Source organism: Semicossyphus pulcher, unplaced genomic scaffold (assembly GCF_022749685.1).
Source record: "Semicossyphus pulcher isolate SPU_LCO1_2020_fin unplaced genomic scaffold, fSemPul1.0.p SCAF_3, whole genome shotgun sequence".
NCBI lineage: Eukaryota > Metazoa > Chordata > Actinopteri > Labriformes > Labridae > Semicossyphus > Semicossyphus pulcher.
The window spans coordinates 3,719,754-3,863,932 of NW_027211704.1; the positions used below are offsets into that span (position 1 = coordinate 3,719,754).

The 144,179-nt window shown below is 40.7% G+C and overlaps 7 protein-coding genes across 11 annotated transcripts; 4 read left to right on the forward strand and 3 right to left on the reverse strand.

Annotated features, from left to right (window-relative positions):
- Nucleotides 1-16,571: 16,571 nt before the first annotated feature.
- Nucleotides 16,572-28,236, forward strand: slc16a1a (solute carrier family 16 member 1a). Its single transcript, XM_069678452.1, has 5 exons — nt 16,572-16,637; nt 23,529-23,798; nt 26,651-26,794; nt 27,108-27,881; nt 27,975-28,236. Exons 2-5 carry the CDS (start codon nt 23,582-23,584, stop codon nt 28,208-28,210), a joined length of 1,371 nt encoding a protein of 456 aa, XP_069534553.1. The 5' UTR covers nt 16,572-16,637; nt 23,529-23,581; the 3' UTR covers nt 28,211-28,236.
- Nucleotides 28,237-30,403: 2,167 nt separating this feature from the next.
- Nucleotides 30,404-38,902, forward strand: sycp1 (synaptonemal complex protein 1). The gene is made up of 33 exons (XM_069678239.1): nt 30,404-30,532; nt 30,762-30,846; nt 31,635-31,678; nt 31,782-31,946; nt 32,112-32,179; nt 32,792-32,865; nt 32,978-33,036; nt 33,142-33,208; nt 33,392-33,465; nt 33,582-33,690; nt 34,219-34,313; nt 34,396-34,580; nt 34,669-34,736; nt 34,814-34,875; nt 34,989-35,105; nt 35,193-35,246; nt 35,441-35,544; nt 35,653-35,770; nt 35,892-35,962; nt 36,035-36,116; nt 36,221-36,283; nt 36,366-36,428; nt 36,511-36,573; nt 36,658-36,774; nt 36,847-36,957; nt 37,068-37,160; nt 37,264-37,338; nt 37,452-37,538; nt 37,631-37,750; nt 38,251-38,322; nt 38,412-38,519; nt 38,610-38,675; nt 38,762-38,902. Exons 1-33 carry the CDS (start codon nt 30,404-30,406, stop codon nt 38,900-38,902), a joined length of 3,009 nt encoding a protein of 1,002 aa, XP_069534340.1.
- A 2,532-nt stretch (nt 38,903-41,434) lies between these two features.
- On the reverse strand, nt 41,435-48,441 carry slc5a8l (solute carrier family 5 member 8, like). Its single transcript, XM_069678242.1, has 15 exons — nt 48,088-48,441; nt 47,692-47,757; nt 47,439-47,490; nt 46,851-46,918; nt 46,403-46,557; nt 45,734-45,874; nt 45,519-45,648; nt 45,334-45,422; nt 44,888-45,012; nt 43,598-43,665; nt 43,405-43,491; nt 43,097-43,281; nt 42,560-42,663; nt 42,350-42,435; nt 41,435-42,237 (listed from the first exon to the last, which is right to left on the reverse strand). The coding sequence occupies exons 1-15, from the start codon at nt 48,439-48,441 to the stop codon at nt 42,139-42,141; spliced, it is 1,809 nt and encodes a 602-aa protein (XP_069534343.1). The 3' UTR covers nt 41,435-42,138.
- Nucleotides 48,442-50,667: 2,226 nt separating this feature from the next.
- Nucleotides 50,668-52,385, forward strand: tshba (thyroid stimulating hormone subunit beta a). The gene is made up of 2 exons (XM_069678373.1): nt 50,668-50,838; nt 52,107-52,385. Exons 1-2 carry the CDS (start codon nt 50,677-50,679, stop codon nt 52,383-52,385), a joined length of 441 nt encoding a protein of 146 aa, XP_069534474.1. The 5' UTR covers nt 50,668-50,676.
- A 4,551-nt stretch (nt 52,386-56,936) lies between these two features.
- slc25a55a (solute carrier family 25 member 55a) lies at nt 56,937-62,148 on the forward strand. Of its 5 annotated transcripts, none has more exons than XM_069678326.1 (10): nt 56,937-57,015; nt 57,698-57,797; nt 57,932-58,057; nt 58,523-58,578; nt 59,837-59,927; nt 60,024-60,142; nt 60,253-60,448; nt 60,550-60,704; nt 60,813-60,888; nt 60,976-62,148. In XM_069678326.1, the coding sequence occupies exons 2-10, from the start codon at nt 57,778-57,780 to the stop codon at nt 61,133-61,135; spliced, it is 999 nt and encodes a 332-aa protein (XP_069534427.1). In that variant the 5' UTR covers nt 56,937-57,015; nt 57,698-57,777; the 3' UTR covers nt 61,136-62,148. The 5 variants fall into 5 exon arrangements, with proteins under 5 accessions (XP_069534427.1, XP_069534428.1, XP_069534429.1 ...); XM_069678327.1 differs by having other exon boundaries at nt 60,256-60,448; XM_069678330.1 differs by lacking the exons at nt 56,937-57,015; nt 57,698-57,797 and adding an exon at nt 59,041-59,111 and having other exon boundaries at nt 58,030-58,057.
- Nucleotides 62,149-63,938: 1,790 nt separating this feature from the next.
- Nucleotides 63,939-78,268, reverse strand: tspan2a (tetraspanin 2a). The gene is made up of 8 exons (XM_069678164.1): nt 78,099-78,268; nt 74,257-74,359; nt 67,193-67,290; nt 66,253-66,327; nt 66,067-66,159; nt 65,328-65,402; nt 65,096-65,179; nt 63,939-64,982 (listed from the first exon to the last, which is right to left on the reverse strand). The coding sequence occupies exons 1-8, from the start codon at nt 78,165-78,167 to the stop codon at nt 64,917-64,919; spliced, it is 663 nt and encodes a 220-aa protein (XP_069534265.1). The 5' UTR covers nt 78,168-78,268; the 3' UTR covers nt 63,939-64,916.
- Nucleotides 78,269-86,141: 7,873 nt separating this feature from the next.
- ngfb (nerve growth factor b (beta polypeptide)) lies at nt 86,142-86,747 on the reverse strand. The gene has a single exon (XM_069679030.1). The coding sequence runs from the start codon at nt 86,745-86,747 to the stop codon at nt 86,142-86,144; it is 606 nt and encodes a 201-aa protein (XP_069535131.1).
- Nucleotides 86,748-144,179: the final 57,432 nt, after the last annotated feature.

A 144,179-nucleotide genomic window follows, 5' to 3' on the forward strand; every position in this document is an offset into this window, starting at 1 on the left:
ATTGTGCAGCTGAGTTCTGAGTGTCTGCTTTGCTTTGGCACTTGAGCGCTGAATGAAACAAGCAGGAATGATGTAAGGTAAAGTTCCCTTTTGGATTTGTGCACCTCAGACATTTGAAAGTGAGACCATTGTCATGTAGCTTCATTGTCAAAAGACACAACTGATGAATATTTCATCCCCGCTGCCTGTGGACCCTCTCCTGCCTGCATACAGATGTTTCTGCATTAAAACCCTGTTCTGGCTCCAGCTGCTTCCTGTGCAGAGCGTTGGGACTGTTCAGCAGAGCGAGTCGGTCAGGAAGCTGCATTTCGACCTTTATTTAGATCCACAGAATCTAATAAGAAATAAGCTTTTGATTAAAGTGATCAAAGCAAATCGGATATTAAAAAAAATTGTTTTAAGACAACATGACAAAACATTTTTCTCCTGTGGGAAATCTGCAGCTGGATTTGGGAGGAAGCAACGTAGAGTTTAGACTTATTGTTTCTGTATTATCCAAGAGAATTGTTTATATTAGTGTAGTTGCTTTATAAGCTAAGAAGTTGTTGTTGATACCTTTTTGTGCAGTGTATTATTGTGCTAACCACAGGAGCAGCATGTACAACCCTATATGGAAACCAGTGTGGGCCAAAAAGTGTCATAGAATTATAAAAACCAGAGCTGGGAAGTTACGAAGTACAAATACTTCGGAAGTATATTTTTCAAGTATCTGTTCTTTACTTGAGTTGTACTTTTACTCCAGTAAACACATTTAAACACAAAGATCGTTACTTTTCGACTCCTTACATTCTCAAAACAGTCTCGTAACTGTTGTGTTAATGCATGTGAGGGGAATTATGTGTTATTTTTCCTTTGGTCTTTGCACGCTGCCGTCCCAACATCAAGACTCATTTCAAAGCTGTAAAAAATGATCCAGGTTCTCATTTGGGACCTCAGTTCGGCTCAGTCTTTATCAGAGCTGCTGCTAGCGCCAGGGCACGTTTCCTTTCCATTGCTTTTATGTTTTCTTTGTCAAATTTCCTTAAATAAAAGCAAATATGAAGCATACAGAGCGATTTAAAACAGACTTTGCCGTAACCTAGCAACAGTAGACGGAGGTGAGAAGCGCTCTGAATTTGAGGTCGTGGGCGCTGCCATCGCGGAAAATGCCGTTAGTGGACACAGGTGCCTAAAGTCACAATTTAGGCTGAAATTAGGAAACAACATCCTCCAAAAAACAAAGAAAAAACGTCAAATAAGCAAAGATTATTCACTGAAACCGCTGGGGAGTGTAAGAATGTGGTAAACATCTTAACAAATGTACAATAACAGAAAGAATCAGTAACAAACAGAGACTCGAGACAGAGAAAGATTTGTTTCTTCAATCCATCACATTCTGAGTGAAGTATTTCACAATAAACCTCTGAATGCAGTTTATCCTCCTTTAGGCCCTGTTTTGGTTTTTGACAATAAAAACAGTTTTAAAAAACTGCAGTGATATTTTAAAGGTTGTGAGCCTTTTTGGTGCCTTAGGCCAGATCATCATTATTATTATTTTATTGCTTAAAAAAGCTGTATTGTTTGCTTATGAACTCTGGGCATCTCATTTACATTCAGCGTGCACGTCTTCATCATTTCAAAATGAAATTTCTACCTGAAAAACTGTTTTTTACTTTCTAGATAAAAATGAATTACGCACAAAACAATTCATCACAAATATGATGCATTTAAGTTTTTGGGAAAAAAAGCTAACTGAGCTTTAAATGAGCTTTAACCCAATTTACATCTAAAGTCTTGCTCAGGGTAACGCATCGACACAGACCATTCTGCATAACATGACCTCTTTCAGAAACCTTTGAGTTCATTTTGATGCTTGGACTTTTACATAAAGTACATTTTAAATGCTGAACACTTGTAAAGGGAGTTTTATAACAGTGTGGTATCACGAGTTAAACTTAAATACATGATCTGAATACCTTCTCCAGCTCTCAGACGAATCATTCTCGTCCTGACTTTGTAAAAACATCTTCTGTAACGGCTAACTTTTTAGCTCATACAGTATGTACTTCACATCCAGCCCGGTGGTGCATTCACTGCCCTCCTCTCCTGCTCCTCCATTCTGCTGCCTTATTCCCCCGAGGGGCTGCAGGAGCATTATGAGGTATGAGAACAGCTTCTCTCGAGCCATTTGGCTTCCTGCAGAAAAGGTTGCCACAAATCCGCCGCTCGCGCGGGCTGGAGGAGCCGTGAAGCATGCCGGGCGTCTACAAGAGGGCCGGATTTGTAGATGTCATTGTTGTTTCTTCTAAATAAATCCTCGTGCTATATGAGCCGTCGTCCTATGCATCTTTTTTTTACGCTGATGAATATTGCATGATTCCAACTTGACTGGCCGGCCAGCCGCAGTACTTAATAAAATCACAGTGAAATGGTGAGCTAAATTATGCCCTAACTGCGGTGCCACCAATTAATAATTCATTAGGAGCTTTTCAGACCGTACCTTTTCTGACAAAGCTTCGGATGGCGAGGGAGAATTAGCATTTAGAGAAAGTTCTGTAAGGAAGAAATAAAGCATTGTATGTACTTGTCATGGAAACAGATGTATGAAATGCAAATGATATTGCATTACAGGCTCCTTCACTCCTTCAGAACTTTGTTTACTCTGTGTTTGTCTTCAAATTAGCATTTTTATTCCTGGAAAAATGTGAAGTTATTATGATGGATGTGGTAAATATTCAATGCAAACTCTCTTTAGGACACGCATCGCACAGGGAGCTGGTACATATTGTAGCAGCAGGAGTTAAATCTGATTACAGTGTAAAGAGTGGGCGCTTCAAACGCAACGTGGAAATTTGTTGCAGACAGAATGATTATTGTTATATCAAAATAAGTACGCCTACCTGCACAAGAAAAGGACGACCTGTAAATAGTCAACAAATTGTGTATCACAGGCAGAGCTTTGGCTGTATAATCATTATTTCACTCATGCATCTGCAGCGGAAACATCCTCAACTCCTCCGCACACATCATTACATGAAAGCATGCTGCTTTTTATTTGCAGCATGGACACCGCTGGTCTCTAGCGTTGATCCAAACCAAGCACATACCTGCTCCTCACTCCTCCGCCCGGTGTCCAACCATACGAACAGAAACCGCGGCTACTTTGCATGGAGCAATCCTCAGTCAATTTTCCCAACTTCCTCAAGCGTAAAATGAGCAGAGCTAAAAGATAAGATGCAAAAGTGCGTTGTGGGCCGTGTAGTTTATCTGCTTTATGATGGCATACAGTGAAAATCCTGTAAGCATAGAAGCGACTGTAAGTCCAATCACACTGCATAAATATCCTCCCATGATCTCCATGCTAATGCACCCGGCTCATCCGACCATATCTGGCTCTGTTGTGCTTTCATTAGGTCTTAGCCAGAGTATAAAGTTCAGTGTTCACGCTGACAAAGCTGTATGGTTCTGAATTCATGGATAAATGGATTAACTGAAGTCGGGATAAATGCTTGTGATGCAACCATGGCATTAAAAAGACACTAATAGATGCAGTTAAAACCGACACCTCAGAACACATGAGTCATGACCCGAGCAGTCACAGTGATGAGATTTGAATTAAGTGAAGATTGAAGGGGTTTAAAAACGGTTCAGGGAATTTCATCACCAAAGTAGCTGCTGCCAAATGTGACACATGATTATACGTTTGAAAAAATTAATCGTCACAATTTTCCTTCTTATTTCAGCCACACTTGAAGAAAATCCCAGAGTACAGGAGAGTCAGTCAAAGCACTGCCAGGGAAGTTAACCCTGTGCGTTCATGGTCCCCAGAGGGTGAATCCTAACCAGCCTGGTGATCCGCTGGTGCCACCGTCAGGTTTACAGGTAGGATTTTTGGCAACACGTCTTGTTAAGTATAGATGGCCATGAAATGTAGTGCTTTTCCTATAACATGATTCTTACTTTCCTTTGACTCAGGGCCGGCTCAAGGCATAGGCGATATCGGCGGTTGCCTAGGGCACCACGTTATGGGGTCCTAATACTAATAAATCCCTCATATTAAATTCAAGCCGACTGCAAGATTGACACCTTCACTCCCAACCTTTCTCTCTGCTCCGCTCGCATTAACCGTCACTCTGCCGCTCTCTCTCTTACTTTCTCAACTACTCGCACTTCGCTATAAAAGTTACAAGAGAGGAGAGGAGAGATGCGTTCAGGTCCAGTTGGAAAAACTCAAAGTCGATCTTTTAATAGCGGGGAGGGTAAGAGGTGTTCTTTTGTCGTACGTCCTGTTGTTTAATTAGCTCGCCGTACTCGTCAAATCACACGTGATACAGACAGACACAACGACAGACAGCATATAATAGAAAGGGAGGGGAAGAGAGACAGCAGGATGTGAAGGGAAGAGAGAGCGAGGCAAGAAATAAAGAAACTCTATCTTTAAAAGTTTATAGTGATTCTATGAATGAAGAAAAACCCTTTTAGTATCACAGTAAACTAACGGTAAGTCAGGAATTTCACATTTTTCCAAGTCTATTCAATAACTGTTAAAAGAGCAGCTGAGGGACACATTTTTACATTTTCAATGATTACTTTGAATGTAAATAAAGAGTGCATAAAATTACATCAAAATAGAGCTTTTTATAAAAAAGATTCCTGAGGAGAGGCGTCGTCTCTTAATTGGAAGGTTGGGGGTTCGATCCCCGACTGCTGCAGTCACATGTCCAAGTGTCCTCGGGCAAGCCACTGAACCCCAAACTGCTCCCGGTGGCACAGCCAGCGGGTACGAACGCATAGATCATTAACTCTCAGATGTACGTCGCTTTGGACAAAAGCGCCTGCTAAATGAAATTGTAACATTGTGACATTATTTCACTTGCTGCAGTAAAGGAATGAACCAGCAAAGAAAGTGTCTCATGATTTCCCATCATCACCGTGCAGCCTGTGTTCTGTATATTTAAGCAAAGTCACATGAGAAGGAGTGACGTGTTATTTTGCTTTAATACAACAGTTAAACAAGCGGAAAATAACAGTAATCAGTGATAATAGACAACAGATTATTATTCTCAACTCAACTAGTTCCACAACTTAACTGAAGCTGGTGTCAACTGGTGACTGTTGCCAAGCAACCCAAGCACTCTCCTGCACTCTTGCTACTTTGTGTCTACAACAGAGCAGCTGCTTAATGTCACGTTCATGGTTTTATTTTATCATCAACCAGTGAAATGAGAGTCTGCCGTGTGATTCAGCGGCACCAGCTCGATTAGTCTCAACATACACGGTCTGCTGTGATGTTCATGAGGCGGAGTGATACACAGAGTGACAAGTCCCAGTGGTGTTGTGCTCTGTATCAGCGCTCATGTAATGCCTCTTATCCAATCAGATTACTTGCTTGGAACTAACTGTTAATATAATCCTTACTTACTATTAGATTATCATTTATTAGAAACATTTCAAGGTGAAGTTAAATCACTTAATACTTTACTGATTTGATTCATCAATAAAAGAACTTTAACTTTGCTAACTGCAGCTGACATCTCTTATACATCTATAAATATCTAATACTTAAAGATTATACGTCCTGCAGCCATTACTTATTCAAAGGACAATGTACTAGTTTATGTTCTAACATGAATCTGTGGACTTTAAATTACTTATTAAACAGTTTACTGTTGGATTTTAGTGAAGGACTGAAGGGTCAAGCCAAACCATCGACCCATCAATAAGCATGTAGTTCAGAGCGTAGCTGTAAGATATTAAAAAGTAAAGATTAGGAATATTAAAGATACATTTAATAATGATTTTTCTCCTCATTTCTGGCCTCCACTTCTGTGTATCAAACATCAAAATGCTGCAAAACAAACTTGGTCCACAAGATGTCCCCACTTATTAATAAATTATTAAGTTTATGACTCTCGTACTTTACTTTTACAACGATCATTTTATTCTAGAAACATCCCATTTCCTCCAAAATAGCCCCTTTAATTTGGACCAATTTGCATGTAAATGTCCTGTATAACTCACCATCTTGATCATATTGATGTTCCACTCTGTAAAAACGGCGCAGCATATGAAGCCGCCTCAGTCTGTCGGCCGTGCAGGAGCAGAAGATGATAATGACGGGGAATTCAAATGTTGTTCTGGAGTTATGAGCTCATTCCAGCCTCCGCCGAAGCCGGGACCCGAGCCAGAGAGTCTCGTGGTGTAACGGCGCTCTTGTCTCTCAGATTTTATCACTCAATAGACCTGCCATCTGGCCAGTCTCAGAGGTGCAGAGAGACGGGGATCCAAAATAGAAGCAGCAGTAGAAAAGGTCAGACACATAGTAAAGGCATCTGTAGAATAACTCTCTCTTGGCATCGCGGCGTAACGCATTTGACGGATTTGGTGCAGATCCTTCACGTCTTCTCTCGAGGGGGAATGTGCTTAAGTAGCAAATGAGGGTGTTCATTTTTATGGCCTGTAATAATAATAACAATGATGCCTGTATCCTCTTGATAATAACCTGTTCTGTGTCCTTGATATGTAAAATAATTGAAGGGAACATTGTCAAATTGCCTCTTACAGGAGATTTGATTTGGACCGGAGCCAGGAGGCCGCAGATAGCCGCAGATAAATCTGCTGATGCACGTTTTCCCCGCATCACAAATCCTCATGATTACCCCTCTCTTCTGCGTTTTGTGTGAACGATTTCGCCGACGCTTGATCAGCGGCTCACTCATTCAAAAATGGATCCATCCTAACCTCTCGTCATGAAGGCACGCTCAGGCTGGAAAACTCTGATCTATGGAGCCGCAGCAGGAATTGACCCTCATCGGATAAACCGCTCCAAATTGCCTCCCTGATATATAGCTGGCCCTTGTTACCGCTCTCTCCCCCCTCACTGTCAATTTTCCTCGTTCCCCTCAAGGTCAGCGCTCCGTGCTGTTGGACAAAGTAGCAGAACAGCTCTCCTGTTACCGCCGTTATAACCTCACATGCAGCTCTGAAGCCCTGCAGCCTCCACCCGTCTGCTCCGATGCTCCAACCATGTCTCATGCACGTTGATGATTACGGCCACCTTGCAGCACCGCAGGGAGGACGGGATGCTGTTGACACAAAATGGCTTCAAATTAAGGGACATAGTGTTTTAGAAACAGTATTAAAGTGGCAGTAAGTAACATGAACATTCCAGTGTAAAGAAACCTTCCTCCTCTCTCCAAACATTCATGTGCATTTTGCAACTGGTGTGTGCCGCACAGCCGTTGTGCGGTGTGTCTCTCTGCAGCACCGAGGCGAGGAGAGAGATGCTGTTTATTCTGTAAAGTACATTTATTGTTGGCAAAATATTAAAATACTACTAAAGTTATCATTACAGTTATGATTCTTGGTGTAAAGCACCTGTTCACCTCTAGGTGTTGGAGCTCAGTGCTACCGTTAGCTGTTACCGTAAGAGCTACCGTCACCTGTAAGGAAAGCAACAGGGCAACCTCTGCATCGCTTCGCTCTTCAGCGCCTTACACTCCCACTCGTCTGATCCCTCTTTTTATTTCAGGCTCACTTTGTAGTTTTTGTCTCCTCCTTCCTTCTTTTTGCTTCCTTAGCAGTGTACGCCGTTGTCGGCTTTACAGAAAGTTGACAGCAGGTTGCCATAGCTCCTGACTGACACAGCTTCTGCATGGATGATGCTAGTTTGTACAGAGTCGTTGTGATTGGCTAGTTACGTTGAAAACTAATTCTGATTGGTTGTTTGATTTAGACCTGATTGTAACAGACTAAATACAAAGGGGCGGAGCTCACAGTCACAGATCAGCAATCATAATTTCAATTTAACACTGTTAGGGAAACGCAATGATCAGCTTGCCTTCAAAAGGATCCATCCTTAAAAAATCTTTAAAACAGAATGGTCAGTGTTCATGTGACCAAATGGGGAGCTGGTTTAGCTCAGCGGTTAAAGCGTACATACCATATACAGGGGTTACAGTCCTCTGTGGAGCGAACCACTCTCTCCTCTTACCGACTCTATCAACTGTTAAAGGCCAAAAAGTGATCTTGAAAAATAATAATATTCATATGACCATTAGAAGAGGCAGTCATATGAAAGGTTAATATCAGTTTCTTAAGTTTAGCTCTTCGGTAATGTTCGAGGTAAGGTCCTGGTCAGAGAAAGACACAACTGCTTTCTACACTCACCCATCCGTCAGGGCCTCCTCCCCTTCAGGTTACACGCGGTTAGAACAACATCAGGCTGCAACAGCAGCAACAACAACACGGCCTCTCAGAGGCAATAGTTCATTATTCGCTCAGCTACAACAGCTCCTTCTCAGGGACGCAACACACAGCTTTTTTAAATTGTTGCAATATTTTTATCAAAAGAGATTAAAATACATTAAGAGTCATCCCATAAAGATTTTCCCACTTTTCTCCTTTTTCTGTCCCCTTAAAGTTCAGCCCTTCACAGCACATAAGAAACATGTTAGTAACAGATCCTTGTTGTTCATCTAGCTGTCCTTATACAGGCTTCTGTCATGATCAAGGTCCCAAATATAAAGACATGAATATAAAAAAAGAGAAAGAAACAAAAGAACAAACAAAAAGATAAATGACATCAGGGATATCTTATTATGAATCTGTAGTATTTCCTCGACTTACTGCCGGAGGATAATTCATAGAAACACTTTGTTCTTTAAATATGCAAAACAAGACATTACCTTCTTCTAAAAAGTTTAACATGAAGTGCACGTATTTGCCTTCTCTTCAAACACAATCTGTCTACGAGCGCCTTAAAGATTACTAAGTAACACATTATTTTTGATCCGTACAAAAAAACAACAATTTCAAAACAATGAAAATGATAAATTGATGTTTTGGGGAGAGAATAGGTTCAGGCACGGTATCTCTCTGGGAACCACTTAGACACAGAAGTACTCCATCTTCAGTTTGTATAGATGAAAAAAAATTGCCATTAAACACTAAAGTGAGCTTTAGAGGTGCTGGTAGGTGGATTTTGTGGCTTTCAGACAGAGCCACGCTAGCAGTTTCCCCCTGTTTCCAGTCTTTGTGCTAAGCTAAGTTAGCCAAAGTGGTCCTGTCAAAGAGCGTCTTTTTTTCAGAGCGCTTCAAGTTGAAAATCTCTGAACTTTTCAGAAATGCGCTGACATCGTCACCGCCGCTTTTTTCCAGGCAAGCAATCAGATGGGGCGCCACTCGTCACCCTGGTTACCACAACATGGAGGAGCAACTTATTTTGGCCGCTTCTGTCTACCGGAGCTGAATAGAGACCGAAAAAGCCCATCTGTGGGGGCAGATCGGCCGGACACTAAATGTTGCTGGTAAGTGTTGTGCTTTTACAGCTCTACACGTTGTAAGTTTGTTGTTAGCTGTGCAGTAAGTTAAACTTATTGTTGTCATAGAAACAAAACCTGCGTGCAGCGTTTTTTCTCTCACCGCACAAGCGCTTCTTCCCAGCGCTCCCCAGCGCCCTGCCAGCGCTTTTCTGCCAGAAAAGGGCGCTATGTGGACACGGGGCCTTCCGTGTTTAGCCAAGTGAAAACCTTCTTAAAAACATGTTCATACTTTAAAGTACGATCATGTACGATCACTTGGAAATGCCAGTAAAATGTTACAGCAGGAGAGCAGAAGAAAAAGATCAGAAAGATTACGTTTCATTGCTTTTACTCTCAATTTTTATTTCTTATTACACGATGCATACCCTACATGAAACTGATTTATGATGTATCTGGAATGTGCTGTTGTTATTGTTCACAGACAAAAGCTGATTTGCCTGCAGTGTAAAAGGAGGAAACAGAACTCAAAGGGGACTTTGTTGCCCTCTTTTTCAATCTACACCCTGGGCCATGTGTTGCGGGGGTCCTCACATCGTTTCCTAAACTGCTGTTTCAACAAACAATAGGCCCCCCGCTGCGACGGAACATGCCCCGCCATAGGTTTTTTTATCTGTTTACACAGAAACCTACACTGCTGAGTGTTTGATGTGCGACACGTCTGTGCGTACGCTCCCCGCAGAAGAAGAAGAAAGACGTGAGATAAACTTGTTCTAACTCATCTCAACTTTTAATTTTCTGCTTTGTGTGGGACGTGTGTTTGGATAAGATTAGATTTTCTTTTTAGATTAGATGAATCTGTAATGACCCCCAAAGGAAAGTTGGGTTGTTGGAGCTGCAGGAAATCAGTTATAGATAAGACCGGAGCACGAACAGAGAATATTGAAGATAACACAGCAATAACCTCAACAGAGGAGGTTGAACACAGGAAGATAAAACTAAACACAGACACACGGTCTGTGCTGCAGACTTCACAGGGAGAGATGGGATTCTTCTGCATGCAAAAGGAGATTTAATGAATTTATTTGTGCACTCTCTGCAGCCCAGTCCCTGACACTGATAGGAAACTGTTGAGTTAGAAACATGTATGTCTCTTATTTGAATGCTTTCACATTATCCTGCACACTGTTACGCTGCTCATCAAGAGAGGTCAAAGCCAGTCAGACATTTTTATACAAAATGTTAACAGCTAATCTATCCTCTCGTGTCCGTGCACGCAAAAACACAGATGAACCGGCAGGGATGAAGACCTCTGCTGCTGGAGGTTTTTTCTTTACACAGATAATTGTGTTTTACATTGTAGAAAACATCTCTTTTAACAGTGGGTGACGAAATCATCCCAAGGTTCATGCAGCAGACTGAATTGTGCCATTTTTCTTTACACTTAAAATCTTTTTGTCCATGTTCATTTTATATGATTAGAAGCTCCTGAGAATCTACTACATAGACTTTGCTTGTTGAATCCCAAGAGTTTGGTAATGACTGAAGCCCCAGACATAGGAACATGAAGCTGATCTAAAGGCACCTTGTTTATGTAGTTTTTCACCATACGGCGCTGTTTTTATTAGCAGGTTTTATTGAACCATTTATGCATATAAGGACACGTGTGATGCGATACTCATTTCTGCCATTGATTTTAGACTATTCCTCTGTTCAGGAGGAAGTCAATACATTTTTATTCATATAGCACCAAATCATAACCAAAGTTTAGAGCGTACTCTTCCAACATGAATTTAGCATCATTTGGCAAGTGGCAGAAAAACCTCCTTTTAACAGGCAGAAACGTCGAGCAGAACCAGCCGTCTGCCTCGACTGGATGGAGGTATGGTGGTGATGGAGGTATTTCTGCATGCATGTGTGAATGTATGTCAAAAATAAATCTTTGTCCATACATGTGTGTATGGATGAATATGTTTTAAGTACTTTTTTAATGATTTTATTTAACATGCAAACGTGCACATCTAATCTTGACAATCTGCAGACAAAGCCTTGCGCACACCCAGCGATCTTTGTCGCCCCCTAAGTGGGGCCAGGACCCCAGGTTGGGAACCACTGCTCTAAGAGGTGAGCTACCAGGGTTCCTTTTTAAAAGAAAACATTTTTTTAGCTAAAGAACTGCAAGTAGGAGCTGCACAGTGGTGCAGTGGTTGGCGCTGTCGCATGTTTGCATGTTCTCCCCGTACATGCGTTGGTTCTCTCCTGGTACTCTGGCTTCCTCCCACAGTCCAAAGACATTACAATTGCCCGTAGGTATGTCTCTGTGTGTCAGCCCTGTCTGCCTCTTGCCCGATGACAGATGGGATAGGCTCCAGCCAGATGGATCTGCATTTGTGTAACACATTTGTGAGACCTAAACAATGCATTCACTGTGTAATGGTGAGAAACAAATCACTGCTTTTGTGGGTCTTAACAAGAAATCTCCACAGCGCACCCTAAATTTAGAGTGAAAAACAGGATATCTGCAAAACTAGGACTCTGTGTCGATAGAGTGCATCGTCAGATTGAAGTTAAGCTAACATACCTTAACGTTAAGAAACCAGCTACAGAGGAAACCAATCAATCCAACGCTGCACAAGAGGGCACGTGCGTAGTGGGCCACAGCTGAGGCCTTTATGGCAGGAAGTGTTATGTTGCCGGATATCGGTCTGCACAAAGGAGTGTGTGTGCGTGCGTGTTTGATGGAAGAGGAGGGGGCTTGTATACAAACAAAAGATCAAACCAAAGCTCGTGTGACTGAGGTATTTATCAGAAACCTCTCTTGAGTTGTGGTTTCCGATCCTTTCTCCGACCACCTTTTGTGGCGCCTTATTGGTGTTAATCACTGCAAACAATACGTGTTGTGAACTCTGTGTGATAACATTGAAATGGAGTCTCCAAAATATGCTTTGTGATGCAGAGGCCCTGGCACAGACCTGTACGCTGGTCACATTAGGATGCACAGTCACCCTTGTGTTTAGCCACACAACACGGTACAAATTAGACACATTAGATTGTGTAAGGGCGGGAAAGCACTCAGGTGTGTCTACACAACAACGATGTGATGTAGCTGTTGTAATCATTGTCCAGGATGCCCTCCTAACTAAATGCTGACGAAGTTTGCCTGTTATACATGATCAGGATGATAATATTGCTATGGACACCAGATATTTAATCTTAACCTTAACTTGAAAGAGTTCAAAGACGAGAATAAATAATTAGGAATCTTTTATGTCGCTTTCCCACTGGTCAAAAAACCCACAAACACCCGGCTTTTTGCTTAATGGGAAAGGTTACAATCGACATTCGGCGCTGAGTTTGTTACACAGACTGAATGAGTAATAGATACAGTAAAGACCGAACCACCGTAACATCTTCAATGTTTACTAACCCTGTCTCTGGCACGTTTGTGACATCAGACAGTGACGCAGCAGAAAAGAGACTGACAGGAGTATACTTCACTTGCAATGGGAGCAGAGACAATCAGCATCTACCAGCAGGTCCTTCCAGGTCTGAAAAACCTGCGTCAACACGCTAAATTTAGGTGGGAAAGAGGTATTACTTACTTTGTGTTTAAACCTAAAAGAAAATTACAATGTTCTCCAAACTGGTCCTACTCTCTTAATTGTGGATGCTCTGGTTTATGCTTACATTACACTATAGGTTATTGGGACAAGCACCAAAGATGTCCTCTAACTTTCCAGATGGACTAATCTCAATGTTTTTACAACAACAATGGAGCTAGTATTTGTACATATGGCTTGAGTGAATGTGGTTACTCAGTGACGAACACACAGATAATTATTACCCAGATTTTTTGTTTACAGCCCACAACTTTACTGTTTTGGGTCACTGTAGTAAAAACATATCAATAAATGCAGAGTTAAGTTAGCTTTACCCTGGATTAGTGATTTTTGCTGACTGTGTAGGGACCTCTTGGGCAACCAGCCAGAGAACTCAGATATTTCTTTCAATCAGGATGTATCAAACATGTTAACAAGATCTGACAAGGAAGGTAAATTGTTGAATTTTGGTACTTGACTGTTTCAGATTAATCACAGCTTAGAAACTACCCACTGCTCTGGATGTGACTCCAGTTCCAGTCCCCAGAGATAAGATGAGCTCCATCATTAGGGTCCAAAAAGTGCATCCCTTCCCAGTGTGATGAGTGTAATGCCTTGAGTCTCAAGGATCTAATGAGTGCATAATATCCTTTAGTAAGCCATTCGGAAGAGTAATGTCCCCTGAACTGCTTCTCTGGAGCAAATGATGCATTGCTGTCGAAGCCGGAGCTGGACAGCCCTTTAGTCACTCTCAGGCTCACAGTCTCAGTGAGGCTGGTGTCTGGCCTTGTTCCAGAGTGGGGCATGTCTGCCAGAAACAGCTTATCTGTACTGAAAGGAACACAGAGAAACACACAGAGTTTATGTGCAAGTAAAGCCAATTTTATACACTGTACCAGGTGAAAGCTCTCTTGTCTCTGCAGCCTCTATATGGAATACATGTTTTCTTCTTGTATGTGTGAGTTAATTGGCTTTTGCATCATCCTGCCCTCGCCCTGACCCCCCAGAAGACCCCGCTCCCTCTCGGGCCAGAAAACCAGGATTTACTCCACTTTCATGTGTACCACCCTGCCTGGGAAAAAAAGGTAATTGCAGCTGACGTCTGACCTGTGAGTGTCAATTCTTTGGCACACGGTGCAATTACATCCAGTCCAGTCGACTGGAGGTGGTGCCGTGTTTATTTGGTTCCTGGTTATACTGCTGGCGCAGTTTTTGTAAAATAACCAATTTCATGAGACACCTTGTGCTCTTATTATGTGGCAGGACTGATTTATTCTGTAATATCGGAGTAAACAGAGAGGTACATGCTTTAGACTTGATTAGGTGGGGGATACAGTACAGCGAAGCATTGTGTTTTTCAGAATAAGGCAGCCTCTTGGAAAATCAGTCACAGTAATGAACACTGGTGGTGTGTGTTGACTGAGAATGTCCTACTTTGATTGAGTACATATAGCTGTTTTACTGCAGCTTATTATACTCCATAGGAGCTGTGTTTCTCATAGCTGAGCTAATCAATTTTAATCCCTCTGACAATGCTATAAGGTCAGTCGAAGCTGTGGTTTCTAACGCGAGCTGCAGACTAAACCAGGCCTCGGAACGCTAACAGGGAGAGAGGAAGTGCTATGATTCAAGATATATGCTTTATGATAATCATTTCACTTTATAGTCTTCTGTCTTTACTTTTTTTAGTCCCTGTCAGGCTCACAGCAACAAGATACTGACATAAGTGTGTCATCAGTAAATTAGCATGCTAACACGCTAATACTTGCTTATTAGCACTAATCACAAGTACAGGGAGGCTGACAGGAAATGCTATGATTCAAGATAAGATGCTAAATCAGGTCCCTGTCAGGCTCACAACAACAAGACACTGATTTTAAAATAAGTACTTCATCAGTAAATGAGGTCTTCACTCCATCATCGCCCACTAATTAGCCTAACTCCATCTACTTTCTTGCGTTCTTTCTTCTGAGCTAGCAATGTAGCAAAGTGTTGTAAAGTAGAAAGTCGACACATGTTCTGCTGGACAAACTCTGTAATGACGTCTTTTCTTAATCAACCCAAGCATTGTTTTCTGCATTATTTGTTCTGTAAATAATACGATAATTAAAGTTTTCATCTCTGTGTATATTGGAAAACATCTGGGCCAATTCTGACATATTGGCGATTGTCGCATATCGGCTGACAGACTCTAAATACATTATCTTGACACCATGAATGTCTGAACAAAAATTAGTGCCTAAGCCTAGCCTTCATCCTCTGGGGACTATGAATGATTTCATTGACCAACATTGCCATCCCTAGAACTATCCATCCATTATCTACTGTATACTGCTTATCCTGTTCAGAGTCGCGGGGGGGCTAGATCCTATCCCAGCTATCATTGGGCGAGAGGCGGGGTACACCCTGGACTGATCAATCACAGGGCTGACACATAGAGACAGGCAACCTTTCACGCTCACACTCACAACTACGGGCAATTTTAGAGTCAGCAATGAAGCTAACGAGAATGTCTTTGGACTGTGGGAGGAAGCCGGAGTACATGGAAGGAACCCACGCATGCACGGGGAGAACATGCAAACTCCACACAGAAAGGCCCACTACGTCCAAACCATGAATCTGCTAACTGTGAGGGGACAGCGCTAACCACTGCACCAATGTGCAGCCCCTCCCTAGATTAAGCATAGTGTAAATATAATAAAGTTGCATTTGGATATTAAAAAGAGAGTTTTTAAGCCTGTAATCTAAGTTTGTAGGAAATTGCAGACTGCATTAAGACATAAAAGAAAGGATGTGTTTGTGTCTGTGTGTTTCAGTGAGTGCAAATGTGAATGTATTCGTCCCGTATCCATTTCCATTTTTCTCACTCTGCAGTTGAACTAATGCCAGCCGGGGAGAACACACTGTACTGTAGGTGGAACTCTGCTGCATCCTCCATTTGAAAGCAATAAAAGTCCTTATTGGAGTGAGGAAAAAATGAGAGGAACAACATAAAACAACGCAACAAAGAGAAATAATGTTTCAGGGGTGTCAAGAATTTGAAGGCACTTTGCAAGACTGTTTGAATAACGTCCTGTACTCGGTCCTTTCCTTTCCCAAGCCCTTAAACAGACTCATTAATAGCTCCTCGGGGAGTTTAGGAGAAAGGCTCAACCATGCTTGACCCCTGAAGTGTTCAGAAATCTTTCTTTCAGGTGCTTTGGGTAAACAATGTCTGTTGTTTAGGTAAAATGGATTTCTTATAGCCGCAGCGTCCAATGGGGCTTATAAATCCGCTAATGCAGGAAATCAGAGTCCCAGAAAGCATCTTATCTCTGAGGGTGCAGACATAATACGATATCCTCTCCCTCACAAATACTAGAGGCCCCCTTGCAGTGAATTACAGTAACCTTGTGTGAGAGCCGACGCATGACAGAGGGGTGGAGAAAGCATTGTAGGGGCACTGCACTAAGCCTCCCACAGCGAATAAGAAGTTGACTGACCTCACCGTTTAGCTCCATAGTATCCAGATCGTCCAGCTGTTTGATCCGGGCTCTGAATGAACTCAACTTTTCAGCTTGGACGCAGATGAAGTCTGAGGCCGAGGTGCCACTGGCAACTTTTGGACTGTCGCAGTGGATATAGACCCTCAGATCACTCCTCGAGGATCTGTGAAACATACGCAGTGACTTCTTTTTTATTTCATACATATTCAGAGACTCCAAGTCCCATTCAATGAAGTCTGCGGTGTGTTAACGTGCCTCAGAGACTGCTGTTTATCTGCAGAGCTCATCTGGCCACTTCAAGAGCTCCTGCCAAGGTAAGACACTTGAAACACACACTATGCACATTCAACATTTGCCAGACATCACTTTAAAAATAATTACTTGCATAAGTAGACTATTTCCAGCTGGTTATTCATGGAAGATGGATTGCTTTGTCAGTGTTAAAACAATACTTATTACAGGAGTGTGCAATTTCCCCGAGCAAATATTTAGTGTGTGATTCTCATCTATAATTAATCAGACAAATTCACCACATCAAATGGATTGAATTAAACTTTAATGTCCCTGAGGGGCAATTTACAGACAGTTGTCAAACACGAATACTTCCAATGCATCATACTCAAACACAGCACAAGACCTCTAAACGCGTCACTGCAAATCCTGCAGGGACAGAGAGAGACACGTGATGTCATCAGGGGTTATAATTAGTTTAAAACATCAATAGCAGATGGAACAAAGGACAATCTGTGTCTATTAGTTGCACCTTTGGGAAGACTCAACCTGCATCCCAATAGAAGCATCTGGAATTCAAGTTCCAGAATAAGAGTCTGTGCCTTTGAGGTGACCCTCCAAAATAAGAGTCTGTGCCTTTAAGGTTACCCTCACTTCATACAGGTACCGAAGGCTATTATGTTGACCATTATGCACCTGTAATCTTATGTTTTCTAGTTTAGCGCTGTCTGCTAGCACATTATATTATTTAATGCATTATTATTTAATTAATTATATAAAGAATAAAGAATAACCAACTGAATTAAAGAAGAATAAAATTAGTGACATCATCGGTGACATTTCTACAATGAAACTTCCTTGAAAAAGAGAAACTTTTGATGTGTTTTTTTTTACCTATAGCATCTTAAGTTGCATCAAAATTAAAGGCAGCATGAATGGGATTTGTTGGTCGTTGTTTCTAAACACAACTTTCAAACTTGGCCCCTCCTCCCCGGCTGTGCGAGAGCGAGCAGAGTTGGTTGAGCTAGCCAGGGAATTAATTAAGAGCAAGAGAGGTGTGTTGGTTTAGCTCAGTTGGTAGAGCAGGCGCGCCCTGCACAGAGGCTACAGTCCTCAACGCACTGATCGAAGGTTCGACTCCGGTTCATTTGGTGCATGTCTTCCCCCACTCTCTACTCCCCACATTTCCTCTCTTCAGCTGTCCTGTAAATAAAGGCAAAAAGCCCCCAAAAAATCAAAAAAATTAATAGAGGGAGTGTTGTTAGAGAGAGTAAAAAATCTATGAAATAAATAGTGACTTTCTGAGCGTTTATGTTCTAAAGCACAAACAAACATGGCCCCGCCTCCACACAAGCCTGCAGCATGATTTTGTGTAAATCCAGCTGAAGCCATGCTTCATCCTGCCCTCTGTCTGTGCTTTCCCTGCGGTTGTGTGTGTGCAGCTCAGTCCAGACCTGGGTCAAAAAGACTGCGAGCATCTCACAACTTCTCATCAGCATGAACGCAGCAAAATAATACAAGAATTTGCAAATACAGGCAGACAGCAGGGTCTCTGCCGATGCAGGCTCTGCCACACATATTTAGTGATCATTTAGATTTATTATTTTCTTATGAGGCTTTACATTGTTTTTAAATAAAATCCTTCTCATTCAGCCTTTAAGCTTCTTGTCTACAAAGTGTCAAACTACTTGCTCTGCTGCCACCACCTCACCCTTCATCACATATAGGGTGCAGGGGCCTCCTCTGAAAATCAATAAACATTTCTTTGGTCTCGGCCACATGTATTTGGGGGAATGTGGCAACGCCAAAGTAATGTTTATTGATTTTCAGAGGAGGCCTCTGCACGCCGTGTGATCAAGGGTGAGGCGGTGGCAGCAGAGCAACAATATAAGAGAACTACGGGAAAACATAATTGGAACACATTTTTATATCGGCACACCTGGTGTACCAGAAAAGTTCAATTTGTGAAGTTAGATGATTTCTTTACGGCTTGTGTTTGCTGGTTGTATGCTGCCTTACTTTGAAAAGGAATGGCCATTCTATTTTGTTAATAAAAAACAATTACATTTTATCCCTTTCTTATATTTTTGGAGTTAGACTCAGACTGTCCTTTGACCAGAACTTTAATGTTGCTTTATGTAAAAAGTGGGAATCAACAGTCATTCTCTCAAGCAGGGTCGGACTGGGAACAGAATCTGGCCCTGGCAATTTTCGCGATCGCTCCCGTATTTCTGTGCACAATCTTTATAAAGAATAAAATACATCTCCACAAGCTGTGAATGAGATGAGCAGGAGGTGATACGTGTGCAGGTTATCAGTTATCATGAGTGCAGGGAGGAGACAGACATTAGGAGAGGAGCAGATAACACAGATCTGTGTGTGTTTTGATTCTCTCCCTTTCAGAATGTGTAATCCAGCCTGAACTGCGGTGTCTTTTTTGGAGTAGTGGGCCATGGCCAATAAGTCGATTTTTTCCTGGCGGCCCACTATGGTGGCCCATCTTGTATTTGGCAGAGTTTCCAGATTGCCAGTCCAAGCCTGCTCTCAAGTTTGAAGTGATATCGGTGGCCTCGGGTCCAAAGCATGCCTGAATTTATGACAAATCGAGCCAGTAATGTAGCCAAGAATGTAAAATTACAGGTTAATTTGACATTTCAGCTACTTTTGTTGTTAATCTAACCAGCTTGAGCGTCTCTCTTTGACCTATTTATTTCAGTGTTGCTCACAATAAATCAAAACCCAGTCAGAATTCAACAAAGTCGAGAGAAGGATTATTTCCCTGAAGCCCTCTTAGAGAGAACAGGCCGAGGTGGGGTCCCTGAATGCAGCATATGGAGGATATCTCTATAAGGAGGGCGTTCTTTGCTGAAGTTGCCCTTCTGCTAATGTGGGTCATGTCACATAAAGGGGTTTCATAACTTCACATACCAAGCCTGGGGTTCCACAGTGCTGTAAGAAACCCATGTTAGTTAACTGAACTCCATGTGAAAAAAAGTCTTGTATCTTTAAAGCAGTGACATCAAACCTCTGCTGATGTCCTCTGCAGAGCGACCCCCCCGCTCAGTGTTGGTATGTGTGTGTTGTCAAGTGGCACTTTCAGGCCACCCACTTTGGCTGCTTTATTTAGACCTTTACAGTATGAGGGGGGTTAGCACTGATGCCTCTGCCCGTTTGTCTACATATATCATTCTCCTGCATGGATTAAATCAATCAACTCTGCAGCTTTCTCTGAATTGTTTAATACTCTGCCCTCTTTTAGAGACAAGTGATCAATCCTTAGTGTGAAATTATCCATTATATTCATTCTTTCAGCGTTTTTGCCATTTTATCTAGAGTCCTGTCTGTCTTAACTTGTTCCACCATTCATCATCTGGTGTCAACCGCTGAATTTTTTATTCTTTTTTTTTTTAAATACAGACAGCACTGTCTGCCAGTAAAGTACATTTCCCCAGCATACTGTCCTATTTGAGAGGCTGCTTGGTGGATGTGTGCTGACTGTTTTCAGACAGTGAAAATCTTTCAACAAACTTTCCTTGTAATTGTGCAGACCTTCAGATTTCAGGATCGGTAACACTACAGGTGAACGTAATCTAATGATCAAATGTGACAACAATTTCATACCTGTCAGAAAAAAACAACGCAATCGGTAAAAAAGCCTTTGCATTTGCCATATTACACACTGGATGTCTGTGGCGACTTTTGCAGGAAAAATCCCAAGCGGCGCCCAGTTAGTGACGCGTTTTCCATCAGCCAGCAGTGGTTGGTCTGCCAGAGAGGGTAGGCGGAGCTAAGCGGCTGCTTTTCCGCTCTCTGCGAGTGTTGCGAGTAAACAGTAATCTACTATGGCTGAACAAACAAAGAGAAGATGGATGACTACAGATACAACTTCAACAAGAAGTGAAAATCCAAAGAAGAAGAAACAAACTCGAAGCTCAGATGAAGCAAACAGTCTGAAAAGGAAAGCGACCGTCAGCCAGGAAAATCAAGAGTTACAACCGGAGCCAGCCGTGGACGTCACACATGCAGCACTGTCTGGATATCTGGGAAGTGTGCTCCCGCAATTACCGTTTATCACCACAGGTGCTGCCAAAGAGAACGAAACTGAGATCTTTGAGATTGATGTAGGATTGTTTTTTTTCCCCCCTGCATCCACTCTTTATGCTAAGCTAGGCTAACTACACCTGCTCCATACTCGAGTCTCAGATTGATTTCAAGCTTCTCTTTTCAAAAAAAGCAAATAAATTCCCAAAATGTTTTACTATAAAGCAACTTCACAATAAGTAGGCACAAATGGTATCTGTTAGTTGTAAGCTGTTAGCTATTAGCTGTTAGCCAAACAACTCCACCTCTTCTTGGTGGTTTTGTTTAAGTGAGAGTAAAAGCTTGAAACAGCAAACAGGCCTCCTCTTGTTATAAGTTACTTTAACTTTAAGATTATATGCTGACGAATGCTTGATTGTTCAATGTAAAACTTTCAGTGTAAAAGAAAGAAATGTTTATAAGTAAACTATGTGCTCATTTAATTTCATACACACAAACAGTTACTATCTAATTATTCGCAGTGACCCGTAATGTCAGCGTCTATGAATAAATAAAAGGGTCCTCTTATCTCTTTCCATTAGGCTACCTACTGCATGTGTAGAATAATGCAGGAGGCACATTTACAGCTGCAGAGCCGCAGCTAAAGTCCCAGCTCAATAACAAAATTTCTTTAACGCATTAAATATTCACTACTCGCTGCACACTACTGGCTTATCCAATAAGTTTTCAGAGCACTAAACCAATTCATCAACCGCATCAAGTCCTCCTTGGCTAAAAAACACTACATCATCACCCACTCCTGAGCATGGCCCTGAGCTATTGAGCAGTGTGAATTCAACCTGTGCCCGTGCGCTGACTGATGCTCTCTCTCTATAGTCTCCCCTGTGTACACAATACAGTAAGTTGTTTGACTCTGCAGATGGACTCTTATTTATCACCTCTAAAGTGAGACTGTGGGAGCTCAGTGAATACATGCAGAGAGCAATTCAAAGCAGTGCATAACCAGAAACAGTATCCTTAATCAAAAGCTTTTTTTGTCGAGTCAGGGAAATATTATACACAAATTTGATCTCTTTCCAAACACACAGGAGGTATCAGCAAAGCAGAGGTTCTGAGGAGTCCTCACAGGTCAGTACAGAGAGCTTGTACTGGATGTGGTACATGTTCAGAGGGAATTTATACAATGAACTGAGTAGGAGGCAAGTTATGTCAATATACTGAAGATGAGATGCATGAGGGAAAAGAGAGGTCAGAGGTCATGCGATGGATGTGTGGACAAAGATCAATTCTGTCAGACAGTCAGCATAGATACATCCTAAATGGGATATAAAATGCATATACAAAGCCCCCCTCCAGAGAAAATCCAGTATTTAACCTTGTAAACATCCCCATGTGGTGTTTCTCATGGGCTACAAGACGTATCAGGGACAACTTCAGCAGTCATCTCCATGGCTGGGCCTGTCTGCTCTTAATCTGCAGTGTACCAAAGACAGGCTGAACAACACGTTTTCAGATCGGCAGGTTTGAGACGTCACAAACCTAAGGAGCCAATCCCGTTAATGGACGGGGTGACGCTATGCATATCATTATGTGTAACCTATGGCAACCACTTCGGCGATGCACGAGCCAGCTGTAACCATCATTGTAATTCTTACAAACTCACTACTGACTGCTAACATTAGCGTTACTGCTACCAATGACTACATTTCAAGCTAGCTTCAAGTTCCAACAATTAGCCGCTAAACGATGGCAGAGACGTGTTTTGTTTTCAGCTGTCATTGTGCGAAAGGAGAAACATAGTTCATAGTGGGCGGGGCCTAAGCAGATTCTTAATGAGGGAGAAGGAGGAGATGCCTTGAGAGGACTTTTACAAGGTACTTAAATGTATTTTGCAGAAAAAACATAGCAGACACAATTTATTGTTTCAAGTAGAGCATTTTATATGTCTTAAAGCCTGGCGCTGACTGGAGATGGTCTTTAAGAATTTCAATAGAAGTAACAAGCACTTACTGGGTGTTAGAGAAATAAGTACATGGCTGTGGTCGTAAAATAAAAGATGAAAATGGTTACACTTCTTCAAAATTATTGTTATTTTTGGAGTCAGTCTGTTTGATAGGAACATTTTCCTCAGCTTTGAAACATTTGACCTTGAAAAGTTCAAGAATCAATTTTCTATCTAAGGCAACTAAAATGCTTCAGCAACAGTTAAATTGGTATGCATCATCTTGCCACTTTCATGGCCATTGTAAAATAATATGTAAACCTAAGCTGTGATTCATTTAAACCATCATAATGGAAAGTTCAAGGGTGAGCATGTATCCATGCAGGTGATAGCCAGTAAGAGCTACTGTTATATCTCCAAGTGATTGTACAACAACAAACTTCTGCTCCAGAAATCACCCAATGTGATACAGAATAGTAAAGAGAGAGGTGAATGTAAAACCAACTGAAATTTATTTTTTTAAACTTTTGGAAATGTTATTTTAGCAATAACTTTGATTCCATATTAAAACTTAATTACATTTCTTACCTAAAGTCTTTTTAATTCCTCTTTTTACTATCAAGTCAGTTATAAGATAACGTAATGCTTTATACAAGGTTCTTAAAATATCACGTTGAACACCAAGTTACACTGCTGCTGATGTTTTCCATTTACAGAGTTGATAAAAAAAAAAAAACTTTTCATGTTGTTAAATGTTTCAAAGCTTCAGGCAAAATATCAACTTCAAGTCATCAAGTTTAACAGTTTGATATATTCAATGATGGATTGATCTCTGCACTCCAACCATTTATTCAACACTTAACTGTCGGTCAGTGAACTTGTTTTTCATAATGTCCTCTCGCTAACTAATATTATTCTGAAAATCAGAAAAACATGTTTCAAGATCTACTAGCAGCTGATAATGTGCCCTTTTTCTTTCTCTCCTGAACAGGTCCTCAAAGCTGTGAATCGTGTTGAAATTGAAGAGAAGTTTTGTGAATAAAGATGGCGCCCGCCGTAGGTGGTCCTGTAGGCTACACACCCCCTGAGGGTGGCTGGGGATGGATGGTGGTAGCTGGGGCCTTCATCTCTATCGGATTCTCCTATGCGTTCCCAAAGTCCATCACTGTCTTCTTTAAAGAGATCGAGGCAATCTTCGATGTGACCAGCAGCCAGGTGTCCTGGATCTCTTCCATCATGTTAGCATGCATGTACGGCGGAGGTGAGCCACAACACATATTACAACCTGCAGAACATGGTTTCTTTACACTTGACATTTAACACATCAAGAAGTTTTATAGATTGAATCCATATCTGGCTCTTAGCACCACTGCAAAAGATTTATTCCTGGAGTGTTCACTTAAAAGCTAATCCATGTTTTTCTGATTGAAAATAGTCTTGCATTGTTGCCTTTCAGCTTCAGTGTGTTCACAAATAGCCCGCAGATTCTCAGAATTATGGTGCAGCTTAAATCAAATATCTCATACTGAGAAAAACAATACTGTAACTCCGCCATTGAAGTTTTGTTTATAAAAAGGCAACATTATCTGTCTCGGGAGCACATGAATGGGTTTGAGCTTTGCTTTACCCGCTTATTGTTTTCCCTTGTGCTTTGAGAGTTTTGTGTTTGGCTGTGTTCGTGCACCGATGAAATGAATGCTGGGTCACACAGGTCCGGCCGGTCAGGTGATGATAAGGGCCTATTCATGTGCGTGATATTCAACACGGAGAGAACAGAGTTCAAAGGAGCTCTCCTCGTCCCTCCAGACCGTCTGCTCTGAAATCAAAACACAGCAGTTCTCTTTCCTCGAACGTGTGATAAACTGGGGAAATGATGACTTAAGCATCTTTTTTAATCTCAGGGAAGTTTCAGGAAAGTTGCTTTAGTGTGCTAAACTGATGTGAAGTGGAAAATAATACAGCCTATAAAACTACTTCAAATACTTAATTCTGGCATAAGTGTAGGCCTATAATTTATTTGCAAGATCTGTAATGAATGACAGTGGACATAGTATTTTTTGCTATGGCTTTCATGTGCATGCATTATGTTGAACAGATTACATCTTTACCTTACTATGGATTATATTTACGCCACAAAAGCTCTGTAAAAGTAAGCTGCCATTTGTTGCCTATTCACTAAATTACACTGTGCCCATATTCTTCTGATGTCACAAGGCTAAAATGCTGCTATGTTGTTGAGTAGTGTAGTTTTCCAGGTTTCGAATCATATAAACGCAAGTAATTTGATCACTTTATCTTTTAGCTAGCATTAAACCAATTCCTAGCTAACATTACCCAAGCTAGCTAACATTACCTGTAGCTAGGAATTTACGCCTTTCTATTTCAAGACTTCCTGAATTGATCAGCGGCTGAAAACATGTAATATCTCATTAGCCTCTGTTAGACAATAGCTAACATTAGCATTCAGCAACATCCTAGCTATTATACATGTTAGCTAAGAATGTACGCCTTTCCTGTGTTAGACAATACAACAGGAAAGGCATATATATTCCTAGCTAGCGACAGTGTTTGCTAGGAAGTTGAATGATAATGTTATTGTTTTACGATAGCCGATGAGTTATCAGATATGTAGTTTCCCTTGGATAATCACAAACCATTGTCTTTTAAATTACTGATACATCAAGATGCAATGAACAGGGCATTAAGGCTAATAGCATGTTAGCTTCCCACCCTGAGCATAAGGAAAAAGAATATGGGGAACAAACTAGAACGGTATGTCAAAGGAAAGAGTAACTTGCCTCTCCCTATACAGGAAAAATGCTGATTATAATCTAGCCACACATTCCCTGCTGGGGTCAAAGGTCTCTCAGTTACACAGCAAGAACATGTGACTAGACTTAAGTCTTTTACCTTGCTGTGTGTTTTTTCATATATCCTATCAGAACAAGTACATATTGGTTCTAAACGTGTGTCTGTTTTCCATATTTTTTAACAATGTTAATTAATGCAAATGTATAGATGTAAATATACACAGATGAAAGCACTCTATGCATGGTAATTGAAAGTAAGTGCGGAAATGTTTGTCAGCGCTGTGTGTGGATGACAGCCGAGTCTGTTACCCTCTGTGGTAAACATTCAGAGCACATCAGCAGGAGAAGTTCATTAACAACCTACTGTTGCATACCTCTGCACTCCTCCAATTTTTGATTCATTACATTCATAATATTCTACATTGGTGTGTCTCCAACCTTTTTATCCCAAGCAACCCTCCCTGCAAGGCGGAAGGAAAGAACTCATTGTTAGTGCGGAGACCGGCTGCATTACAATTTATAAAACCCTTTGTCTTGCACCGTGCTGGCAAATGAGTGTGGACAACCTCTAAACAAAAACTGTCACTTTCTATTTGGGTTCATTGGACAGTGCTGGGATTTGGCAGGAAGGCAGAAGTGTCTGCCATGTGGGTCCTCATACTCATTTAGGCTGGTTTGTTATAAGACGTAGATGGAGATGTTGTTTTGTGACCTGAGCCCATCGTTCATTTTGTTCACAAATCATTGCCATTTTCTTGAATTTTTGCGTTGAATTCAGGTTACGTGCATATTAATAAGTTGATTAATTATGAAGATCTTTCTTCTGGATTAGTTCACAATATGACAAAACTGTTAAAAATAATTAAAAATATTTTTAATTTTACACATACATCAACCCCAACCCCCTTAAAACATGCACACTGGTACACCCACCCTCTTGTCTGAACTGAGGTACTTCCAGTAATCATTTCAAATGTGTTTACAGCCCATTTATGACGAATCAACAAACAAATTATCCCTCTGTCAATTTTTATGAATCCCAGATCCAAATAGATGCTTATTTCATTACAGCCTTCATGGTTTTTCTGACAGATCGCATTATTAATGGCATGTGAACACATCTACTGCAGTGCAGCACTGACAGAAATGAGATTGCAGAAGTTGTTTGAATTGGCTGAGCCACTGCTGTGACACTGGAGCTCTCTGGTGGTTAAATATAGAACTGTGCATTGATGATTGGATAGAAATCACCATCTTTCTGCTCTGTAATCTATGTGTTTGTTTGTTTTTTCTTCTACCTCAGGTCCAATCAGCAGCATCCTGGTTAATAAATATGGGAGTCGTCCTGTTATGATGGCAGGAGGGTGCCTGTCTGGACTGGGCCTTGTTGCTGCCTCTTTCTGCAATTCTGTTCAAGCACTGTACTTTTGTATTGGTGTAGTGGGAGGTACCTAATTTTAACTTTTCACATTTTGAAGTTTAGTCATGAGTCACCTTTTTTTCTCCACTGCACACTGGCGCCATCTAGTGTTCGTTAAAAATAATAGCACAAAGAAATACTGATTTCCGAACACTGTTAGTCATGGATATCTTTATTTTGATCATGTACATAAAATAAGTGGATTAGTAACTAAACAAGAATAACCATTAAGACTGAAGAGTTATACAGTAACTAAAAGGTGCATGCACCATTCTTCTTTTCAACTTCTATACTAACAGAAACCAAATACACTTACACATTTTTAATCACTTCCTTTCAGGTTTGGGATTGGCCTTCAACCTGAACCCCGCCCTCACTATGATCGGAAAGTACTTCTATAAGAAGCGGCCTATTGCTAATGGAATAGCCATGGCCGGAAGCCCCGTCTTCCTCTCCACCCTGGCTCCTCTGAACACCTGGCTCTTCGACCAGTTCGGCTGGAGAGGAAGCTTCCTGATCCTGGGTGGCCTGCTCTTCAACTGCTGCATCGCCGGATCTCTCATGCGGCCCATAGGGCCAAAACCCAAGCCTGTGGAGAAGACGACAGAGAGGAGGACTGTAGTGCAGACCATTAACAGCTTCATCGATCTCTCTTTGTTCAAGCACCGTGGCTTTTTGCTTTATATCATGGGCAATATTATCATGTTTTTCGGCCTCTTTGCACCACTGGTGTTCCTCAGTAATTTTGCGAAGAGTAAAGATATCCCTAAAGAGAAGGCAGCTTTCTTACTGTCCGTGCTGGCTTTCGTCGACATGGTTGCCCGGCCCTCAATGGGCATTGTGGCGAACACTAAGTGGGTCCGACCAAGAATACAGTACTTCTTCGCCGCCTCTGTGCTGTACAATGGTGTTTGCCACATTTTTGCACCACTCTCAGTTGACTACACAGGATTTGTGATTTATGCCATGTTCTTTGGGTTTGCTTTCGGCTGGCTGAGCTCAGTGCTGTTTGAGACCCTGATGGACCTGGTGGGAGCTCAGCGCTTCTCCAGTGCTGTTGGGCTGGTCACTATAGTGGAGTGTGGTCCTGTTTTGTTAGGGCCCCCTTTGCTTGGTGAGTTTATGACCAACCCTTTTAATAATGTATAATTTACCACAGCTCAAAGACGACTAAAACTATAAAATGTGACTCTTTTTGTCTATACAGGGAAGTTCAAAGACATCTATCATGATTACAAGTACACGTACCAGGGCTGCGGGATCCTCCTTGTCGTCTCCAGCGTCTTCCTCTTTGCAGGGATGGGACTCAACTATCGCCTGCTGCACAAAGAGAAGAAAGAGGAGGAGAGGAGGGCCAGGGTGGGAGGCAGAGAGCAAAAGTCCAACAGGGACAATGCTGCCAAGGAGGTGGCAGAGGCTAGTAACACAGAAGACACTGTCTAATACGCTGTATACCACGTTAAGCTACATTTCAGTTCACTTTAATCCTGTCTGTGGAGACTGCAGATGAACATTATACTGTTTCATAATGAATTTTATTTTGAAAGGAGCTGAAATTATACCCCCATAACGTCACTAGTTATCCATGTAAAATATTTAAACCCCTATTAAAGCCCTTTAAAGTCTAATGAACAATCCACATAAAATACCTCTAATGTACTTGTGTGTTTTTTAGAGTATTGAATTTTAACAAGCCTTTTCTGTCACTTATATTGTTAGGACATTATGGTGTTTTTGACATCTCAGATGGTATCACTATATACAGGTAATCTCTCAAACACTTCTTTAAATCTTTTTTTGTGCGTGTGTGTTTAAGGACTGTGCAGTTTTGGCAGGTTTGAAAACATCCTTGGAGCCACTTTTACTTTGCATATTCCACAAATATAAATAGTACTAATTCTCCATTTCTCTTCTAGATTTTTTGCGTGTCCATTTTTTAAAGATAGATGATGGAACTTAGCAATACTCTTGTGTGCATTAAACCTTGTTCTAATAGCTTTGTGTATCCACATGATAGGAAAATGTGCCACTGACTGCAAGTTACTGTATATGAAACACATGTTAGAAAATCAAATAAACTGTCTTTTGACAAGAATGCAAAAGTCCAATGTATTCTGTGTTTCTAATGTGAGATAAAATGTTTCTTAGGAGAAATAATTTTCCTTAGAAACGCAGCTATATCATGAAACCTATCCTTTATTAATCCGACTTGATTGGAGGAAGCACATTATTAGATTTACTGTATAGTCATTTGTCAAACACACATATTATAATACCAATTCCCCCACAGTATTAACTTACTCATCAAATTATGCATGTAATGTTATATCAAGGTTCATGCTAACACAATAAAAGGCCTCCTCAAACAATACAGACCAGGCTTAATTGAATATACAGTATATGCAGTTATGACCTTTAATTGTCATTGTGATCATTGTTTTTCACCGGTTAAACATTGTAATCTTATGATTTGCAAAACTCGTTATGTTTTGATGATAGTTTCCTATATATAATATAGCAAAATACTGCACTTCTACTTTTAGAGAGGACATTAAACCAGAAGAGCTTAGGCTTCAGTAATAGTAGTAGTTTCTGGCATGAGCAAGATATGTTTTTCCTCTTCCCATATAAATACATTTCAGAATATGGAAAGGAGTCGTAAAACTGTGCTTCTGCCTTAAATCTAGTCTAGTTATTTTATAACAATGATGGAAAGACACATCTCTGCATTTCATTAATAAAATACAATAGTTGATTCTATCATGTTATAGAAGTGCAGAGAGTCCTTTCTGAATTTGATATAAACCGGCAGCCTCACAGCCTATTTATAAGTATTTATTGTAATTATTTAACACGCAAAACAGAAAAGAGCGATAATGGATGTAATCTGCTTGTTTGACGTTAACTGTCAACGCTGTGCAAACGTGGAAAAAAAACCGTTAGAACGGGAGAACTGTCGCTCGCGCCTGCATACGTTTATTAGTGAAAACAGTTGATAGGACAGTTATCTATTCTGGCCGGGCTGTTATAACGTTAAATACTTTTTAAGAGATTTTATAAAAAACGACGATAGGTATGTAACTACCGGGCTGTTGTTTACCAAAATAATAACGTTGTGTCAAAGATATTGCTGCTTGTTTAACGTTAACTGTCAGCATTGTACAAACGTGGAGAAAACCGTTAGCGTCAAGTCATTTGTCACAGAACGGGAGAATTGTTCCTCGCGCCTGCAGACGTTTATCAGTGAAAACCGTTGATAGAACTGCTATTTTTTTGGCCCAGCCGTTAAATAACGTTGAATAGTTGATATTTAATTAAAAAAGACGAGAGGTATGTAACTATCGCGCTGTTGTTTACCAAAATAACGCCGTATCAAAGATATTGCTGCTAGCTATTTTGTCATTGTTTCGTAAAGTTTTATGTATCGAAGTTAGGTTAATGTTAGCTAACTAGCTTAGTAAGCTAACGTCAATTGGCTTGAGAGTTACACTTCTAAACTGTGTATAACCTAGCCAACGGCTTAGGTTATAAAAAGGTTATTATGTATTAGGGTATTGATAAAGTTCAGCAGTTTAAACTTAGTAGTACTGTAGCATTACCTTTGATAATTAAAGTTGTAATGTAACTTTTTACAGAATGGAGAGAGACCGGGGTTTTAACTTCAAGCTGTTGGTACCTCCCAGGGTGAATAAAGGACAGGTATCAGCTGTTCGACCTCAGGAAATCGTTGATAATTGTGGTGATTTCATGAACACCTTAGAGCAGGTAAGTTGGAATAGCAAATAGATATAGAATAAAGAAAGAAAATGCCATATACGTTTATGGCTTGCTCAGCACAGACACCATTCTATAGTCCAGTAATTATTAGCTAACTCATTGGCCATTGTTTTCCATGGTGTAAGCAGGAAGCATTAATGAACAGAGTGAGCTGATGTCTACAGGCAGCAATCATTGATAATTATGATGACAAAGCATAATTAATGTTTTCCTTCAGGGCTACAGTAAATGCTTTGACAAAGAGCAGACTATGCCTTTTGTCAGTACAAGTGTTGTTGCACCAACTAAACCTACCAGACAAGGTAATTTCTGCTACACAACACTACATCATTTCGGCTAGGGCTGCATTATATTGGAAAAAAAGAGACATTGCAATATCTTTTTGTTCTGCGATATTAATGCGATATTTATTGTGATTAAAAAAAATACAGGATATTATACCAGATAAACGCAGTGTGTTTTTATGTTTATAAAAACAATTTACAATCATACTTTTTATTATTTGGGACTTTTAAGTCTATTTGCTTATAATAAATCAAAACCCAGTCCTACTTTTCCCACTCTTGGTTCAGACTCTGACACCAGCATGAAAAAGTAGAGTACAGTTGGAGCAACAGGTTCCTTATAAAACAAATACTAATAGACTTGTGGGCTGCAGTTGTGTTATTAATACAGTATGTCGTCAACCATTGTGATGACCATGATGATCAAATGTATGTTTAATCAGCGTGATCAGCTCCGTGACAGACAACCTCAGGCGGTGTATGTGCTGTAGGTGTAGCCGCTTAAAGTAAACAGCATGCCTGCTCCGTCAACTGTACGTTTATGTTGCCCCAGCTTTAACCAGCACTGGGACGCGGTGACGCTGTTAATGGGAATACACACACTTATAAGCCACCTTGCTCAATGAAGCTGCTGACGTCATAGATCATGTCGGCGGCATGATCGAGGCCTGCGATGTGAATATTGCACTTGTGCAAATCGCAATTGTGGTTGTTAAACAATATATCGTGCAGCCCTAATTTTGGCAAAAAAAGTTTGCAAGTTTTATAAACCTTTTAACATATGAATTATTTTGTATCCTTTTAAGATTTTCCCAAGACAAAATTTGTGCCACCAATGGAAAAAGACGAGGTAACGTTTATATTGTCATTGTACAAAATGCATGAATGGGAAAGACTTGGCCTTTGCAACACTTTTATTTTAAAGTACTTCCTGTCATTGTTCTATTTTCCAGAATAATTGCAATCCTGGACAACTCTATACCAAGCTGTTTGATGAAGTTGAGAAAATTAAGAGCTGGAAGATCAAAGCCGACTCTGACACTGTACAGAAGGAAAGGAGACTCCAAGAAAACAAAAGAACAATTGAAACGCAGCGTAAAGCCATTCAGGAGTTGCAGGTGTGTTCCACAGTGACATGTTTTTTTTAAATCTGCCTTTGTCTCTAACCACCTATATATTGTATTCTTTTTTCATTTAGAGATGATAGATGATAGAGGAACATCATACTCTAACACCCTTTGATATATATAGTAGTAAATATTGTGTGTGTTCTGTCCTTACAGTTTGGAAATGAAAGTCTTAGCATTAAGCTGGAGGAACAGATCACTGAAAATGAGGATCTGAGGAACAAGTATGGGGTTTATTAGTTTAAAAAGGGCTTAAGACATACCAGAGGCGTGTACTACGAAGCAAGTTTAATGAGCTAGCACGTTACTTTGAGTCTAAAGCCAGAGTTTTCAATATCACAAATGATGCTCTCTTTTACCCTGGCTAGTTCATTGTGATAACTTATACTGAACACGTAACCTACTTTGGAGGTGGTTATTCTCAAAATGTTGGATTTAAAATGGCTCTGAAAAGTGCCACCTTTTCATGATAATATTCTCTTCCTCATTGCTATTCATGATAACAAACTGACTTAAGTAGGCAGCCCAAAATCACTCCACTTTGAGTCAACTGTCTATGAAAGGTGCTCTATGTTGGAAAATGCACAGAGCTTAAAGAAAGAAACCAGGGTTATCAAAGAGTTTATAACAACTCTTGTGAAATTTGTTCTCTGACCGAGATTGTAGGTATGGTCTAGCAAGCTAATGCAAAAAAAGCCAGGCTGCCAAACTTGCTTTGTGGTACACCCCTTAGATATGCTCTGTAGATGTCAGATAAACATGACAATCTGATTTTTAAATATTGTTTTTTCTGTGTGAAATGTCTTGTTTGTATCAAATACCAAATTTAAATACAGAAACAACGCAACAAGGAACTTGTGTAATTTACTCAAAGATACTCTCGAACGGTCTGCTGAGAAAATGCATGTATGTAAGTAAAACACATTTTTACGTTTTTCTGCTCAAATACCCCTCTTAACCAGCTTTGTAGACAATGAAGACACATTTCTGCACACTTAATGACCAGTGTTTACATTTTGCAGTCGAATCTGAAAGAGAAGAAACACATCGTCTCTTTATGGAAAATAGTGGAGGTATTCAGGTAAAACACCTTTAAATCTATAACCCAATGAAGTCTTTTTTTATTAATGATTATCTGCTAGACAGGAGTTTGATGGTTAGTTAATGAATAACTTTTTGTCTGTAGAAACTCATTACAGCATTTGAAAGCCTTCACATCCAAGCAGAAGCTGATCAGCAAGAGATGCAGAAAGGTTTTTAGTTTTTTGTGCGTGACTATTAGGCTTTTCGCTAGTTACTCCACATCTTAATACATTTTGCTAGATCAGAAATAAAAGAAAGGATAAAGTGTATCCTAAATGACTTTGGGGGAATAGTATATAGATTAATCAAAATGTCCACCAGCAAGAAAAATAACCTTTTCATCTTTTTTCCAGTGAAGGAGGGCTTGCAGCAATTTGAGATTCTGAAAGTAAAATATATTGAAGAACATGACATGCAAGAGAAAGAGGTTAGTAAAATAAAACTCTGTTTAGACCAGTTTATTTGGGAATGCAATGTAAACACAAGTTATAAGACAAACACTTGAAGGAATGACACATGAAATGCAATGACATGTATTTACAGGTTGAAGTTCTTCAAACTAAACTCAAGGAAAAAGAAAATGAAATAAAAACGATTCTGCTTGACTTACATGAAACTCAGCAGCACTGCAAACAGCTTGGAGAAGCAACAAGTAAGATCACTGTTAGATTTCAAGATAAACTGTTTGTTTTTATGTTCAGCATTCTGCCAAAAAGAAGTTTTCATTAACCTAATTTTATAAACATTTTTCTTTAGCAAACTTATGTTTCTGCAACAAAACATGCAATGGGTTTGATACACATACATAAAATGTTCTTGGATCACATGAATTTAATAGAATAACAATGATAGGGACAGTTGAATTCTCATCTGGTGATCAACATGATTCAATGAAGTTAGCGATGTGAGCCCATGACTATTTCTAGGTTTCATATCACATTTTGCAGCAGCTTTAAACCATTAAAACAACTGAATTCAGAAGTAATTATCTAAATTATTACTTATGTCATCATGGTTCTTACCATGTGTGTGTGTATTGTCGAATTTCTTATTATAAAATTATAAATACATATATATTTTCTTTATTTACGTTCTAGCTGCAGTATAAGTTCACTTTGGAATTTAAAAGAAAACTAATGAAGCATACTCAGTTATTATGAAATATTTACCAACTTTACAGATGAACAATATGAACTGCTAAAATGTTCAGAAGCTGAGAAGGAATCGCTTCTTCAGAAACTGCAGAGTGCTGAGCAGTGCTTGAAAGAAACTGAAGTGAGTGTTGAGATTCATGTCATTTTTGGTGAAACCAGGGGGCTCTAACCACTGCAATAACAATTTCTTTTTTTTCCCTCAGAAAAATCGTGAAGCTATTGCTGCACTGCTGAGAGAGAGTAAAGAAAAATACGCAGAGAAGATTTTAAGCAAGGACTTCAGCTTGCAGGAGCTTGGCAGAGTTAAAAATCAACAAGCAGAGAAGCTGGAGCAGATTCAGACAACCCTTCAAGAGCTACAGAACTCACTGGCTTTAGAGATCCAGAGGTATAATTCACCAGTGAAAAGACATAGCATGTCCTGACCAAACACAATTATAACTCATTCTGTTATGTTGTTGTGACTTATTTTTAAGGGCCAAAGAACTTGAGGATAAACTTGTGGAAAACAAGAAGGAACTTGAAACAAGAAGCGCACTTTTACGTAAGCATTGCTGGGTGAAATAAAAAGATATTTTTATCTGCTGCTACATCAAGCTGAAACAATGCTTTACTTAACAGGTGAGACCATGGAGCAAAGTGCAAAGAAAGAAGAGCAGATCAAAATCCTAGAGGATGAACTGGTGAGTACAATTTAAATGTTATTGTATTCAGTATATTGTTACTTAACCAATCATTGTAGTCTGTAGAATACAAATGTTAACCTGAAGACATTTGCTGTATGCTTTGTTCTAAGGACAAAAAATCCAAATCTCTTGAGTCCATGAAGAGTAAGATTGGCATAACCGAAGACAGACTGAAGGAGCTCACAGTGGAGCTTTCGAGGAAAAACAAAGAAGCCCAGTTGTTTAAGGTGATGCCAATAAACACTTCATGGTAGAAAGGAAACTAATGTTAAGTCCATAGTCTAATACTGACGCCCAAAAATGTATTGGTGCAGAATGAAGCAGAGGTTGCCTTGGCTGAAAATGATCTGCTGAAGAAAACTTGTGAAGCTGCTGAAAAAGAACACGAAGAGTTTGAGGGAAAATCAGCAATGACAGAGGTTTTTATGTTCATTAATTTTATTCTTAATTCCAAATGTGTTCATCTCTTACACATTAGGAATTAATTAAAAAGAGTTTGGTGATAAGGTGCATGTATACAGTCCATAGCTTCACAGCATTATGTTTTTTAATTTACTCTCAGATCAAAGTGCAGGAGCTGGAGCAACAATTGTTTTCTGAAGTGAAGAAAAATGAAGAGCACAACTTTCAGATGGAGCAACTGAGGAAAGACATCACACAGAACGAGTAAGTTTTTAAATGCCAGTCATTCCATAATATTAGCATGCATAATAGCATATTATATTACACTGTTATAATCTTAATGTGTCATCTATTATGTATGTCATTTTTAAGAGTAAAGTACAAAGAGCTATTATCCAACTTTAATGAGCTGCAGTCTGAGAAGGAAGTCATTCAACAGCAGTTTGAGAGCCGATCCTCTAATGTGAAAGCTATTGAGGCAAACATTAAGGTTGGAATTTGCTAATCAAATTGCGAGATAATTTTCATGTGTACAGCAGTTGTTTTTGTTTGGTTTTATGTTTGTTTTTATTGCCTACTGTATCATATGAATAACACATTTGGATGTTCAGGTGAATGAGGAGAAGGCAGTGAAGCTCACAAAAGAAATCCAAAGACTGGAAGAAGAAAACCAACGTTTACGGTGAGTTTTCCCTTTAGAGAGTTTGACTGGTGTTGTTTCAAGATTCATAGCAATATTTTCTTCATTAAATAGAGAGGAAGTACACTCAGTTAAAAACAGAATCCAAGGGAAATATCAAGAAACTGAGAATCTGCAGAAGAAAATTGAAGAAAAAGTAAGTATGCCAACCAAACCAATTGTCAAAAAAAACACACAAGGCTTCACAAAGATGCTTTTTGTTCTGAAAGTGTTAAGTGATGTTTCTTTTTTTTGGTGTAGTGTGATCTTTTGCAGGAGGAAATTACAGAAAAGGAAAAACAAATCAAAGCTGCGGAAACAAAGGTGACTATTAATCAAATGAAATCGCTGTTATATTTATATTTGAGCTCTTTCTGGAAGTCACAAGAACTTGTTTGTTTTTTAGCTGTGTAATCTAAAGAAAAAGTTGGAACTCAAACTTAAAGCAAATGAGGAATTTCAGAAAGAGGTTTGTGAAGACTAAAACTGCAGCTGTACAAAAGAATGGCTATGTTGTCCATTCAGCTCACATTTCACTTGTATAATTTCAGAACAAAGTGCTTAAGAAACAAATAGCAAAGGAAATTGCAAAATCTGATGAGCTTGAAAATGTGGTATGATGTTTAATTAATTTTTATCTCAAACATTTAAACTACGAAGTATAGCTCTGCATTCAGTAGATTCATTTTTGCCTCTAGATCAACAATCTTTACAAGGAGTCCCAGAACCTTAAACAACTGAATGAGGAAGACCATCAGCAATTGCTCAAGGATCTTGAGTTCAAATCAGCCTTTGCAGCAGAGCTTGAGAATGAGGTTATTAATTGGTGAAATTTACCATACTTTCGCTCTTCAGAATAATAACATGAGAAACACACTGTCTTAAAGGTACAAAATCTCAGATTAACAACAGCAGAGGCCATCAAGCACAAGGAAGACGCCGAACTCAAGTGTCAGCACAAGATAGCAGATATGGTTGCACTGATGGAGAAACACAAGGTAAGGTCATCATCAGGTTTATGTTTTGCTGTCTGAAAATTATCCTTTACACCAGCATCGTCAATCCAAACACATGTTTCAATGGAAGGATCTTAACTTGTTATTACCAGAGCCAGTATGATCGGATGGTTGAAGAAAAGGATTCAGAGCTTGGAGAGAACAAGAAAAAAGAGATGGAGGCTGTAGCCCAGAAAAAATCACTAGTATGATCCTGCAAAATCATAAATTCATGTTTATTTATGCAGAAAACAATTACAAAATGCATGCTTTTTCATTCTAAAACTACAAAACTATTCCTTTAATCAGGAGTTTGAACTTGTGGAGCATAAGACAGACAATGATCAGCTGAGGAAACAGCTAAGGACAGAAGTGACAGAGAAGGTACAGTATGTCTTTGTTTGACTCAGTTTATTTTTGGATTCTAATTGAAGCAGGATGTACTTTGTTGTTTGAGAGATGGTTAATTCTTTGAGAAATACTTTTCATTGCTTTAGGCAAACCTGCAGAAGGAGCTAACTGACATAAAGAAAGAAATGTCATCAATGAAAATCACTCAGCTGTCCGAAGCAAGAAACAAGCAGGTACAAACTCTGTACATTAGCAAATAGACCAGCACTATTGACTTGGTTTGTAATTGCTTGTACTTAACCAAGAATTCATGTTTAAATTCTAGTCACCTGCCCCAAACTACACACAAGGGAAATGTTCAAAGACTCCAAAAGTGAGCTCTGCAAAGAGACACGTGTTTGACTTCTCCAAGAGCAGGAAAACCGCTGCAGTCATGAAGAAAGATGTGAGTTTAATCTAGCAAAGACTTTTTGAATTATTGTGTAAATTGCCCCTAACTCATCTGTTAGTCCTGTACAGTCCGGGAAGGTGTCGTGGTTTGCTTGCATGTGCATGCAAAGGTTGTGTATTTCTATTTGCATTCATTTTTAGGAGAAATGTTGTTTTCAATATGCACTGTCTGAGACCAGTAATTAATGCTCTGTGTGGCACAAGTCACTATAGGATATAACTGAAAATAACCAGATGATTTCCTGTTGCCACAAGACAAATTTAATTACAGTTACATAATATGTCTTGTTAGGATAAGGAATGTGATGCTGAGTCTATCAATACACCACATGGAACAACACCAAAGACCCAGGTAGGATAGCAGTTTAATCTATTAATATGTACATGTTGACTGGCTGTGCAAATAGAGACCTGTATAATATAGGAGTTTACTTTGCGACTCTATCCACTGTTGTTCTTATAAAACTGCAGACTAACATTGACTTTGCATCCTAGGAAATTAAAAACAGAGACCTGAAAACACCAAAAAGTATTACGAACAGGGTTGAAGGATCATCAAAAATCAAAGTAATATACATTATCATTCTGACATTTTCCAGAATTAATGACAATATTAATGAATTCTGCTGACATTTACTCTTTGAGATGTTTTTCAGTCCTACAGAATAAGGACACCCCCTTCTGCTGAAAAGGCTGCATGCTGGAGGACAAGCACTATAGAGCTTGACCCCAAGTCTGACAGCTCCGACCTCAATGATCTCTTGGTGAGTTGAATTAAACTCTTCATTTTGTGATTTTATTTTATAGTGCAAGACTGGAAGAACAGCTGATTCTTCTGTTTTTCGCCTTGACAGATCTATGCAAGTGCACCGGCACCCAATTTCTCTGCTCCAGCCTGCAAGCTTAACATCTTCAAAAAGGTAACCTGAGCACAGTGTTCTAATGCTGTTTGAAAATGAGATTAAGTCAAAGAAGAAATAATCACAGGTAATTTTCATTAAATCAGATCCAAAGTCCAGTGCCTCACAAATCACCAGGGAATTCCCTTAAGCTAGCAGCAATGAAAAGGATGAGAGATGCTGGTTGGACGGCTGTCACTGGCTGTGACAAAAAAAAGAAGAAGACCAGTGAGAAGATCTTTGCATAAGTAGTGCAGTTACAGGCCAGATAAACAGTAATCAAAGCAATGCAAGGCAGGTTTACGTGTTCATATTCCATCTTTCCTCATATTTATAGTATAGCACCATTAGGGATCAAATAGACAGTAATTAAATACCAGGTAAATTTCTTTCTTTACGTGCATTAAATGAATTGCAATGGATAAGCTTAACAGTATTGTTAACAATTGAAAGATTTAGGTTTTAATATTCCTGTTAATTTAGCAAGGTTGTTTGGGCTTTGTAGGCAGAGTTTAAGTTAATGTTAGTCACCATCTATGCTTTTGAGCAGTTTGATTTCTAATTTAAGGTCTGATTGTTGTGCTGTTGTTTGTAAGAATTTGTCGTTACTGATGTTTAAATGATATCTGATATATTTGGCACAGGTTTATATCGTTGGTGTAGGAAAAGGTGTAGTTGTTATGTATTAATATCTTAATATATTTCATTTATTTATGTATCCTGGTATTGACAGTGATAAAAGTAAAAGTAATGTTCAAATCGATCAGCATTGTCCTTGAGTGAATGTTCTTGCGAAAAGTCATTTCCCTTCCTCACTGATATTAGCCTCAAAGTTTCCAGGGGTGAAATTTCAGTCTTGCAGTAAATATTATCCAAGGCTTTCCAGCTCCAAAGATGACATTTTACTTTAGGAACTCTGTTCTCCTCAGTGAAGGAACTCAAGGCGAAATTGAGATTGCTCCTCTGAGGCTGTTGGCACATTGTCGTATATCGGATGGCCATCATAAAGTCCTCCAGAAATTACGAGTGTGTCATCACCTGCCACATATGCATCTGTTGAAAATTAAATAGATGTCTTAACTGCGAATAATATATACTATTGCTTGGATGGATTGTTTGACGAAGGGGGACTCCTTACCCATAGCTTCAGTGTTGGTCAGAGGTTGGTGCAAGTATTGGATTCTGTGTTTGCACTTGTGAAACATGAGTAAAACCAGTGCCATAGCAAACACTCCAAGGACAACGCTGAAGAGAATAGTCATATTTATCTCTGTATTGTTCAGTCCAAAACCTAAATAAAGCAAAACACATGATATGAGCATTCAATAAGCAAATATATCATTAATTTAAGTCTGAAAATAAGAACATGAAGCCAGATGCTTACCTTGTGTGGTTCTGTGCATTGAATCTGAGGTTGTGTTGTCAGTGTGCGATGAATTAGCTGTCGTAATTACTGTGGTATCAGGTGTACTTATGTAACCTTCCGTCGTCTGCAATGTCGGTGTTGTCAGTGCAGTAAATGTTGGCATGCTGGTGCCAGGTGTTGCTGTCGTCACTGATGTATGATTTGTTATAGGAGTCATTGTGGCTGTTGACTGAGAAGTCTGGAGATGACTTGTGCTCTCAGTTGTAGCTGCTGTAGCTTCGGTGAGTGGTTCATTGTTGTGGGTCGTGCTGGGAAATGGTGTCGTGTTCTCTGTCAAGTTTGAGATGACAGTTACATGTGCAGTAGAGTTAGCTGGAGTTTCAATTGTACTTGTATGTGTCAGGTTAAAGACAGGTGTGACTGTAAAAGTCCCATCTTCTGTTTGTGCCACAGCAAACAAAAGGGTCAAAAGGTAGCAAACCAGGGTAGAAAAGGTGGTATCCATGGCTGTGATTCTGTCTGGGAAACAAGACATGGCTTGAAAATCACTAGCATAAACAGTCTACAATCTAGGTTTCCTTTATCTTCGTCATATCATGTTTTAAGTCAGTGAAATTGACACATTTAAACAGTGTATAACCTTTTAAAAATAGGTCGTGTTTGAACACATCAACAGATCTGCTACAGGAAATGACTTCAAACACGCTAACCTCGAGTGTGTAAACAGAAAGTACAAATTGTCTAACAAGTCTGATCTCTTCTAGTTGTGTTGATGGAACATTTCCAATCTCCTGATAAGAGAGTTGACTTAGTCGTAAGCTTGAATAAGAAGTTAATGACTTTTGCTGATTAGTCTTACTGCTGTACACTTTAAAAAAAATCACACTCACCTTATTTGTAAGTATCAGTGACAACTGTAACTGAGTTCACCTTCCTGGCTGTGAGTGTGCCTCCATGTTACGGCTGACTCTCCACTTCCTGCAAAGTGACACAGCTTAAGGGTTGATTTGCTGGCACACTGTCAGGTAAAAGTGGGCAGGTCATTGCTTTGTAAACTTCCTCTATTGTATGTTGCTATGGAGACATAGGGCTCGTTATACCAAGACCAAAGCTCAGTCTCTCTCTCTATCTCTGTCCTACCCTTGCACCGTTCACATTTTACAGCCCTGAGTAGAAGAGGAGCCTTGTTGCCAAAGCATTATGGCTCAGTAAATGTAGTTTTATTGTCATAAATGTCCTGTACTTTGTCTCACAAACATACCAACGTCATACACTCCCTGAAGTTCCCTGTCTTCTTGAGAGAACTTGAAACTTCCTGATGCTTGTGTAAATATGTTTTCAGTCAACACAGTTAAACTTCGTACAAAACATTTATTAACAAGTAGAATTTGTGACAACTTCAAACAATTAGTAAATGAGGAGTGCACAATTTCCATACAAAAAATGATCAGGTCATAAACAAGTATTCAAAAACAAATGTCCATTGTTCTTTTAAAAACAGTAATCCCATCAAAGGCATGGTAAAATAAACATTATTACAGTGTTCCTGTACGTGTCGGCATGAGATAAAGGAGGACTATGTTCAGCTAGAAAGTAAGGAGTTAGCGGGCGCTATCAGAAAGAACAATTGAACAAAGGGCAATGAAAGTAAAGCGGTCTTGCCACATCGCTGCTAAACAGGAAAGAGCAAAAGATGCAGTGACCTTGTGTTTACATTAAATTCCTTTTCCCTCCATTTGTTCAGAAGAACACTGCAGCAGTTGAGAGGTCCTGGTTTAGTTATAGGGATATGCTAAAGCACCACATGTTGCTGTAGATTTTCATACTGTATATTTTTTTGTTTTTTAATGTTGCTTGAGCAACATAGCTAGGTAGCAACATTAATAGAAACGCTTGACATTTTCATTATATCTCTGTAAAGTTTTTTAATGAAACATTTTGAAAATCTCAATTTTAGCACAGTTTTTAAAACATCAAAATGCTTACCAACATTAGGGCACATACTAGTTGTAGATTAATTATCTGTTCTTACAAATCAAATGAACCCAGGGATGTAGCAGCAAAACAATTGTTATTTATGTTTATATACAATTGAATCGTAGTATTGACAGAGCAGCATCAGAGTCTAGTGGCTTTTTCAACTTTACTCATCTCGAATCTCAGGTCGTCAGCTCCCATATCAAAGTCTTTTGCATCCTTTTCTTTGACCTCTGATTCCTGTAGTGGGTTGAGAACATTAAGCAAACCGTTAATCATTTTGACAAAATCTTTGTGTAGGGTGGTCGGTGATTTATCCTTACTTTATATAATAAATGTGTTAGTCTCTTACCTCTGATTTACTACACCAGCTGAAGCAGATCAGGTCACTCTTCCTCACAAACAGATTTGGGTTCATTTTTTCTTGCTTGCATCCACCTACAATGAAAAAGTACTCATAAGTGTTTTATTGTAAACTAAGATTATATTTTTTAACATGTAGACCATGGAGCCACTGACCTGCCTCTGCAGTGGACTGAGAGGAAGGGAAATAATGTCTCACCTGAGATTATGCTCACCAGCAGGCCAGACGCCATTGTAGTCAGTGTACCCAAAAGAGAGAGGTAGACGTAGGACAGAGAGTACCAGGAGTCTGCCAGAGGTGGCCTGACACTGACACACAAAGGAAATCATCTTAGCAATCATCATCCTGCCATTATGCGCTTGTTACGCCAGCATGATTGCTTACTTACTAAGAAGGGCTGCAACCAATAATTATATTTATTATAACCAATAAATAGGTTGGTCAATAAAACGTCAGAATAAATCATTTATAAAAAGTTTGCCTTTTCTTTAAAGATATACGTCCAAACTGAGCATCTTTGGGTCTTCTCTCAAAGCAGTTAGATTTTCACTCTGTTACACATTCCATGTGTTAATGAAAGGCAATGGGTTCAGTATACTGGCTAAATTTAGTTTGTATTCTGACAAGTCTTTACTTTTCATAATGAAATTATAAATGGAGTTGAGTCTTTTTGGCTCGTGTTTATTATCATGGTCTTGAGTAACAGCAAATAGACATTTATGTCATGTGACTCACTCAGGCTGCGTTGGCACTGGACTCGTCCATGGAGCTATCGTTGTGTAGTTCGTGTCCGTGCTGTTGCAGCCTATAGTGCTGAGTGGTAGAGGGTTTGTCTTTTCAGCGGTTGCTGGGTATAGCTGGCCTCCAATCCCCACCCACAGAGTCAAAACTAGACCAATTATCATCCCCGAAAGCCCTCCCTGCAAAGTAAATACAGTCAAATACTTCCTCCATGTGTCACATTTCTTTGTCAGTATGATTTCTTTGTCTTATGAGAGGTCACAGAGGTACTATTGAATGTTCCAGAAACAGGAAATACTCACAACTGAATTTGTTGTACGGAAAAGCATGCCTAATAGGTAAAGACCGAGAAGAGGCCCGCTGATCATGCCAAATATGGACAGAGCTGCCTGAAAATAGAAAAACCTGTCAGGAGGCTTGTAGTTCTTAATATTCAGCACTTGGTGGTGCTGTAGAGCTTGAAATGTCTTCAGCTCTGTTACTGCATGGTGTTACCTGCAAAACGCTTCCCATCAAAGAAGCAACTCCAGCCATCCCAATGCACAAGGCACCAAAAAAAACACCTAGGAGATTTTAAAATGAGCATTATTGAAAGACAAGATCAAAGTGCAGATTCTAATTTTCTTTATCGTAACCTTCATGGCAAATCAGCTAGGTTTTCATACATATTTCTTGTGAAAATCTATCATTATTACAAATTAATTTTAGTATTGCAACTGTTGCAACTTTATTTTCCTATAAACTAAAAGCAAAAAGTGTTTTGGACAGTGTATTGTGTTCGTGCAGGATGCTGTTCAACCCTTTAAATCAACACTATCAGACCAATAGCATGTAAAGTCACTACAGTGTCAGTATGACCATAAATAATACTTATAATAATTACATAACCATTATATGTATAAATATTAACAAAGAATTGTTAATGAATTACTTCATCAATCCATGTCTGCCTTTATCTTGCTCTGGGTCAAATCATTTTAATTAGATATATGGTTAGTAATAAAGCAACTAAACTGTAATATACGTAGGTAGTACTGACAGAATTGTGTGATATTATGTTATTGAATAATTTAAGGACCTATAGCCCCCAATATTTTACAGGTGTGCTTTCATATTTGACAGCTAAATGAGTGTTAATTATTTTCCTGTATGTCTCAAATGTGAGCTTTAATTCACGAATGTAACTGCACTATAGCTACAAGGAACAATGTGACCTTCTGTGTAAACACCGATCAGAACCATACTAACTTGTGTCTCTATTGAATTAGGAAATTATGGAAACTCTGTTTGTCGTCAAAGTCCTCTCACAGGAAATTAGATAGTGGCGCCACCCTCAATCCAGGCAAGGAGCATCAAAGAACCTACACGTTTATTCTTGCGCTGTTTTCTGCAGTTAATTTACTTTATGCAACTGCTGACAATTTTCATTCAGTCAATCTATAAAGGAGGTGTGCACAGTTTACAGCTATCATGTTTTTACTCTGGAACGGAAGACACTTTTTATTACCTACAAAGCATAACAAGATAAGATAATGGTTGTCTTGGTGACTTCTGGTGTCTTGTTAGCTACATGAGTCACACTTTAAGTTGATTACTGTGCTATTCATGATAACAAAGTGCTGTAAAATCATATAATAATATATAATGATTCCAAATCTTTAAATAATTATACATGAGGAGGTTTCAAAGAGAAACATTCTTCACAACTGTAGTGACTTTACCGTTTAATTTTCGAATGCCTGCTCATTCTTTGGCTACTATTGAAGTATTTTTTACACAACTTACTCAGGCCCATGTTCATCCAGGACGTCTGTCTCTGTGTTAGAGAGACGGACTGTTTTTTGCACACTGGAAGAATGAAGTCTTCCACAGTGACAGCAACCAAGGCGTTAATGCTGGAAGACACGGTGCTGAAAAATATGCAACAGTAAGCTTTTAGTCACCCAAAATAACAGAAAGGCTTGAGCATTTAAGTGCCACTTTAGATTGCAGATTAGACTAGTCTCAGGTAGCATAATGGTAGTTCCTTGCATTATGTATAAAAAAGACTAGAAATGTAAATGTAACAATGACTTGTTTGTGAATCAGTGCAGCAAAAGTGTGGACTTTTCTAAGGAATAAAAACTCAGGTATTTTCAGCTCATTCTTTCCCAATCATTGCATCTTATCTATTAGATCTTTTCCTTATCAACACAACACTGCTAACTCTTTTTGTTTGTCATAAGCCTCACCTGAGGGTACCACTGTATGCAGCGGCCACAAACAAGCCAGGGATTCCAGGGAATTCTGCGAGAATATCCATCACAAGGTAGGGCAGCAGCTGGTTCACAAATATTTACCGTTTTTACTATTCACTATAATTAGATGTTACATAACATGACGCCCATATGATGAGAACACTTGCAGCTGCAGTTACCTGGTCAGGGGTGCCTATATCACCGTTTGTAAGTGGGTCACAGTTCTTGTAAATGGAGTACATGGTTAGGCCAGAAAACACAGCCAGACTCACGGTCACACACAAGCCAACCATGTTCACGTACAAAGACCTGAGAGGTGAAAGAAGACTTGTCAGGGCAGGATCCTTCAGTCAGGCGTGGATTACTATTTGCATTGCTATGCAGGAACACTCACATCTTGGCGTGTCCCAGTGTTTTGCAAGAAATGTAGCGCTGCACCTGGGACTGGTTTATTGAGTAGATAGACACCCACATGATGCTGCCACCGACAACTATAGTCCAGAAAGTGTGACGCTTCAGAGGATCTGGGTCAAAACTGTGATCAAGATGAGCAACAAACGGAAGAGATTTGAAGATAATGCATCAACAGTACAAACTTCTGATAGTATGGGAGGACTCTTAAGCAATAATGAATTTTCTTTATTACTGTGTGCAGAACATTTTCCTATCATATCATTTTACGCAATCAAGGGGTAATGTAAGCACTTAGCCACTTAACTGTTATCTGACGGTAGCTAATGGTTTATCAAAAATTATGTTTTACCTTGAAACACGGCCCATGCCTTTTCAGATTTTCACTGCCTATTATCTTATTATTGTAATGACATGTCAGATGCACCTAGTTTATATGCCTTAGAACCAGAAACACAATAGTACAACACTTTACCAGCATGTGAGCTTCACACAGTAAGCGTAACATCAAAGGAAAATGACCTCTGTGTGAGTACGATGAAGTGTGGGAAAGATCTGGTTTGTTTTCTTGCTCCATACCAATTGCTGTGACTCAGAAAAAGCCCCATCTTTAAAACAACTACCATCAAACAATGGCTGCTTGTGCACTTACTCAAACGCTTCTAGTCGGCCTCCTTTGCCCGCATCTTCCCAAATCTTCGTCAAGCCTCCCTGTAGCACAGCTCCTCTAGCTATAACAGCCACAAAACCTGCCAGCATGATCACCATCTGCATCACGTCTGTCCAGATTACTGCTTTCAGTCCGCCCTGAAACCAAATCCGAGGTAGAGCCAGCTTATCATTTCCAAGTACTTTTGTTAAGTCTTGCTTATTTAGTGCTAGTTGAGGAAGAGGTGAGAAAGTTTTATTTACCACAATCTAAAATAGGTCGATAACACCAAAGTTAGGAACAGTACTGCTTTTAAAATGATTTGGTTTACAAACATACTTGGACTCAGTCTTTTCAGTCTATGTTTTTTTTTTTTTTACATATTACACACCTCTTTTATACTGTTTGGTTAATTCAATGCGACACAAAATACTTTTTGACTTGTACCAACCAAAGTGCAGTAGAGGATGCACACCGCTCCTGTAGCCACCAACACTCCCCACAGATCAAGTCCTGTGACTGAGCGATACACAAAAAACACTTAATGATTCATATATCAAAATAAGCCAATTGAGACATAAAACACGGACAGTTTTAGCAACTTAAAATGGAAGTCTACATAACCTCTCTAAAATTGTTTTTGTATCTTGGCACTAGCAATGAAATATCCATTTATTTCAAACAGAAGTACACATGGGTTCCTTTGTTTGGTGGAACCTGTGTCTAAGATAAACATAAGAGAAAGAGACCCAGCTCTGGTAACAAGTCTATCAGAGGTTCATAAACTCTGTTATCATGACAGAATAGATAATAGCAAAGAGACAAAACAAAACCCTGTATCAACAGGTTGCAGTTCATTAAAGTACTGTTATGAACAGCTCAACTAAACACCCTTATTTGTTATGAAGTGGTTGGCGACATAGTTTGTGGAAAAAGTTTTAAATGAACAAATACACAGGTACCTCTGGAGGAAGATAGCATCATACAAAAGCACTTCTTATTCATGACTGTTACCAGAGCAGCCCACACAGAGACTTACTTTGATTTAGTGCAAGAGCTGGAGCGTAGATGACCAGACCGGTGTACAGGGCCTGCGTAGAGACACCACCATTAGTTGATTAGGTGGAGAAAAAAAACAAGCATGTGATTTATTCCATGTTTTTTTCCATGTTTACTATTTTAATTATGAATGTTTTTTTCCATTCTGCAGTTTAGTACTTTCGTTTTCAATTATCTAAGTACAAAAAATAATGAATATATCTCTGGTTTTATTAATTGCATGTTTTAGTTACCGTCTGTACGATGTACATGGATGTTCCAATTATTCGAATGGGCCTGCTGAAGCGCAACTCCAGGTACTAGAGATGAAGAGGAAACCAGTCAGACATAATTAAAATGATGATTTGGTTTACAAACAAGGACAATTACAAAACATTAAAGCTGTTTCTTTGTTGTTTGTTTCTTTATTCTTTACTTTAATGTCCAACAACCTTTTTCGGGAAATAATTTTATATTATTCAGAAACTGTGCAACATTTGATTGCCATTAACCTGTTTTCAATTTAAACTAGCCGTGTTTTCTGTAGCCTACAAATAAAGCATGCTTGCTTTATTGATTCTTCGTTTAAAAGATAAGTTATTTCCTGTCTTGGTAACATTATATTAATTAAGAATCTGACATGTTCTTACCTCATAGGCGCTGGTGATCCCCAGTCTGTAGAACAGTGGGACGAAGATCTCAGCAGTGATTGTAGACATGATGGCATAGGAAAAGCCGAAGAGCCAGAAGGCAGCTCCGAACCGGTAAGCCTCGGCAGGTGTGCCAATGACTGTGATGCCCGACATAAAACTGGCTGTGAGCGACATGGCAACCGGCACAGCTGTCATTTGTCGTCCTCCCAACAAAAACTCTGCACTGCTGGACTCCTTACGCCCTCGGATGGCCTGGAAAAGGCCGACACCAGCTGCCAGCAAAATAGTTCCAGCAAACACAACATAATCCCAAACAGAGAAAGTGGCCACTGGGCCACCTGTACCAGCCATGGTTAGTTCAGAAGGAGCTTCTGTATTATCCTAATATTTTCTTCAAGTCCAGTTGTACATATACCAATAGCAAGAGCAAAGATTCTAACTCAAAAAAGGAAGAAACGTCTTTTTTCAGGGTATTTTAGACTCAAACGACATATTAGGATCGTTCTATCATATAACGATTATTAGTAAACCTTCTAAAAAGAAAAAAAAATCAGAAGAAATCGCTGCTTGACTCCTCCGCTGTTTTTAAAGTTTTTCCAGTCAAACTATCAGAGTCACTCCCAGTCTGCCTGATAGGAGAACAATGAGATACTCTCACTACTGCTCCTGCAAGTGGCAGAAATCTTGTCCACTGTGATGCATTCGGGATGCTATAAAGATTAGTTCACGTTAGTTAATAATCCATCAAGGAAGCCTTGAAGTCAGCTATAATTTTAGTGAGTGTCAAAGGTCATAATCCTGTGGTGTGCCTGAGGTTTTGGTGGTGTCCTCAACCGAAGAACTTCTGTTATCAAAAAGTCACCATTCCTTGAGTAAATGAAGTGTTATAATGACCCAGCCAGGAGGGTCTTTATCGTGTTCCTGTCCAGGTTACTCAGTTGTTACTGATCCTGTGTGGGGTTTTAAGGAGGGAAAGGTTTGATAACAATGACTGCTGTGAAATCTTTTTGTGTGTCATTTTGTGTGTCATAGATGATTACTGTTGCTTTTCTTAGCTTAACTTTATCTTTGGTTATCACGTCAGTGATGCGTAGAAAAGCTTGTCATTTAAAACTCTAAAACATGCTGGCTTCTGCACAGAATGTGCAAAAAAAGGAGGTTCAAACTGCTGACAGGGACCTTTATCAGTACAACAAGTATTATGTGGGATTAATGGTGATGTTAGTAATCTATTTAATGGAGTTTCTTTGTTGGTTGATGGAGTTTTAGACACTCTTAATGACAGTGATCAGCTCCATTACATTTTTAGAAAGTTAATGTAAAATGGCACTTACTGTTAATGTTTGCAAAGGTGAAGTAAGAGCAGGAGAAGGAATGAGCTGCCAAATGGACATTGAACTTACACTATTCTGTTTATGTTTTCATTGTCTGGTAATGTTCAATGAAAAATGTACTCACTGCTACTGAATGAAAACACATTAGCTAACACATCAGCCAGTTAGCCACGTGCATTGTAAAAGAAGGAAGTGCTGAAGTGGAATTAAAAAAAAGTGTCGGCCCAGTGTGTAAGATGCAGCCAAGAGAAAAATACGTTTGTCTGATGAAGTGACGACTCGTGACATAAAACATGCAAGCTTCAGAATGATGGCTTCATTTATAGAGACACTTAAACTGTCCTCAACAATCATTACACTAAAATATAGATAAGGACATCCCTTTAGTCTGGCAGTGTTGGGTGGAAATAATAGCATGTGCTGACAGATACTGTCTGTATCTTTAGTCTGTATCTGAGACATTTAGTGTTTAGAGATCAATGGTGATGTCTACTGCAGTATTTTTGTTTTACTTACTACGAGAGCAGATTAGATAACCCTCACTGAATGTCTTCTACTTGTTCAGCACATGTTTGGACTGTGACATTTTGTGGATTTATTTCCTCACATTGCTGACTGGTGTAGATTTTGTGTTTAGATATTTGTGTCAGACATATAGACCTGCTCCTTTGGTTAGTGCTTTAAAACGTTGTAACAAAGTGCTTTTTCTTCCGTTAATCTTTAGTCAAATGAAAGGTAGATTAGGTTTGTTTTGGAAAGGAAGTAAAACTCATGTTCAAATTTTAGTGGCGCTTAACAAATGATGCATTCTTTTAAACAGAAATTAAGCGTTTGAGTATTTTGTGACATCTAGTGGTCAGACTCAAATGATGAGGCTTTCAGCAGGTGCAGGATCCATTACATCACCTTGCCTGGGTACTGCATGAATATTGCTCATGGAGGGAATCATTAATTCATGTCATTCACATAATGGACTAAAATTTCAGTTCCTCCTTTTCGTCAAAGATAGAAGATAACGTCTACTTTGGTTAAAGGTAGATTATAAAAGGTTCACATAAATACTGTTCAGCAGGACCATTCAGCCTCACTGCATCATCCGGCCTGCAGGCACCCGCATCTCTCAAGCAGGTGATTCCAAATGCACAAGGGAAAACATGATACAAAGCCCTTGATTTTTTTCTGTCAATTTATCTTATTCATTTTCCTTTCCATGCAGGTCCCAATTTGATTGGAAAAAGTAACATTGCTAAACATGGAGACTGCAGTGTTCACCCACTTGCTCCTTTTTCTGCTGTTCAGCCCAGCTGTTCCCATGTGTTTACCCACTGACTTCACCCTGCACGTGGAGAGGCCAGAGTGCGACTTCTGTGTGGCCATAAATACTACCATCTGCATGGGATTCTGCTACTCAAGGGTATGTTTGTTGTCTGTGGTGAAATAATCACAAACAATAATAGATATAAAAAGAACCATGATTGGATTATTTTAAACCATGTTTGGGTATTTTTTTAAAATGTATTTCATTGAAAGGAACCATTTACATGAATCAACATCAAGGACAACATGGCGCTATTCGGATTGCTCAGATTTCCAAGATTGCTAAGGCACCTCATAAACAATGCACTGAAATTGTCACTGGATACATGATTAACACACTGCACGTTGCACTTTGACGTTTTCATTTCTATTTTTGTTTTTCTTTTCTTTTCTTTTTTTATGTTCTTACTATATTTATGTGTCTTAGAGTTTATGCTTAAGTGTTTCGATTTGTATTTGCATGGCCTTGCGATACAGTCTTTGCATTTCACTGCCCATCTGTTTCAGCATGAAAGGCTTGAATCCTGTAACTTGAATCGAGTAGAGATGAACGCACTCGAGTTAGCTGAAAGGCTAGTTCAATCAGCAGTCCTGATGTTGTAAGGCATTTTATAGTATTAAAAGTAAAACTACTAAATACACAATAGTCAAAAACATACTCGGTTAAAGTAAAAAGTTTATCTTGATCATTACAAGTGTAAAATGTTGTTAATCGAAGGTCAAATATATTTCAGGGTGCTATCACACCTAAAGTCTGTTTGTTTGCTCCGAATCAAAGAACAAATTGTTACAATGCTGCATTTTCTCTCCAGTTTGGTTTGTGTTCACACGGCAGCTTTTACCAGCGGACCAAACGTTTTTTTGTTTTTCGTATTAGTGCAAAGCCAGTGACAACAAACAAAGCAATGCTAATCACTGACAAAAGGTGCAATACAAATACAACATGTAAAGAGACAAATAAGACATGACATAGCATGAGACAAGTGGGAGAGCCATAACAATGAAACAAAAACAAACAAACAAACAAAAGACAAAAAGAAAGGGCGGAGGAAAATTGTTTTTCGTTCACACCAACCTAAACGAGCCAAACCAAGGGGACAAACGCTCCAGGGTTCGGTTCAATCGGACTACACAAGGCTGGTGTGAACCGGCCCTAAAAGAAAATATAAACTATAAAAGACTAAAATGAAATACATAAACACAATAAAAGAATGGAATTGAGTAATAAAGTGAAATACAGCATTCTGTAAAGAGTACGACATGAAGCACATCCACAATTAAGCTATAAAGTTTTTTTCCCCCATTTTAAGCTGAAAATAATCATCCTGAATAGTTCTTTATTCTTTGTTTGTGTATGACGGACAGGACAGCAATATGAGGGATATTCTCGGCCCACGCTTCCTTATCCAGAGAGGCTGCACCTATGACAAGGTGGAATACCGCACAGCCATTCTGCCAGGCTGTCCCATCGAAGCCAACCCCGTCTTCACCTACCCCGTTGCTCTCAGCTGCCAGTGTGGAGCCTGCAGGACTGACACTGATGAGTGTGCGCACAGGGCCAGTGGGGACGGAGCTAGGTGCACCAAACCAGTCAGACGACTCTACCCATATCCTGACCAGAGCAACTACATGATCCCTTTCTGATTCTTAAGCTGTTATCCATCTCAGCCGGATTTTTTTGTTGACGTTGCCAGTGTGAAACTGCTTAATGATTCATGAGTGTTTTAAAATGGGAAAGACGTGTACCTTGCTTGTGACATATAAATTGATAACTGCACGTTCTGTACTCTTGCCTAATGTACCACCCAACTTATTGTGCCTTTGTTGCCAAACATGTCCGTGCTGGAGCTCTGCCTCTCAGATTACAATAAGGGTACTGACCCTTTTGTGTTTTAGTGACAATAATGAATTACCCTTTTGCAAACTCATGGGTGTGTGACTGACAGACTTATCATGTTTCCTCTTAAAGGGATACTCTGAATTAAACTAAATTAAAGCTCAAGTCTCTAAATAGCTCTCTGCCTAAGCTGTGCTTGACTTAATCACATCCTGTGCCGGTCCATGGCTTTCTGTTTACAACATAACAAACACCAAGGCCATGCTGGACCACAATGTCACCTCAGGGCACTATATTTGCCTCAGCGGTCATTCTAGCGCACGTGTTGGTTGACACACCTTATATTTTTATCATCAGTGAGGAGGTTGACCCACAAAGATTGGGCGTGCAGGAGAGTCACCAAACACTCTAATCACAGGGTGGATTTGTCAACTGCTGGGTAATTTAGTCTCATCCCAAGTAGAGTTTGTGTTTAGTTTACTGTTAACAAAAGGGAATTTGAGGGGGCAGCTGGTGCTTATTAATAGCTCAGAAGGTCAGAGTGGGAGAATGTATGACAAGAAAATCATGTGGATCTCTGTGACACGACTCACTCGTCACCTTATTTCATGTACTGTCACTCCTGTTTATTACAGCATTCTTGTGTCAGTATCTATTCTTTAATGCTGAGATTGTTGTTGTTCTTATTTGTTATTTCTGCAGCTCTGACAGTTAATCACGTTATGAACTTTTTAATCAGAATGGAGTTAATCACAAAATAGATGGTGCCAACATTACATCAGATTTAAAGGGATAGCACCGTGGGGAAAGAGAAACGCTTTCTTAGACAGAGGTTCTTTTATCAGCAAACAAGCCAGACAACCATCTGTAATACTCCACATATCCGGTGTACATGAGTCACAGATGCGTGACAGGATCCATAATACAAGTCACTTTCAAGTAACCTTGAGGTTTGTTTTATTCGGGGGCAGAACTGAAACAAACTTAATTAGGTCAAGCTGACTGAATGAGGGGGGAGTATTGACGGGAAACCAGTTTGTAAAAGGCTGCGTCACTGTAACCAAAACAAACCAACACTCTGTTTAACCTTGCAGACAGTCAGCTGATGAAATGGTGTCGTATTATTTCCACCTTTGTATTTGTAGTCCATTGTGTTTGTGTCTGTATATTAGTGTTTAGCAAATTCTGTACAGCTTCTTTTCCTTTGACCCATGTTGGTCAAACGTTAAGATTTTGCTTAATTAAGTGGACAAAGGGGTTTTATATTTGGTCAAGCCTTTATTACATGAATGGATAATTCATTATTATTTTCATCTCTCCACAAAGCTGCATTATGTTCAGCGTCATTTCAATTGAATAGATTTTTCATGGTATGATTGTTAAAAAAAATTAGTATAAGATATCTATAAGTTGAAGCATTTTTTATCCATGTAACAGGAATGTAAATGATGCTGTATATTTTATGCTTACAGCTGACCTGATCTGACTCTAAAGTCATCTGACTGATATGGCACAATTGTTTGAAATTCCTGGCTCAAATTCCCTGTGTGGTGTTGTTTTGAAAACCCTAACGGATAAAGCAGTGGGTGAAATGGAATTTGCTTCCATCAGCAGTCCTATGTGGTCCACATACCGACTAGTCATTCAGACAAACTGTACTGTGGTGTTTGTGTTGTGTTGTGTTTATTCAACTAGACAAAATGTGACAAATGTTTAGCTATGCGGCCCACTGAGGGACGACAATGTCTGGCAGTTCATTGGTCCGTCCACAACTCCAGTCTAGACCGTAGACTGTCTGGTCCAGACCTTGATATCTAAACAACTATTCAGCAGGTTGATTTTACCTTATAACAGTCATGGTCCTCAGATTGTGATTCCCCAACAGATACTTTTGTGTCACCAGCAGGTTGATATTTTTGTGGCAATGGAGAGATGATTATGGAATTTGTAACAGATATTTATTGTTCCCAGATTATGTGTCCTTGTAACTTTTGGACTTCACCTGTAGCACCACCAGCTTTAATTTGGCTAATACTTTGGCAAAATCAATTCCTTTCCCAACATCAGCAGCTGTGTTTCATTTGGTCACTGCTAATTTGCAACTGCAGCATGCTAACAAGCTAACCTAACGTGTATTAGCAGTTAACTACCAGGACCACTGTTCCCAAGTACAGCCTAACAAACCTGCTAGCATGGCTCGATAGTTGGTTGTATGAAGCAACGTGGTACTGTTTGTTGTGGTACTGTTTTAACAAATGTACTTTCACATTCATTCAGCATTCAAAGAGGGCCCATTTTTCTCTGACGCCACGCCCAGGATGGGAAGCTCAAATGCTGTTATATGGAAAATATATCACTGGGTTACAGTTTGCAAATTGTATATATGAAGAATAACCTATGAGCCTCTCTTTAGACTATAGCTAACATTAGAATTATCTGCCTAGCAAGTCCTATGTTACATGATAGTATTAGGCCTGAAGGCCTAGCAAAGGGCAATGTTAGCTAGAAAGTAGTTGAACGCTAACATTAGCTCCTGTCTAACACAACAGAGTGACAACATAAAAATCTTTATAGTTACTTCTTTAAGGATTCAAAAAGCAGACGCATGTCCAAAGAAAAAGTTTTAAAGAACCAGAAAATAAATTTTGCTACACTGAAATGCCACAAAGGCTACCAGCCTAGCAGCCCGTTGCAACACAGTGGCACCTTAGGGGGCCAATCAGATTTCAGAGGGGGGGTTAAGCATTGCTTTAATTGTGAAATAGACAAAAACACATTAACACACATTATAGTTTAATATAAGGCAGCTAATATTATGAATCAGAACATTTCCCATAAAACAGTTTAAAAATTAATTGGACTTTTATTGCTCCTGCTGTGATGTCAACAGACTAAATAATGAATGTTTTTAGCATACATTACCTGCAGTACCCCCTGTATCACAACTTGTCAGTGACAGTCAAGTATTGGCATTAAAAACCTAGTAACTATGGGCATGGAATGTACATAACCATGTTTAAGCATTATCTCAGACGAAGCAGTTCCACTCCCTCTTGCTTTTGGTATCCACCCTGTAAATTTGCATGTTATGCAGTTATTGGTGAGCTCTTGCAATTGAAACGACGACGATCTGTCTCTACACAGAAAAATCCCTTAGAGTCATTCAATAGGCTTTCTTTTGTTCCTGTTTTACCTTGACAAGCGATACACTGTTTCTCTTCCAACATCAGTTCTCATTTTTCTTTTTTATTTACATTTACCTATCAACGGGGAATTCATTAGATCCCACTTCTTGCAAAACCTGCTTGCTATGCATACAGTTGCACAGAGAGTCACACTGGTTAGTTCAAAGCAATGAGTTCTTTGCTTTAGGACACCTCAATGTTGGAAAAAGAGGGAGGGGTTGAAACTCATCAGCTCCCCCTCCCACATGTCTCGTGTTGAAAGATGGCATGAAGGAACAAAGGCCGACAGAGCTTACGTAAAAATAGCAAAATACTAATTTCTGCATTTAAATTCAGCATGACCCTCAACTCAAATACTCCTAATGCAGAAAAACTGCCTTAATCTGAGTTTTTATATCATACATTCAAAATAGCTGATGCATTGACATGTAAGCAGTATTTCAATGCTGTAAAAGGTCAAAAGGAAGCTGATGAAACCAACTTAATCTGTTGGGTAACAAATCTGTAAAAGTACCCTTTATGATTTTTAAACCTTATTCTGTGGTGTATCAAACAACTATGGTTGTCAGATAAGTGTGGAGTATAATATACAATGATTTAAACTGAAATGTAAAGTAGATGGTTCTTTAGTATAGTAGATCATCAGGAACTTTCCAGTAGGAGCAGCCTATATGCACGTGAGTAGAAATGACAAGAATGATGTCATCCTACTAATATACTCACAGGTTTACCAGAGTGAGCTTAACACTATTATGTTCTTACCCCAGTGACTCACAATGGGACACAGATCGTCTTGACCTAAAGATCATTTTGGGCAAACAGTGCCCATTCCCCCTTAACAGACCTTAGGTTATGCTTGAAAGGGTCTAAACATACGCGTTTAAAACGGTATCTTTTAACTTATATCCACAAAAAACTGAGAAGGTTTCTCAAACAATGGTTTGTGTCAACTTACATCCGGGATCATCTTAGCTATGTATGATTGGCGGAACAGGTTGATTGATTGGTCTGTCTTCCAATGAAACAAGGGGAAGGTCATATTTAGCCAATCACTGAAGAATTCAAATTTACTATGCGGCGATTGGGTTTCATTCAGCGATAGTAGCGTTAAGCCCGCCCCCAAGCTTAAAGCTCAATGGAAATTTCCACTCTCTCTACTCATTGCTATAATAGCAGAAGCACCCGACGAAGCACACTACAGCAGACAACGGCTCGAAACAATCTTGAAGAATAACTATAAGACAAACTCTCGGTAAGTTAAATGTTATATTATGCTTTACTTATAGGTAATGTTTTTTTTAATTCATTTCATAAATCGTGAGAGCTAGCTTGCTCGCTTGTAGTAACGGTTTTGTTCTGAATGGGGAACGTTGTCTTAGCGAGCGCCGCCTTGCTAACCTAACCAACCGTTGCAAATGGGAAGAGCGGCTTTTACGATATTAGATAAAAGTGTACAGCAATTGTTTCTCTTTACTATCGATTTAACCACAGTATTTAAATTTAATCGATATGTCAATGCAGAACCTTAATTTTAAACGCATTTAAGATTCATATTTGCACTCAAAAACGTCATTTGCATTGATGTCTTAACTTAAAATTCGGTTTACAACTAAGTTAATCTTCATCTAGACATTGCCTTAGTTCGGTGGAATTTCAGCATTAACGATTATGCAGTATCAAGAATGTATGAAAGGCGGTAATGCCGGTAATGCCCATATATGGTATTCCGGTATGTGGGTTTAGACACGCCCACTGGCTGTACTACTCGCATTACAACAGAGCCGCTACATCACAGTCTCGTGAGTCTGAGGCACCTAGATAAGTCAAATCCTCTGCTGTGAGTGGGATAAAGCTCTGTGTACATAGCCTGTGAGTTCTCAGGAACCTGCCTATCTATTCCGTGTTGAGTAACCCATTCATTTTTGTCTGTCTAGGTATCTATTTATTGACTGAAGAACAGTTGGATCTACATTTCTACTTTTACACTTTAATTTAAACCTATTTTAAAGTCACCATGTCTCAGCAGCAGATCAGGTAAGTGTGTTACATCCTCTTTTTCTCCATTAAGTATAGTAACGTATTGAGTTTTCACTCATGGCACTAGGTTTACATTGACAGAGTTATGGTAAAAAACTAAATTTACATTTTTCTCTGTCCTCTCCTTTCAGCCTCCCCGCCAAGCTCATTAATGGAGGCATTGCTGGCATAGTTGGAGTTACTTGTGTCTTCCCCATTGACTTGGCCAAGACCAGGTTACAGAATCAGAGACAAGGTCAACAGGTCTACAGGAGCATGTAAGTATTTTAAGTTCCTGTTACCTTACACCACAACACCCTTGCTTACCAAATCTCGTGGCATTACGCCCACTACCTCCGTTTGTAATCCAGAACTATTCCTGCTAATCCCACAATGAGACATGCAGGGCCCTAGGATGAGTATGTAGTGTTAGGTGAATTCCTGACTTGATGGACCATGATAACTGTTCATCTTTCTCATTCCTCTACAATGAGGTGGTCTGAATGCCTTTCGAATGCCCTTTGAAGGATGGAAATTTACTGCTCCATACGTCAGCGTTTACATTCCCTCAGAGCAGCCTTGACTCTTCGAGCCCAGCTCTCATTAAACTGCCATTGTGATAAATAACTGGCCCTAAATATTATTCATTAAATTATTGAGCTTCTGTAAAATATTTAGATATTTTGCTTTAATTATTTACCTCATTATTCTCATGTATAATAATCTTTTTTCTTCTTCCGTAGGATGGACTGCCTTGTCAAAACTGTTCGATCAGAGGGCTACTTTGGAATGTACAGAGGTAAGATTTCTGCACGTTGATATTTAATAACAGTAGGCTTTGATGTGTAGGGAAGAATTGAATGTAAAGGAGGGTAGAATCTTTCTAGTCTGAGGTTTAACATTGATTAGAACTGGGTATATACTGCTGAGGATTCAGACACAGTGTATTCTAAATGCATGGGTTGTTTGATTTATTTAAACATTACATTTATGAGTTGGATTATGTTTAATAAAGAGAAGTGGCAAAAGCTGTTTTCTTGCAAAGTGGTTCTGCAGCTTTAAGCTCTGCATTGTTTTAATAGCATTAACACAATAATAAAAAAAAATCCCTCCTGTTAATTAATCAGTTTATTGATTTTAATGTAAAAAAGCAAAAGTGAAATCTTGTAATTAAAATGTGAGGTAAATCGAGACTTTTAGTTTGGGTCTCTGTTTGTGTGAGGAATGCTGTTTGTTTGCATCTGTGTTTTTCATATTACAGACTTGGGTCCCCCTGGGATATTGAAGGCTAGCCGATAAGGCGCAGCCACGCTGGAGGCAAATCATTAAATGGTTCTTACAATATTGCTCTACTTAAAACTATAGGCACAAGTTTTTGTTTTGCCATCTATTTGTTCTGTAATTTGACTTCTTGTTAATAACTACCTGGCTGTCTCTTCACTGTCCTGTCAACTTGTTGTAGATCTTAATTTTCTAGACTGTGAATTGTGTCTTTGTGGACTTTGGCTGATCTTAAACGAGTCTGTCTTAACCTAAAGTTTATTTTATACGGTCTCACAGATCAGTTTGTATGATTGCCAAGGTCTGCTCACACAGTACATGGTCACAGATTCAGTCCGTCCTTTTACTAACATCTCTTAATGTCTCTCGTCTGTTGTCGTCGTCATTAACATACTTGCTGTCTTGTAGCCTTTCAATAGACAGACTTTCTTTCTTCAAGTTCTCTCTACATAAAGAGGGCTCTGTTTTCCTAAACTGACTCATTGTACTTCATAGACGTTGCATCTTCCTCTGGAAATCACCTCTCCTATTTCTTCTGTTGTCTTGTGTTTCAGTTTGGCCTGTCTTTCATTTTCCTTCTGAATGTCATGTTGTTATTTTTCTTGATGTAATCCCCCTCCATCATCATGACTGAAGCTACTTTAAATTGAGCATTTGTCTTGTTTTTGTCTACATTTAAATGCTGTAATGATAGTGGCGGGGAATGTTTTTGTACTTGTGCTAAATTCGAACTTTATTGTGACATCATTAGTAACTGTGTTCGTTTTTTTCCTCAGGTGCTGCCGTAAATTTGACCCTGGTCACCCCAGAGAAGGCAATCAAGCTTGCTGCTAATGACTTCTTCCGCCAACACCTTGCCAGAGATGGGTAAGCAGGATCATCTTATTAATCCTCATCTAAGAAAAATGTAAAAGTTTATCAATAATTGTGTTTATATTAATATTTCTCTCTATGCGTTTACAGAAAGGGGCTGACAGTGTTCAAAGAGATGCTGGCAGGTTGCGGTGCAGGCATGTGCCAGGTCATTGTCACCACCCCGATGGAAATGCTCAAGATACAGCTACAGGATGCAGGCAGACTTGGTAAGAAAAATGCTAACCTGACACTGATTGTTATCCGTGTTTGCTTCAAAAACAGAAGCCCCAGTGCCGTGTATGTGTGTGTGTATTAATTAGTTTTCCTTCTTTAACAGCAGCCCAGCAGCAAAAACCAGTCATGATGTCTCCCACCAAGCTTGTGGCCACCAACACCATGCTAAGCCGTTCCTACAACTCCGGCACGGTGGTCACGGCACCGCGAGCTGTGTCTGCCACACAGATCGCAAAGGAACTTCTGCACACGCAGGGCATCCAGGGGCTCTACAAGGGTCTGGGGGCAACACTGATGAGGTAAAACTCTTACTTCTTCTTGAAGAGGAACCATGTTAACTTGTTAGTTAAACTTGTATCAGTTTTCACCCAGAATTAACATTTTGTTTAATTTCTTTCAGGGATGTTCCCTTCTCTATTGTGTACTTCCCGTTGTTTGCAAACCTGAACCGCCTGGGCCAACGCAGTCCTGAGGAGGCATCTCCCATCTATTGGGCTTTCCTCTCAGGCTGTGCAGCCGGATCTACTGCTGCTGTGGCTGTTAACCCCTGTGATGGTGAGTTTAGAGGGTTTAAAAGACGTCGGCCTGGATGTTCCCTGTTTATTAGTATAAGCGCTGTAATGTTTCTGAATTGTTTTCTAATTGTTTCCTCTGTTTTTCCAGTTGTGAAGACGCGCCTGCAGTCACTGAACAAAGGGTCGAGTGAGGAGGCTTACAATGGAGTTATGGATTGTGTGAGGTAAGACGGTTGAGTTATTCATTGTTGCGTAGCTTTAATTTCTCTCTTTTAGTGCATATGTATTAATAAACTTCTGTTTCTCAACAGTAAAATAATGAGGAAGGAGGGACCCTCTGCCTTCCTGAAAGGTGCTGGCTGTCGAGCTCTGGTCATTGCTCCTCTGTTCGGCATTGCACAGGTTATGTACTTTGTGGGCATTGGCGAATACATCATGGACAACACGCCTCTGGGCCTCCTGTCGCCATGAGCTGATCATCGTGCTGGTTGGCTATGAGCAGGACCTCTTAAAGCGAAGATGGTAGAACAACTGGCAGCTACATACCATCAGTTTACAGCAAAAAATGAGAAGTCTTATCTGATGAGGTCAGAAAGGCTTCAGGGTGTAAAGACCTATGGTTTCATCTTCTGTACGGTCAGACAGCTGTGTTGCACTTGAACACTTTGTGACTTATCCAGTAGGCGATGGCCAACGTTTGCACTTAAAGCTGTTAGCCTTACTGGGCTGTGGGACTCAGAGTTACAGTGTTATTCTTTCTCTGTTCCTAAGACAGCCCCGTTCTGTTTCCCTCTATGAGGGAGGGAGCTCACTCCATCAAAGAGAAACCTTTTATGTGTTTTCATATTATTTTGTATGTGAATCCTAGTTTTATTTTTGAATTGCTGAAATACAGCAGCTTGCAGTTCTCTGTTGTTAATGTTTTTTTCCTTTTCTGTTGCTGTCTCATGTTATAAAGCCTTCAAGATGAAACAATTACTTCAAATGAGGGATACATGGGGCACAATTCATTTCAAAGGGATTATTTTTTACATACATTTTCAACAATAACTGAATATTCATTAGTTTGACTGATCATGAACCTTCCTACTGACATGGGACCACATATGTTTGCCAAACCATTAGCAGTGTCCTGTTAGAGACTTGATATTAACCCTACAGTTAAGTAGTCTGTGAACTGCAGTCTTTGTATCTGAACATCTGCAAAAACTTGAGATGCATTCATGCACATTATATATTTATGTATATATGTTTGCACATGACCTCAGTTTAGACTTTTAAATATGCATACCAACAATCTAACTCAAAGAATGTTTTTGGTTTATGCCTTATCAGAGCAGATTAACATTTCTCTTCGGCATTTGGCCAAAAATGGCATTATGACTGTGACTGTGAGCGCGTGAAATATGACTGTTACCATATTTTGTATTTGTTGTGGCTTTTTGTACATACTATATATATATGCATTAAAAAACTAAATGCAACCATTTTGTGTTTGTGGAGTTATTGAATGGCTTAAAAGATACAGTCCAATATTTAGTATTCTATGCAGGAAAGTTTCGTACAAACTACAGAGGACATTCATAGTAAACACTATCGATTTATGAAATATGTAACATTTAATTATAAATGTAAAGTAGAAAGTACAATATTTACCTTGTAAATATAGTAGATTGTTTAGTAGAAGCAGCAAATGAAAATATTGAAGTACCTGAGTAACTTCATTTCTTCTTCACAGCGCTGATAAAGGTCTGTATTTATGTTAATACCTTTAATACTGTGGGCCATAAAATACTTCTCGACAGGCAGCAACAGTGGAAGAGAAAATTATCTGGTTCAGATCTTATACTTAACTTAGAGGCTACATTGTTATCACTGCTGACTTTATCTCAGTGTATCACCATGACTATGAGTCCTTCAGGGTTCAATACTCGGGCCACTGTCATTCAACCTGAACATGCTTCCTCTTCTTCACACACAAGACAATAATGTTTATTAATACGCAGAGGACACTCTCATTTGCTAAGCTCTTTCACTGAGTGACTATGGTCTGTTAAAATCACTATATCTTAAAGCAAGTAAATAAAACAAGACTTGTTGCAATGAACCTTCAATTAAACAAATAAAAAGGTAAGAAATCGTATTTGGAAACAAGGAGTATATGTTTGGTTAAAAATTTTGACTTCCTTCCACACATTTTCTGAAAAGTGGAGCAAGCAAGAGAGGAGAGGACAGACTTTTCTCATTTCGGGGGGGTTTGTAGACAGGCTGGGGGCGCATATTATTGTTAGAAAACCACTCCAAAGTGAATTTTGCATAATATGGGACCTTTAAACTATAATCGTCTGTAATTCTAAAAAAAACTTTTTATACTGTGGACCATAAGAAACTTTATGACAGACAGGAGCACAGGTTGGGATGTTCTGGCACAGCCCTAAATTGGTTCAGATCATGTACTGAACAAAGAGGCTGTGTTGTTATCACTTGTGTCAATAAATCCAAGCGAATCATCGTGTCATGTGGAGTCCCACAGGGTTTAATTCTCGGGCCACTATCATTCAACCTGAACATGCTATGTACATATGACTATAATGTTGTTAAAGAGAACCGAGCACATTACTCCTGTTCTTAAATCTTTACACTGGCTTCTGGTTACTTATAGAATAGATAATGTGTCTACTTTATCAATAAAATGATCATCTCAGACCTGATCTTGTTGAAGAATATAAACCAAGTAGGGTCATTTGAACTTAAGGAACAACTTACCTTACAGTTCATCGCGTCAGAAACAACCAGAGTGAAGCTGCTTTTAGCACATGGAACCAACTTCCTGATTACATGAAATCCATGCCAACTTTAGCTACTTTTAAATATACACTTTGTTGTTCTGTGTGCCTTTGATTGAATGTTTCCCCTACTGCATTTTTATTTCCTCTGTTGCATTTTGGATTACGTACAACTTATAACAGCCCTACAACAATTTTTCAGCTTTTATTTCATTTAATCTCAGATATCTTTGTAGATTTCTTGCTGGTTTTAAATGTCATTCTGTTTCTGCACGTCTATGGAAAGCACTTCTAATTGCCCCCGTGTTTGAAATGTGCTCCATAAATAGAGTGGCCATTACCAGTTGATGATAGTGCACGGAGCGCTGACGTGTTCAGGAACTTCACTAACCACAATATTTGCATTCATGCTCTATTTCTACCCCGTCAACTTCCAGGAAGCACTTCAGACACTTCATAGACGAGAGCCAAAAAAACAGTCAAACATGTCAATAAAAGCACCCAATATTTGTTTTTATTAAGGTTAACAGTATGACATAAACTATATTATTCTATAATTCACATCTTATTGGCACACCAACAAAATTTACATCCAAAAATAATTCACACAAAAATGCAAACTAGCTCACTGTTACAGTTCACACATGCTCTCCAGAAGAGCTCGAGACGTCGTGTTACTGGTGACCTTTTAGATGAATTTGGAGCTTCTCAGAGTGGCAGTTTATCATCAGACCTTTTCTAACCCTTTGGGTTGATATCACGCCTACACTTCCTTTTTTTGTGCTTTAAAGTAGAAATACTCAAGAGTGGCGGCTGGGAGCGAGCACAGTCATTATGTACACATGAATAAGGTAGATAACAGAGTAGCTGGAGGCGTATCTGTGTGACTAAATATACAGTAGGCACATGATGGAAATTCACTCTGCAAAGGTAGACTAGTCCTCAAAACATTTAAGCACACAAGTCGGCATAAGGCCTATAAATACATAAAAGAGCTTGATGAATAATGTTAAGAGCAGGTGCATAAAATAAGTGTCCATATTTACAGCAACTTTACTCCTCTTCACAACATTCCTGTGTCAAAGAAGGCTTCATGTACAGTGTTGTGATGGAGCTGCAGTGCAAAAGGGTGTTAAAACTGAGGAATGTAACAGGCGTGTGTAAAAGCAGAGCGTGTGTTATGGAAAAGAACGGAGGGATACATTTTCAGTGCCGAGAGTCGAGGAGAAGGTGTGAAAACGATCCAGCGTATCGTGTTGAATTTGGCCCGGGGACAGAATAACATACTTTGTGATACTAAAAGGAAGTTCCCCCCGGTTCTCTCTGGACTGTGAGGAGTGAAAGTGAAATGCAACTTTGGTGTTTCCCTTCTCTTGCAGATGGGTTGATTTTGAAGGGATCCATGAGGGTGTAGTGGGCCGGCTGGTTTCTGGGAGTGAAGGGGGAGGTGGGGGCCAACTCGACTTCTATATAACCTCCCTGTTGTTCCTGATGGCACAACACAGAACCATACTGAAGACCATCCCTATGATCTGCGAGAAGACACATTTAGGGACAGGTTAGAAACATTTACAGAGCGTCGAGTCTGACCAGCATAAAAGACAATAAAAGGTTAAATTAAAGTCAAAGTTGTGTAAATTCTCACCATCACTCCTGCGGTTCCAATCCCAATGTATCCAATAATGTGCAGCTTTTCATTGAAGAAGTTTGTTATAGCAGTGAGGCAATCCTGAAACAACAATAAAGCATTCATTCGTTATTTACAGGTTCGTACATGAACCTGCTGTGAAGTTATACAGGGCTGATGCAACACTTCATTGCAGCACCACAACACCACCATGTGGGAATAAAGTGTCATAGCAGGCGGAAGTGTTTACTTGGGTGTCCTCTGGAACAGATTCTGCACACAGTGCTGTAGAAGTCTCCGATACTGATCCTCCGCAGCAGTTCAGCTGTTAATGTAAAAAGTAAGAAGAATGATCAATTAAAGGGGCCATCATTTTAAATGGATATTCTCATATTTTCATGGGTTTTACATTTTTGGGTGTTCATTGTTCACAGTGAAAAAGTGAAAACTGCATAATTCCGTGATTTTCCAGAATCACATGTTTAAAAAGGTCGCCTCTGAAATGGGCCGCTCAGAATTGCTGCAGGTTTCTACACAGAACCTTGCGTTCACTGAAATCGACCAATCGTTGCTCACCGTCGTTCACCTTCTTGCACAAACTTGTAGTCAAGTCGTCAAGATTTTAGCTTACCATCCGATACCTGCTGGAGATTCTGGCTCGTACATATGAGGCCGAACAACCGATCCTAGAGCAGCCATGTTTTCTACAACTTTGGAGTGACAGTGTAGTGCGGTCGCTCCCCCACGTGGGGTCGCACACGTGGGGGAGCGGCTACACGGTCACTCCAAATACTGCCAGCCAATCGTAGCTAAGGTCTGACCTTTGAATGGCAAAACGGCTTGTTCGTTTCAGGAGGAAGGAGAGGCTCCGAAAAATAACTAAATTAAAATATGTCTACAATTTTTAAAACGAAACAAACACCAACAGGATTCAAAAACACATGAGAATAATAGCTAAAATATGTCCCCTTTAAAGGAAATACACTCACAGTTTTGTGGTAAATGAGCGCTATCGCAGTGGCATTGGTGTTGGAGACGTCAGAGATGGAGCTGCTGTAAAACTTTTGGACTTGTTCAACAATCTGTTACAGAAAAAAGACAGAAAATCACTTTTTTAAAATTTTGATTTGTTTGTGTAAATATGAAATATTACAACCTCATAAAAAGTGTTGTACCTGTTCCTTGTTTATGAATCCAAACACACCAGCTGCAATCTCGGCTCCAAAGATGATCAGGAGGCAGGCGAAGAACTGCAGCACACAAAAGAGGCTTGTTATTGTCTTCAGTGTTTAACACTTAATTTTACAGGTCAGACATCTTCTGTCATGTTCTAATACTAAGAGTCAAGTGGGCTGCACGGTGGTGCAGTGGTTAGCGATGTCGCCTCACAGCTAGAAGGTTCCTAGTTTGAGAGCCTGCTCGGACGTGGGGGGCCTTTCTGAGTGGAGTCTCCCCGTGCATGCGTGGGTCCCCTCTGGCTTTCTCCCACAGTCCAAAGACATGCTCATTAGGTTCACTGGTGACTCTAAAGGTGTGAGTGTGAGCGTGAAAGGTTGTCTGTCTCGATGTGTCAGCGCTGTGATTGACTGGCATTCAGTGCAGGTGTAACCCCGCCTCTCGCTCAGTGACAGCTGGGATAGACTCCGACCCACCGCGGCTCTGAACAGGATAAGCGGTATAGATGATGGATGGAAGATTTGACCTTGACTTGATCTGAAACAACCGCTGACCAATCTCTGAGATCGTCAAGTTTTGTGGGAAGAAATTTTAACTAGTTTACTTAAGAAAAATGCGTCATTTAAACCAAAGTAACTTTTCATCCATATTCATTACACTTAAAACTTTAATCCATATATGTTAATGTTTTGCTCCCCTGCAGGCAGATATCAGAGTGTTTTCACCTGCTGTGCACAGACGAAAACACTCGGTTATACGAGCAATTAATTGAAATGAATTAATTGGAAGTGTATCAGTAAAACTGAAAAATGATTAGAAGCAAATTAAACATAGATCTTCGCAGGGAAGTTAATGGAAATTACAAGGAAATTATTCAGAAAAAAGCATTGCATAAAGAATGAATGAATAATAAAAAGAGGCGTCACTTTAAGCACTCACCGATGCAAGAAGACACTGAGACTCTCGTACGGCCCCAAAACAACCGAAGAACCCGACGATCATCATCAGCCCTCCTGCACCGAGGAGGATGTACACCGCTGAGGAGGAAGAAGGAAGGATTAATACTTTAGTTTTGTAATACACAATACACCAAGTCACGCACAAGGGGCCTAAATGGACAAAGGACTTCAATCTAATCACAGTGGTGTCATGTGATTGCAGTTCACAGCTCCACCACAAGAGGGCAGCATGTTCCAGCCGTCTTCCTCTCACGTCCTTTGTTCTGAAAAGGACTCTTGTGTCTGTCTACAAGCAGAAAAGTGTAGGTGGAAACTCCTCGTGTGGCCTGAAACCTTTGAATTTTTTCCCACAATTCACTCTGATTATCAGCCTCCTTCTTCAGTGCAGATATTTGTGAATTTCAAAGCTTTGAGTGGAGATGAAAGGAGTCCGAACACAAAGAGAATCTCTGACAAAGTATTGGCGCTTTTCTTGCTCTGCTGAAAATAGAACCTCTTTGTCTCTCTGCGTCCGCTTGGTACAACATGAGTGGTAAACGTACACGAGTTAAGGAGTCTGCACAAAGCCAGAGACAAATAAATAATAAAATATACACCACCACTTGCCATCTGGGAAGCAAAACAGAAATATCTGCTGCTGCACCAACAGACTACAGGGCAGCTTCTTTCCTCAGGCTGTCAGACTCCTCAGCTCATCCTCAATGCTTCTGCTTTAAAATAGTATTTCTTGTGTAACAAAAAGGAACTAGAAACTGCATTTTATTGTCCAACCCTTTGCTGTAGAATGAAAAAAACGACACTCGAGTATGTCAGATTAAAGTTGGTGTATAAACAGTTTTCTTGTGTGGTGCACCGTGATTACTCCTGCAGAGAAATGTTGATTTCAAGGGGATCAGTGCTCGTTGAGAGGCTGTAAAAACTACAATGCTGAAATGACTTACACAGCAAACAGATAATATATTTGTTGGAATAAAATCGTTGGTGGAGGCAGCCTTTCTTATTCTGTATACTTTAATGGGGAATTATGGGGCATCAATAATGGGGACTTTTACATAAAAGGAGCGACGCCTGCGAGCCTAGGGCAGAACTAATTTCACACTTGACATGCGTCTTCCACACTTGACAAGCACTTCCTCCCAATTTGGCGGTTAATTTAAAGTGGTAATCTCGAAGATCTCAGTTTCGTTCTCTTTGGCGCCACCTATAGCGATAAACGGTAATTGCAGGAGCACACTTCCCAGATATCCAGACAGTGCTCCATGTGTGACGTCCACGGTTGGCTCCGGCTGTAACTCTTGATTTTCCTGGCTGACGGTCGCTTTCCTTTTCAGACTGTTTGCTTCATCTGAGCGTCGAGTTTGTTTCTTCATCTTTGGATTTTCACTTCTTGTTGAAGTTGTATCTGTAGTCATCCATCTTTTCTTTGTTTGTTCAGCCATAGTAGATTACTGTTTACTCGCAACACTTGCAGAGAGCGGAAAAGCAGCCGCTTAGCTCCGCCTACCCTCTCTGGCAGACCAACCACTGCTGGCTGATGGAAAACGCGTCACTAACTGGACGCCGCTTGTGATTTTTTCCATGAAAGTCGCCACAGACACGCAGTCTTTAATTCTGCAAATGCTACATTCCCGCTCTCTCCCTCTGCTCTGTCATTGCCATCGCTGCCCTGCACCAGTACTGCGCTCATACTTTCAGCCTCACCACCACCCCAGCATCCACCTGCAGGCTCCAGGTAGGGGCGGGGGGGGCGGGTTAAGATATTATCTCTGCACTCCTCAAATTTCTGCATGTAAAATAAATCTGTGAGGAGTGGTGAGGTCGGAGCTGAGACGCCAAAGCGATGTACTGCTGCTGCGATAAACATTTCAAACTATCACAAACGTGAGTCATCTGACTGAAGTCTGTCTATGATCCGTTTGTTTTCTGGATGCTCTGGATGTAAACATGCCAGGCAACTTTATTGTTGTTTTCTTGGCAGTTGTTTGGCCAAAAAAGATCCACTAAAATCTAAGTGTTAAAACCTGCAGAGACCATCCACAGTTAGACTCTTTGCTGCTGCAGGCAAGCTGCAGAAATCTCAGAACTAAAGTCGGAAATAAGAAATCAGACGGGGCGACTGAGGCTGCTGGTCCTCTTATTACTTAGACTCTGTGTTCGTTCATGTTCCTGCAGGGCGAAGCAGTAAAACAGACGCCATCTGTCCGGTAAAAAAAACAAAAAGGCAAATCAAATCTTGCTTAATTGCTGCAGAACGAGACGACATCCTCCACCATCCTCGCTCCCTGCTCCCTGGATGTCATCCCCGCCCCCCCTCTGCTCCCAGCCCTCACTACTACAGAGCCCTGCACACTGTAACCTAACACCGCGCCCGTCCCAGAGGTCCATGCTAAGGGTCTAATCAGCGACAGAGACAGCAACCAGTGCAGCAATTTAATTAATCCACATGGGGGGGGAGTGCAAGCTGTTGTTTTCCTGCTGCTGAACAAAAGCGGAGGTGAAGATGAAGCTGCTGGAAGGGAGGAGTACGCTGCTTCAAAGAGGAGTGTCTGGGTTGGAAAGGGAAAATAGAACAGGCCAAGAAAGCTGAGAGTGTTTCTACAAAGTGTTGGCACAGACCTGATCTTCTCTGGAGACGCTCTCCATCACTTTCATACTGACGTTACTGTTTAACCGAAGCACTTCCTGGTATTCAAAGTGGTGATATGATGCAGACAACTGGCTGCCAACTACACTTCCTCCTTGTTTATGCAGGTAGCCAAAAATATGTTAGCTTCCTAGAAGTTTCTTTTTATGTCTGTTTTCTGTGCACATAAAGGCTGTTTACAGGCCTGCACGCAGAGCAACAAAGGTGACATGATGGAAAGTGATTCATCCGTAGGGAATGCTGCCACTTTGCCTTGTTTATGGTCTCACCCTGTTCGGTCCCTTTGCTGCTCCACGTGCATGCAGGCTCCTCCGATCTGCTCAGGAGGCTCATGGTGATGTTTGTTGTGTTGCTAAGGCTCCTCTGTGAGACCATCGATCCTCTGCAGGATCTCTCTCATCTTGAGATGAATTCATAACGTTGCATCGAGTAATCTGCTGCAGTGTGTTGTTGCCTGACAACAAGGGCTGCTGCAGGACGGGTCAGTCACTTACGTAAGAAGAGTTCAGACCTTTTTTTTCTTCGGTAGAAGTACACAAGTGTTTCCAGAGATGTACCTCAAGTACTCACAGAAGATCGTCGTCAGTTTATTATTAAAGTATTGGATTGTTGTGTTTTCTTACCCTTTGTCCGTTTGTCAGAAAGATAACAGAAAAACTTCTGATGTTTATGAATCTTGGTGAAAGAGTGCAACACGGGCCAAAGAGGCCTCACCCTGAAACTTTGGGACCCGACGTGGATCTGGCTCACAAATAAACACATCAGCTATCATCTAACGACGATGCAAACTCTGGGAGCAAAACATTTTAGGGCTACCGTAGTAGCCAGCGGTCAGTCATGAAGGACCTCCGGCCATGACTCTTCCTTTTTCCGGTAATTGCAGGAGCACACTTCCCAGATATCCCGACAGTGCTGCATGTGTGACGTCCACGGTTGGCTCCAGCTGTAACTCTTGATTTTCCTGGCTGACGGTCGCTTTCCTTTTCATCAGTGGGCCATCGGCTCAATCACCACTGTGTTACATCATTCGGCGATAGATAGTGACTTTGACATTTATCTAAATGAAAATCTTCAAGATTATCACTTTAAGGAAATATATCTGATCATACAAAGTGGTGGCGCTTGCAGATTTTCATATCATAGAAGACGGGGCTGTTTGCCTGGCAGAGGTTTGTGCTCTCAGAATTAACTGATCCATTAATAACTAAACAGCATTTACACCTTTGAACTGTTGGGTGATTAATCTGTAAAATATTGCAATAATAAAACTACGTCATCTTAATTAGTTGAATCTTTAACTTTAAGCATGTAAATGTTGCAGAGTGGAAAGAACACTATTTGCTGCTGAAGAACATCCCAGTCCAGAGAGGAAGTGAAGGTTAATATTCTGCATGAAGAAGTTGGATGAGCTCGATGATATTTGAATGTTAAATAAAGTGAAGAAGAGTTATCTCTCTCTCACTCATTTGCATAAACAGACTGTGAGAACGTCAGTATATTTAAGCAGCTTAGATTACATTATAATTAATGCAAAGTTTAAACTGTGTTTTGTATTCACTGTCTGGTTTTTAGACTTTTCTTTCCTCCTCATTTTGTCCTCCTCACATGCTCTGCCTGGTTCAGTATCATGTCTGCATGGATGGACTCCTGTCACCTGCCCCACCCGACCTGCTGCTGGAGTCCTGAGGGAGGCAGCAGCCAGTTCCCTGGAAGCTCAGCAGAGAGCTGATGAAGTGAAGTCACCATTTTAGGTCATGGAGGAACAAGAATAGGCTTCATTCTCATCTTCTGCTCCTACGCAGGGCGAGCGAGAGAGAGGGAGAGAGAGAGAGGGCCTATTGTATGGCGTCCTGCTGCACACTGAGGCCTGTTTGTCCTCTCTACTGTACGCTGTAACCTCCTGCTGTGTGTTAAAATCAGATCTCTGCAAAGGAACTCTTCATTCAGCATCCATCCAGAGTTAAACAAGCCCCTCACCATTTTAAAGACCTCCTTCCTGTGTGATGACTGTTCATGTGTTAATGATCTGGCAGAGGGACCTCAGAGGACAGAGTGAATGTGACAAATGTGCTACACTGGGCCGAATGTGGCAGAAACATGAAAAGGGCGAGGGAAGGACTCAGAGATTATGAGACGCCGCACAGAAACAATCACACACCACGCACACTGCACAGACGTGTGTGAGAAAGGGGGGGTTCCACACTTGTATTAAACTGAAGATTCGACGGGTCAAATTCTCTTCTATGGGCTTTTTTCACAGCGGACATTTTTACATCCAACAGGAGGAAAAGCGCAGCTCAGTGACGTCCCCTCCCCTGGCCAGAGAAGAATGAAGAGCGACAAAGTCACAAGGCACACATGGCACAGAGGGCTCTTTAGAGGTGAAAGACTTCTCCCCTCCAGAGCCCCCTGAAGAGCACTTCAGTGAGGTGGAGGACCGCGGTGGTCCCGGGCCCTATCAGTTCGAGCCGTTGGCTCTAATGCCTGAACACGGCGCTTTCAGAGCCGAGGCAAGGCAAGTGCGCATGCGCCGACCCCGCGTGCAACCTGTTATTCAAGTTATTTCTGATTCTGAAGAGAGAATGGGCGCAGTCTCTGAGTGGAAAACGTAACGTTAGCTAGACGGCTAATGAACAGTGTGCTAGCAAGAATAGTTTAAACGCTCGTGAATGATGCGTCTCGATCAGGATATGTTTGAAAATGAGCGCGGGGCCAGGGGGTACCGCCCACCTCTGATTGACAGGCGTTAACACTTAAAAAAAATACATTTCATGACGTAACTTTGTCCCAAACGGTCGTGTCTACGTCACCATCGGCTGGCAAGGTCAGGGCTGATTTAAACCAGTAAACGGCATGTTTGAGCCGTTTCCAACCCATGAAATGCCTAAGAAATGTCAACATTAACACCAGTAATAATTTAGATTACAGCTCAAAAACATGTTTATGTGCAGTTACTACTTGTTGCTACTATAAACAGCTGTGCTCTTCCTCCTGTTGGACGTAAACATTTCTGTTGTGGAAAAAGGCCTGACTTTCACTTCCTGTTGTTTGATTTAAAGGGGTATGTTTGACATATTTTCACTCTGTTATGAGTATCTGTTTAGTTGGGGGGGTTTTTTGTGATATTTTCATTCTGGATTTACATGATTTTATTGTCATAAGATGTATTTACAGCCTGGGGTTCTCTCTCTTGTTTGTTTTTTTATGTGTCTTCATCTGCAGAAAAAATAAAATGCAGGAGCTTTCACAGTCTCATGTTTTATAGTTTGTTTCTGGCTTTAAATGAAAGTTCATTCTTGAAGAGAAAAGAATATATTTGTATATAAAATATATTTGTTTATGTATATTTATTCATTTGTTAGTTTATTGTCACCAGTTTATTTGCTGAAATCTGCCTCCATAATACCACATAATAACATAACTTCTGTGCCATGTGTTCCTGTGCCCTGACAACAATATTTGTATTCTTTGTACTAAACAATACAAATGATTATCTCAGAGAGGACAGCTCATTCCTCGCTCAGTGGTTGTGTTTCACTTCCATCTATGATTGATCCATTCTTTTTGTTCCAGTGAAAGTAAATAAAATAGTGAACATGAGCCGTCCTCTCCACAACCCACAAACCACAGCGCTGCCACTACTGGTGCTTTTCAATTACCAGCATGGCCTCTTTCACTTCCTCTCATCACGAAGCAACATGTGTTACGTAGCCGCCATTTTCAGGATCCATGCTTCTAATAATTATAACTTTTATGTAGATATCACTTTAAAAAGAAGGTTACAAAGTGATCCACAAAAATAAGACAGAAAAACACGACAGTGAGGATTTAAGTGATGGACTACACCACTCAGGGGGGGATCTTCCAGCTTTGTGCTTTGTAAAGAGGAAGTGATGAAACATCACGATGCTTTCAGAGTAAAAGGAACCGTTAAGCGTTCATTACCGCTCAGTAACACCTGCGGCCTCTGAGAGCTGCTTCAGTTAAACTGCTGTTTGGGAATCTCCGGGGAAGATAACAAGGTTTCGTTAAACGGGGATCTCAGCGAGAGCACCATAAAACTGATGTCATCATCGGGCAGGAAACAATGATTTTTTTTACACTCATAAATGTGACTCAATCTGCAGCCTCACATTCAATTCTTGTTCTATCAAAATGTCCAGTTTCTTTCTTTACTTCCTGTCTTTTAGAGGAAATTAATCAGTAAAAAAAACAGAAACAGAAATCACATTGGGGTTCTTTGTGGCTCCATCACTGAGCTACTGGAGTTTCAACTGACTTCATCAGGAGAATATTCCAATTCATCACTATAAAATAAATAAATACATAAAGCATGTCCTTTCCTTATCTCAGCTGTTTTTCAGGGTCTGTATTTGGAAGCTGCAGAAACGGTGACGTACCGATGAAGAAGGTGTCCGGGGCTCCATCACCCGTCAGGAGCTCCACCGTCTCTGGATCAAACCGGAGCCAGAGTCCCACAGCCAGAACCAGCAGGCCCGACAGCTGAAGGGGGGGAGAGAAACCAAAGCATCAATACTTGAGTTTAAATTAAACACTATTCTTGCACAAGTTTGGATCCTTCCCGAGCTTCTTGCTCTTTAGGATTTCAGGGATGTCTCAGAGAGTGCCTCTGGGGTCCATCATTTAGATTCTGCAGGTGTTGTTTGTCTTTACACCAAAGTGTCTCTTGACGCTCTCTGCCCGTTTATTCTCACCAAACTTCTGCCAAAAATGTTAATGAATCCCCTTTAGAGTGTTTAAAGGTTTGAGACTTGCTTAGACTCTCGAACAGAACGCTGCTTCTGCAAACTAAAACTAAAAGACGCCTGTATGTCTCTGAAAAATGTTCTCTCTGTATGAGGCGAATGTTGAGGTGAAGCCTGAGCTGAAAAATAGTCAAGTGTGACGTGTTTTGTCACGACACTGAGAGGACATCACGGCTCCCTGGGCGAGCTTTACCAGAAATAAACTGATCGATTGAAATAGGCCTGATCGATTGAAACGAGGTGTCACCCTGAGAAAGTGGATCCTTCTGACCTTCTACAAACACCCAACAGCTGGTATTTGGTTTAAACTGTCAGAAGTATGTTTGATGTAAAGACAGGCGAAGGCTGTAAGTACAAAAGTCACAAGTTTTATATACAACAAAACAAAAGTTCAGTTTCATACATTAAATTCTAATGTGAGGGCGTCGGTTTAGCTCAGCGGTTCAATCACGCGTCCCGTGTACAGAGGCTACAGTCCCCGATGTGGCGGCCCTGGGTTAGTCTCCCACCCTCAGCCCTTTGCAGCGTGTCATCCCCACTCTCTCTCCGCCTGTTTCCAACACTTTACACTGTCCTCTCTCTGAGCTAACACAATGGTGACTGAGCCTATAGCTCACTGATGAAAGCCTTTGCATTTGCAGTATTACAGACTGGGTGTCTGTGGCGACATTCGCAGAAAAAAATCACAAGCGGCGCCCAGTTAGTGACGCGTTTTCCATCAGCCAGCAGTGGTTGGTCTCCCAGAGAGGGTAGGCGGAGCTAAGCGGCTGCTTTTCCGCTCTCTGCAAGTGTTGCGAGTAAACAGTAATCTACTATGGCTGAACAAACAAAGAAAAGATGGATGACTACAGATACAACTTCAACAAGAAGTGAAAATCCAAAGAAGAAGAAACAAACTCGACGCTCAGATGAAGCAAACAGTCTGAAAAGGAAAGCGACCGTCAGCCAGGAAAATCAAGAGTTACAGCCGGAGCCAACCGTGGACGTCACACATGCAGCACTGTCTGGATATCTGGGAAATGTGCTCCTGCAATTACCGTTTATCACCATAGGTGGCGCCAAAGACAACGAAACTGAGATCTTAAGATTATAACTTTCAAACTTTCACATTGAATTCTGGGAGGAAAACATAAAAGAATTAGTGCAACTTCATCAGATGTCACGTGTAAGAAAAAAAGAGGAGTGTGTTTTAATTCAGTTTTCAAACCTGTTGATTGTTTTCCACATCACAATTTAAAGAGTAAAACTGAACTTGTGTTTTGTTACATCACTTTCTCTCGCCACACTGGAGCACTTTTTAGTATCTCCTCATATCCTCATATCATATCTGAACAGCAGCATCTCAGCATCCTCAGTCCATCTCCCATGGTGCATTTCAGCCGCAGGCGGTGCCAGCCTCACAGAGCCGGGTGATGTAACTCACGCTGTCATTGGCCGCTCGTTTGGCTCTGCATCCTAAAAATGACAGCGTTCTGTCATCACGCCCCTTCTGGCCGCGACCACAACGGCTCTGCTTTCTGTCCTTAAAACTCCGGAACAAAGAGGCCGCTGTCGGTCTGGTGACACAAGAGATCGCTTTACAGAGCACAGTGAGCCGATGCAGACGTTAAGATACACATACAGTGTATCATTTAGCTGTAAAACACAAGCATCCATCCACGACAGTTGTAAGAGTCGGTAACAGCATCCAGAGCTGAGACACTGAGTTGATTTATCAATAAAACAGCTTTTATGTTAGTCAATTGATGGTTTTGTCATTTTTTTAAGCAAAAATGTTGAACCAGCTCGTCGTCAGTGATTTGCTGATTTAATTTCTTTATATGACAAAATTATTTTCTCTTTTTTTGACAAATTTTCAGACCGAAATAGCAAATTGAAAACGTAATCTTTAGGAAACTATTTAGGAAACTTTTATTGACTAAAACTGTGTGTGTGTGTGTGTGTTTGAATTGAGTGCTCTGTGTCATTCTGCAATATGTGTCTTGTGTTGTGGTCTTATAACTTGGGGATGTTTTAATTGTGAGCTTTAAGCTAACTCTGGTGCAATGCAGCGAATGGTACCATGGTAATATTGAACATGGTCCTTTTTACTTTTTATTGATGTTTAACTTGGACAGCAAACAACATACACAAGGAAATACACAACAATTATACATGGTCCCTTTTAAAATGAATAAATAAAATAAAATATTGTTGAGAAAAGCATTTTAATCCATAACAGATAACGAAATGAGCCATAGCTGTGAAACTAAATGCATGCATGCATGAAATAGAACAAGGGAGTATTTAAATTAAAGATGTGCAGATTGTGCAATCTAAAGTTGGAGCAGAAACAAACTACTTTGCAGTCAGGAACCAAAATAGGTGGCAGAATACGTCTACAGGGTCATGAGACGATTAAATGAGCAGGAAAGATAATTATTCCACAAGAAACGGTCAAATCTTCTGATTTTTAACTCCATTGGTCCTGGGAAAAGGAGAAGTATCTTTCTTTCACTCTTTAGTTTAACAGGTTGTCTCTCTCTCCACAAGCAGACTGTGGTTCATAACAATGTTTACTAAATGTGTATCTCCATCATCTGTTTAGATAACAACAGATATCAGATGATAATTCACCCCTGGGAAATCCAGTGAATTCACTGGATCCTGAGCCGCAAGTAACTTTATCGGAGCAGATCTAATGCAGGAAAGCACAGACTAAACCATGATGTACCCAAAACAGATTAACCCTAATAACACGCACGCACACACACACCACACACACACTGTGAGACCTGCAGCAGGAAAGTCACAGCACAATGATGAACCACGGGAGAGGATCTGAACAGAGGCTGTGTTGGAAAAGTAGCAACACCCTGCAGCAGCAGGATAACCACAGTACATTATATAAAACTATAAATCACTCAGTGTTAAAGTGCGGGCGGTTTACAGGCTGTCATTTGATTTATACATTAATTATTAACAACATCTCATAGACAGAGGAGACTTTATGGGCTGTAATGATGTACCGGTGCTTCATAATGGATTTTAATGATAATATTGATGATTTATAGTAGCTGGTGTTCTGCATCAGCTAATGGGAATCCTGGTAATTAAATCAGAGAAAAAATAAACGAGGTTTGGTTGGAGGGTTGAGGGAGAGAGCTGAGAGTTTGCAGCGAGCAGGTGAATAGAGGCAATCTGCAGGTTTAACTCCCAAGTCCTACAGTGTCTAATAAATCCAGGTTATTAAAAATCATATAAATAAATATTAATACTCAGACTGTTAGCATGCAGTGTGCTGCACATGTAAACACCACAACAACGCGGAGCAATATCAGGGTTTTTACAGGCGAACAAAGCTTGATATGCTTCTGAAACACTCAATTATCCCGCATGAATTGCCTCCTGTAAGAATTAAAACTATATTAAGATATTAAAGGCTATAAAAACGATGCAGATTTAAAAAAGGAGTAAAGCTTTTGTAGTCGACTTACCCAGAAGATGAAGTTGAAAACGAAGAGCAGATACTTCACGCATTTCATCCCACCCTGCACTTTGCTCATGATGCCTCCTGAATCGTCGATATCTCCGATTTAAACGTTTATATTTTCACAAATTAGCTTGTATTGGTGTCTTGCAGCTGGACATGAACCATGCACTGATGCTGTCCTGCACGGCTACATCCAAACATGCGCACAAGCCGCACGCGCAGGCTGCACGCGGCCATGCCCCGCCCATCCGGCGTGAGTAGCTTTTGTGTGTGTGTGCATGTGTGTGAGCTGAGGTACCAAAGGAGTGTTTCTTCATCAGGGGCGAGCTGGGACTCATAAGGGACACTCCTGCAGGTCCCACAACAACATGAGGTGTAAATTCAGTGTTTAATATCGCTGCTTTGGTTTTAGCACGGCGATGTTGATGTAAAGAATTGTATATAATCTTTAAGAAAGACACTATTTAATAACATTTTGTCAAATAAATTGTATTTATAAAGGGAATGTGTTGGGTTATATCACCATCCATGTGGGTAGGTGATGAGAAACTGGTGTAGAGAAGTGCCATCTGTCTGCAGGCCGTCGTTTTTGTGCTTCCTTTGAATAAATATAATGAATTCAAACTGTTCAGTATGCAGAGGATGTCCAGGCCCCCCGCAGGGAGGCCACGGGGTCTTTGGAGCCGCTGTAAAGCTGAGAGATATATTTTTTACTGTATAAAATCTTCACAGCAGCCAGTGGGAGCTGAGTTTTACTGGCAGTCAGGTTTTTATCCATGCATATAATCCTAAAGCATGCCACTGATGTATTATCAGTTTATTTTGGAAATAAGGGGACGTGCGTACAGTGTGCACATGAAACACAGAGACCTGAGATAAGATGACCTAGTGGCACAGTTTAAATCAGTTAAAAGATGTTCCTCATTCAGAGCCTTGGCCTACATTTTAGGAGTAGCCTACTGAAGTTAAGAGTGCATAGTAACACAATGTCCTGCAGATTTGAAGAGGCCCAACATCTGAAGGCTGCATGTTTTTTAATTAATAAAGTAAGTAATAATAAGAAGAATGATTAAAAACAAAAGTTAACTGTTTAATGATATTGTCTATTTTTGGTCCTGAAAGCCAGTTTTTGTAAGCGCAGGCCAGCTAGCAACCACGAGGGCTGAGGAATAAGCTAACATCAGTGCTCAAACCTGCGGTACTCAAACAGCCACAAGAGCCTGGAAAGGAAATCGGTTTGGTCTCTTTTGCTAATATATCCATTCATGACAACTGTATTTTATAAATTACTCACCTGTTAAAGTATATCGAGGATAGAGATAAGGGCATTGTTATGCAAGCTGTCTACTAAGTGTCACCTCAACTAACTTCTTGAGTATCCAGCCTCTCATTCAAAGAACCGAGACGGTGACTCAGTGCCAAACAGGAGTATTCAATGGATGACATCACAGTGGCTACGTCCAATTCCTATTACAGTCTATATTCGGTTCCCCAAGATGCCAAAGGTATTGAGGCCCAAGCCAGCTAGGCCCTAAAGCACATCCTACTGTCTGATTTACTCTAATACTTATTTACAACATGAATGTCATGCTGTTTTAAAAAGAAAGAAATTAGCCAATGAGACATTAATCTCAGTAGCATACTGAGTTAATAAATCAGTCAAAAAGTAGGGTCAGCGTATCAAAGATGTATGTACAATATATTGCAACAAGCACAGTCGCTCCCTGCTGGTCATTAGAAAGAATGTAGGTATAATGCACTTCTGCTTCACTTGTCACAATCAACGTTTTCTTGTGATGTACTTGTTATTAACGGGTCTTACCTTTGCCGAAATTTCAACGTCATGATGCAGATTTGTAAGAAGTAACAATTCAAGCTTTGTCAGCTCTGTCCTCAAGAGGAGAAGAAAACTTTTAAAATGCTCGTTTGTTGAACGGAGGTCGGATCGATCTGATGCATTCAAGGAAGTCGGGAAATCTGAACGCTGAAAGGCTCTCGTTACACAGCGTCAAGGGAATTCAAGTTCAAGATAGATCTAGGACAGATTGTTAGCTGAACTTACATGCAGATGTCTGTTTATAGAGTTTAATAAGAAGCTTAGTTGTCGTCAGATGACGCTGATGGAAGCTGGGATGTCATTATGGCAGATTACGTTCCGCCTGATTTTGTTCTCCTCGGACTGTTTTTCTTGCATACGCCACAGCCGGCAGTTTCGTGATTGGTCAATATAACTCGGACTACAGGTGTAGTTCAAACGGAAACCACAACACTTCCCGTAAATCCACGTCCCTGCCTACAGATTTTACCATATAGACTCTTCTACTATGCAGAATCTGTTAATCGAGATTACACTCGTCAAACCTTACATCTACTTCTTTATAAAGTCTACAGTGTTAGCATGTTAGCATGCTGATATTAGCATTAAGGTGAAAGCACCAATTTGCTCGTCCTTAAGGAGCAGCTAGCTAGACTCTTGTACCCGGTTCACATGTGGTAATAACGTGGTTTTAGTGATCGGATCACATGTAGACAGTAGTCCTAAGTACAGGTGTAGACACACCCAGGACGGATTGAGGATGCATTGAGGTCTGATCACTCATTGATATTACTCTTATTGTCTTGTATTGAAAAAATGAATGACATTTAAAGTCTTGTTTTTTAATTAAAACCAGGATTAATTAGTGTGCACACATTCAAAATTATCATCTTTAAGTAAATACGATATATTGAAAAAATAAATATACTGAGTCTTAAATATGAAAGTTTTCATACCTATAACTCTTCTATATAAATCTACACACTTGACTTTGTGAAGGAACGTTTTTTGTTAAACATCCACTTATGAGTTGCTTTGCATATGAATGCATGCAAAGATCACATGGAGTGACACCAAACCTCCTCTGTGTCTCTGCAGGCCAGATGAAGGGTCAGCACGGGTTCACTCTCTCTGACAGTCCAGCTTCTCATGTTTGTGCCGCCTTTGTTCGCCGCTCTGCTGTGGGAGGGAAACAGCGACGCCCTGTTAGTGTGCCAGGGTATCTGTGAGGACCAGTGCATCATGGGACACATCACAGAGCTGCCTACATACACTATCTGTCACATGACACCTCCAATTCAGAGGGACTATAAAGGGATTCATTTATAGATAGATAGATAGATAGATAGATAGATAGATAGATGTAATCATCACAGTGAAAGTAAACCCAGATTGAACCCACATCCTCAGGGTTTATAATGAAGTCAAAATCCCATTATCCCTCCACAGCCGCCCTCTCTTCATCCTCCCCTCACCCTCCTCACCCTCCTCACCCTCCTCTTCTGAGCTTGATATGTAAATCTGGTGCAATAATGTAACCTGATCTCCATATGGTGCAACTGTGAGTCATCCTTATGATCCACGAGATGGCAGACGTGAAGAGACAGACAATCTGGTGATACCAAATTCGATTATGTAAGGACAGTACATGCTTATCAGTTAATACATTCATTAGGCTTTTACATATAAAAAAGGCCTGTAAGTAATTTCTAAATGACAAAATACTTCAGAGTCTTTACAGTCTGAACATCTAACAAATATAATGTATCAAATAGTTTTAAATCTGTGTTAACAAGAGAAAAAGGCGAAGAGGAAATCAGATAAATTAGCAGGACTACACAGGAAGTTTTAGAAGACTGAATATTCAGACGCATCAATGTCTCCATCTAGTGGACAGACTGAGAAGTGCAACTTTACACTGCTTATTATAAGGGAAGATGTTTTGTTGAAGACTTTCTGGGTTTATTCTGGTACATGTGATTATTTATCATGACTATTAGCTCTTTGCACTTCATTATTTTTCCTAAAGCAATTTATCTCAAGGTCCAGGTCAAGCTTTTTCTACAGCTTTGAACCGTGTCTCTTGGTCTGCATCATTCAGTCAAAGGTAAAAAATCACGCTCAGTGAGTTGAAGTTGTTTCTTCCTTTTACGTTCATGACCTTATCAGATCCAAACTATATTATTTTTAATGTTTAATATAATTATTTATGTGTGATAGATACTTCAACAGCGGCTAGCTCGCTAGCTTTAGATTCCAATTGAATGAAATGATATTACAGGCCTTTAACTGCCACTAACACATGATTTGTTTCTTTGTTTATTTGATTTATTGACTGCTGCTGGGATGTAAAAGGAATTTCAACAATTAATGCTTTTAAAACAAACATTAGTTGCACATGGAGTTTACTTTTCTGTTAATTGTGAGCAGAAGTAAGTCTCTCAATAAATGTGTCTTATTCTTTTAACTCAGCAAGCAATTATATTTCCCCTAAGTTGTATTTCTAGGGTTAGCCAAAACTTTTATCAGTCAGAGATTTGAGAATTGTATTATTTTTATTCAAAAAGAGTCAAATTAATCCGCATCAAGAGGATTGTGTTGTTTAAGAAGCACATTTTTACACATTTGTAGGAGCTTATTTTTTGCCAAAGTAACATAAATAGTATTTTTGGTGTCTTTCGCTTTAGGTTAATTTGATGTTTATTATAATCATTGATGTGTGATCGATACTTTGCTTGCAGAAAAGTCAGAGAGCTCAGTCGAATGTGCTTTCTAATGTTGTTTCTTCACGTGACAATAAGAGAGCTCTGAAAATTATATTAAACTGTATCAGCTTGTTCAAAGGTGATTTGGATCCATAAGGTCAAAATGTCACAGTCTGTATTTCCCACACCTGAGTTACTAGTGTATATATACATATACTATGTACTATATATATAGCATCCTTCTGTCCGAGTAAATTGCCTCAACAGTTACCCCCACTGTGTTTGGATGCACATTTTTCTGTTGTAAGAGCAACAAATCGATGTGTTGCATGTTCTATAAAATGATTGAGGCCTTATTGCTGCTTTTTAGTTTGTGAATGTAAAACAAATGAGAGAATTATTTCTTGTTTTCCACTCTTATCTCCATATCATGCCAGAAAATATCAAATATATATTATTTCTTTGACGTGTAATCTACTGTAGCACATTTACTGTATATTTGAGGACATATTAGATTTGTTCCCGTGGCTGACCACTAGAGGGCAGTGTCGTATTTCCTCTTGAGGCAGTGCTGTGGCGAGCTGCCTGAGTTTGAGGTAAACAGAGCAGCAGTAAACTAAACACAGTGACTCTGACAAACAGTATTTACAGTTGGCAGGTAGACACCCCAAATGAAAGCACTTGTTTTAAAACTCAGGTTTTCCAGAAACATAATCCCTTTGTGTCTGTCTCCACTTTACCTCCAAACTCTGTAAAATCTTAAATGTCAGAGAGACAAAATTAGGATATGAGCCTTTAAAAAATCACAGCTGTTTCTGAAAATATGCCTCGAGAAGTGCTCAGCTCTGAAATGCCACTGCAGAGACAAAGACAAACGGCAAGCTAGGATATTATCAGCCGGTGTTAGCGTGATGAAACCTGTGCGTGTGCAATCGTATTTATGTTTATGTCTTTTTCATGTTGTTGCATATCAACTGTAGTGTGGAGAGCAGGAGGAAAACACAAAGCAAAGCCAGAACACCAAATTACTGGCGGTAAAATGAAGCCATATGGGCTCTCTGCTCGTTTTCCATCCATTTCTTTTCACGTCTCCGTCTCTCTGGAGCAGCAACAGGCTCGACAATGAATCATCATAAAACACACACGGTGTATGTATGTAAGTGTTTAATAAATAACAATATTAACAACAACATTTTATCAAAAGTTTTGCTTATATCAGACCTGGGTCAAACTGTACTTCAGTCTACTTAGAGCGGGCTGTGCTGTAGGAAAATATGAGTGAATGATTGTGTTTTGGTGCTGAAACTCTCAGGAGGTTAAGATTTAAGGTTTTCACTTGTGCTGTTGAGCAAAATCACAAAGTTCAGAAGCTGCACCTGTGGATCAGTCCACATCCACTTCCTGAGTCCTGAAGAAGTTACCTACAAGTCAACACAGGCCACCAAATCTGAGGTTAAGCTTAAACCTGCTGCAAAGGCTAAAAAGAGGTCACAGGTTACGTGAAACTTCAGTATCAATGATCAAATACGCACTTTAGGTTCACCTGGTTTTTATACTTCCTTAGCAGTTCATATCAAAATGGAACGTCAGTGATTTCCTTCCACTTAAAACTGTGTGGGTATCTTCATCATACTTCTGGTTAAGCTGCAGTAAAGCTGTGGTTCATCTGAACTTTGGCATTTATTAATTAACCTGCTAGTAGTTTAATTCCGTGAGAGGCAAAGAACAAATCTATGGAGCCTCCAAAAGGTCATGTCTTCACCTTTTGGCGACCTTTAAAAGGAAGAAGAACTTTAAGTCAGTTTAAAGGTAAAATCTTGCACCTGATGTTTTTGCTCGAAACAAATGATTAATCATGGGATCATTTAAAGCTAGGGAAGCTAACTTTGGAGAAGACAACCAGAGGAAGCTTTATTTTAAAAGTACATGCCTTTACAGATGATGAAGTAACTCCAATGATATATATGAACATACTCTGCCTCAGTTATGGTGCAGGTCGAGTCCAAAGCCCCTTTCCCACTGGTCAAAAAACACCCAGCTTTTTGGCTTAGTGGGAAAGGCTACAATCGGCATTCAGACCCGGGTCAAATGACTCTGCAGTAGACCCGGGTAATTATCGGCTCGGCTCCGATCAGCAATGAGGGGAACACAAAACCTGTGTCGACACACTAATCTCCGCCTCCTTTCCGGTGCCATGCTACGCTCCGTCGGTAACTTCTGCGACTCCTCGTCATCTCAGCTACAGATTCCTTGAACATCGTTCCAAATTTGTCTGCGCCGAGTTCGATAAACTGAATGAGTAATAGATACAATAAAGACCTAACCACCGTAACATCTTCACTGTTTACTAACCCTGTCTGCGGCATGTTTGTGACATCAGACGGTGACGCAGCAGAAAAGAGACGGACAGGTGTATACTTCACTGGCAGTGGGAACAGAGACAATCGGCATCTATACGCGGGTCTTCCCGGGTCTAAAAAACTTGCGTCAACACGCTAAATTGAATAAAGGTGACAGATCTTTGTCATCACTGCCTTTAACTGCAACTTTAGCTTCCAACCAAATGAATGATGATATTACATGATATTGGCCTTTAACAACCACATACACATGATTTTTTTCCTTTGTTGTTGTCATAGCATTTGAGCTATTGTTTGCTGTTGGGATGTAAAAAGGAATTTCAACAAATATGTCTTCTAAAATAAACTGCCTACAGTAGCTTTAAGAGTTGCTCATGATGTTTACTCTTTAGCTGATTGTAGGCAGGAGTAAGTCTCTCAATAAATGTGTCTTCTTTTTTAACTGTATTTCCCCTAAGTTGGACTTCTTGGGCAAGAATGCCAAATGCAATTCAGCCAACACCAGTTCAGTCACAGATTTTGTGGTGTCATGCGAGTAGCGACTTATTAAGCCTCAAGCTGCTAGCATCGAGCAGAGCTAGCTTGGTCTGGTAACCTGACTTCTTTCAAACTCCACACGTTATTTTGTCTTCAAATCAAACTGCCTCTGACTTCACTGACATCATGTGAGGCAGTTTATCAGTTTTTGTGCAGCTCATTCCGAAGCCAGGCTTTACACAGCTATTTAACACATATGCTAGTAGCGGCTAATTTAGCCTCATGCTGCTAGCATCAACAGAGGCCGTATGCAGTAGCCCTCCCTAAGGCTTGTAAACAAGTGTAAAAGTGGTGGATTTCCCCTTTGAAGTGTAATTATTAGGAGGATTGACAGATAATTACAGACTCTGCGCTCATGTCGACAAGGCAATCATGTGAAACTTCCTGTAAGCTGAACCTGTGATAAACTGCTGCTAACAAACAGATGCTAAGTGACGCAGCAACAAGCCCTTCATGTTTGTTACTTAAACAGCTGCATGCTGCAGATACTATTTGACCCAGGCCTGCTGTTCATACATGCAGTCCTGATACTTTGACATAAACCAATAATTTACTTTGTGCAGAGGAGTGATGATGAGTATGTCTGTGTGTGTACTGAGTGTGTGACCCTGTGTGTGCTTGTTAAGTCTTCACTGCCGCCACGACTTGCGGCTCAGCACACACACACAGGCCACGTTGATGCGTATGAGCCTCCAGGCCACCAGGTTCTTAAAGGAAGTCAGCGCTCGGACAAAAGTGTGCGAGTTGGTGCAGTAGGAGTTCCAGTGTCGGGCGTCGATCCCTAAACAGCCGGAGCTGCCGGAGCGCGCGCTGTGACACGTCGTCTCAAAGAAATACTGCTTCTTGTTAACATTGTTGATGTTCACGTCGGGCAGCACTGTCACCTCGTTGCCTGAGATGTCCGTGGCTTTGGTCTTGTTGCCCACCCACACGCTGATGCTCTCGCACACAGAGTAAACCCCCCGGTGCTGAGGCTGCCCTGCTCGCCTGCGGGCCCTCCTGCTGTGACCCTGTGACCTGTCAGGATCAGCATCAGGAGGCTGAGCGCTAAAAAGCACCCGGGGGGAGAGGTAGCGGCGCTTGGTGAAGAGTTTGGGGTCCACTGTGGGGACAGAGTTGGGGTCTTTGCCTGGATCCTGCTGCTGGGCCGTCGCGGCAGCACAAGAGTCTCCTCCGATGGCGGCCACAGCCCGGGCACTGAAGAGGAGGAGCAGGACCAGCATGGACGACCTCATGGGCACACAACCTGAGGGGGTCAACAAGAGAAGAATAAGCCTAAAACATCTGGCGTTTGTTTTTCTCACACCTTGCTTTTAAGGATTATTGTCTCCGAATTTCCACGACTTCTCCAACTAACCAAGACTCAGACAAAATTAGGATCCCTGTTTGTTATAAGTTCCTGATGTAGTGGCAAGGTTCAGGCACATAAGTATGCACAGACTGCCGTATATTCAGGCCAGGTGTAGAGCAGCAGATTCAAGGAAAATTGTATCTGAATAATTTTGGATGAAACCTCCAAACACGTGTGAGGCACACATTTCATTTAATTTCTTTCCAATAAAGTTTTAGCAGCTTTAATCCATTCGGAGGAGACTCCCATTTTTCCTTTACAGTTTCAAGGTAAAACATGTTGATCAGCGAGATTAACCTGATAAGCCCATGCCTGCAGCAGCTCATCTAATGAGTGGAAAAACACCCTTAATTTGCTCATCAGTGGCAGTGTTGCGTGTACATACAGACATTTAGGTGTCAGATATGGCTGTAGTATTTACAGGAGATTTACAGGGATTTCCTACTAGATCCACAGATTAGACAGTTTTAAGATATAAATGGTGAGAGGTTTTTAAAAGTTGGACTATAGACTCTACGTTTAAGGTTAGAGCATAGACGAGTTACAGCCTGGTAATCATAAAGAAAGAGGAAGGATAGGGAGCTGAAGCACTGCCTGAGAGGCTCAACAGAGGGCGACAAAGTCCCCAAATTCATATTAAATCATGTAAACAGGAAGAAGTTGACTGTTACATGTGTAGTTTAAAGGTTTATGGTGAAATGAGCAGCCTGATAACATCCACAGAGAGGACAGTGAGCTCTGTATAGCATCTGTGCAAGATGGTCTGTAAAAAAGGGCCAGTTCGCTGATTTTCAACCTTAGTCCTATCATGCTGTTATGGGGAGCTAATGCCATTATGGTAGTAAGAAAATGCAGTTTTGCTCTGTGCCTGTGGAGGACGCTATCTGCTTCTCCAATGGGCCCTGGAATACCACCGCCAGACTGCATAAAACGCGTCATCTGGCGGAGGCCAGGGAGCTCGCTAAACTACACTTCCTCTATCTCGGACGCCCGCCTCCAATGTCATGTCTCATTCATAATCATCAGGTTTGAAATGTAGACTGCAGACCTGAAGTTTTTATTAGACGATCCACCGGTATGTTCTCGTCGGATTTCAGATTCTGTACCGCTCTGAGGTGTTGCCTGCAGATAAACGTAGTATTTCACTCCAGCTTCTCTCGCTGGGCCGTTCCTTTCAGAGGGAGCGGCGCAATGCATGCTGGGTGCTGTAGGAATGTAGAATGGGCGAAACCACGAGCTGTTTGTACAACTTTCTCCACAGCTATAAATTCAAATATCATTGCTTCTATCGATTATAGAGAACACCAGCTTTGACTGACAGCGGCTTTTTCCAGGGGCGAACTGCTCCTTTAAGTCAGTCACCCTTAGTTGTCTTCCCTCTCTCTTCACAGGGGATATAACAGAGCATAAAGTCCATAAGGCTATTGTTTTAAATCAGGTTTTATATTTGAATACTCTAATATGTTCTGTATGCAGTGTTAGCCAATAAGAATCTGTCATTTCCATGATTTTATGGATGAGTAATTTGAACCTCAAAGCCTGAATACCAATCTGCTATCGGGGATGTCTGCTTCTTGATTCCAAAGATTTACGCTGAGCTCCACTAAGCACACAGCTTAATATGATCCTTAAACTGCATTCGCAGGCATGAAGAGGGAATCCATGATTCATCTCTTGGTAAGAAGGGAAAAAATAGTACACGTCTCTGGGAACAATAAAGAACATCAAATACACGAGCAGATCTTGTTATTCATCTGTGTATAAAGGTGTGATACTGTGTAAGAGAGTGTTGTGACATCCCATCACTCTGACACTGTTCTCCTTTCATCACATTGTGACACCACACACCACAACACAACATCTGTCTGTACCGGCTGGCACAAACTGACAGGCTGCCGTCTGTATCTAACAGCAGGAGTCAGAGGCGTGTTAACACCTGTGATTCTCTGCTAGCAGGCTCCGTCAGGTAGCTTTATTATACGATGCGATGGCCTCAGGTGGCAGGCTGAACGCTCGTGGATCAGAACTGTTGGCACAACAAATCAACAGTGAAATCATAGCCTGTACAAGAGAACATATAATATGAGGTAATTTTACACCAATAAAAGCTTGTGAGGTCTGTCCAACTCAGTTAGCATCTCTCCTCACTCCGCTCCGCCCTCTCGCTCACTTCCTGTGTGTGCCGCAACAGTTGGATGTGAAATAAAAAAATCATTACAGTATCAATTTTAGAGTGATTATATTAATTGCTATAAACAGACTTTTTTTTTTTTACAATTTGTGCCAGTTTTTCTGGCCTCAGGACATACGGGAAGGTTGCTTCAAAACAGGAAGCAGGGAAAATCGGATGATGAAATGAGCGCAGCACCTCCCCAGTTTTTACAACAGGAAGTAAAGGCTTTTAGTTTTGAGATACACAACAAATGATGGATCATAATCATGGGACACAGCTTTAGTTAAAGCTATATGTGTGTTTAAAAGATGTGCAGATATATTTGTCTGTTGATTAGTGTGATACAGAAAAAGGAGCTGTTTTGAGTGTAAAGATCATTGCCTGTATTTATAACCACTTAAAGGCCTTGGCCTTTTAAACCTTTTTTTTTATCCTGGGAACAGGAGACGAGAGAATGGGGAATGACACTCATTCAAAATGCGACTGCACACATCTGAAAACTAAGAAGTTTGAACACATCACACCTGTTTTCAGATCCCTCCACTGGCTCCCCGTCAAAACCAGAATTGATTTTAAAATTCTCCTACTTGTGTGCAAAGCTTTAAAAGGCTTTGCTCCTCAGCATATAACAGATCAGCTACAATCCATCTAGAACTCTTAAGCGGTGGTCTTTTGACCATCCCACGTTCAAACTCCAAAGCAAGGGAGGCTGCTTTCAGTATTTAACCCCCAAGACGATGGAACGCCCTGCCCTGGAAGCACATTGTGTTGCCCTGTGTATGAAATGTGCTATATAAATAAAGTTTGACATCACACTGCAAAGGGCCGAGGGTTGGAGTCAAACTCAGGGCAGCCGCATCGAGGACTGTAGGCTTTGTATATGGGCTATCAATTCAGCCCTTAAAGCCTTCTTACCTAAAAGCTACATGCAGAAACGGCTTTTAAGCCCAGTTCATATCAATAAATTAATTTGGCGTAGGAACCCTGTCTCGCGCTGCAGCAGCCAAAGACGGCTCCAGAGCCTCTCTTTCCAAACTCTCTGTCTTCAACGTTTATTAATCAGTGTTACAGCTAACATTGTGAGCATGTCACTGTCACTGTCATCCACTTCTTTTTATAACGATAGCAGAAATCCAGCTAGATAATTCATGTAACCTGGACCTAATATAACGCAGAAGTAGTGGGGTATGTCAGTGCGTTGTTGCTATGGAGACGGTCAGCTGTGTCTGTGTGTGTTGCGTTGCTTTGATGTGAACGGCCCATTTTTTAGAACGTTAACGATCAGATGTCAGGGATTCTTTTGGCAGTTGCGTCCAGTCTCGTTGCGAGTTATTGATCTGAACTGGCCTGTACACCTACTCTCGAGCTTTAGAACCAACGCTCATTTTTTTCAACTTTAAAATACTTTTAAACTTAAGAACCTTCAGTAAGGTCTGTGATCCAAGATGGCCACAGAACAGAAACATGTGTTGAGTGATTCAAAATATCCCTGGTTAAGTTGACCAATGCCAAAGCAATAAATGTCATACTGAATCGGGTAGTTTTAATTGATTATTTGTTTTTGATCTGAACATGTGAGACTTTTTTTTCCTTTTTATTGCATGTGTCGGGGGAGCAAACAATGAGAGAATGAAGCTCAGTCTTATTCTCCTTCATCTTAAATTCTCTTTATTATGAATTCTCTGATGCAACTCAGTTACTGGCAGTAGAATTTCCTCCCTGCTCTGGTTGGATTATTTTCTTTCAAATATAGAATTATTTATAGTGATGAAATATACCATAAATATTTTAGATGTTATTTGTGTTTTGCATGCTGATCGCGGCCCTGGAGATGTTCTGGATTCTCAAAAAGAAATAGCTTTTAAAAAAGTTTTTGCAAAAAACCACATGACTCTGTAAACTATACATTTCTTTAAGAATGAGCTATTTGAATTTCTACAGTAATTTCTACAATATAGCATTTTTTTAAATTTTGCAACTAAAACCGATCTCTTTAAAGACGTCCAATTTTTTTAAACCCAGAAGAATTATGTAAAACGAGGCGCATTTAACTGGTTGATCTTGTTGTAACTTTTTGTACATGAACTCTTTTGGACACCGATCCATCTAAATACCTTTTCAGTGTCTCCTCGTGAACTGTAGCACCTCGGCTCCTTCTAGAGGACGTGATCAGATCTCTCTGCGGTCTGGTCTCCTGCCATCAGGCCCGGCTGTGGCCCCCATCAAGCGCACCCTCTGCCCTCCTCTGCCTCCGCTCTGTATCCTGCTGAGACACAAGCAGAGAAAGTGTCTCGTAAACCCACTGTAAACACATTCTTCGTGAGGCCGATACTGGAAGACAGAGTTAATGTGTTATTCCCAGATGCTCGCATACTGAACATACCGACATAAAGCAGCAGACCTGCATAATGTAGGTTATCTAAAGGGGAAACATGTAGTTTAGTTTATATTGATGCTGTAAACTCTGTCAGCATGTGAGTTCTGACAGGTTTGTTGAGACTTAAACACTCCTGTATCTTCAAAGACAGAAATATAGCAAAGCATTTACAGTTTAATGATTATTTAGGGAAAAAAGCAGCAACCAGATTGTTTTGGAATTTTGTGTATGAAGCTTCAAACACACAGGGAGTTAGAAATGTGTCGACACCACATACATTTTTTTACATCAGGGTATCAATTTTCCGCATCCGGCGTACCATGATTCTTCTTTGTGCAGTGATGAAACACAGTCGCCATCTAGACAAGATAATCCATCACAGTAAAGCAGAAGCCGAGGTTCTGTTTTGTCATTATGTCCCATTTTTCTGTCGCTGTTCTCAAGTGTGCTTGAGTTTAGTGTCAGAAGACAAAGTGTTATGGTTCACCTCACTTTGTGCGAGCCACAAATAGACACAAAGTCTCCAAACGCCAAGAAACGATCCCAGAAAGTTTGATCATATTCATATATTTTTATTAAAAGTTTAAAGGAGCAGTTGGCCCCTGGAAAAGGCCGCTGTCAGTCAAAGCTGCAACATTTTAAATTGGCACCATAGCTGTGGAGAAAGTTTTACAAACTGCTCGTTGTTTCGCCCATTCTACATTCCCACAACACCCAGCATGCATTGCGCCCCTCACTCTGAAAAGAACGGCCCAGCGAGAGACGCTGGAGTGAAATACTACCGTTTGGCTGCAGGCGCGGTTCAGAATCTGAAATATGGTCAGAACATACCGGTAAGTCTGCAGTCTACATTTCAAACCTGTTGATTTAGAATCTGGGACGGGCGTCCGAGATTGAGGAAGTGTAGTTTAGCGAGCTCCCTGGCGTAAAGCGCGTCATCTGGCGGAGGTTTTCCAGGGCCCATTGGAGAAGCGGTTAGCGTCCTCCAAAGGCAGAGAGCGAATTTGCATATTTTTTCCACCATAATGGCATGATAGGACTGAGGTTGGAAATCGGTGAACAGGCTCTTTAAGATATCTTTGCAAGTAGTCACTTTCCAGCCCGGCTGATGAGGTTGAGAAAGTGAGTGGGTCATGGCCCCGCTTGCAAAATAAAAGGAATGTAAGATACATATAAATAGAAGTAAAAGGGCTGTAAATCCAATCGACACCTGTGTACTCCTGTAAAGATTCTACACTGGCCCAGGAAGTGCTCCAGTTTTACGGCACCGCAACAACGGTGGTCTCTGGCTGTCATGGGATTTTAACCTTAGATCACTTTAATTGCAGGACGGGCTGTTTAACAAACAGTTTCACGGCGTGTCTTTGTTCTCTCAGACACATTTAAGTGCGTCACTAACTTTCACCTCAACTAACACAGAGACTGAAAAATAAACCTGAACCAACAAGAGGCGTGATCCTGCTGTGTATTCCAGGTTTATTCATCATCACTGGCATCATATAACTCACCAAAATAAGCCGTCATTTATACAGTACATGTACGTGCTAGCTTTTTGTATATATACACGCCTCAGTCATTCTTAATGTTGAAAATCTGTTGTCTCTGAGGTCATGGAGATTGATTTGTTGACATGAAACATACGAGGCATTTAAGGTCATCTGTCTTAAAAGTGTGATTGATGAAATCATAACCGCCAGCTGTTCGGCACGCATATCAACAGATGCATCTACAGAACAACCGAGCAAACTCCATGCACCCTGTGAAGTGGCTGAAAGCTGAGTGAAGCGCGTAAGTGGGCCTTGAACAGGCTCCACTCAGAGAACATTTATTGAATTCACATATGGGCAAAGAACTCAACACTTTCTTCTCACATTTATTCTTCCTGTTTAATTATTACACCAACACACTCGTGGACGTTTAGGGACGAGCCAGGCCTTTAAATGTCTGTGTGTGTTTGTGTGGAGCAAAGTGTTGCTAAGAGTTTAATAAAAAAATACAACTAAAGCGAGAAAATATGTGAGTTCTTAGCCAATGTGTGATTTCAGTTTCAGTGATTTTGTTAAACATTTAAAGAGAGAGAACAGAATATTGAACTTGTGTAATCATTTGCACACTCCTGCACAGCATCTAACAAGTCCCACAACATATTAGTGTGGACAGGGTGTATGAAAGTGACAGAGCGTAGCTGAGATTTTGTGCAAAACTTTTACCATAAAATAGCAGACAATATATCATAGATGATCTGCATTTAAATGCAGCAATCATGTCATGTATAATATGTCACGATTGCTCGTATTTGCGTAAGAGCAGAACAGAAGTTAACTGAATATGACAAGATAGGAAAATGTATGCCTTTAACTTTATGTGCTTTTATTTTGAAGCTGCTAAACACCTACATCAGTATTTACATATAATGAAAACCACATTAGTATAAAAAAAATGGCTACGGTATTTCCAAGATCTGATTTTGGCCCTCAATACACAGCTGTAACATCTACTCAGTGGTTAAGAGACCTGCAGTCAGCAGTCTCTTCCCGCGGTGAGAGGAGAATAGCAACATTCATTCAAGCTACTAGGTGGGCTACAAATATGCACATAACACCGCTGTACAACATTAGTGTGCACTGGGGCATCTCACATCGCACTACTCATCCAGCCTGGAAGCAGATGGGCTGCAGCAGCACACGACCACCTGATGACTGAGGGGTGGAAAAATGTCCGATAAGGGATCTGGATGGTGCAACAGTGAAGGATGTGCTTCTTCTTGGCACATCATAAAGGCCTTTCTGTGTATAGCCTATTTACTTAATGTTCCGAGTTCCAACACATAACCCAATAAAACACTTCTGGGATGATGGTGAACAGGATATTTGCAGCAAAACGTGCCAACTACAACACTGCAGGAATAAGCAAGAACAATATCCTGGAGGAACATTTCCACAACATTGTGAAAGCCTTGATTAAGACAACGCAGGCTGTTACAGGGTCATGCTCAAAAATGCAGCAGCACCAAAAAGTGTTGTTTATTTACTTGCTGCTACAAGCGTAACAACTGTTCATGCTGCTAACACTGCTATCTGTACACACAAGACATGTATTGTATTACACACTTCCATTTTTTATTTTAACGTAATGTAATCTGTAATCTAAAATTGAGCTATTTATTATATACATTTTTTATGCTTTAAATAGTTTGCACACAGTGTACATACCATTCTAGTTTTAGGGTTACTTGCCCTATCTGTGCATGATTTTTATACTTCCTTGTGCTGCTTTTACATTGAATAAACATTAATAACATAAATCCCCCCTTTTGTGTGATTATTATATTTGCATTTTGCACTTTTCTACACACTATAATGAGAACATTTGCACAGTACTTGTTCAATATGTATCCTCTTTGTTTCTGCAACTTTCTTAATTTCAGAACAGAAATATATTGCAAAATCTATTCTCTTCTATAATTCTTGACTTTTGCTCTTTTTCCATTTTCTATTACTATGTTTATTGTTTTGCACCAAAAATTAACGCATGCGAAAACGAAAGAATAAAAATCATGCTAAAGTGCTGTAGAATAGCTCTCATTTCCGCCTCCATCTCCATAGTAACGGCAGCTGAGCCTCATGGGTATGAAAGTTTCCACCAATTGCTTCGCTACTAACTACTAACTACTAACTGACTCAACAGGGAGGAAATCATTTCTCAGAATATACGTTTAAATAGGAAAAAATGACGGCCCATAAACATAATGCATAATGTGCTGAGAGTATTATGGTGTTAAATGTTCACATTTGTAGTTATTTAGCCGCTCTGTACAGTTCAAAACTAGCTTAATCTTGAACGCTCCCTTTTCCAGTTTGGCGGCTTGTTTAAACTGCTACTGCCCTGTTCACTGTTTTACTAAATCACGAACTAATAATTGACAGCTACTAATATAACATGCCACAAGCTCGTTCACCTGCCAACAGCCAACATATTCTGGGATGGATTCCATTTAAGCCGTTGGTTGCATCAACTGTTGTCTTCAGCCGTCGCTTCTTTTGGACGTCCTGGCTTGGCCTTTTAAAGTTTAGTCAACGCTGAAACGACAAGGATAACTGCTTCTCTTCATCAAGCTAAGTAAGTTATTGCTGCTTATGCTAACAGTCTTCTGGTGACTTGCTGTTTTGGCTTTGGCTGTGTTCTGTTGGTGTTCCTGTGGTTGGAAATAAACAAGCTATGTGGGTGTCCCGAGGCTCTTGCATTGCTGTTTTAAAAGCGTTTACTGGTTGCTAACAACTGCTCTGCATTGTACTTAAGCTACATTTGTAGCTTTCGGTTAAAGATTGAATATATTTCTTGTTATTTTAATGCTGTATGCTGTTTATTTATGTACCCAAGAATTGATTAACAACTGAGATGTAATAATCACAGCCACATTAATCCTTTTCGAATGTTTCTAAAGTAGTTATTTGTGTCTAAGAGCATACGGGAAGAAAAGGCAGTTTGAGTAACTGTTGTGCTGAATTGTTTTTGCAGCATCTTGCTGTTTTTAGCTTGTTTGTCTCAACACATCTACTATTTAGCTTTACTTTAGATTAATTATGTCTCCTTATATTCTTTATGTTATTATTATTTGCTGCATAGCTTGTGTCTTATTTTGCAGCTATAGCCTCTATCAGGTGCCATTTCACTGCAAACATTTTAACCATTAGCAGTATTGCACAGGTGTAAACGGTGACATTACATATTTTTCATATAAGCCATACCACTTAGCAAACATGCACGATACCAGTCCTGAAGCTGCAAACCCTTATTGGCATGGAGCGGAGCAATGATTGTCACAGTACATTCCTTTCATGACATGACAAACTCAAACAAGTGCATTGTATGTTGTACATAGTGCAGTAGAAAGACTGTGTCTGCCCACATGAAGAAAACGCTTGCTAAAATCATTTGATAGTCTGCGCTCCATGAGTTCTTCTATCGTGTCCACTTAGTAGCTCCTGTCTGCTCCCTTATCTAATACTTTATGGTGAAGATTATCCTTATTGCTGCTCTGTGCTTTTAGCTACTTTAAAGTGATGACATCAGAATTTAGAAATCAATTATCTACTCTTTACTCTTTTTTTACACACTATAGTGTCTATTTATATCAGCTAAATCCAGGTGCAAAACTTGTGCAGATAATTTCTGTCTTACTGCTACACTCATTCATGATAACTGTAACACTACCACTCATACACTTTGCAGTAGAGCTGGAACAATTAATCTGTTTGTCAAACAGTGAAATAGTTTGACAGAAAATTATTCAGCAATTTCCTTTTCACAAGCTAATGCCAGACATTTCCTTTTTCCAGCATCTCAAACGGGTAATTTCTGTGTCCTATGAAAATAAACTCGATATCTTTTGCTTTTGGAATGTGCGTTTGGTAAGACAAGCAGTATGAATACATCTTCTTCTCTTTTTGAGATATTCTAGTGGACATCTTTTTGATATTGTTGACCCAATGATAAAGAGATTAATAGAAAAAATAATTGGCAATTTTGTGCTCTAGTTGAAGCCTTTACTGCTCTCCTAGTGAATGTTACTGCTGCATTGCTCACATGCAAAGTCGCATGTTGCTCATGTAGCTTCTCAGTTTCACTTAAGCGTCCACATGTAGAGTCCACGTTCCTCAGGTGGAGGAGATTGTTATTGTCATTCCCCCACTCTTAGTTGTGCCAGGATGCAAGGTATCAGCTTTAAACCTACAGTGTATTTTAATCAAAGTTGTTTGACCTGTAGTTCTTTAGGCTCTTGTAAGTGCAGGTATGCAGTGAAGGCAGACAAAACAGTTCCCTTGTCGCTGTGAGTTAACTGAATCAGCACGGTTCAGTTATGTGGTCTATTAGTCCTGAAAGGAGAGGCCACCCACAACCACTGACCTACAACTCATTAGCTCTAATGGAGTCAGTTTAATGAGCCCCGTCTGGGATGACTGACAAGCAGCCTGTGGTGGCACACATCCAGTCTGCAGACCACGAACAATCTACCTCCCTCTGAAAAACATGGCAGTGGCTTCATTCATATGGTAAAAGTCACACAGGCCTCTTTAGTAACCTGATCCACCTACAGCGCTGGCTCTCATTCAGAGAGGAAGGGCGGTGCAGGTGACTTTATCTGGAAGCCACCAATGGGCTTTGAATGACATGTGGCTCATTCTGTGTTCAGTGGTGCAAAACTGAAGCTTAGCTTTGTGCTGAATTTAAGCCCTCCAACTTGGAAGTTGCTGCATGACAGCCACAGTAAAATGTCAGGAAACTATATATATTTTTAAACTTTCTTTCTTTCTTTCTCCCACATATTTCCTTCTTTTAAAAAGTGCCTTCCAATGATCTTCACACAAACTGTACACACAAATAATGGCTCAGCTCTCACTGTGGTGCTGCTAAAATTAAGCTAACTATGCAGAATGGCCGTACATTATCTGAAGTAATGCGTGATGGTGGTAGCTTTATTGCAAACATTTTAAAAAATTGCACCGTCAATGAAACAATGTTGTAAATCCTTTTTGCTCCTTTGTGACTAGACTGTCACTATCGTGCTGCTTGCCACTGTAGGAAGTCTTTAAAGCCTCTGCGGTTGTTACAGTAGTCAGTCTACGTCCTTTCTCCTGAGCTGCTCACATCTCTATTGATGGATAGGAATCATTAATTAACCATGCAGACCGCTCTGCTGTGCTGATTTCATATAGATGCACACAGGCCAGTGGAAAGATGCAGGGATGACGGTGCATAAACATCGCTTAGTGTTTTCAGTCAAAGGTAAAAAGGGCAAGATTTTGTTGCTACAGCAACTGTTGATTATATCCCTTCCTGAGGCTATTTTGTAGACAGTAACTAGAAGAGTAGACAGGAAGGAGAACTGTTAAACTGTTGAACAAAAACACTGAAAGGCACAGGGGGGAAAAACGCAGCTATTATATGCAATATTACAAAGAGGAAGGGTTTAAAACCACTGACAACTGTTCCTGATTACAGAAATACTTCCTGACTGAAGTCCAGCAAAACAAGGTGAATAACAGTTCAGCTCTCATTCATAATCCCATTGGAGAATTGCTGGTCTCTCAGAACTCAGATCTTGCATCAGGCAGCTCTCTTTGTTCCAATTTGAGTCTGTTTGACAAAGATCCGTGCACACCCACAAATCAACACGCAGCACAGCAGCAACAGCAGCAGGTGAGAGCTGGCAGTGAGCTAAAGACAGTAAGACACAATGGGAGGAAATCGTGAGGAAGACAAACTGTGTAGAGGAATGACCGTCACTGACGCATTGGTTTACTGCGTCAATATAATTCAGTGGAAAGTGCCATTTTATCAGATTTCGCTTCAGGATATGACAATGTAGATGTCCCTATATGGTCAAATCTGTATGCTGTCCCTAGCTTACTTTGATGTGCTGTTAAAGTCAGGTGACGAAGTAATGAAGAGTAGAAAAGTCCTGAAACAGAGCCCGGGCTTTGATCCCCATGTGAAACTGATGTCAGTGTTAACTTGTCATTAGTTGACTTACATAATGTAATAGTACTTTATTTTAACCCAAACCATGATCTTTGTTTCCCAACATAACCAAAACATTTTGGTTGAATGATGTGGTTTTGAAATGGTTTCAAACATTCATTTTGTAAATTTCATTTTGTAAAAAAATTGAGCTTTATTTTGAAATTCTAACGTGACGCTGCGTCGTTACTACGTTACTGCAAACTTCAGCGTGACAAACTGATGCACAACACATGCAAAACGGACCCCAAAAACTAAGGGGTACCCAACGTGTTATGTGTTTATGTATAGGGCCATCGGCCAGGCTGTTGTATTTGAGGAATTGTGAAAATTTGTAAATTTTATCTACAAAAACGGAGACATCACTGACATCACTGAGAGACTGCAGCTTTGGGCCAGGATGTGGTCAATAAATGTCAGTTAGTTATCCTTTTCGGTGGATTAATCACCTTATTTTATTGGCTGTATCACCTCAACACCGGAGCTTTATACCGTCCTGGAGAGAGCTTTGATTTTGTGTTTATTTTCTCCTGTCAGAACACATTTATAGGATGGAGAGTGGAACATTTTAAAGGCCAGTTTTTCAGGCATATTTCTTACATGTGCTGTCGGCTCACACGTGGTAGGGTTCGCTTCATATACGATTATTGCAATGTTCAAGGCCTCACATGCAACACCTCTAAGGATTTGAGCCTCTGCCACTACCTGCCTCAGCTTGTCTACGAGTCGCATGGAGGTGAAATGTCTTATTTTGTCTTTTGGCAAGTAGTCAAAGGAAACACGTTAAGAAGGATAATGGCCCATAATTTCCCATTTTTTTCCTGAACGCTGTCCTGTTGCATCTAGTTGAGACAATTTTCTGTTTGACTGTTATCAGTCAACTATGTGGGAAACGGTTTCCAACAAAATATGACCTTTGGTTGGGAAACGGGGCCTCCGCTGGCAAGAGGTTGTGATTCAAGGCAGATGTGTGAAAGTCTGCCTGGCGCACATTGGGTCCAAGCTGAGTCAAACCAAAGAGCAGATCAGGGACGGCCAGTCTGTCGGAAAGACTGAAGGCTAGACTTTTAATTTGAAGTCTTTTAGTGGCGCAGTAGATCGAAACTTCAGATCTCAATGAGAAAATATACTTTTATCACAACACAATTGCAGCATATTGTTTGTTTCCTGCAACAGGATACACAATCTGTAAAAATCATAATGCAGCTTTGAGATTTAGTGTTTACAAGCTGAGCATTTCCCATAAGAGGACTCAGAACACACATCCTGTTGACCGCTCAGATTATGCACGCATCTGCACACACACGCTACACAATCTATTGAACTGTAAGATAAGTAAAAACAGCTCGAGAAAGAATGCGCCACAAAGCATTCAACAACTTTCTTTATGTTGCGAGTACGACAGAAACAACCACACGAGGATGGTGAACTGCAGATTTAACAAGGACAGTTTCATTACTCACTGATGGCTGTGTTTGGTCTCAGTGCGCTGAGGAAACACAGCTGACCCGAGTCTCCATACAGACTGTAACCAAACACAACAGAGAAACAGGCCCCGCTCGGGTACTACGAAATACTTAAATACACTCCTACGACACGGACTCGAGGGGGTCAGTGTGTGTCATGATCTCTGTTTTCATCATCCGGTGGCACACGCTCAAAAACGCAGCGGAAGTTTAGCTTGTGATCAAACCTTGGCAGAAATCCGTCTCCTGAGATGAACTCTATATAATCAGTCAAGTCAACTTGTGAATTATCTTTGGCCCAGCTGAGAGGAGAACTTAAAAACTGCCTCTGTGAACCGAAGCTGTATCAAACTCTCCTGATGATAATGATGTTTGTTTTTAAGGAGCACGGCCAGGTCAATAATTGGAGGACATTACAGCGACAGATTCCAGATCAGATATGGCTTTCAGCGCTTGGACAGAGTAGCTGCTTTCATTTCTCTGAAGGAAATGATTTGGCCAGACTTTGACATCCTCCACTGTCCACACTTGGCCTGTATCAACTCTTTTACTATCATATTAAAAATCATGCAGAAATGCTTTAAAGATAAGTGCCAGACGCATCTGTGACATTTCGACAAATTCTGCTGGAAAAACGTTCAAGCCATTTTAGTCCACTATTTTCCTTTGCACTTATGTTCATTGGTGTAAGTGAGGGGCGCCAGTTCTTAACAGCAAACGGTGTCAGATTGCATAGTTAGTCCAAAACATGATCCACAATAGTTCTTTGGTGTTAGAAAAATCCTGCAGTTCCTGTGTTTTGATATTGAATTGTGGTTTGTTGTGTTTGTGGTGACTCTTCTTTCGTGCCTCCTGATGTCCTAAATGCTGCTTTTATTTTCAACTTATGAAAACCAGGATGCAGAGAGGCCAGAGATGCTCACAGGGAGGTTTTCTAGAAGATAGTTAACATTTGCGGTAAAAGTACCAAATAACTGCATCTGTGCCAGCAACACAGCGGTCCATCCGTCAATCCATCCCTCTCATAGACTGAATGTACGAAGTGGACATAGCCTCTTTATTTCAAAAGTGAGGCCAATGCAGAACTACCTTAAAGTCGAGCTGAAACGGCATTTCGAGAGTATCTAGCTTCCGTATCGTGACGTATCTCCGAGTGAAACAGGACGTGCAGGCGGGACATATCATTAGAGGGATTTGATTTGATCGTTGAGAAGTGGGCGTAGACAGACGTTCTCCACAGCGCAGTAGCTAGCTAACTGACCGAGCGTTCTTGGTGCTCTGCGGCTAAATGTTGCAGGTTGATTGGTTGAAATTGTTTGGTGCTAACTTACGTAAGTACGCGTGAAATTTATTTTTACCGGAAGAAGAATTGGATTTTCGGATTTTGATATAAGAATACGAAGAAATTGATTTTCTGTATTTTTTTTGGCCTATATTGTCAAATAGATGCACAATATTACCGGGAATGTGATCGAAAAGGATTAAAATTACATTTTTCATTTCACTTCGACTTCTTAATGTCTCAATCGCTATTTTCAAGTCTTCCACATCACAGCATTAAGCTCATTTTTAAAATAACGGCCCCCTTTAAAATAGATTATAAGGTGATTAGAGTAGGCTTTCAGGCAAGGCTACCAGGATGTTGCAGTGGGTATCCGAGCTGTCATCTAAATATGGTTATTTCTGGTTCCAAAAAACAATGATAGTCCACAAACCAATGGGTGGCTACGTCAATTTCTTACACAGTCTAATGGCTTCAACCAAGGATCGTTTTCGGGCCAGATGTCCCCTCACCACAAAAAGTCCTCTCTGGCCGCCAAATATTAAATGTAAGTGTCCTCCAGTGGCCATCAAGTTTATCCCCATACTGCGAGCCTTCGCCGACGCAACATTACACTTCCATAAACCGAAACCCAAGGCTTTCACATAGTAGTCCATAAACCAATGTGTGACATCACAGAGGCCATGTCTTTAAATCTGGTCCCCTTGGACTCTTCGTTGAACTGATTAGATTTTTGGTCAAAGCTCGAGTTCGATGTGTCACGTTCATCACATACTCGTAAATGCAACATCTTAGAAATGCCTGATGTGAAATTAACAGAACTGGTTTATTTTCATGTCAGGCCTGGAGAACTACGCGATTTTTAATTGATTAGTGGATGATCGCAACTTGCTCAATCCCCCACATACCTGTATGCTCTACCTTTGCAAGAACAGACAACTGACAATCACACTATTTGCAGAGAAACGTGGAGATGAAAAGAGGGTGAGAGAGAGGTTCTGTGGTGTTGTACCAACTGAGTTATGACATCTATTATTTAATTTATTACTTCTGCTGATGGATTGTTTTTGGACCAATGTATTTCTCTGAATATTTTTAATATATATCCCCAGTCCAATATTATTTGGTTGGAAATACATGCGTAGATGTATGATTGTCCGTATGATCAATGGTTAGTGGAGGTATACAAGCTTGAGGTGGTAATTCTAGTTCGGATATCCTCTTAAAATCGAATTCTTTGTGCAGCACCTGGAAGTGTGAACGGTCTAAACTTTCACTATTGTTGTCACCTTGTGGAAAACAGGCTGTTTTCTTTTTTGCCTTTCCATCTTTGCTGTGACACATTGTGGCGAACTCTTTCCAAATAGATTATTTAAAAGATTTGGTCCACTGAGCGTGTGATTATATCTTCACTTTTACGACCAATCAAACAGCATCTCACATACCCTCGGACGCCTTTTGCGGCTTTTTTTTTTTTCTTTACAGCAGCCAGTGTTTTGGTCATTGAAATTTCCCTCATTATGGTTACACCTTCTCCAAATAAATTCGCCCCTGCTGTTATATGGAGGGCCACAGAAGCGCCGTTGTGTATGTGAAAAAATGCATACGTGGTGCTGTTGTGTTTTTAAGAAAATCTGGCTGTTTGTATCCCGTCACTCGCAGCGGTCGTCTAGATGGTTTCTTATTTATTTCAAGAGCCTCAAATCAAAAAGGAGTGTTCTTTTAAACAATTAGTTTATACCCTGAAAGTGTGACGACTCAGGCTAATTAAAAGCTTGAAAAAGAGGCCAAATTTGGATTTTGTGCAAGGTAGCATCCACTACAGTAAACCAGTAATCAGCCTGGGTTGAAACCCCGTATAATAAGGTGTTTTTATTTTCTGATATAAAATCTAACCGCAAGTTTTCCCTCTCATAACCGTGTTCATGTAGAGTCTCCTGTGTCTGTAGAAACATAAATTACAAAGGGATGGACGGGTTGACAGGGTCAGGTTGTAGTTGGCGTGCTGGACGAGGAGAGTGAGTCACAGTTCACACATTGTGTGTGGCCTTATTGTAACGCACACTCTGGAGATGATGAGGTACTCCTGCTTGCACTTCAGTGGAAGGAGGAAATACAGCTCAATCACAGGCACAGGCTTGTTGTGTCTCTGCTTCTTATCCCCACAGATTCACTTTTCTTTCTTTTAAATGTGCTGTCTACTCTTCTAACTTTTGAATTCTTACCATTTATATTAATGGCCTGTCTGACACTGTCTGCAGTCGTGCAGCAGTGGGCTTTGACACGGACGTGTCCCATCTACAGCATGTTTTTCTTTCCATGTTTCGTAAGTGGGTACCATGTTCCTTGAACTGTGCCTGAGGCTGCAAGAGATGATGGGACATGTCTGCGTGGAAGGATAGATGCTGATGCAATTATATATGAAGGGTGTCTAATCATGCTTGATGCCAGTGACGGGAGGATTAACACAAGCCTCTCTAAGAGTCGGCAATTACAGTCCTCCTTTTTTTGGGACTGTAGCAAAAGGGGAAAGTATCAGTGTTCATCTTGTAGCGGTTTGACACAGTTATTAGGGGTGCCAGCCGGTGTTTCAATCGACAAATTATTTTTAGTTTTAGTTTTATGATCTAAACCACCACAAGGTTAAGGTTGTACTGTACATTAAGTATATTGAGTACATTAAAATAGTAATTATACCTGCAGTTTTTCCAAAGTCTACAGTGATTGAAATGGAGCTCGACTGATATGTTTGCAAGACGATATTATTGCCAGATATGGGCCTTGTATTGATATGTCTGTATCTGCTTATAGGTATCAATATGTGAAAACTTTTTCACAGAACATATATTGTGAAAAAGTAAAAGTGCTCCTCTGTATAATATTGTTACAATTTATTTAATAAAGTTAAAACAGCCTTCTGAGTACTTTTGCATGGCCATATGGGTGCAAACACATATCAAAGGTCTGGTTTCATTTCAGCTCAAAACTTCCCTGTATTGGCCACGACATCGCTGAGTGGTGTTTCTGTATCAGTGTTGCTGTCAAACATCCCTCATCGGTTGGGCTCGAGTGTGAACGCAGCCAGAACGTGATGCTCACCATAAAACTGTCAGGAAATGGAAAGTGTGCCTTTGTCATCGTTGCTCACTGAGACATTTTTAATACAACAAATGAGATAGCAGCCTTATGTGTTTAAAATGTCTTCCTCCTGCCGTGATTTCTTGTCAGCCGAGCCCAATCATCAATCATAGTTTAGATGCACATTTTCTCTGTTAAACACTCCTAGAAATTCCAGTGAAAACTAGAATTTTATACAAAGCTCATGAGAAATAAAGGAACTCTCAAAGGGTCTCAACACCGAAGGCTCAACTTTGACAGTGCAAAGAGGCTATTATGTTTGCCATATTGGACAGCACAAATCTAGATTTCCAGTTAATTTAAACTAAACAGAATCCGACCCAAAAGAATGCTTTCCCTCCACAATGAAAAGAAAGAAAGAAATTTTGCTCATGTTTTAATTTATTGAGTTGTCTCTATCCTCCAGCTCTTCCCAAACTTTTCATTGACGCGCATCTGGCATTAAAATTATGTTAAAAAGCTTTGATTGTTAAACTGTTGAGCAGGTGCAGAGTCCCCAGGCAGTGTGAGAAGAGAGCTAAAACAGCAGGCGCAAGATGTGCATAAAAAAAACAAGATATAACACTGTTAATATGTAAAAATCAAGGATTGGTGTTGGCGGACACTGACGACGATTCATTTTTTTTGCTTGATAAAACTCAAGAACCTTTCTTTGTGTTTTGATAGTTGGTAAACTTTTCTATCTTGCATGATATGACTGGACCTCACTGCATCTCCAGCAACGTAAAACTCATCAGATGTCTATCAGAATGGAAAGAAATGTGTGAGATTAACAAAACTTGTTATGACAGGCTCCCAGAATGCATCTGTACGCTTATCACGTCGCCTCTCTTTACAATGGACACCTTTCTTCTGCTCAGCTAGTTCAGAGGAAAGTGTCAATGAGGGATGTAGGCATGCAGAAGCCTTTACACCCTGGTTCTACTCAGATGGACCGTACAGCATCTGTAACCTGTCTAACAGTCCGGGTCCTGCCTGTTCATCCACCTGTGGAACAGATTGTTCAGCAAGAGGAATGCTGGTTTGTAGGAAAGCTCCACTGATGTACGTTGTTGCTCTGCATGCCAGAAGTCACAGACAGAAGAGAATTCTTCCACCTCATTGACTTAAGATGGAGTTTAACATGAATACAAAACAGTTTCTTCACAAAAATGTGAACCTCTAAGAATGAAGCCACGTCGATGTGTCAGTTTGGGGTTGGACTTGAAACTGGCAGCCATACACGCATTTTTTCCTTGGACAATTTCCTGCATTTTAATGTATTTAAACATTTCTATTAGATCCCAAATTCAGAAGTCTGGAAACGTGCAACAAAGACGTAAAAAATATGCTAATAAATGCAGTATAATGCAGTGCACATTTTCATGAGGGCTGCAGTATTTGGCCAAGCACAAAACTATTGTTGAGTCACGTATTGTTCATTATTTATGGTTTCTTTTATAACTGGATCAAGAGGAGGAAGATATGCTGAAAGAGTCAAGAGTTAATTCGTCTTTATTTCGATTGGTATTTACTTGTAAAAATACTTTTCTGTAGATTAATTTTCTCTCAAACACTCTGTAGTTTAATGAAATATTGTTTCTCTATTTATATCAATCTATAGTAAATCTCTGTTATGTTGACCGACAAGAAATTTGAGCGCTTGAACCCGGTTACTGGGAACTAGTGACTAGGGGTGGGAATCGCAGAGTTACTCACGATACGATAACGATAAAAGATTCTGTGATCATTTACATATTGCAAGACACCGTCATAATGATACATCACGTTATCTGATTACCGGAAGAATACAAAAGTGCAACTGGGTGTCAGTTTCGCATAATTTGACACAAACTGAGATAAACAATAATGCGGTGACTCAAATTTGCAGGGAGATCTGCTTCGATACGATAATTGTAACGGTTGTGACGGTGATATGTTGTCCCACCCCTTCTTGTGATATACATTTTTCTTTTTCTTTTTTTCCACATTTTTAAGGCTAACAAATAACTGTCTTGTTTAAACATAAATAAAGAGATTAAGTATTTTCAGGTACAGTATTTCACCTCTGCATGGGTCTGCCGGACATTGCAGTGCACACTTTGCAGAGCTCTGTGAAATGTTACAATGAAATGTTGTGAAACCAAAATACAACGTTGAACGCAGCCCAAACCATAATCTTTCCCAAAACATAACCCAGAACTTTTGGTGCCTAAACCTCACGAAAACTCAGCAGACCGTTTCACAGATCCAGTAACAGTTTGGTCAGGTGAAGGCCCCAAAAGTACTTGGTTAGGTTTAGGATAAGATTGTGGTTTGGGGCACACACACACACACACACACACACACACACACACACACACACACACACACACAGTCCTGGTTGCAGCCGTGCATGCATCTCTGTTAGAGGTAACAATGTGGCTTAAGGTCTCTTGTAGGTTTAATCTTTGGGATTAAGGCAAAGATTATGTTATTAAATCTAAACTGCCTTTAAAGTTACACTTTTGCAAGCTTATCAAAAAAACTGCCAAGACAACCCAAAGCAAGAATGCACATCAGGCACACCACTCTGTGTGACGCCGGACGCAATGTGCTGCCCGTAGGTAAAATACTGCGTTTAAGGGAGTCCTATTAACCGATAATAACGTTGTAGGCCTAATTTGGGACGCCATGAAACCACTCGACAGTTTACGGCTCAGTGTTTCACACAATTGAAGTTTCGGGAAGACGTGTCAGCTGAGGTCGAGCTGTGGGAAAAACACCTTCTAAGAACACACACCACCTTAATGAGCACCTTAGCTTAGAAGGTTCAGACAAACTGAATTACTGAATGTTGAAGTATTCAACAGATCATAGTGGAAACAGAGTGTGATGCATGTAGACACATGTGGCTCAGGGGGAGCCACGGTGCATAAATCAAACGTGTAGTAAAGTGTACAGCTGATAAAAGAAAAAAATCTGTTTCAAAATTCACATGCTTAGCATGCCTGGCATAGTGCTCGGGATATCATGTTTCTCATCGGGCCCCTTTCTCATCTAGCTTCTAAAAATTGTGTTTTTATTTGATTAAACGTGTTTTCGCTTGCTGTGTTTACAAATAGAGTCCTTACGAGTGACACATTGTTGTGCAACTCACCAGTTTGGAAGTTAAGAGCTCAGAATGTTTAGTTTTCACAAAGCAGCTTGTGTCGTGTAGCGAGCTCTGTCGGATGCATTGTTCTTTTTCCTTTTTTTTAAATTCAGAAACGCGGAATAATTTACCAATAAGGGGTCACGTAGGGTCCACTTTTTTCAGCTGCCAGAAGTGCAAGTTGAACCGCAACTGCCAAACTGTGTGCTCAAGTTTCCTTTTTGAAGGCAGCAGTGAGCATCAGCCACAGACAAAGTGGCCTCTGCTTCAAAGATGACTCACAACACTGGTTGAAAAACTCTGGGCCTCGTTGCAGAGAGAAAAAATGTCCCTGAAGAAGATAGAAATTTACAACTTTTAACAATACAAGAAGAGATGCAGTCAGATATGCGTTTGAGTATCCCTTTCCTTTACAAAGGTACCTTTTAATTAAGCATCCAGGACTTCATACATTCAGCCCACCCCCCGCTGATTTCATCACTCTCTTTGTCGTTGTAAACCGACTACTGCCTCTTTTGTTTGAGTGCAGAGAAGCCTCCCTGTTGATTGTGCAGTATTTTTCATGCAAGGTGATAACAGCCATGTGGTTCAGTTGGTAAATGAGTGCTATGTGCCTATATTTACTATGTAGCTCAAATGCAGACACACTTTCTGTCTTCACACTCTCTATATACCTAAAATAATTAGCATTCCATCACAGCAAACTTCTATAAGAATTATAAAATGATAGAACTTTTCACACAACCAAATGTGTCCCAAATAAATCATATATATTTATATGTAAAAGTGTGTTTGAATTCCTCTTCCTAAATAGCATTTACCTTTTTTTTTTTATCAAAAGTACAGTCAGTCTTCTCGAACATAATCACCTGCCATTATGTGAAGAATGCAATAATTTGTTTTAACTCTGTGGCACACATAATTTGAGAGAACTGCCCTGCAGCTAGCTCCTTGTTGCCAACCCAACGTGCAATACAAATACAAAAAAAAAAGTGTGCAGGAATGCTTTGAGAATATAAGCTAGCCCAGGGAGACGAGCGCAGGTCTGATGGGTGCTATTGTAACCTGATGAGCCCCGAGGCCAAGCTTCAACAGTTTGTGAGGGGATGGAGGAGATGATCAGTTATCTGTTGTGGCTGATCTTCAACCCCAAACCTCTAATTATCTTAAAATCATCAGCAGGTAACTTTCATAGAGAAAGTGTAGCAGTGTTCACGTGCTGCATGTGAAGACACAGGACACTTTCTTTCTCACAGGGGCTTTAAGCTGCACAGTTGGAACTATTCAATGAGAAAAAAGCATTCCCCTTTATCTGTAAATTGGTTAAATGCAATGCAAACCATGTTCAACTACCTTTTTCCTTTGCATTGTATAGTGTAGCCTACAGTTAGAACGTTAATGTAAGTCAGATTCATGCAGGGTTGGTTAAGTTAAAAAGTCCTCTACCTCTGCACAAGCTCTCTCTTCTCTCCACTGACGTAAGACTCCCGAGGATCACTGATAAATATTCCAGTTTTGGTCCAAATCCGCAAGATGCCAGGGAGGAGAAAAACAAATTTGTAGTAAATTATCCCAAACAGTCCTTTCTGAGCGTTGCACTTGTTTGAAAACTGTTCAGAAAGTAAGTGAGAAGCGTCCCAGAGGCTGCAGACGCTGTCTGACTGCACAGTGCTGCAGGTCCTAGTGCCTGCCTCTCTGCAAGTCACTAAGGGGCTGATAATTCATGTGGTTATTGTAGTTCATCTTCAGAAAAGCCTCCATGTGCTAATGGATCTACTCGGGTAAAAACCTGGTTTAGTTACTGCAAACTTTTTCAAAGGAAAGCTGATCCAACTTTTGGCACATTTTACTACAGTTTTCTTTCTTTCTTTCTTTCTCAAACTGAAACTTAATCCAGTGCTGTTTACTTCTACTTGTGCTATTTTAAGTCATGCTAATAGCTTGGCTCTACCACTTTCCACCACTTTTATCCTCATTAACTCTTTAATACATTGGCTTGAAATTGGGACGTGGTGCCCAAACTATAAACTCTTTTTAAACTTTCTTATTTGACCCGGAAAAAAACTGTTCCTGACTCTGGTGACTCGCTGACTTTTGTTTCAGCGGTTTACAGTTGTTGTTTTGAGTGAAAGTTCTCAAGAACTTTAGGTTGAGGTGAAATTTTGTGCAGACATTCATGATGATTTCAAGTTTCTGCAGTAATCCCTCAAAGTATACTCAGGTCAGTACGTTGGCGTACGCTGCAAAACTGCTGACGTTTCACATATCGCTGTTGCACTTAGACTTTTAAAGCTGTTTGCAATCAGCAATTATTAGCATGCTAACCCACAAATCTAAGTTGGTCAACATTGTACGAGCTAAACATAATAACATTAAAACTGTGAGCATGTTAGCATTCTGACATTAGCATTCAGCTGAAAGCACAGCAGTGCTCACACCGCTGCTAGCATAGCTGTAGCTTTTGTTACTTTATCTCCCGTTAGGGCTGGGCGATATGGCCAAAATCCTAAATCACGATGCAGGATTTTTTATACCTCGATAACGACATAGTTTTCTGGTAATTTAACAAATAATTAATCTATATGAAATAACATGGTAAAGCCTATTTTTGGATAATCCTGTGTGAATTAGATACTTGACAAATAAGTATACTTATGTAATACGTTTTCCGTTTTCACTTGGGCTGAGCCTGAGTCCTTCTCTGCACATTGTGTGTCCGCCCTCTCCATGTTAATAAACAGCGCCTCCTTCTATGGGTTGCTCCGGGTAAAGCAGCTCGGCCGCTGGTTTTGCGACGTCACGGGAGAGATGATATAGAAAAACCCATGATAGACATTTTCATATCGTTTTGACGATATTTATGTATCATCATATTGTGCAGCCCTATCTCCTACCCCTTAATACATTTTGTGTTTTTACTCCCATTCTTACTGGATACTGCTCTGCTTGTAATTGTCATCATAGTGATGCACACTGCACCTTTCTGTGCAGCTCGTTCATCGTAATTTTACTATTAAATTGAAGTATATCTCCAGGTTCTGTTCTATTCTACTCTTTAATTGTTTTACTATACTGAGCATATTTTACACTAAAGGTTAAATTGTATTTGTGAGGTATTTATTGAGTATCGATCATGTTTAGAGACTGTATGCAGTTGTTGCATCTCTAAGCCTTTCTCCGCTCTGTCCTGTTCAAAAACACTGAAGTAAACTGAATGAATCATTTGTTTATGCTGTTATTACCCTGCTCTGAAAGCTCCACATATGGCCTTTATAAGATTAATTTAAAAGCAGAAGAGACATTTTTCTGCTTATTATGTAACATTCATAAAATATATTTGTTTTCTCTCTCTTTACAATTTACCAAAAGTCTTTTTTTCTCCATTAGCCTGATTTAATTTGAGTTTCTTCTTGTGAAAGCAGCAGCAGATGTTTCACAGAGACAGATGTTTATGAGATCACCTTCTTTAAGTAATTAATTTTGCAGATGAGAACGTGTCCAGTGGTTTTCCTTACAAAAGTATTCATGTGTTTTACACTGAAGTCGGTGTTGGGGCACTTCTGAACACTTTTTCATCCTACAACATTAATTTCCACTTTTTGTCAGAGGTATCCCAGGTGTTCGTGTTCCCCCAAATTGGTGAAATTGTTCACCTTTTTTCTAACTGACGTAATTGTCGACACCGTCTCGTACACGGGATAAAGTTACAGAGCATGTCGCTGTTTGAAGCAGCGAGATTGTGTGAGAGTGCATAGTGCTAATGTTTCAGGAAGCGATCTGAGCTCTGAGGTGAGACAGCATAAACTAATCCAGGTGTGGAAAAAGTACATGTGCGACTGAGTGTGTTTGGATCTGTGCGTCCTTTCTCATCTCAACGACAAGGTCACTGGATAGTCTGTTATGTTTCAGCCTTTCCTTATAAATGAGATAATGGTGGAGATATTCTTTTAAATAAGGGCTTCAGTGTGTTCGTATTTATGTCGCTACCAGCTTCGCACATCTGGATCCTAATAAGAACACATGGAGGCAAAATGATCTTACCATATTACACGAGGATTGCACTCATGGCTTTGATTACAGCTCTGAACTCTTCATGGCACGGCTGGTGTTTTTAAAAGTGGTCGTGGCCGTGTTTTGAGAAGCTGCCCCTCTGGTTTTCTGATCATTTCAGCGAGTACAGGAGCTGTTCTGTGCTACATAATGGATTAGACTCCATGTGTCATCTGTGAACGCTGCAGTTAGACTCGTCTTTAGGGAATCTGAATGACCAGACACCAACTTTGATTCTTCCTTTTTTGGCTTTGGGGAATTGAAACCTAACCTCCCACTTACTCCTGTAAAACTCGTTTGCAGGAGCCCATTTAGACACTCGGGCCGGACCAGACGCCTCTGCTGTTTATCACACATTTTGGACATCCTTAGACATGGCCGGGAATTAACGTAACAGGGGAGGAAACATGGCCAGGAATATGCGAGGCGGAAACACAAGTCACACATGGGTGTTTTTGCAGACAGAAAGCATTTGTTTGCAGCGTCAGATGTGAAGCCCACAGACCACTTTCATATTCAACCTGACCGGGGGAAAGACAGGAAGGTCACTTTAATGTTAGTTTTGGTACTGTAGCATCTTGTGTAAACACAAGATGGTGTTGAATTAAATTTGGCTGCAGCACGCAGCCAGTCCTTCTCCATGGGAAACTATGTGTCTCATTTATTACCTTTTATATTCCAGTAACTGTGTAGTTCACTAAAGGGCAGGTAAGTTATTCAATGTGTGCACATACTGCATAAGGCTTACGTTTACAGTAGCTCCAGAGGGGAGATGATGGGGGATGTCTGGCAGAACGGAAGCTATCATTCTCTTATTTCAACCTTATTTTGATAGCAGAATTTAAATTGATCTGAATATGCCCTGCACATTACTGGTGCAAAAATGTCTTACCATGTGTGATTTGTGTGGAGTAGCATGAAAACCGTAACATCTCTTACAAACCAAGGGAGACCAAGGAATCGCTTCCAGCTTGCTGAATAAGGCAGCTTGGTCTAAGGCCCTGAGCTCAAAATATGATGGTCTTAATTTATTTAGGATCCCCATTAGTTCTTGGTCCCACTCTTACACCTGTTTGGCCGGTGCAGGGCTCTGCGGTAAAGTTAATACATCTCGACGTCCAGTTAGACTGCTAAAATCAAACAGTCAAGTAAGCATTGAATGGCATTAAATAAGCAACATTCGGATGGATTTTCAAAAATTAAGCTTCACATTTTATGACTTTTGGACATGCTACAATAATAATACAATGCAGGTGCAGGTGTAGCTGCTAAATGTAAACTCTCGCCTCAAATCCGCCCGTGAACCGTCCGTTTTGGTAGCCACAGCAGCACTGGGGGCGAGGTGCCGCCGATAGCAAGAATACGCTCACTGAAAAGAAGCCTCGTGTAACTGAAAGCCTTGATCGTCAAATCAGCATTGCATGTGACAGTAGCAGCAGCATCGTGTGCTTATTTACAGTTCACAGACAGGTGAAACAGACTCTGCATGCAGTGGCCAATTCACTCTGTGCTCTGTTAAAGGTCTGCACTAATAAGATATCAGACTGACTTTTGAATGAAAAATTGTGGTAAAACCAGAAAAAGTCAAGTTTTCCTTTCGCACCAAGCAACAATAAAGTAAATAAAACAAAACAGCTTGATGTGTTAGGTCCCAATCAGACAGGGCGTGTTTTGGCGTGTAAGGCTGCCTACAGTTTTTACTGTTGTTATGGCAACCCCTGAATCATTAGCTGTAAACTGACAGATTTGTTCCCATTTATTTTGACTGGCTAAAATACTTAACTTTGTGTTCAATAAATGAGTCTGCATTATAAGATGGACAGGCAGAGGGCACTTGCTCTGGCTTTGATAGAGGGTGAGAGGCTGTTCCCAAATACATTAAACACAGGGAAACAGAGATCCGTGTGGGTACATGAGACCCTCAGACAGAGGAAAGATCACGGAGAGTACCACCAAGAAGACAATGACAAAAAACACCAGTGATGTTGGGCACGTTTCTGTTTTGAGTAAAAGTTTTTTCAACTCGAGGCGCTCAGAGCGTTTCCCCAGAAACGTGAGGTGCTCAGCAACGCAAAAGCAGCGCTCACAAAGCTTCCCTCTCATTAGAAACAACTACAAAAAAGCTAATACATGTTCTACTTCTTAAATAAAGTGAACATTGACGACATGTTTCACACAGGATCTCCTCAGTGAAGGTCCCATTGGTGTTTGACACATCCATCACCCCCTGGCTTCCACCCCAAGTTGACTTTTTTGCTCTTTATACTACATAACCTGACTTAATGATATAAGTGCGAGAGGGGTACCTAAAGGCCATTGTTTAATGCATCAGGCCACTTACGAAGCTGCTGAATATGACGTCTTGGGAGTGAGAAGAGGCTGGAAATAGATGCAAGAACGTATGTCTTCACAGTGACTCTTTGTGATACATGTGCTTAAAAAATAGTGGGATAAAACTACGATTGGTATTAATCTATCAAATCCCTTCCAAGCCGAAATGGACGTGCTGCTTAATACAGCATGAACTACCAGTGACATGAATGGGATTTCATGGAGGACCATAGATCTGTTCTTCTTGTAAGGAAACACTGTAACTCTCATTTTCTCTGTCGACAGAAAATGTGCGCCGCTGTGGAGATCCACATCTGGCCTTCATCAGCCACATCAACTCAGACCCAGCGTTTGAAGAGACAGCTGACTTCGTGGAACTGAGCAGGAAGTAAGGGCTTAATCTTGATTCTATGAAACATTCAGATTTGATTAGCACGAAGACACAGCAGAGCGATATGCGGAACAGTTTATCTTCCTCCGTCAGATTAACCTTTCCTGGCTGTGTTACGCATCAGTGAGGACGCTAACTTGAAAACATGCAGAGTGGGGTCATCATCAGATCAGCCGATTATTCAGCTCATTATTCGTTTATTCTGTTGCTTTTGGATGAACAGAAGAGTGATCATCAATATGCCTTGTTGCCTTAAAATGTTATCATAATATTGCAGGGTGTAGTTTTGCAGTAAATACCTAATAGCCAAAAAAGAATGTTTTCCACATGTGGTTTCTGGCTCTTTCTGTCCTATACTTATCTGTCCTTATACTATATGCTTTTTGGACTGGATCATACTGCTATTATCTTTCTCTTATTATACTCAACTTAAACCATGGCTGGTTGTTGTCATACCTTTCATATCCAACTGTGTCCAGGCCGCTATCTTTCTGTGGAGCTGATAGAAATGTAATTAATGCTTGATCCCGCTGGAATTAATACATAAAGATGCAATATTATTGATGTTATCAATTTTTTTCCCAAATAACATATTATACCAGGTTGTACCATGAGTATTATATGTCACACCCAGAGGAGGCGCTCAGACTTTGCTTCAACATGGTGACATTGTACATTCATATGCATACAAAATAGAGATAGACCGATATGGGTTTTTCAGGGCCGATACCGATACCGATTATTAGTAGTCAAGGAGGCCGATAACCGATATTTGGAGCCGATATTCATTTGCAGTAAAAGTGAAAATATTGGCGTCACAATTTTGAATAATACAAACTCCAACACTTAACTTTGTTTAAGTGCCTTTAAGCATATGTTTATTAAACAAACAAACAAAAAGCGCAGGGAGTTCCCAGGGTCAGCAGCATCTCTTATAAAGTTAACTGAAAATTTAAATAAATAAATAAATAACTTCCCGAAGTTTTATAAAGTAAATAAAACAAAGTTAAATAAAATTTGCAAAGAAATGAACTTTTTCTCCTCTCCGCCGTGTGTGTGAGCACTCTGCATGCACAGCTTTCACTGCTGATTGGCTGTTACCCGTCCCATGGCTCTGCGTGTAACCAATCAGTGCTGTGGGTGGGACAATGCTGGAGACAGAGTAGTGACTGCATCAGAGCCAAAATAACCCAGTTTTAAATTGATCTCTTATCCGCCGTCGGAAAAAAAAAATTAAAAGAAAAAAGAAATCGGTCTATCCCTAATACAAAATATGCAAATGCATAGTTGTTTCCATTAACTGTAGGTGCTAGCATTGTTAACAGGTTTATTAAAGTGCTCCACAAGTAGAATATTACAGCATTTTAGACACTTGTCTTGTCATTACCCTCTACTAATGTCCTTGCACTCACTGCAACCAAATTCAGTGTCCCACTCAGTCTTGACCTTTGCTAACTGGAAATGAAAAATGATTAAAACAGATATGACTGAAGCATCATCACATTTAAGGATTGGTTACATAAAAAAATAGGTTTTGTGTATTTTCCCTCCTTTTTTAAGTAACACTACACTACACTAATCTGAGCATGCTCTGTGTTTGACTCCATCAGTCTTTTAAACTTCTTCTTCATCTGAAAACGAAAAGTCAGCTCATTTGTCAGATTATCGCCAGCAAATTGAGCACCTGACCTGAAGTTTCTCAGACCACCAGCCCAAAACCAGGCTAAGCATTTGACCTCTGACCTCCAGTCCACACTGCCCAGATTAGCCCAGGGCCACCAGGCAGATAGCCTTTCAGGAAGAGGCTCTCTTACTCTGCAGGACAATGGTTGTGTTGTCTTTGACAGAAAGGAGCATTTCTGCATTGGGATCATTTTCTTATAGAACAGAAGAATTCAAAATATTTCACAGCCGTTCTGTGACTTCATGTCTGTTGAGTTTTTACTTCCTGAGAGAATGTTGTTCTCCCCTAACAATGTTTCTCTGAATCCTTATTAGTTCTTCGCTACTGGCTCTTATTTTGAAATTCTTAGGCTTTATAACTTTTAAAAGGCAACACCGGTTCTTGAGCGTGTGCAGATGATTTGTTCGGACCCTACTGTACTTCCTGTCCGGCCTCGTCTGTTTCTGGTACATGACAGGATTTTCAGCACATCTGTGTTTGCAGCTGTGTGATAATGATCGAGGGATCTATTCTCACTAGTTAATGTTTGTTTACTGAGGGTTCATTGTGTGTGTGTGTGTGTGTGTGTGTGTGTGTTGCTCTGTTAGGACTGACTGCTGACAGATGAGATCTCATTTACCACAGTTGTCAGAAGGATGTTGTACTGATGGTTCAAACTGTCACGTCAGGACAGAATTTCACTTCCTGTGTAAAAATGTAAATGATTGGTGCCAGCTCCGATCTTCTTTTGTTCTGCACAGTTTTCAATTCGAAGACAGTTTTTGGCCCCTACCGTCTTTATCTTAGTGCCAGCACTGGTCTAAATCATAGGAATATTTTCTAAGCTGATATAATTCATCCAGACACTGGTTTTGACTACATTTTACGCTTGTGTAAAAATCCACTTGCAGAGCCTTTAACTCTTGGACAGCAATGAAACCTGTGACAGTTTAAATACTACATGTTGATACAGTCAGGCACATTTTGACTCTGACTTTCATAAGTGTCATAACATTTCTTTTCATGAAAGAAACAAGAGATTTACTTATTTTCACAACATTAATGTTGGGTACTGTCAGACGAAGCGATGAACTGCACCCTGCCTTTGTTAACATTTTCCAGGGCAGATATTTAAAGTGAGTGATGCATGCGACTGTTAAAGAAAGCAGGGTGAGATTTCTTTGTTAAAAACCACCACTTAAAGGTATAATAAGGAGGATTTTTCCTGCATTTTGTCAACAACGCATTGAAACTGGGCCCCTCCTCCTGGGCTCTTTGTCACCAGAAGCTCACTCTCACTTTCTCATGCGAGAACACGCCCACCCCGCGGAGCTAACACCAGAACCATGGTTACCTTTACGCTAGCATGCTAACCGCCGGTTAGCTTGTCCTACTTGGTTTGAGGCACCTACCTATCTGCATCGCTCTTTCGCCATGTTCGCCGGCCTGAATGGGGCCCAGTTGCTAATTTGAACCACTCCCTAACTCACCTCTTCGCTGTGATTGGCTCAGGGAACCACAACAGCGCCCCTCCTGAAAAACGTAGAGGGAAGGGTCCCACAAGGGTCTGCACACACACTCGCCGACTCTCATGTATAGAGGCCCATAAGTGATGATTTATATTATATTATATTTGTAAAAGTCTATGTTTAATTTTTCTAGGAGAATTCCACTTATTATACCTTTAAGCATGTACAGGATAAAATCAGCAAAGACACAAGAGGTACGTCTTTGTCCACAGGGGGCGCCAAAATGAACACAAGCTGAAAGATCTTTACGAAGCTGGAATCAGAATTTTATCATGTCAGCTCTATTTCACATAAATCAAAGCCATCATCATACATTATTATAGATAAGCCGCCTCAACTTCTCTATAGCAACAAGCCAATGACTGGCTTGGCGACAGTTTAAACAACTGCTCGTTGGAAAATGGAACAACCATGTCAAGTATTGTGCAATTTGTGGCTAATTGCCTAAAAATACCACAATCTTGGTGCTTTAAACTTCTGCCAGTCGTATTTCATTGTACATAACTTACATACAGACATCATACTATTATTTGAAGGCAGTCATTGATGATGATTGTGATCCCAGTGCCAGAGGTTGTACGTCAGTCGCCGTGGCGTTCTGCCACAGTACGGGTTTGAGATATAGCCTGCCATTCTCTACAAGACTCTATATCTCGGGTTTGGCTCACTTCCCACCACTGATGCCCCGCGGCAGTGATCCAGTGCCTCTCAGTTTAGTGCTGAAGGCTGATATACTGATGCGGTGGAAAACACAGTTTGACAGAGGAGTCTGCTGTCACATATCACATTTTTGTCCGTCATCCAGCTGGAATGTTTCCCTTTATCAAACGTACTTGTTGTAAATTGCCCTTATTATTCAGGGCCATGTCCTCATGCGGGTCCAGACATTTCAGACATTTCGGTTCGACTCAAACACCCATTAAAGAGGTCTATATTTTTTGTTTACTGCTGTTTTCGTTAAATGTAATATGTAATGTATAACATGACTTAATTTAGCGTGATTAGAAACATATGTCCATTCAATTTATAGACCACAAAATGGTTTCTACGCTCTGCAGAAACCTTTCAAGTGGTGAACGGAATAAATGAGCAAGAGAGGACGTCTGCAAGAACGTCTAATGTGGCTTACAAGGCCATGATTAATACAATATAAACTTAATGCAAAACACCAGATCTATATAAGTTTTTATTTGTGTGCCAACCCTCATTTATTCTGTAACTACTCCTTGACATGGAAGTCTCATCGGCTGAGAGGACACACACAAAGCTGAGCACATTAACTTCATCGAGCACGATATGAGATTGACGGAGCAAAAACTGGTGAGAAGACAATCAGAAGAGAACGCTCCTCCTCTCCCTCGCTCTCTTTCGTACCTGTCCAGAACCCATCAATTCAAAGATAGGCCCTTGAAATCAAATATGGCAGGGGCGGGACAATTTGTCTGAGGGCTGGAGGGGTTTGACCCCGGGGTGGGATGTTACCTATTATATTATTACCCCAAGGCACTGAGCAACCCCCCTTTTCACTACCACACACACAAACACACAGAGGATCAGGTGACCCTCCCACCTTTGAAACCGTGTACGCGATCAAACCTTCCGCCTCTGCTAAGGACACACAGTGAAACAGGCCTGTGTCTCTTTACGGGGAATGTCTCTCCTGTTTTGTTACAGTTTGGACGAGCACAGTAAATATTGTAGAGCCAACAGTGTCCTTCATTTTTCTCTGTTTGAGAAAACAGCTTTTGTGTCAGCAGTTACATAAGTGCAGCTTGGATTCTCTGTTCAATATAAAACATCTTTTTTTCCTGTCACTCTCCCTTTCTTTTTGTGTGTTCATTGTTCGGTCTTGGCTTTTGGGAGCTTCTGTGTAATCATCCGTCTCTGCATCTTTCAGTAAAGGACATGTCTTTGATTAGTTTAAAAATGTTCCTCTGACTGTTGTGAGCAATTTCTTATATAACAGACTTGTGAGATCTTTCCTTGACCTCAAGTGTTACAATAACCAGAGAGCTTTTGACAAAACACTTTCTTTCCATAACTTTATTCATACCTTAGTTACCATGTGCTGATGTTAGAGAAAGGGAGGATTTGAGAAATGTTGGCATTACATGTAAGAAAAGACCAAAAAGTTGGCATTGAACGCATAAAGTTTCAGCAGAACTCTCCAGACTTGATGAGGGATGCACTGATGCAACTTCCCTCCTGATACTGTTATGTTGGAGTGTCTGTCGTTACTGAGTGCTGATGCAAAAGTAGTGCACTCTGTTTCCGTCTGTTTACAGACTTTGTCTGAAACGCCATCCAGCCATCCTTTATCTATACGGCTTACCCTTTTCAAGGTCGCGGGAGGCCTGAGACACACAACCTTTCACGCTCACACTCACACCTACGGCCAATTTAGAGTCACCAACTAATCTAAAGAGCATGTCTTAGGGCCGGTGTATCCAGAGAGAACCCACGCATGCACGGGGAGAACATGCAAACTCCACACAGAAGGCCCACTTTGTCCGAACCCGGGATTCAAACTAGGAACCACTGCACCACTGCACCAGCCCTTGTCTGGAACTCGATGCAGTCATTTTTATGTAAGGTCCTGAGATCAGGGATTGCTTGTCAGGGGCCTGCCATGACTATGTACAAAGTGTTGATCCACAGACAACTCTATTACAGCTTTGTCAAATAAAAGTCCTCCGCAACGTCGTAGAACATTCACTGTGTTTGAATGAAACCCTTATATTCACATTTATGCAGAGCTAAATGACACTGGCTGTGGCACTTTTGATGGTTTTCTACTTTTTAGCAAAATGATAATGAATTATTTCAGCTTTAATTACTTCAATGCTTTATTGTCTTTAAACGAGCAGTTCGCCCCTGGAAAAAGCCGCTGTCAGTCAAAGCTGGTGTTCTCTGTAATCGATAGAAGCAATGATATTTGAAATTGGCGCCATAGCTGTGGAGGAAGTTGTACAAACAGCTCGTGGTTTTGCCAATTCTACATTCCTATAACACCCAGCATGCATTGCGCCACTCACTCTGAAAGGAACAGTCCATCGAGAGACGCTGGAGTGAAATACTACAGTTTTCCAGTCAAGGACATTGATCACTTCAGGCAACGGCTCAGAGCGGTACAGAATCCGAAAAACGCTGAGAACATACCGGTGGATCGTCTAATAAAAACTTCAGGTCTGCAGTCTACATTTCAAACCTGACGATTTGAAGGAGACATGACATCAGAGGCAGGCGTCCTAGATTGAGGAAGTGTAGTTTAGCGAGCTCCCTGGCCTCCGCCAGATGACACGTTTTACATCTGGCGGAGGTTTTCCAGAGCCCATTGGAGAAGCAGATAGCGTCCTCCAAAGGCACAGAGCCGAATTTTTTTCCTACCATAATGGCATTAGCTCCCCATAATAGCATGATAGGACTGAGGTTGAAAATAGGCGAACTGGCCCTTTAACCAAAGGATTTTCTATTTTTAGATATATGGTATTAAATCATAACTTTTTTTCTGTATAGCTCCTCCATTCATCCACAATCACCTGACCTGATCTCACATGTCTAAAATTAATTAGACCCTCTTGTAGTGTGAAAGCTAACACGCAAGATGGCTCCCAAATATTTGGCAGTCTGGGCGCCAGATGTGTCCAATCTGTATCAACATATATCAAAGTCCCTATATAGCTGCTCTAACACAGTCAGATTATAATATGTTCTCAAAAGGTCCATGTACTGCAGAGGATGATTTATGGGTCATCGTTTACTGTGGGAATTTATAGCATCCCAGTGGTCATAAACGAAATGAATGTATATTTTTCTACAGTATAATCTCTGCACATAAGTTAGGCTCAAACAGGTGCAACCACTCACTGAATAATGAATATTGAATATATCACATTACAATATGCTCACTATCCAGAGTGTGACCTTCAGGGACTATTTAATCTCAAAAATAAACACAGGCCTCAGTGCAGCGGGCGTAACTGCACATTTGTGTCCTTGACTTCAGAGACCTGGGGCCCTCAGGTTGCAGCGAGCGTGTGATTTTCTCTCTAAACATCCTTAATCCACACACACGCTGGTGGGTCAGTCGGCCACACGAGAGGGTTCAGGAGAATAAGCATCACTCAGCTTTCCTGTCATTTTCAATTAATCTGTCTGCTGTCTGTTTGAGTCCAGCAGCTCTGCTCCTGAATGTCATGAGAATTGGAACAAGCTGGGTATGAACGCCTCACAGTCTGCCAGGAGGGCGAGCAGCAGCGTCTAAGTCTATCTGCTGCCCTCCTGTGGAGTCACAGTGACACTGTGTGTCAGGATATAACACGAGCTTATAGAAACATAAACAGAGTGGCTGTCCTGATTAAATTAACTGTTGAAGCGTGAACAATTGCTAAATTGAATTATCCTACTTTCACATCTCTCATTAATGCATCCATCAGTCTTTCAAGTGTTCTAGTCTGTTCCAGCGTTTTAATACACCAATCTTATGTGTACTGTGGATTGAATTAAATGTTTACATGCAGCGTTGATTAAAATTTGTTTTCATTTTAAAATAGATTTTATAATTTCATATTAAAAAAAATCATCTTGTGATTTAGATGCTCCAAGTGATTTCATTACTTTGGTATTTTCCCATATGTGTCTCCCTCGGCACCCTGCCAGTAGCTGTATAACGTAACACATCCTGTTTTGAAGCCTATATCCTCAGAGGAGCAGCGACAGGGCAGGTATGCCCGTCCAACTGCTCATTAGAAGAACGAGCAAATTAATCCTCTCAGGGATCTTCTCACTATGCGAAGCCAACAACAACAGATGCACAGACCGGCTGCAGGAAAACTCTAAATTATTATTGGTTAATTAAGCTTTTCTTTGTGAAGGAAGGTTTGCCAAGATTGTGTCGTTCAGGAGCCAGGGACGTAGACAAAATGTCAGCGGCAGCAGCAGCAGCACTATGGCATACAGAATAAAACCCCCCTCAGGGCACGAGTGACTTCATCTTTGTGACAGTCCAGGACTGGAATGCATTACGGTCTGAGTGGATGTAGGCATGGTGTATAATCTGTATCAGATCACAGAGACTGATTGTTCAGGAATAGACAAAAGCTTTATAGAAAACTACTCTAGAAGGAATGCTTTATTCATGCTCATCCATAAGGTATCCCTGCATAATAATGATTACTATATATAGACGGCCACATGTATTTCATGCTGCTCGGAGCCTTAAAGGCGGGTAAGGCTCTGATGGATTCTGTTGGTTTGTTGTCTTTTTGTATTAGCTGTTTAAACATCTTTCTCTACGAATCACAACATCGCATCAGTGATGTTGTGATTCGTAGAAAAATATATTATTTAATTAAGATATTATTTAATTCAGTATAATAAAAACAAGCTGCTTAAAAAAAACGCTTTATATCTCCCAAGAATGATAAATAATTAGGGATGCACGATCTTGGATTTTTTTTGCGGATCGGCCAATATTTTGCAACCCTTTTTGCCAATTTTGATATATTAGGCACATGTAGATTGCAGAGAACATCAAGACTCCCCGGTAGTGGAATTGATATCATGCCTACTGTTATTGTCGTGGCCCACTGGCAGATGCAGAAATAACATAATACAGTGCTTTTTAAAATCTGCACATTCACTGAGCAATATAAGAAAAGTTCTTAAACTTAGGTTATGTACAAATCTTGCACCCTTCTTCACGCTTAACGGAAGAGGCGTGTTGCAGGCAATGTGCGTGCACCCTTGCCCTCAGTTAATGTTGTGGCATTACGTAAAGCTTTTTTAGGGAATCATCGAGCATTTAGGCAGAATTGTTTTATTGGAGGAAAATATCAGCAGAAAAATGGCATGTCTGGCGATGCCGATGTCTCATTTTCAAGCCATTATCTGCAGATACCGATAACGTGCCGATAATATCGTGCATCCCTATAAATAATAGATAAATGGAAATATTCTTAAATGATTTTGCTTCTTATTTCAGAAATTGTTGGCTATTAGGTTGGCCACGTCCACTTTATATTTAAAGAGGGGGTGTTATGCTGTTTTATATTTTAAGACATACATTTAATGTTACAATGTTGGATGTTCAGACTAAACGTGGGTTTCTGTAGGTAAAAGTATGTTGGAGTAATCCCCAAGCTTCTCAGCTCAGCCCGCAGGCTGCTGTGAACGCTGCACTTTGTGACGTCACAGAGTGCAGCCACAGCAGGCTTCGGAGAGCCGGCCAATCAGAAGAAAGTGTGCTTGTAGGGGCGGGGTTTCTTAAAGGGGCAGACCTGACTGGGTCGTTTCAGGCAGAGGCTGTATGAGGGCCTGCACAGAGCACCAGTGTGAGAAAAGTTTTCTTTTTACAGTAAAGTATGCTTAGCTACTCCACAGGTATCGCAGAGGCAAATATGAAGCTTGAAATTAGCAAAATACAACCGCCCCACCCTTTAATGTTTGCAGGCGCAGGAGAAAGGATGCAGATCATATAACCCCGGTCAGTCCGACTTCTCCATTTCCCCCAGTTTTTCCCCCTCGAACTGCAGGCTTTGACCGTGACATCCTCTTTTTAATCACCAAACCAACGACCTAAACAGTGACAAAAGACAAATGTAAAACCGTCTCCTCTTACTCCTCCTTCATGTCGAGAGAAACACTGGTTGACTCAAACCGAGCTGCTTCAGTAGTGAATAATGAAGCAGCTCCTGTGGCCGCACAGTCAAACAGGGGTTTGGCTCCTTTCCAGAAACACATGGAGTCTTTTATTAATTCAGAAATGAATGGCCAACCAGATGTGTCTCTCTGAAAGTACTTGCCTGGTCAATAGTTGTGAGGCTGATATCAATATTGAACAGTTACACAATCAATATATGCAACGGTGAAACTGTATCTTTTGTTTTTGCAGGCTTTTGTGACTGTAGTTATTGACACTTGAACAGTACACGTCAACCTAAATCAGCCAATTAAATCAGCCCTTTAATTTATCTGTCGGGCTCTGATAACACCGTCCAATTACGTTTTTATGCTCTGTTTTGCAGAGTAACCAGACTTGACTTGACTGTGAAAATCAATGGAATAGTAAGATGAGCATTTTGCTTGAGGAGACTTTTTCATCACAGAGAACTGCCGTCGATTCTCCGGGGAGACTTCAAAGAAAGAAAACATACTCTGATGCGTTGGGTCGCTATCTGCCGGCTGGATCAGGTGTTTGTAGTAAACAACTGTGGCTGTCCTGAGGTACCACGCATGCATACAATCAGCTTATATCACACAACAGATGCGTATCCCTCATTAGTTTGATTTTGTGGGTTGTGTTCGCGATTAAAACCAAACCATCCAGGATTTATGAGCATTTATGGTTTGGAGCAAGAACAAAACCACAACTCAACATTTGTTTTTCCTATTTTTCACCCTTTTTATTGGAGGCATTTTGAGTCTCATTCCAGCACAGCTCCAATCGTCTGCGTCATAGATCACCTGAAGCCAGGAGCAGAGTAGCCTGGCCTCCTTGTGACAGGTCAGAATATTTATATCTGCGTCCCATCTGCACACGGATTGTTCTCCTTTTCATAAATCATTGAGCTAAAGCAATTGCACAGGCAGGAAGGAGTGTGACCTCCCCTCTTTTCATGTTGCAGGAGCAGCCGCTGTGTCCAATATCTGCTGCGTGTTTGTTTAGCGAGATGTGCCGAGAGAACAAATGTGAGCGGTATCAAACGTGACACATTTAAAGTCTGAGCGGATGTTTTTGAGTAAACGTGTCACTTCCTGCTGCCTTGGTTGTGTGCATGAATTACTGTATCTGTGTGAGTGCTTTGCCGCGGCTCGCTTCCGTAAATGAACCCAGCACGCCTAATTTTTTATCGCAGTTGCACAGATATGTTCGCTGAAGATAACAAACAGGCTTTGAGAATTGATCTGTGTTTGTGTGTGTTTGTGTGCCTGGGTGTTTGGTAAACTACACTCACGGAAAAGTCTTGTAACTCCAATTTAAATATTTGTATGTTTTGATCAGAGATGTCTTGATGACAAATGAATTTCTGGGATGTTTGTAATGTTTACCATCGTAGGATCTTGGACTCCAGGTGTTATTACCTGAGAACAATATTTTATCATCATGTTGATTTCGAAAAATGTCTCCTTCCTCCCCCAAAGTCAAGTTTTACATTTCCATTTTTTTTTTCATTTTGTATCTGGTTAACCTTTTAAACACCAATGAGCTGCCTTTGGGTCAGTCATTTTTAACTCATATACTGTAGGCCTATATGAGAAGTGAACCTATCCTCTTTGTTCCAGTGCCTTAAATCTGCTTTCTGTGTAATGGCCAGCAGGGGGAGACTGCACTGATTGCAAATAGAAGTAAGATTGCTAAAAGCCAGATGGGAAAATGACCATATTTCTCATTTGATTTATTACCTTAGTAAAAATTGTCCTAATGCGTTTATGGTCTCTTATTTTAGACATCCTTAAAGGGATAGTTCGTTTTTTTTCGCTTCCATAATATTGTATTTTCTTTCGTTTGTTGTGTCTTCTTCTAAACGCTGACACAAACAGCTCATCAGATACTGTGCGCTTGCACTGGTGTACAGGGCCGTCGTGCGGAGTAAGACAAAGTGCTGAGGGAAAGGGCCGTCTGAAGTGGAAGCAGTGGCAAGAGTGAAAAAATACACTTGAACTGAAATGTTTGTTTATGTGTACGACTGCTTTAAGTGGCTAAAGTACATTGTACTCTTGACCTTGTCTGCAGCGGTGCATAGCTTAGCTTCCGTGTAGGAACTCCGGCCGGCTTCTCCAAACAGGGGCCGTGCTGACTGTTATCTACTGCATGGAGTACACTTACTATTGATAAGTACCTCATAAAACCCCACTTCAAACAAACCGAACTATCCCTTTAATACAGCATGATGCTCATTTAGTACATTTTCATCCAATACGGCCACTTCTGGTAACTAAAAAGCGTCCAAAGTTTCTGTCTGGCCAACATTTTGAGGAATGTGTAACATGATGCAGAAAACATCTCGTTCTGTTTAACTGAATGATCAGCCATTGAAAACATGAAATCTCTTTTATGTTTTATTGCTCATAAATTATAGGATTATTATATCCTTTCATCCTTCACCTCTGCTGCCTTCTGCTGATTGGACTATTGTTTAACATGTGACACCTCACATTCTCAGAGCTGAGGTGATTTGATACGCTGTGTCAGAATATTATATGATACAGAGCTCATAAAACTGATGAGGTACTGGACATGACGTGACCAATCCACATTAAATACAGCTTCTTCTTCAGTGTCAGTATGAAATTAATTTTTACTGCCACAGTGACATTCACTCAGTCAGAACGGGCGATCTGCTCTTTAGTTCCACAGCAGCCTGCTCTCCAATCATCAAGACGTCCATGCAATGAGGTGCATAGATTCTAATTTGTGGAAGAAGAAAGTACTGTGGGATCAGCAGTGCAGATACCACACTTCATTAATAAAGTGGAAGAGGATTCTGTTTTGTGTGTCACTGTCTTTCCTGTGGCAGATGATATTTTGATGTTTGCGAGACGAGGCAGAGATCTTGTTTGAAATGTGTCATCAGAGGTTACGTCGTTGAAACAGAGTGATCGGTTCCTTATTAATCCAACAGCCAGAGCTGTTGTTTAGAAATGACGCAATAAGTTTATGCTTTTCTTTTATACCCCTTTCCCACCAAAATTTAGCGCTTTGACGCAGGTTTTTCAGACTCGGGAAGAACCGCATATAAAGGCTGATTGTCTCTTTTCCCATTGCCAGTGAAGTATACTCCTGTTGGTCTCTTTTCTGCTGCGTCAGCGTCTGACGTCACAAACGTGCCGGAGACAGGGCAAGTAAACAGTGAAGATGTTACGGTGGTTAGATCTTTATTGTATCTATTACTCATTCAGTCTGTTTATCAAACTCGCCGCCGACAGATTTGGAACGATGTCCGAGCACTGCTTGGACGGAGACGGGCGGAATTTGCAGCCGAGATGACGAGGAGTCTCATCTGACAGAGTATTGCGACTCACCGGAAAGGGGGTGGAGATTAGCGTGTCGACATGGGTTTTGTGTTCCCATCAATGCCGATCAGAGCCGAGGCGATAATTACCCGGGTCTACTGCAGAGTGATTTCACCCGAGTCTGAATGCCGTATTAAGACTTTCCCATTAAGCAAAAAAGCCGGATGTTCGCGGGTTTTTGAACCAGTGGGAAAGCGACGTTAAGGTCGTCTTTGGGAACATTTGAGGCACTTTTTTCAGCCATATTATACAGAATTATACAACTATAAATTGATATATTAAAACATCAAAGTTATCTGTTGTTGCATCCTACAACAAAGACGACCGTAAGGGTGGAATAAAATGATTTTTCTTAAACATAACTTAACTTTTATTTAACTTTAAACATACATAAGTAGAAATAAAAGGGGTGAAAAAGGGATGTTAATTCTTGCTATTCCACACCCACAAGCAGGCCAATTACAAACTACTGCTCTTAATGGTGTGTGAGGTAATTGGCCTCATTTCTAACACATTTGATCACTGCCACCCAATCAGTACAAGCAGCTAACTTCTTAATAGAGCCAATAAACAAAGACTTCTACAGGATTTATGGGCACACTTTGGCACAGCGCGGCCGTCAGCAGCAAACAGCCAGTGGCTGAATTGATTACACAGTCGGTGATAAGTTTACACACACACAACACCTCTCTGCCTGCCACGGATACCCAGATATACTACGCTTTTAAAGCCAAAAACAATACATCCAACTAATGTGCTTATAATTATCGGAGGCTCAGTGGGAGAAAAAGCGAGCTTTTAGAGAGATCCACGTGTGATTCCGCTCTGAGGATTGCTCATGTCTCTTCAAAGGCGTCTAATGAGGACTCTCGCTTTGAAGTGTGTCCTCATAAAGCTTCCTGCTTTGTTTGCTTGTGTTTGGGTTGTTTCGAAAAGATGAATTGCTCAGCCATTAACATCACAAAGAAATGAAGGGGAACCTTGCTTCATTGTTGGATGATTGGATTTGTTTGTTATGGTCTGGTGATGGTAATAACCCCTGGAAATGATGTTATATGGAGGACAGCAGCCCCCGACACACTGATTGTAAAATGTACTCGTTATGCAACAGGAGAAGATGAGGTAAAAAGAACATAGAGTGTGCTCTGCTGGGAAAAGCTAAGGAAAATAAGTAAAATATTGCACTATTATTTAATCACAAGGTCAGAACGAATCCTCACAATTATTCTGATTGAATTTACCCTACAATGCTCTGCTCTCTGTGTGAGCTAACACAGGATGTGTTTTAAACTGGGTCTTTTCCCACAGCTGTGCCCAGCCCCTCTCATCATCTCCACTGACCTGGATCATTACCTCAGTCAGGCCCATCACAGCGCTGTCAGTAAATATTTCAATGCAAACTGAAGCCGTGGGAGGGGTAAGTGTTCCTGTGACACAGAGTCATGTAAGGATGCTGATGCTATCACGGCCTGATTGTGACGGTAGTTTTATATCCGCAGACCCTCGTTAGGGCGCTGGAAATTGGCGGCAGTTATTGCCTTTTGGAAACGGGCCGTGCTGATGTAGTTGATTGCAGCGGTGACCGGCCGATTAACGACGTTAAAGCATGTATGTGTTTGTGTGTGTGTGTTAAGACTAGGGATGTGCATTTAGACTTTTTTTTTTTGACCAGTTAACCGACACTCTTAACGGTTAATAACTGGTTAACCAACAAGATTAAAATGTACTTTTTGGATTGGATAGACGTCTGGGACCCGTGCAGACTCTTTCCCAGCGAGTCCCCAGCTCTCCACCGCAGCAGTTAGTGTAGCCGCGAGGTTGTCAGCTGTGTATCTGGTTGCCATAGTTTAGTTTAGTTTATTTCAGTCATTATATAATAGTACAATGCACTGGTAGATAAATAATAAGTAGACAAAACAAAAACTGAATGAGTTGATGCTCCTAGCAAACATAAAAAACAGGACCGAAAAGGTGCTAAGCTTATTACACCTACCCTTTTAACATAAGAAGTTATGTAATCCCATTGTCTACCCAAGATACCACACATTTCATGTTCACTCTGATAATCTTACTTCATTTGTTGATCATCTTGCTTTTAAATAATTACTCTGTGTTAAGAGGATGGCCGATTTAGCCTCCCAGGCCTCATCAATATAACAGCACCTAACTGTCACGTAGCTCTCCGTAGTGAGCGCCGTCCAGCAGTCGGACCTGGACCTGCCGGTCGGGATGCTCCTGGATGTTTGCTCCGCATGTGATATTGCGTTGTGCTTGTACCACCGCTGTAATAAAGTACTGCGTTGCACAATTTACAAGACTGTCATTGTCGTCTCGGGTGAAATAGTCCCACACGCTGCTTGTTTCATTTTGCTCTCCTCTCAGGCTCAGCTCAGCTAACGTCAACAAAACATGTGATTCCCAAATATATACTCTATGTATATTAAAAAAGAGATTTTAACCGTTTAACTGGTAGTATTAACCGGTTACAATTCTTACCAGTCTGTTATCAGTTAACTGGTTAAAGTGCACATCCCTAGTTAAGACTTTTCAAGGTCTTACTAAAAACTGTTAAAGTTGCTGTCGTGTTTGTGTGTTTTTGCAAACTGAAGCCAGAAATCTGCAGTGGTATTTGATTCTTTTCATGGGTATTCATGTAAACATATCTAGAGTTGAGCAATATGGATAAAGTCTTATCATTACTGTGAATTCTACTCTGTTGTGACTAGGCCTGCAGGATATGCTGATATCGTGCATGATATGATGACGATTTGACATGCAACAAATACACAAATATAGAAGTGTGCGTATAAGCTTCAACTTACAGATCGTATTGTTTCTGCTGCTCTGCACGTATTACACAAAAGCTGTTTGTCAAATAGTCTCTTCTGAATTCTAATCAAATCCCAATAGTGCTGTTCTTTTCATAAGTTCTACCTCATCCACACTTTTCTTCAATATTCTCTCCTCTCTCAGCTAACCTCCCAGTCGCTACCGAACTGAAAACAGTTTATCTGAGCGTCGCTGTCGGCCTGCTGGGGCTTCACCTCATCATCTAAAGGGTCTAAGTGCACGGCCCAGGTTTCCAGGGTTCCATCTGAAAGGTCAAATGTTTGCATACTGAAGTGAATGTTGACAATAATGAGTGGAGAAGGATATGGATGTATCCTGCTCTATACATAGAAAATATTGACGGTTGCATTATGGGAGTTGTAGGGTGCAGTGTTCAAGAGCTTGACTCATACTAGGGAATAAAGTCAGAATATGTCTTTATGGTAAATCCTTGAAATGCTCGACTAAAAGCATAGATATTTGAGGTGAAAAATCTCATGGTACTTTGCATGTATTGGCATGTTTCCAGTCAGCCCCATAAAGGATAATTGTAATGTGCTACAACTTAGATCCTTTACTCTTACTTTAGCCATCAGTTAAATCAGTCACGATAACTTCGATCATTGAGATTTGTGATCACGGAGACAAAGCTACAATGAAGTCTGACGGTGTAAGAAACAGTAGTGCTCTGATGATCACTCAGATTGCAAGTCAACAGTACAACCACATTAACCAGACCAACGTATCTGGAGGTGGAACTGGGTCGCTTTATTGTCTTTATTGCCCCAGGAAGTAAACATATATACGACACACATTTTTGGGTTATAATTTTACCTCACATTTTCTCTTCCAAATAAGTCTGGAAATGTTGGGGTGTGTGTTTGTCTGATTGCAGATGCATAAATTCCCACCAGACTTCTTTTTTAGCTTCTTTTCGCCCTCTCTAGTGCCAGCATTTAAATTAGCAAATACGTACATGTTGAGGTCAGCGATATGAATGAAGGCCAAAACTACAGGAAAAGAAAACTCAATTTGTGCTGAAGCAGAATTAAAAGATGTTTTTTTTGCTTTACAACCATCCTTCGCTCTACAGCAGGTGTTAGTTCGAACAATCGGAGTATTAATGATGCTTCTGTCATTGTGCCGATGCTGAGACAGTGAATAACAAGCAGCGGGAATTTAATGAGAAGCTACCTGGAGCTGCAGACGAGAACAACATCTCCCAACAGACAGTCACATCATTAACTGCAGTTGTGTGGTTGTTATTTTGTGTCTCTCCATACATGAAAGCATGCGCGTGAACTATATTTGCATTTATGCATGCGAGCATGCACATGTGTGTTTTCACTGTAAATGATGCACACTGTGTTTAGATCTTCCCTCCCATGGCAGGAAATGAGAGCCAAATAAGTAGGATATCTTTAATCCTGCTTTACATAACTTTCTACCCCAGTGCATACAAAAGCATGTCTGTGTGTGTGTGTGTGTGTGTGTGTGTGTGTGTGTGTGTGTGTGTGTGTGTGTGTACATGTGGAGTTGAGCTGCTGGGAGAGCAGTGTGTAGTGGGCAGCAGGCTGTGAAATTTAATCTCAGAGTGTTTATTTCACACCCTGGAATACCGGGGAGGAAAAATCCCGTTGCTTCATTGAGGCTCTGGGATCCCCCCTTTTTACTGTAGTTACCATGGTTACTTGGAGCATGCCAAAATACCATCAAAGTGATGCCACCATCTGTCTTCACGCCGATATTAATTTTACTCGGCCCTATATACAATATACAGTATTGTTAGGTAACTGGACCTACAGGGATTCTAACCTATTGCTTTTCCTTGTATATTTCTTTTTGTCCTTTTTCCTCATTATGTCTCCTGATTCTACACCTTCCTCCTCCTCCTCCTCCTCCTCCTCCAAAGACAATATAAGTTTTGTCACATATATGCAACTACTTCCTTGGGATCTATCCCTATAATGGTGTTCAGAACAAAAGTGAAGTCAATGGCAATATCCTGCAAATGTGTGCAGTTTTTTATTACACCTGTTGTACATATTTTGTATTATATGTATTGTTTTTATGTCTTTATTCTTATTGATTATCTTGTTCTATGTAAGTCTTTCACTTACCTTCGTTCTAGTTCTGTTATAATTGTTCTGCATCAAAACCACCAAACATATTCCTTGTGTGTGTAAACCTACGTCACAATAAACCCCGATTCTGATTCTGAATTTATAATAAATAAATTGAGACATGAACGACTCGTATGTAGCGACATGAACATCATTAGTGTATTCCCCTGAGTTAAAAAAAATTTAACTCAAGGGACAAATTCGCCTGACACTTTATCGCCTTTAGATTTCCCGACTTCCTGGAATGCATCATAAATATCTGATCCCAGCGCCTTGGATTTTTGATTTTTAGCTGTTCCAGTAAAATCCTTCCACTACAAGCTTGTGACATTGAAAATGAATTCCCGTTATCCTCCAAAGATAAGGAAATTGGTGAAAAATAATTGTAACATAAACCCGATTATAAAGAAATTAGTGGAAGCTCAGGTCGCAGCCTGATAACAGGACATCCTGTGTCTGCAGAAGAACATTGGAGAGAGTGCTAAGTGCTCGAACTGCTTTTAATGACGAGGTTGTTTAGTAGAGGATGAGGCTGTTAAAAACATCTTGGAAACAAAGAACTCCAAAAGAATACTACTCTCCTAGAAACAAGCTAAGCTAATGTTAGCTGCAGCTCGGCTCGCAGTCTCACAGATATGCTGTGTCCTAAAAGGCATCAGAGAAGCATTGATTTTTAATATGAAACCCCTTCATTAAGAGTTCCTACTGGTTTCTACTACTGGAGAGTCTGTTTGTTATGTTGAGTAGGAGACCTCTGCAGGTAATTTAGCTCCTGTTAAAAAACCCTGTAAACAGTCAAAGACAGTTGTAGAAAAAAACAGAAAACTGCTTTATTAAGTGTTTTATTAAATTCAATTTTCTTTACTGTTCAAGAAATAATTCAGCCTTTTAAAATGTGTGATAGACAACTTAATCTCATGTAAATAAACTTTGTTCTAAAGTTTAACTAACTGAGTAACTACGAGTTTACTATGAGTATCATGATAAATATTCATATTGATAATGATTGATAATCTTACTATACGGCCTAAAGTCATATTTTGAGTATATATTAGACATATTGATATGTTTGCGTGTTCATCTGAGACGGACACTGTGTATTCTTCTCATATGAATTTTCCGGGAAAGGTCAGCGTGCCTCCGGGGGACTTTACTCTGGCAAACATAATTTCTCTCTAAATGGCAGTTTGGCAGCGTTTGGCAGCTCAATAACTGCATCACAAACCACGTGCATTAACTGACGATGTCAGGGCTGACACAAATGTGATTGTTAGACATTTTGCATGCCAGTCACATGTGACCCCTCCCACTCTCTTAATAAGTATCTTCATTTAAATGACTGAATCAGTTTCCTGCCGCTTAGAGACACCAGTTGGAGACGGGTACGTCCCCAGGCTGTCGTCGGATCAGCGACAACATCCAACAGATAAACAAGAGAAGTGAATCAGTAACTGAAAAGAAGAAAATGCAATAAGCGTATGTGTTGTGTTGTTTATGTGATAACTGTTTTAATTGAGCTCCCGCTCCTCTCCGTCCTGCTGCAGCCTGTCACGTTCCCCAACGAGCCGCTCTGACATCTCTGCCTCTGTCATTTGGCAGCGACACTCACGCAGCACCAGTCAGGAGTTACATTAGTCAGCCCATCTGCTCCGTACAAACTGTGGTTCACACTTCAAAGACGTCTCTCGCGTCGGCTACTTCAGGGAGGTGTGAGCCCGATAATGTGCAGAAATAATACAGCAGGCAGCTGTTTCTGAGGAATACTCCAGAACAAAGATGAAGGAGCAACATTTGTTTATTTATTTTGTCCTCAGCTACACCGCTGCTGTTTACTCTGTTAACCACACGCTGGTAACTGATGAATATTCCCTGGTGGATGTGTCGACTATATCTAGAATATGCATTTCCCTGGTTCGCCCACTTTAAGTCTCGCACCAGCAGTTTTAGAGCTGCAGTCGTTGGTTGTTAAATTGTTTTTTTAAATTGACAGAAAATGAAGTTGCAGTTATTATAATGATCATTTCATTATGTTTATAAGCTATTTCTCATTTTTCCAGCTTCTCAAAAGAGACAGTTTGCTGTTTTACACACCTAACCCAAAATGGGATTTCTGATGTTTTATTGGCTAATAAGAAATAACTGCATATTAAAGTGGCAGTAGACAGCAGTACGTTTTTTTTTGCTTCAACTTATCATTAAACTAAATCAATGTAAAACTGTGAGTGAAGCACAGACGGACATTCACTTAAAGGGCACAGCTCCTGAGCTTTGCAAACCAATATTTAGCTGGCATTCATTCAAAAGAGTTAAACTCTACTCGAGAGCAAACAGGAAATAAATGTAAGATTCACAATTCAAGCTAGAAATCCTAAGGGCTGAAATAAAGGGAGTTGTCGCAATACCAGTAATACTGGTATCACAAATGCCTCCCCAGTCTTGCATATTTCCTGATGTTGTGTTTAAATAATGTTTTTTTTTATAGATGTATTTCACCTTGGTTGCTTTCAATGTTTGACCACACCTGCCATCATAGTTTCTATCAGCCTGTTGGTGTGCAGGTCTATATATATGGGTTTGGTTTTTGATTTCGATTGAACTTTTTGTTGCCTTTAGCAAGTGCAGGCTTTTCTTCTTTTCCTGTAATAAATTAGCCCTCCAAAACAAGCTACTTGTTTTCTTTGTTGCTCCCAATCAGTAGCCTACACACAGCATGTTGAGCTGTCCTGCTACCATTTGTTGTGGCTGCATCTAGCAACTACTGTTTTAGATCTGCAAAGATGTAACATGTAACAAGCGGTTAAATTGTGCGTCCCATATGCAGAGATCACCGTCCTCGATCCTGCGCCCCTGGGCTCGGCTCCCACCCTCAGCCCTTTGCCGTGTGTCATCCACACTCTCTCTTCCCCTGCCTCCGACACCATCGACTGCCCTCTCTCTCTCAAATAAAGAATTAACCTTTAACTACGTTTGACATTAAAAGTTTCCACTTAAATAATCTTTTGTTCCTGCCCTGATGCTTTTGCTCAGTGAATAGAGTTAATTCCTGATTATTTAAATAAGGATGTGGTGATTAAAACTTTTTGTCATTCAAGGTTTGACTCTTATTCTGATTCTATTTTAGATTAAATACAAACAACAGTTAAATATAAGACATTAAATTGAAGTTAACCCCGTTGGGCCTGTAACACAACCCTCTCTTGACGTCTCCTGCTCTATCTTTACCGTCCCATCAACTTTAACAAATTTAGTAGCAGAGCTCAATCTACAATCAACTGAAGACACTTGTTTAGCAACCAAGCCCATGCCCGTGGTCTCTCCGCTTCTGAAAACTAACTCCTCTCCAGTCAGACATAAACCAACAGTCCAATGCTCAGGGGGGTCTTTCTTTGCAGCCCCACCAATCTATAACAGTGACAGCATGTCATGCGGGGGCCACAGCGCTCACTCTCCCCGGGGATCTCTAATCCTCAAGGCTGGATCTTTTCCCCAACACACGCCCTCCTCGTTGCCAACGACCTTCACATTTCACTGCAGGGATGCCGTTTGGAATAACAACGACACATGCTCCACGTCGCGTGCTATATTTGGTGCTGTAATTCTTGATACTGGCGTCACACCCCGCCACATCCCGGAGGATGGTGTGGCTCCTGCTCGGGAGTCGCGACTGCTTCCTCAGATGCCGATTGGGGCCCGCATTGAGTTGAGAGAACTGATAAAAAATCATATTTGTTGCTGCTTGTGTTGTTAAAGGTCAGATGATGCTAATCAGAAGTATTTATCATTCAGTTATGGATTTCCTGTTTCAGTACAAACGTTCCATTTTTTGTTCTCCATCCACGTTTGCAAGAAAGTGTTTATCTTGGAGAGTCTGTGTTGTCTGGCCTCTGCCTCTGTGTGTGTGTGAGTGACACTTACGCAAACATAATTATGCACTGTACTATATATAGCTATGCGCTGGTAAATGGCATGTCTATGTTTTGTGTGTTGCTTTCTGAAGTGCAACCATAACATTAAAGCACAGAAGTAGATGAGAGTTTTATTCCCCCGTCGTCCTCCGTGTGTGTCACGCTCGCTCAATGCATCGCTGTGGCAGCAGCTGCTTATTTCCTTGGTGGAGAGACGGACTCACTGAAGCATACAGCATGTCAAATTTAAAATCTTAGAATAAACAGAACAAATATTGTGACCCATAGACAAAAAGATACGATTGTACCCTTCTTTTTTAAGCCTAGAATAATCGTTATAAAACGTATCTGCAGCAGCGAATACGGTCCGACAGAAACACGACGCCTCCTGAAGTTGAAATTATAAGCTAAGTGGCAAATGAGAACATGTTTGAGCGCTTTTATATTGTTTTTATATTGCTACGTAAGGGTTTAAATTAAAGTTAGTTGAAAGCCATTTGAGTCTCATGTAGATGGTGCATTTTTAAAGCCCCCTTTACACTGCCAGTTGAAGGTGGGATTAGTACACCTCCGTTATGCTTCGTCTTTAATGTAAAACGCACAGAGGCAGAGTGGTGGGTCGAAATCGTTCTGCCTCTAAGCCGGTGGTGGTAACAGAAGCATAACAGAGGCAAAGCGGCGTCAGTGTAAACGGGGAAGCTGGCAGGGCAGAACAGCACCGGGAGTGTGAAGTTTGCGCTTTTTGTTAAACTCCTCGATGTTCGAGGCTTTAGAAAGAAGCGTCTGCTAAATGAAATTGTAATATTGTGTAACATTGTGTAACATTGTGTAACATTGTTTCGCGCCCTTTGCTGGTGCAACGATGATATGCAAGGTAAAAACCAAGCGGCAACTTCCGGTGCCATTGTGGAAGTGCAGTTCCTCGAGTGTCCACTTGAGGCTCCAGAAAACAAGAAATAACATTACACCAGATGGGAAATGTCCATTTTTACAGCAGAAATAAACATGTTTACAGCCTGGTACAAAAAACGGTTTTGTTAAAAATAGCTAATTTTATTGTTCAAGATAACTGTCGGGGGGTGAATTTTTTATAAGACACCCATTTAAATTATATTAAGCCTTAAATTATAGGGGCGTGGTAACTTGAATGTGCACACTGCGTGCTGTCTGCCAGACGTCAACACAGACACACAGTCACTGAACTGAACTTGTTTGTGTTGCTGGAGCCTTTTTTGGACAAATTATGTGGCTTGCTGTGTGTTTCTGGAACTATCTGGCCGTGCAAGGAGTCTGAGCTCCAGCTGTTCGGTGAGTAAAATTTAGAACTGTATCTTTTTGTACCAAGATATTCTTTGCTCGCCATACCTGGCTTGTTAGCCTGTTCAGTGTTTATCAAACATTTATTTAATCGTTGGCCAGTGAACAGGAGTCAGAAGTTGTTGGCTTTTCCCCGGAGACATTACAGCAGACCGTAGTGATGAAAAGATCGGTTATTTTAAGTCTCCTGTTACATGTGGTTTACCTGCCGCTATCTCACCGGGCGAGCGAGTGGCGAGTCCACTACTTCTTTAGGCTGATGAATAAACACCTGCAGTCAGTCACCGTCACAAACAGAATCTCCTCTGTGGGAAGCACAAAGTTAAACTAGCTCATTCACAAGTCAATGGATCAGACACAGACTGTTTAGCTTTGACAACTTGGCTCCCTTTTCTGCAGCACCGCTGTTTCATCCAAATTTGGTCACTCAGGCTCCAGTAAACCAACATGGCGGCGGCCATATCCCAGCTTAATTTCCGCAGTCAAGAAACCAGTGGGTGACGTCACAGTGGCTACGTCCATTATTATACAGTCCATGGTAAAAACACACTCAGAGCCATGACTGAGCCACCAAGTGTGCCCACTAGAGATAACTGTTGGATGGTTTGCTGAAACATGTGCATCATGTATTCAAGGTCCCTACAGGATGTATTCTAAGTTCTTAATTTGCCTAAACTTTCTCACGGACCAAAGTGTTGATGTGAACCTGGGACTCTGACGTGAAGGTCTTGCACTTCGCTTGCCATCAACCCTGGCTGCCCCTTGCAAAATCCAGAGTGGTGCATAAATGTAGCTTATATTCACTGTCAAAAACATTGTGTGTGAAACATATCCCAGTTAGCGATTAAGTTGTTTTTAAGGAGACGGGGTTGTAGCTGCTCTGCTGCTCAGAGGGGCTTTAGACTTTTACTCTACATTTGAAAGCGCTTGGTGAAGACGAGGGAAAGATCATTGTCTTGGTCTTATCTGGGAGGAGTCGATGCTTAATTGAAGCACAAGACGAATTCCTCATTTTCCAAAATCCTACCGTAGCCACACAGGACAAACCACAGTCCTGTGGTTTTGTTTGCTTACCATCCACATGTCCTCTCTTCTTATGACTTGTACTCAGAACTTTTAACACTTCTCAACCCAAAGAAGAAAAAATGCACGTTCACATGTCACACATCTGGCTGAACAACTTACATAAATGTAATAACTTGGAGAGAGTGCTGTTTTTTATGATCCAACAGATTGACTCGGACATTTATTAATTGCCTTGTTGATTGAACGTATCATTTAAGCTTCAGTATTTTACAAGATATCGACTGAAAGAGAAATCACCACTTTGCCTATTTAACCCTCATTTGGCTGCTTCAAACGGTGGCACCAAATATTGTTGTTATTTATGACCTTGGCCTTCACCTTGACTCGTGCTAGCTGTGGCAGCGGACAGTGCGAGTGTGTAATGATTCTGCTGTGGCAGGGATCACAGCCAATGCATGACAGATCGATGGACTCTCTCTTCTCTCTCTCTCTCTCTCTGCCTGTATTGATCATCCTCTGTGTGTGCCTGCGAGCCAGACAGAAAAAAAACTCCCTTGCTCCTCATTACTCAAAGAGCAGTCCAAGCATTGTCACTCCTGATGGAAACCAGCCCTCTTTTCCCCGACACAATGCTGAAGGATGAAGGATGCCGTTAGGATCTGTCGGAGGGGATTATTATGTCAAATGCCCTCGTCTCCCTCCAGACCAGACGCACAATGCCATTTATAACGTCTCTTTAAATTGCAGCTTCTGCCAGAGTTAATAAGTCATTCTCTAAACTTCCCAGACTGATAAAAAGTCTATCTTTAGCTCCAGAGGTTTGAGAACATAATAGACCAGTTTTATCCTCCGCCAACAGAGAAGTGTGGAGAAAATGGACTGAATGACCTTGTGGAATAAAAACTCTATTAAGCATTTATGAATGCATGTGAGGTTGGACACAGGCATGTGTAAAACACGGTCAGTATCTCGGGAGCGGTCTCTTGTGTTTACTCGGACAATAAATCACCAGTTTTGTTTCTAAAATAACACTTGATAACGAGCTTTGGCACCTTCGATCTCACACTGACGCTATCTGCGTGGGAATCGACATGTTAGAAATGTTTTTCAGTCTACACGGTGATTATCTGCTTTATATTCAAACTAGAGTCTTCTTTGTTCATCCACTAATGACTGTTCTTTTTTGGGGGATTGTGGGGACTTGACTAGGGTGCGCAAAATTGTATAATGATTTACTATTTCAGACTCCTGATCCACTGTCATGTTTCTGTTTCTGATTGTAATTCAGTCTTTGGGACCTTTACCCTCAAATTCCACAGGATTCGTCTCCGGAGCATTCCGTGTGCGCCGCGACCTCTGGAGTCGATCGCGCCCATTCACGTCAACGCTCATGATTCCACAGCTAGCGCCGCGGTCCGTCTCCGCCGCGCCCCAGAAGCGTCTCTCCGCTCTGCTCCTCTAAAGATACGCGTCCAGTCTATTTTTGACGGAGGCCGCTTCAAGCGCGCGTCAAGCTGAACAGAGCAGATCGTTCCAAACAGGAAGTCACACACGAAAACAGCATACAGCATCCGGTCATTTCAAAATAAAACGCTGTGTTCAGACCGGTACAGGCTCATGTTTTTTTCCGATTTCATAACAACAACACACTGAGATCTTGAAAAAAGAACACTTGTTATTTCACAATTTTCATGCGATAACGTAGTTCTCCCGCGATCTTATCTCGCGAATCCAGCTGCTTGGGCCAGCACTCCGCTTCCGATCAGACACGCCTCCTGAAATTTACAATTTATTATGAACTTTTTTAGCTTTATGTAAATATGTTAACTGTCATTCAGGAAACTGGTGTTTATTATTAATTTATTTATAAGGCTGGACATATGTACATTTGCTTTGAGCTACGCATTCGCTCACACATGATGGCTGTCCTGGGTCTGTTTGGAGTGTTGACTGAGCACATCCTCAAAAAATCAAAGTGATAGTTCGGATTTTTGGACACCAAGTTGTTTCATACAACTTGGTGTTCAGAAATGCAACACGCAAGATGCAGTATCAACATGAACACTGGGGGCAGTGTAGAGGCAGAGGGGATGTGACAGAGTCAACACAGCAGCAGGGACAACAAGAGCAGAAAGTTTTGAAGACAAGTGAGTAACCTCCTCGAGTGTCTCCGTGTCTGCTGTTTACATCACGCACATACAGTAGTTGCTGACGGCCTGAGCTCTCTGGTGTGCCCTCTAGAGGTATCCTCCAGTAGCACGCGTTGTGCAGAGACAAGTATGTTAACAATTACATTACTGACGCAGCCGGCTGTGTACACGACTGCAAAGTTGAAAAGCAAGTTTATCTCCTTAGTTCACCTGTGTTTACTTTGTTTACTTATTCAGACCTGACATGATGATGTTGATTGGTTGCCGGCTTGCAGCATCTCCCTATTTAAGATAGTCCTATTTTATGGCCTGTCTTTTTTTACAAACTGTTTGCCTGCTGGAGGTCTTGTACCCAAATGTTGCCAATAAATGTATTTTTGTAAGTCAGACAGCGTGCGGGAGTTGCATAGGAATGACATTATAACAGCTGTGTTTTTTTTGTCTCTTTTTTAAAACCCAGAGAGGCACACAAGCAGCCACTCTTTTAAAAGTCACCGCAAATCAAAGACGCTTAATAAAAGGAGGGTCAGCGAGGTCTTAATGGAGCAGCAGACAGTGTCGTCTCTGAGCCGTTGCACTCAATCTGTCTGTGTTTACTAGTATAAATACTGCTTGTAAGGCCCAGAGGAATTTAATGTGCTTTATTTCAGCTTTTATGTTTTACAGGAGAGTGAAGCGGATAAAAGAAAAGGAGGAAACGGAGAAGGAACCGGGGGCGTTCCGGTCAGAGGCTGCTTGATAATAAGTGTTGTTGTTAGAAAATGAAAGTGCCTCTCCTGCCCAGGGTCTGAGCTTTATATCCGTCCCTTTGTGTGAGCTGAGTCTTCTGTGTTTGATAAGTGGTCCTGCAGTCCACACACACACACACGCACACACACTGCAAACGCGCACACACAGAAAGCAGCCAGCTCCCTATTCATCCTGGTATGTAACATGTTCATTCCTCGGCGGGGAATGTGAAAAATAGTCTCTCGTCTGCTCGCTCCTGCTCAAGTTGGAGCGGAAATTATATAACTTCTTCAACTTAACTCCTTTTCTCTTTTCCACAAAAGTCTTTATGTTTTGTTGCCATGGAGACGGAAAGCAAGACAAAACTTCCCGATCTTTCCGAGAAGGAGGTTGTTAGTACAGCAGCATGCAGATTTAAATGTTCCTCAGATTAACGTGCGGTGTTTGGACCAGCAGGTGTGTCTGTTGTTGTTGTTGACAGTGATGACAAACAAGTAGCAGCCAGCAGACCAAGCAGCACAAATCCATTCGTGTCCATTTCAGCACACTGCGCTCTGCTGTCAGCCGTTTGAACTCAAATGGAGAAGACGATCAATGAGTGTATTGACAAGTCTGTCTTTAACACAAAGATTATCATTACCACTATTTACTCCCATGCATTAAAGTCGACTTTCAAAGCTGATTTAAAAACAACACCCTGTAACAAATGTGTCACTCACAAGGCCTTGTGTATCACCCCTTACAATCATTGTAAGAAAATAAGTCTGATTTCACTAAAGCAATTTAAATATACAAATGTATGACAAGAAATGTGGCAACAGAATGGTGAACAAAGAGCAGGTGTAGTTCATATTGATGATACACGATGAATCAACACAGGTGATACTGTGTTCCTCCTATTAACATTTAAATAACGTGTAACAACCGTCTGTCTGTGTCTGTGTCTGTGGATGTGGTTGACTTAGTCAGGGTGAATGGATTAATGGATCATTTGGAAAGTAGTCACAGAGTCAACCTGACATCTTCAGATGACTTGTTTACTCCAAGCAGCGGGTCAGAACCAGAATATGTTCAGTTAACAAAGATAAAAAAGGCTTTAAATAAATGGTTAATGGACTGTACTTACATGTACATTACTCTTTTCTAGTCTTCCGACCACTCAAAGCTGCTTTTACACTTCATGTCACATTCACCCATTCACACACATTCACACACTGAGGGCAAAAACCATAGTGCCAATTCCATTCAGATCTAAGCCCATTCATACCCTCTGCCTTCAGGAGCAGTGTCCTGCCCAAGGACACTTCAACATGTGACTGTAGCAGTCAGGAATCAAACCACCAACCTTCCTATTGAGAGACGACGACTCTACCACTGAGCCACAGCCGCCCCCCTTTAGAGCGCTGGAATGTGAAAATAATTGGAATTGTACTTTATAATTAACTTAAACAATTATAGTTGCTGCTGTTTTCTAAGTAATCAACTAATTGTTTGTGCTCTAATGTTAAACCAGGTTCAGGTTGGTGGCCTTTGCGGTTAGAGGGGCGAGGGTCAAAGCATCAGGGAGGCGTGGGGTAAATCGCAGGGTATCTCGCGATGACGATAACATCATGATACAGCGATTCTTCGATAATTGATTAGACAGTCATGTAATGATGCGTCACAATATCTGAGTAACTTCTTCGGCCAGTCAGTTTCCATTCACGTCACCCTCGTTCATGTCATGACCACCGCGAGGAGTCATGAAGCAGTGACGCAGCGAGTCAACACTACAGGGAAATCTGTGTGGCCGTCAGCCTATCGATAATCATATAGCACGAGTCAGGACGATGATATATTGCCGTATCAATATTTTGTCCCTCTCCTAGTTGGCATGCTACTTATTGTTTGGGTTTATTTGTTTTTATTCTTTAAACGTGTTTAGCTTTAATTGAAGCCATCGTACCTTCTCCTATCGAACAGACACCTGTGATGAATGAGCTTTTAGCTCTATCTGCTTTTTGTGTCGGCAGTTTGTTAAATCCTAAGATGGAATGAGGAGGCAGAAATTCAGCCTGTGTGGAAAATAACACGAGAAAAGTTCACACCACCTCTGAAGCGCAGAGAGGAGACGAGACTGAAACGAACCAAACAAGTGATCATGCAGAAGTAAAGACGGAACAGACGCTGCTGCTGTTTGTCACCTGTTGG

What these genes read in the sequence shown, in the direction of transcription:
- tspan2a (XM_069678164.1), bottom strand. Translation starts at nt 78,167, where the DNA reads ATGAGCAAAGTGCAGGGTGGGATGAAATGCGTGAAGTATCTGCTCTTC. An exon ending in CTCAGTGTCTTCTTGCATCG is followed by an intron (nt 66,328 to 67,192) that starts GTGAGTGCTTAA and finishes TGTGTGCTGCAG; the next exon opens with TTCTTCGCCTGCCTCCTGAT. An exon ending in GATTCATAAACAAGGAACAG is followed by an intron (nt 66,160 to 66,252) that starts GTACAACACTTT and finishes TTTCTGTAACAG; the next exon opens with ATTGTTGAACAAGTCCAAAA.
- slc5a8l (XM_069678242.1), bottom strand. Translation starts at nt 48,441, where the DNA reads ATGGCTGGTACAGGTGGCCCAGTGGCCACTTTCTCTGTTTGGGATTAT. An exon ending in CCATGTACATCGTACAGACG is followed by an intron (nt 47,491 to 47,691) that starts GTAACTAAAACA and finishes GTCTCTACGCAG; the next exon opens with GCCCTGTACACCGGTCTGGT. An exon ending in GGCCGACTAGAAGCGTTTGA is followed by an intron (nt 45,875 to 46,402) that starts GTAAGTGCACAA and finishes TCTTGATCACAG; the next exon opens with TTTTGACCCAGATCCTCTGA.
- tshba (XM_069678373.1), top strand. Translation starts at nt 50,677, where the DNA reads ATGGAGACTGCAGTGTTCACCCACTTGCTCCTTTTTCTGCTGTTCAGC. An exon ending in TGGGATTCTGCTACTCAAGG is followed by an intron (nt 50,839 to 52,106) that starts GTATGTTTGTTG and finishes TATGACGGACAG; the next exon opens with GACAGCAATATGAGGGATAT.
- slc16a1a (XM_069678452.1), top strand. Translation starts at nt 23,582, where the DNA reads ATGGCGCCCGCCGTAGGTGGTCCTGTAGGCTACACACCCCCTGAGGGT. An exon ending in AGCATGCATGTACGGCGGAG is followed by an intron (nt 23,799 to 26,650) that starts GTGAGCCACAAC and finishes CTTCTACCTCAG; the next exon opens with GTCCAATCAGCAGCATCCTG. An exon ending in GTTAGGGCCCCCTTTGCTTG is followed by an intron (nt 27,882 to 27,974) that starts GTGAGTTTATGA and finishes TTGTCTATACAG; the next exon opens with GGAAGTTCAAAGACATCTAT.
- slc25a55a (XM_069678326.1), top strand. Translation starts at nt 57,778, where the DNA reads ATGTCTCAGCAGCAGATCAG. An exon ending in CTACTTTGGAATGTACAGAG is followed by an intron (nt 58,579 to 59,836) that starts GTAAGATTTCTG and finishes TTTTTTCCTCAG; the next exon opens with GTGCTGCCGTAAATTTGACC. An exon ending in CTGGGGGCAACACTGATGAG is followed by an intron (nt 60,449 to 60,549) that starts GTAAAACTCTTA and finishes AATTTCTTTCAG; the next exon opens with GGATGTTCCCTTCTCTATTG.
- sycp1 (XM_069678239.1), top strand. Translation starts at nt 30,404, where the DNA reads ATGGAGAGAGACCGGGGTTTTAACTTCAAGCTGTTGGTACCTCCCAGG. An exon ending in AAAATAGTGGAGGTATTCAG is followed by an intron (nt 33,037 to 33,141) that starts GTAAAACACCTT and finishes TTTTGTCTGTAG; the next exon opens with AAACTCATTACAGCATTTGA. An exon ending in ATGAGGAATTTCAGAAAGAG is followed by an intron (nt 36,429 to 36,510) that starts GTTTGTGAAGAC and finishes GTATAATTTCAG; the next exon opens with AACAAAGTGCTTAAGAAACA.
- ngfb (XM_069679030.1), bottom strand. Translation starts at nt 86,747, where the DNA reads ATGAGGTCGTCCATGCTGGTCCTGCTCCTCCTCTTCAGTGCCCGGGCT.